Source organism: Moschus berezovskii, chromosome 6 (assembly GCF_049115385.1).
Source record: "Moschus berezovskii isolate FMDL1 chromosome 6, NW_MosBer_1.0, whole genome shotgun sequence".
Taxonomy (NCBI): domain Eukaryota; kingdom Metazoa; phylum Chordata; class Mammalia; order Artiodactyla; family Moschidae; genus Moschus; species Moschus berezovskii.
This window is the reverse complement of record NC_142465.1, coordinates 29460060-29604238: the sequence shown is the minus strand read 5'-3', so window position 1 is coordinate 29604238 and position 144179 is coordinate 29460060. Positions and strand designations below refer to the sequence as shown.

Here is a 144179-nt window from a genome sequence, read left to right as displayed (position 1 = left end):
TCACTGCAGATGGTGATTGGAGCCATGAAATTAAAAGACATTTACTTCTTGGAAGGAAAGTTATGACCAACCTAGGCAGGATATTAAAAAGCAGAGACATTACTTTGCCAACAAAGGTCTGTCTAGTCAAGGCTATGGTTTTTCCTTAGGTCATGTATGGATGTGAGAGTTGGATTATAAAGGATGCTGAGTGCCAAAGAATTGATGCTTTTGAACTGTGGTGTTGGAGAAGTTTCTTGAGAGTCCCTTGGACTGCAAGGAGACCCAACCAGTCCATCCTAAAGGAGATCAGTTCTGGGTGTTCATTGGTAGGACTGATGTTGAAGCTGAAACTCCAATACTTTGGCCACCTGATGCGAAGGCCTGACTCATTGGATAAGACCCTGATGCTGGGAAAGATTGAGGGCAGGAGGAGAAGGGGACGACAGAGGATGAGATGGTTGGATGGCATCACCGACTCAACGGACAAGGATTTGCGTGGACTCCGGGAGTTGGTGATGGACAGGGAGGCCTGGCATGCTGCGGTTCATGGGGTCTCAAAGAGTCGGACATGACTGAGCGATGGAACTGAACTGAACTTGTGTAAAAATTACAATTTCTTTCTGTCCCTTTGAGATGTAAAACTTCTTGACAGATTTACAATCTGTGTCTTTCTTTCTCAAAGACCTGGGAACCATCCCTTTGAAGTGCAATCATTAAGGAAGATAGCACTGAGACTTCTCTGGCAGTTCAATGGTTAAGACGCCAACCAATGCTGGGATGTGGTAGTGGTGGTGGCGTGGGATCCATCCCACATGCTGCGTGGTACAACCAAAAAACCTGTTTTAAAAACAAGGAAGATAGCTCCATCTCTCCTATCTCTAGGAGGGTGAGAGTCTCACCTTGGTGAGAATCTTCTCCAAGTCATAAAACTACCTCTTGTCATGAAGATATGAGAATGCTTACTTTTCCTTTGGGTACAATCAATTAGCAAACACAGATGACCTGTGACCTCTCTCACTCCAGCTCTTAAAAACTCTCCAGTCCTTTGTCTTAGTAGATTTGAGCTCAGACTGAGTTCTGGCCTCTCTCCTCTATTGCAATAGCCTTGAATGAAGTCTTTCTTGTCTATTTAACTTTGCCTAGTATGATTTTCTCAATTGCTTACTTTTTAAAGATAAATGACAGATATATAAAAACTGTACAATAGTTCATTTGTGTTCAGCTTAGCATACATGTAAGTGAACGTGGGCATAAAGACAAATATGAAATATGGTTATATAAATAAACATAATGGCAATCCTAAAGTGGTGGAATTGAGATTTCTGGTGATATTTCATTTCTTCCCTACTCTTGCTTACACTGCTTGGAATTTTCAAATGAACATCTTTTATTTACATTGCCTTGAAAATGGGTCAAATAAATAATACTGTTGTTTTATAGGTCCAGGTTCTAACTAATTAAGAAAGACAGAACAAGGCTAGATGTATGGAGAGAAAATTATTAGCTTTGCTACTGATAAAATTGATAATGGATAAGTGACATATATAGGCACATGTTCATCACCAGGATTAGACAGATTTGGTATTGGAGAAGACTCTTGAGAGTCCCTTGGACTGCAAGGAGATCCAACCAGTCCATCCTAAAGGAGATCAGTCCTGGGTGTTCATTGGAAGGACTGATGCTGAAACTCCAATACTTCATGCAAAGAGTTGACTCATTGGAAAAGACCCTGATGTTGGGAGGGATTGGGGGCAGGAGGAGAAGGGGATGATAGAGAATCAGGTGGCTGGATGGCATCACCGACTCGATGGACATGAGTTTGGATAAACTCCAGGAGTTAGTGATGGACAGGGAGGCCTGGTGTGCTGCGATTCATGGGGTTGCAGAGTCGGACACGACTCAGCGACTGAGCTGAACTGAAATGATACCCAGTCCCAGGCAGCACTGAACACTCATGGTTCTCCTGTTTGGGAAATATCTCCACAAAATTTGGGACATGAAGGGGCAGAGTTTATTGTGTATTGAGAGAAAGGATTTAGTTTCAGCATCCATGTTATACTTGTCAAAGTCACAAATCATATTAAACCTCCCCAAGCCCAGGGGAGTGAGTGACAGTGCTGTGAGAGACCAAGAGTACCAAACAAGCAGAATCTTATCCGACCAGGCAGAAAGAACAAAATCAGAAAAGAAGCAATCCTCCATGTGCTAGGAGTTTCCAGTATCTGTTCCCTTCTTCTTTATCAGTATCAGAATTCCTAAATATAGCTGAGTTCATGACCACCCAGAAGAAAAATGACATTTCTCAACCTCTCATGCAGACACGTATGACCATGTGGTTAACAGGGTCCATGCGAGGTAAGCCGAAAATGTATCACGCAACCTACAAAAAGTTTCCTTAAAAGAGAGGGCATGCCTTTCTTCTCTCTTTTCTTTCCTTCTTCTTGCTTGTTATGTGGGCCCGATAACTGAGGCTGTAATAGCCATCTCGGACCATGAGGTGAAGAATGCATGGTGACAGTTATAGAGTAACAAGATCAAAGAACCCTGGATTCCTTATGATCATGGACTGGTCATGGCAACTGCAGACTTTCTGAGAGAGAGAGGAACAGAGGAAAAGAGAGGAGAGAAACAAGTTTAGCATGTTTAAGCCACTGCTTCTTTGTATATGTATTTATCTGTTTATTTCCTGCTAGACCCAATCCCAGCTAATTTATACTGTGGAACTAGGAAATGGGAAGATGCATCTGAATTGACTAGTGGACAGCAAGGATCCAGAATTTGCAGGGTGAAAGTGTGATGACTACTGTCATTCAGCGGTAACACATTTGAAAGTAGGAAACTACCAGAGTTGGAAAGCTAACTGCCTGCCAACTGAGGGTGTGTGCTATTAGTGGAAATGATGGGAAATTGCAGTATTAGTGTGGGTTGGCTGCTTCCTGCCACTTTCATCAAAGTTCTGGGAGAGAGAGGAATTCAGGCTAGAGCTTGCCCGTCTGCAAGCAGAGATAGGAAGAAGTACAGCACTCTGGGAGATGCTCTTTGCCCCAGGCCTCTAATTTAAGTTGACTGAAAGTCTGGAATTTGGAGTCTTGACGTTTGGAAAAGAAAATCACTATAATATCCAGAAATGAAGCAGTTATATCAGTGGCTGTGAAGGAACAGCTGAAACAGTAGATAAACTGTGTCTCCAAGCCTTTTATAGCATCCTCTAGGAAGAGTTTTCTGTCAGACAATGGGATCTGTCTGCAATAGCAAAGGATGCTGCCTTTACTCTATAATTATTTTTTCATTCTGAGCAGTTCTAGATAGCTGCCATTAACTTGATGGAGAGGAGAGAGGCCAGTTGGTACAAACCAGAGTCTTCAGATTTAAAAACCCTTCAATTGTGGGTTATTTGCATGTGGGATATATGGAATTTACTGGATACAAATAGATCAGGTCTCTACTAAGTTTTTAAGGAATTATAGTGATAAAGAAACCATGAGCCTGACTGCAAAAGCCCGCGAGTTTTCCACCTGCAAAACCTACGAACAGTGGAAAGTTGAACAGTGGCTCCTAAGAAGGCCATCCTTTCTAAAGTTTCTAGAGTTGGTTTTGGCTACAGAAGATGATGAGTGAGGAAGGAAAGACTGGAGAGGACAAGGAAAAGGTGTTTACTCCCCTAGACTAGAACCAGGGGAAGCTGGTCAAAATAAGGACTTGGTCCACTATCAAAGAACGATGGAACTAGTTGTTATGGACTAGTGAATGCTGTGTAGTTTCCCTGCCTCTCTTCACCAAGTTGTAGACTCAATATGTGTCTTGCTCCTCCATTGCATCTAGGGTGTGTTCCAAGTAGATGAAATCTTGCAGTTTATAGGTCACCAGCTCATAAAGAACAATATCTAGACCCAACTGAGAAAGAGATCATCACCTAGAGACTCTGATCTAAGTCTGACTCTGATCCCTGACTCTGATCTGGAGGCTGTGTCTGGCTGTGCCTGGAGACTTTGCTGCTGTCCTTTTTGAGGAGTGTGTATGTGTGTCCTTTAGGGACAGGGAGGATGTACATAGATAGATGGTGGGTGGCCAAAAAGATAGATGGGGGTAAAGACTGCAAGTTAGTCCCGAATATCCATTCTTCCTTTCTTCCTCAGTCACAGAAACTTCATCTGAAGACTTGGCTGCTGGACCTGTAGATGACTTTCCAACTGCCACTGAGGCTGTTATGGCCACGGGCTATGTTCTGGCCAAGAGAGTGTGTACAGTGAAAGAACTGGTGCACCTGCTTGAGCATCATCCTTAGAGGGAAGAATGGGTACGCCCTTCTTTGTTTTTCCTGCTTATTGGCCAGGATGAAAGCAGGAGAGCTGGAAGTGGAAGAAGTATCTTCAACCAGAAGGCAATGTAGAATCCAATTCTTGGGATGGTAGATTAACAAGATAGAAGGCACCTGGGTTACTGGTAATTGTAGAGCCAAGTACAGTCATGTTTCACCTATGCTTATGCAAAAGAAAAAGAGATATATTTTTGGATCTAATCTTGACATCCACCCAAATTTATACAGTCATAAAAATCTACTGCAGCATTTACTTTTATTTTAAAATTTAAATTAATTTTGAATTTTATTGGAGTATAACTGGTTTACAATGTTGTGTTAGTTTCAGATGTACAGCAAAGGGATTCCGTTACATGTATCCATACATCTCTTTTTTCAAATTATTTTCCCACTTAGGTTATTACAGAATATTGCCAAACAAGGATAACTTTCCAAAGAACCCAGCTGAAGAGAAGGTGGTATTAGAGAGGTGAAAGTCAGATTTCTGAATAATAGTTTGTCTTCAGTTTGACTATCAAGAGACCTAACGAACAAACAAATCTGTGTTTTTTCCCCTCAGAAATCATTTTATTTGAGTAAAAGCACTTGATATATTGCTTGGGATTTGGGGGTGGAGCTGTTTGTAACTTGACTGGCAATTGCACAGCAGGCCTGTGTGACTGATACTGTCTTGATTTGTCTCCAACAATGTACATTTTCTCTAGCATATGATATCTGTCATAAGCAAGCTTCTTTTTTCTTCAACATCAGGCATACATTGCATTTATAAGCAGGCAAAAGAGGTTAACTCAGTGTTCTCTGGCAGTACATAAATTATGTAAATGCCACAAAATGCCACAGAAAGGTCAAGTATTTTGAACAAGTTGCAGTTATTAGCTCAGTTATGATACTATGTAACAACAGATATAATAATAACAGTAGGATGCTGGCCATTTAAATTATAGATGTGTCTATATTCTACATATATTAAACTTCTCTGTATATAATGCATTATTCAAGTGGAATTATTATATCACATTGAAAAGTCTAATGCTAAAAAGAACTATTTGAAGTATGGAAACATCATAAGCATTTCACACATATCTGAAAATAAAACCCTATAGTATCCCTTTGCTTTAAATTAAATCTGCCTCCTATGGGTGGTATTTGGACTTCCCTGGTGGCTTGGCGATTAAGAATCTGCCTGCCAATGCAGGAGATGCAGGAGACTCTGGTTCCATCCTTGGATCAGGAAGATCCCTTGGAGTAGAATATGGCAACCCACTCTGGTGTTCTTGCCTGGGAAATCCCACGGACAGAAGAACCTGGCGGGCTACAGTCCATGGGGTTGCAAACAGTTGGGCATGACAGAGAGACTAAACACCACACCACATGTGTGGTATTTAGAGGTTGAAAGTTGAGCACCTCGGATGCAAGCCCTGGTGGGCAAGAAACCAGAGCCCTCTCACACACAGGGGACTCAGGAAGGCCCAGAGCTTGTGGGATGCAGTTAGGAGGAAGCTCTCTGGTTCTATGCTCTCATTTAACACAAGAGGTGACTGCAGACTGAAGGGGAAGTTATGCTTTTTGGATTATACTATGTGTTTTCTTCTTCCTCCATTAGGCAGTGAGAATCCTTACTGTGACTGGCAAGGCTCAGGATTAGTGTTACGGCAGAATGTGCCTTTTGTATTACTCCAGTGAGTTTGGTGGATTTACTAGAGACAGTCTGTGGATGGAGGAGATGGAAAAGGGAGAGGAGAGGTAATGAGGGGAGGGAAGATGCTAGGGTTACCCTTTACTGAGAGTAATCTGATAAGACAATTCCTTTCTTCCTTCTTTCCTTCCTTCCATCAAACCATACCTTGCAAAATGTTACACAGGACTTCCCTGGTGGCTCAGTGGATAGAAGTCTGCCTGCCAATGCAAGGGACAAGGGTTCAATCCCTTGTCCAAGAAGATTCGGCATGCCACGGAGCAACTAAGCCCGTGTGTCACAACTACTGAGCCCACACACCTAGAACCTGTGCTCTGCAACAAGAGAAGCCACCCCAGTGAGAAGCCCACACACTGCAATGAAGAGTAGCTCCTGCTTACCGTAACTAGAGAAAGCCCGTGCACAGCAATGAAGATCCAGTCCAGTCAAATAAATATATAAATTTTTAAAAGTTAAACAAACAAGAAACACGACTATTACACATAACAGTATGAGAATATTTAAAGGACTTACTTAATTCATCCATGAGGAAAACAGCAAGATATTTGTTAAATTAAAGAAATGAAATGGAAGAATAAGATTGCAAAATTAGACCCAAAACTAGTTAGCATCCAGGATTAGACCTTTGGGATTATCTTTTCTATGGGACAGAAAATCATTCACAATTCACTGTCTTCTCCAAACAGAGAATCTGGGCCCTACGCAATAATAAACAGTAAGTCATACAACTGTATTTCCCAGATAGTTGGATGACCCTTAGTGGGCTTGTTAGACAGTGTCTTGGGTGAACTTGAAAGGGTACACAGTGATTTTTTTTTTTTTGGTCTTCTTTCCAAATTTTGTATATTTTTTCTTAATTCTTCCTTTCTAATTTCCAAACATCTTTAATTTCTCCTTTACCTGTGGTCCTTTATAAAACCATTCGGACCTCTGTTCTGTGCTCTGGGGTCCAATGATGAAAAAGACATCTACAGAGTTCTGACATTTCTTTCTGCGGGTGGCTCTCTTCACTGGGATGATGAGAGCTCTACATCCCACCCCAATCTGCTGTCAGAAGTGAGGACAGTCTGCCTGATTCTCAAAGTGTAGTCGTCACCTTTCATCTGATACAGATACTCTGACAGCTCTTGGTAAGCCTAGGGTGGGCTGTCACCTGATGGACGGTTCTGTGAAGAGGGAGCAGGCATGTTATCTGCTGCTCACGAAACTGACCCACAACAAGCAAGTGGGGTTCACGGGTTTCATGTCAATGTATGCAGCCATTTACCATGTTATTGACCCTCCTCGTTTGTAAGGCATTTCAAAACCCAGGTATCCAGTGTGGAGTTCATCGTTCACTCTTCTTCTGTCCTTTACCATTCCCACCTCCTTAGAGTCAGTCCTGGCTCTTTTAAGAGCAAATAATAGCTGTTATTCCATTTTGTTTGAACATAATTACATGCCAAAGAACTTTTAAAGTATCTCCTATGACAGACAGAAAAACAGTGAAAGTGGCTCATTATTTTCCCATTTTCAGCCAATAATTATGTTAACTACACTGTGCTTTATTACTTTCAGAATAAACAACAGAAGGGCATGAACCAAGCCGGATGGTTCCAGTTGCAAGAGTTCTCTTGTAGTTTTACAGTTTATAAATATTTCTTCAACCAACTTCTTCACCAACAGTCATGTGAGACCCAGATCCCTCTCTGAAGGCAAGTGAAGGAGAATAAGGTGAAGTTACCATGGCCAACCAAGGTCCGTCTAGTCAAGGCTATGGTTTTTCCGGTGGTCATGTATGGATGTGAGAGTTGGACTGTGAAGAAAGCTGAGTGCCGAAGAATTGATGCTTTTGAACTGTGGTGTTGGAGAAGACTCTTGAGAGTCCCTTGTACCGCAAGGAGATCCAACCAGTCCATTCTAAAGGAGATCAATCCTGGGTGTTCATTGGAAGGACTGATGCTAAAGCTGAAACTGCAATACTTTGGCCACCTCATGAGACGAGTTGACTCACTGGAAAAGACTCTGATGCTGGGAGGGATTGGGGGCAGGAGGAGAAGGGGATGACAGAGAACGAGATGGCTGGATGGCATCACCGACTCTGTGGACATGAGTTTGAGTGAACTCCGGGAGTTGGTGTGGACAGGGAGGCCTGGCGTGCTGTGATTCATGGGGTCGCGGAGAGTCAGACACGACTGAGCAACTGAACTGACTGACTGACTGACTGACCATGGATCCACCTTGCTGTGGAGGCGTCTTATGTGTCTGATGGGACACTGGAGCAGAATGCTGAGTTGCGCCAGTAAAATATAATTCAGTGGCATACTTTCTAGAAAGAACTTCGTACCTCGGATTAAATTTGAGAAAAATCTCAAAAATCTTTTAACAACTGCAGATGGTCATCAGCCCATAGTAATAATTTCAACAAGCTTCTTGTTAAAATTTTTAACTTTGACAGGCTCAAAACTATAAGGCAATATCTTTTAAAATTATTCTTGGAATAATTAAGCTTGAAGTTTGGTGAGTGAGAACACTATGTGTTTTTCTATTACCTCACAAAGTATTCCTATATCATTTTCCTGTTTTAGTCATACCCTTTGCATTCTTCATTATGGCTTGACTGGTGCTAGAAAAACCTGGTTCATGTGTGAATGCAGATATGTCTGATACGTTCTTAAAGCTGGGCTTACATGATTTTGGTAATTTTCTCTCGCACGATGTTTTGAGGTGGAGAAGTTGACGTTTTACTTTTAAAGTCATCCTTCTATGATGTGAAGAATTTCCAAATAAGACTTTTTTTCATAAAAGATTCATGGTTAGCTTCAATTAAAAGTATGATTCTTCAAGGCTGTTTTTTAAAATGTCATTTATGTAGGTATATCAAACGATTCTACCAGTGGAAATATTGATGAGTCTTTCTTTTATACCATCTTATAAGTATTTTGGCACAAAATGATATTATATTATAAGATCAACTAGTCAAACCCAGATGAATATATACTCTTCATAATTATTAATTAATAATAAATTATTTAACTACTTAAAGGTCCTTAGGGATTATTTTTATACATAAAATGAATGGATTTTTACAATTGTTGCTAATCCTTGCTGTGTCAGAGGTCTCTCAGTCCACCCTCCAGTTCAATGACACATTAGGAGGACTCACAGGACTCAAAAAAGAGGTTGTACTTATGGTTCCAGTTTATTGTAGCAATGGCATACAGAAAGGAAAATGGTGCACAAGACAGAGTCCAGGAGAGATCAGGCATGAGCTGCAGGTTATCTTCTCCTCGTGCAGTCACACGGACAGTGCTTACTTCTCCCATGTGACAACACGAATGAGCCGCTGCCAAGCAGGGAAGCTCACCTGAGCCTTGACGTCTGGGGTTTTTACTGGAGGTCAGTCATGTAGGCATGGAGCACCTGTGTGACTGATCTTTGCTACTTAGTCTCTAGCTTCTGCAGAGGTCAGACAGATGCACTGCGGCCCAGGGCCCTGAGTGAACAGAGACAGGTACTTCCCACAAATCAGATCGTCGGTACAGACTATTTGACATGGCCCATGTTCCAGGTAGTCAAAGACACTCTTACCAGTCAGGCTATTCCAACGGCTTACAGGTTGTCACCCCAAAGGCAGTAAGGACCAGTTCTTTCTTTGAGATGTAAAGGGTTTGAACACCCAGGCTGCTGAGTTTACCTTTTATTGCACACTTGCAGAATTTGTCTGCTAACAGAATGCTTATGTGAAAGTTAGCAGTGCATCTGAATGACACAGCTTGTTTGTATTACTGATGGTTTTAGGCTATTAGCTATGAAGGTATCTATGAGATAAGACAGTCACTGGTCATCAGAGGCCAAGTAATGTCAGAAACTGAGGTAGGTATTTAGCTAAAAACTGAGGCTGAAATCAAAGTTAAAAAGTAGATTCAAAGATAAAGGAAGAGTCCTTAGTTTTTACAGATTTCACAGTTTGCATCTTCCTCCTGCTCTTCATTCCCAGTGTCAAGCCATCAGGAGTTGCTTGGTTAAGTCCTAAAGGCCTGTGTCAAATATTTAACAGACACATATACCTTTGCACCAACCTAAACAGTATATTAAAAAGCAGAGACATTACTTTGCCGACAAAGGGCTGTCTAGTCAAAGCTATGGTTTTTCCACATGTGCGGATGTGTGAGGTGGACCATAAAGAAAGCTGAGTGCAGAAGAATTGATGCTTTTGAACTGTGGTGTTGGAGAATACTCTTGAGAGTCCCTTGGACTGCAAGGAGATCCAACAATCAATCCTCAAGGAAATCAGTCCTGAATATTCGTTGGAAGGACTGATATTGAAGTTGAAACTCCAACACTTTGGCCACCTGATGTGAAGAAGTGACTCTTTGGAAAAGACCCTGATGTTGGGAAAGATTGAAGGTGGGAGGAGAAGGGGACAACAGAGGATGAGATGGTCGGATGGCATCACCGACTCGATGGACATGAGTTTGAGCAAGCTCCGGGAGTTGGTGATGGACAGGAAGGCCTGCCGTGCTGCAGTCCATGGGGTCGCAAAGAGTCAGACACGACTGAGTGACTGAACTGAACTGATACCTTTGCACATAAACTAGACATCTCTCTTCTGAGCACCTGTTGTGTACATCATGTACATACCTCTCCTGGAATATTTAAAGTCCACTCCTCTGTCTCATATATGGGTTAGCCTTCTTGGAATAGTAAAATAATGAGGTATTATTAAGATGCTATTATGCTAGGAGGACCAGAAAAACCAGAATTTTGTTACTCCAGTCACATCTCAGGTCCTTAGAGATCCTAAGGGGTTATCTATACACAAGAGAAGAAAACCAAAAGCCAAAGCCAAAAGAGTAAAGTCAAAATCAAAACCCAAATCAAAGCAATTCTTTATGATTAACCAGGGCTACTGGCAGCCAGCTGCAGTGCAGAACTCCAATAAGTTGGGGAAGGATCTCTTAGAGAACTCTTTCTCCATAGTTCATTCATTCAACAAACTTTTATTGAATGTTGACTATGTATCAAAAACTTTTAATATTACTCAACTGTAAAAAAGAATGAAATAGTGCCATTTTCAGCAACGTGGATGGACGTAGAAATGATCATACCAAGTAAGCCAATCATAGAAAGACAAATAACATATGATATCACATACAGGTGGAATCTAAAGAAATGATACAGATGCGCCTGTTTATAAAACAGAACCAGATCCACAAATGTAGCAAACAAGCTTACTGCTACCAAAGGGGAAAGCCAGGGGCAGGGGTGAGTGGGAGGGATAAGTTAGGAGTTTGGGATTAATATTTACACACTGCTGCTGCTGCTGCCGCTAAGTCGCAATTCTGTGTGACCCCATAGACGGCAGCCCACCAGGCTCCTCTGTCCCTGGGATTCTCCAGGCAAGAACACTGGAGTGGGTTGCCATTTCCTACTCCAATGCATGAAAGTGAAAGTGAAGTCACTCAGTTGTGTCCGACTCTTAGCGACCCCATGGACTGTAGCCTACCAGGCTCCTCCGTCCATGGGATTTCCCAGGCAAGAGTACTGGAGTAGGGTGCCATTGCCTTCTCCGATTTACACACTACTATAAATAAAATGCTGAAGCTGGAGCTCCAATACTTTGGTCTCCTGATGCAAAGAACCAACCAATTGGAGAAGACCCTGAGACTGGGAAAGATTGAAGACAGGAGAACGGGGCGACAGAGGATGAGGTGATTGGATGGCATCACCAACTCAATGGACATGAGTTTGAGCAAACAGCAGGAGACAGTGAAGAACAGGGAAGCCTGGCATGCTGCATTCCATAGGGTTGTAAAGAGCTGGACACGACTTATCTACTGAACAACAACATATATAAAATAGATAACTAAAAAAGATCTACTATACATCACAGGTAACTACACCCAGTATTTTGCAATAACCTAGAATGGAAAAGAATCTGAAAAAGAATATATGCATTATATGTAAAAGAATATATATGTAAAACAGAGTTAGTTTGTGGTATACCTGAAATTAATATAACATTGTAAATCAACTATACTTCCATAGAGAAATTTTAAAAAGTGAAACCTGTTCTATATGATAGAGATATAGGAGACGTCATACACAACAGCCAGATAAGGAAGGAGGTTGATTCTATTTAGGCTATTGCAAAGAGCATGGCCAGATGAAAAAGAATGTCTCAGCAGGGTGGTTTTGCCTTAGCTGTTATAAGGAGGGGTAAGCAAGTTGCAGGTAGGGTTACTCAGAGTTGAAGTAGCTGTAGAGGGGAGGGGAGTCCAGCTGGTCATCTGAACAGGAAATGTTTTCCTCACTGGTTAGATAGTTTTAAGGGACACAACTTCTAATCTTATCTAATCAGTTAGGAGGCAGGACGAGAAGTTTGTAGTTCTGAGACTGGCTTTGCCCTCAGATTTGGGCAAAAGGGGGAAAGATCTGTGTTTGGCTTTGCTGGAGTGAATGAAAAAAGTCCCTGCCCTCACAGAGGTTACCTCTAGTGGAAGAAGATGGACAATCAAACAAGTAAATATATCATAGGTCAGGTGGTTTAGTGCTTTGAAGAAAGGCAGCATCAGCTGGAATGTGACATTTTTCATTATGATGGTGTCACTAGGGAGGAATTCTCTGGGGAGATGGTCTGAAGGAAATGAAGGAAGAGTCTGGTGGATATCTGGGGAGGAGTGATCCAGTCCTGGGCAAGCACGTCTCTCCTGTGAGCAACAGCAAGGAGGCCACTGTGGCTAGGGATAGATGAGAAAGGGCCAGAGGAGGACTGGATAAGATCAGAAGAGGGGGACTTCCCTGGCGGCCCAGTGGTTAAGAATCCACCTGCCATGCAGGGGACGAGAGTTCGATCCCTGGTCTGGGAAGATCCCACATGCTTCAGGACAACTAAGCCCATGCACAACAACTACTGAGGCCTGTGAGCCCAGAGCCCGTGCTCTGCGACAAGAGAAGCCGCTGCAAGGAGGAGCCTGTGCACCACAGCTGGAGAAAGCCCATGCACCCAACAAAGATCAGTGCAGCCAAAAATAAGTAAAATTAATAGAAATGACAAAAAAGCAGAGGAGGACTGGAGGCTACATCACGTGCAGCTTGTGAGAAATGAGAAACAGGCTTTTAAACTGGGTTTTCCATAAGCCTGAAGTCATGCATGAAGGATTCTGATGTGCAAAACCACACCCGAGATAACCAATAGAAATGGAACAAGGCTCTTACAGGAGTGGTGCAAAATGCTCAGTCACTTCAGTCGTGTCCAGCTCTTTGTGACCCTAGGGACTGTGGCCCTCCAGGCTCCTCTGTCCATGGGATTCTCCAGGCAAGAATACTGGAGTGGGCTGCCATGCCCTTCTCTATGGGATCTTCCCAACCCAGGGATTGAACACACATCCCCGCGGCTCCTGCATTGCGAGAAGAGTCTATACTGCTGAGCCACCAGGGAAACCCACTTAACAGGAGAGGCTTATTTATATCTGAATTTTCTGACTCTTAGATACTGGATCCAGTTAGAAATCTGACCAATCATAACCATATTCCTCTTTTCTGGGTAAGAGTGAACAGGCAGGTGGAGACTGTTCACTTCTATATCTTTTCTTTTGAAGGGTAAGCTCCTTGGAAAAGTAATAGTTAACATTTTATTGATCAGATAACATGTGCCAGGCATTGTCCTAGACAATTTACATTTATAAATTAGCTTTTCTCGGGTGCTATTATTAATCTCATTGTTTAGATGTGAAAATGGGAATCAAGAGAAATGAAATAGCTTTCCAGTATCTTCAGTGCCCAAGTTGGGACTAAATGCTGGCAGCCTGGCTTTAGAGCCTGAAGCCTCTATTGCAGCCGTGCGCATGTGCTAAGTTGTCTCCGTTGTGTCCGACTCTTTGCGGCCCCATGAACTGCAGCCCACCAGGTGCCTCTGACCATGGGATTCTCCAGGCAAGAAACTGGAGTGGGTTTCCATGCCCTCCTCCAGGGGATCTTCCCAATCAGGGATCGAACCCGTGTGTCTTACATCTCTGCATTTAATGCTGTGGAAAATCAATGATATATCACTTACACACCCACCTAAGACCAAAACAATTGAGCATATAGCTTCTTTGACATTACCAGAGAAGCTCATGAACTATGTAGAACTTAATTCAGTTAGTTTTCAATAAACGTTTGCCTCTGCTTTTTCCCTCTTCCTGTTTTTATCCTTGGATACAGACGATAAAGAATCTGCCTGCAATGCGGGAGGCCTGGGTTCAATCCCCGGGTGGGGAAGATCCCCTAAGGGAATGACAACCCTATCCAGAATTATTGCCTGGAGAATCCCATGGACAGAGAAGCCTCACAGACTACAGTCTATGGGGTGACAAAGAGTCGGACACGACTGAGCAACTAAAACTTTTTCGCTTCAAGGTTCACAAATTTGGTCACCATGTAGTTTTTAAAATGACCACCAGAGGGCAGTAAACACAAATTTAAAACGATGCCAGTAATAGAAAAACAACAACAAAAATGAAATATCCTGTATACAACAATTTTGGATTCATTTCTCCATACAGAAATAACGTCTCTGAATTGAATATTCTGCTCTTTGATCCCACAGAGAACTTGACTGTCAAGAATATTTCCTTCTCTTTCTCAGTTACAGTCACTTGAATCTTTCCCTGGGGGCCTGGGTGGAGCCTGGTAGCTTCCCCTGGAGCTATGCAGGGCCTGGGCTTCTACTCATTCTGTTTTCATTTTCAGCATCGGTGTCAAAAGCTTATTAGTGGAAAAGAGCCAACTACTGGGAGAATATAATGTTTCACTTTTCAGAGAATTGGATCTGAGGCACTAATACTGGTATCTTGCATCCACAGGAATTTTCTGAGACCTCCTTCTTCACCCTTAGATGAAACTAACATTCTGGCTTTTCTCCTTTCTCTGGGCTCCAGGATTCCAGGCATCTGGCTGCTGAGACTGGCCTGTGGACACTCACAGTGGCGGCAGCCTGTCCTGATCATTCTGTTTCTCCATTTCCTGAAGGAGCTGGAGGATATTTAAGCTTGTCCTATCCTTTATGGCAGATGCCATAACCTCCAAGTTCTTTTTTTTTAATGCCAGAGAAACTCAAGAACATTCTGCCTGGGTCAAGCCACCTTTCTTCTGAGCAGAGGTCCTTAGGGAGAGAAATCTACAAAGGAATCAAGAAAAGCAAAAGCTATAAGTTTTGGTATGTGGTTAAGGCTTCCCTGGTGGCTCAGAGGTAAAGAATGCACCTGCAATGCAGGAGACCTGAGTTCCATCTCTGTGTCGGGAAGATCTGCTGGAGATGGGAATGGCAACCCACTCCAGTATTCTTGCCTGGAGAATTCCATGGACAGAGGAGCCTGGTGGGCTACAGTCCATGGGGTTGCAAAGAGTCAGACATGACAGAATGACTAGCATGTTCACTTTATGTTTCACGCCTCTTTCCCCAGCTTTCTTGGCTTCACTGAGACCTGGCTCTCCCCTGGTGATGCTTTGTCTCCGGGCCTCCACAGGTGGAGACTGTTCGTGATCCTGTACTTCATGTTCAGAGCCAGCAACTTCATTTACCTGCACCAGCTGGCACATCCTTGTTTCCAGACCTTCCTGCCACATAGTGAGGACCTCAGTACTTGCTCAGTCATCCCTAATGTTTTAATCCCTGATGTCAATACCCAGTGTTTCCACCCAGTGTTTGTCCTTTTAACATCTCACTCTGGAAGGGCCCGAGGCATATCCTTCTTACCCTTTGCTGTGCATTTTGACAACCTGCTTCTTCATAGTCAGTTATTAAGCAGTTATTGAATTAGACTGACCAATCACTATCTTGTACTTGTTTCCTAATTTAGAAGTATCTAATAAATTGGATTTATTAAATCGATTCAGTCATGTCTGAGTCTTTGCGACCCTATGGACTATAGCCCGCCATGCTCCTCTGTCCATGGGATTCTCCAGGCAAGAATATTGGAGTGGGTTGTCATGCCCTCCTTCAGGGGATCTTCTCTACCCGGGAATCAAACCCATGACTCTTGTGGCTCCTGCATTGTAGGCAGATTCTTTTACCTATGAGCCACCGGGGAAGCCCTGTAAATTGGGCTAGGCTAATAATATCAAGAACTGGCTGGATGGCATCACCGACTCAATGGACATGAGTTTGAGTGAACTCCGGGAGTTGGTGATGGACAGGGAGACCTGGTGTGCTGTGATTCATGGGGTCACAAAGAGTCGGATATGACTGAGCGACTGAACTGAACTGAAATGAACTGAACTGAACTGAATAATATCAAGAAGGGTAGTACTAAACAATGTCCTAACCATTGGACAGTTGCACTCATCTCCCATGCTAGGAAGATCATGCTTAAAATCTTGCATGAAAGGCTTCAGCATTATGCGAACCAAGAACTTCCAGATGTTCAAGCTGGGTTTAGAAAAGGCAGAGGAACCAGAGATCAAATAGCCAACATTCGCTGGATCATAGAGAAAGCAAGGGAATTCCAGAAAAACATCTACCTCTGTTTCATCAACTGTGCTAAAGCCTTTGACTGTGTGGGTCGTAACAAACTGTGGAAAGCTCTTAAAGAGAGGGAATACCAGACCATCTTACCTGTCTCCTGAGAAACCTGTATGAGAGTCAGGAAGCAAGAGTCAGAATCCTGAATGGAACAAGTGACTGGTTCAAGATTGAGAAGGGAGTAAGACAGGGCTGTCTGCTGTCACCCTGTTTATTTAATCTGAACACTGAGCACATCATGAGAAATGCCAGGCTGGATGAGTTACAGGCTGCAGTCAAGACAGGCGGGAGAAACATCTACAACCTCAGACATGCGGATGATACCACTCTAATGGTAGAAAGTAAAGAGGAACTAAAGATCCTCTTGATGAGGGTGAAGGAGGAGAGTGAAAGAGCTGGCTTAAAACTAAGTATTAAAAAAACTAAGATCATGGCATCTGGCCTCACTACTTCATGGAAAATAGAAGGAGAAAAGGTGGAAGTAGTAACAGATTTCCTCTTCTTGGGCTCTAAAATCACTGTGGATGGTGACTGCAGCCATGAAGTCAGAAGATGATTGCTTCTCAGCAGGAAAGCTATGACAAACCTAGACAGTGTGTTGAAAAGCAGAAACATTACTCTGCTGACAAACATCCATATAATCAAGGCTATGGTCTTCTCAGTTGTCACATACGGTTGTGAAAGCTGGACTGTAAAGAAGGCAGAGCGCCAAAGAATTGATGCCTTTGAACTGTGGTGCTGGAGAAGACTCCCCAAAGTCCTTTGGACAGCAAGAAGATCAAACTAGCTAATCTTAAGGGAAATCAACCCTGAATACTCATTGGAAGGGACTGGTGCTGAGGCTGAAGCTGAAGCTCCAGTATTCTGGTCACCTGATGTGTTTAGCCGACTCACTGGAAAAGTCCCTGATTCTGGGAAAGATTGAGGGCAGAAGGAAAAGAGGGCGTCAGAGCATGAGATGGCTGGAGGGCATCACCGATGCAATGGACATGAACCTGGGCAAACTTTGGGAGATGGTGAGGGACAGGGAGGACTGGTGTGCTGCAGTCCACGAGCTTGCAAAGAATCAGACACAACTGGGTGACCGAACAGCAAGGACAACAACACTCTCAGAACTAGGTGACCGTACCAGAGGCACACAGTCACAGACAGCTTCAAGAGAGTAAGTGTCTAGATTCTTAATTTTCACACATTCTTCCCTAAAATGCACTTGTTGGAAAACTGACGTGTCATCAAGGACTCATGCTGGCTTTCCTTTCCCGTCTCCTCTTCCACAATTTTCCTTTTCCTACTTTAAAAAGAAAAGTATATTTCTCATCCATGCAAAACATATGTATCAATCTGATGTGTAAAATTCTAGGGCATTAAACAGTTAAGTAATATATATTTAATATTAAATATTTGAAATATGGTACCAGTGCTGAGAAAATGCATGACTCTAATAATAGCCAATCATTTTGCAAATCAAGTGGTTTCTAAATATGTGTCACATGACAGATGATTATTCTTTGATAATAGATGGTTATGTGATTCTTTTTTAAACACATAACTTAGAAGGAATTTAAAGAAATGAGTGACACTGCTAAAAGTTTATCGTTTTCTCCCAATTGACTTATTTGAAAAAATTTATCAGTGCTCACAAATAAAACTAAAAATAGAAATAGTAGTTGTGCTGAACCCTGCAGCATTAAGCAATATTCATTCTTAGATACATGAACTAATTGGGAAAAAGTTAATCAACAGAATGCATTTCCAATGATATATTTTTATGTTCCATATTTGTCAAGATTTAGAATTTACACTGTACTATTTTGATCAACAGTGAATAAATAAAAATTATGATAACTAAATTCAGAAGGAAAATTTCAACCCATGGAATTTTATGGCTACTGAAAAGATTTAAATATTATACATATATATGTGGCAGAAGAATATGATAGAGGAATCCATAAAATGCTTTCAAGCATAAGAAAGACTGTATTAGGATAAAGTTTTGTTGGGGAGTGGGGTATAAATACAGGTTAAAGAGAAAAAGGAATTTTATAAAATTTTTAACTTTAAAAACATCTTGTCTTAAAAATGTTTGATAGTGGGTGTAAAATTGCTATGACATTTCAATTCCATTGGATACCTTTTAAAAGAGTGAAATAACAGTTTTATTTAAAATGTCAGTATTTTAATGTGGTGGAAGTCAGATCACTTAGAACTATTTAAGCTTAAATAATTTATTTAAAAATCCTAAATGTCCATTTAAAAATGTATTAGAAGGTATGCAGGTTTCCCCAAAATTTTAAAGGTGCCTGCCAGTGGGATGTTTAAGGATCTCTGGGCTAGATCCCATGGGTATCTTTTTTGACTCCAAGCCCAAATGGTCCACTCCTTCCCTTGCCCAAAACTGAATCTTGGAGGTTACTACTCAAAGGGGATGAAGAGTTTATACTTACAATTACTAGAAGACAAAGAGCCAAAGTGAAGATTTCCCATTGCTTTTATTCACAGAAAAACATGTCTTCACATTTGTTCTGGAATCTGACCAACTGGAGCAGCACTCTTTCTCCCCAAGAAGAAGTGAGGTATCAGCTGTCAGAAGAAACAGAGGGGCTTTGTCTAGCTCCTAAGTGTTAATGTGAAACCAAGGAATAAAATAAATGAAACTGGGAATATTTCATTGCAATCGACTTAAAGCACTGAGTTGTGGTATGCTTAACCCATGCTCACAGGTTGAATAATTGCCTCTGAACTGTAATAACCATCAACAACTACTTCATTATTATCTTCTATGATTTTTGTGTTTCCCCTGCCTCAGGATGTGGGAGTGTATCCAGAATTTGTCCCACTTATTGTTAGAAGTCCATTTACCTTGATGTTTGATGTTTAGTACATTGATTTTTCTGATATTTTTGACTGAATGTTTTAAAATTGGATGATAGCCCAAGGGACTCACAGACATTATATTTTAGTTAATGAGTAATAATATTTAAAGGCTGATGAGTATCTATAAAATCAAAGATTATAGCATGCTCCATGGCCCTGGGCTCTCTCTGCTGTGCTGTGAGGTTATTTAGGAAAACCAGAAGGAATCAGAAGTGAATTTCCTTCTAAGGATGGATATTGCTTATGCACAAGTGAACTGTATTGGTAGAAAAAAAATAAAAGGGACCATAACTATAGATATAAGGAGGATGTCATAAATATGTTTATGATAATGTATCTGAAAACAGATAAAATGTCAAACGTATAAATATATAATTTAGGGGAGTGACATTAGCAAGATGGTGGAAAAGAGAGTTCCAGCCCTTATATGTCATACCAGTAAAGAATAAATAGTTCCAAACTTAGACAACTCCTTCTGAAGATATAAAAGAGGTGATAACATTCTACTTATTCTGTGAATATACTATAATTTTGATATTAAAAGTTTTTAAGGACAATAGAGGAATCCTGTAGATATTATGAAGGGATATAAAAATCATAGTCAAATTAGCAGCAATCTGAATCCAACTCTCTTTAAAGGCAAGACATTGCATTAGGGAAACTGGAGTTTTTCCTGGAAAGCAAAACTATTTTAAGATAAGAAGTCTATTATTGCAGTTTACCATATTGAGAAACTAAAAGAGAAACTAAAATACATATACTTACCCAATTAAATGAAGAAATAGCATTTGGTAGCATTCAACATCCATTCGTTACTAAAAGTCTTGGCAAGCGAAGAGTAAAAGGGAACTTAAAAAAATGGAAATGTAATTGACATGCAATATTATGTTGGTTTCAAGTATATCGCATAGTGATTTGACATTTATATACATTATGAAATGACCATCATGACCATCATGTGCATGCATGCATGCTCAGTAGCTTCAGTCGTGTCTGACTCTTTGCGACCCCATGGACTATATAGCCTGCCAGGCTCCCCAGTCCATGGGATTGTCCAAGCAAGAATACCGGAGTGGGTTGCCAAGCCCTCCTCCAGGGACTCTTCCTGACCCAGGGATCGAACTTGGGTCTCCTGCATTGCAAGCGGATTCTTTACCACTGAGCCTCTGGGGAAGCCCATGTAAACATGTGTCCCTGTACAAATATTATTGACCATATTTCTTATGCAGTATATTATATCCCTATGGCTTATCTATTTTATAAGTGAAAGTTTGTACCTCCTAATTTCCTTCACCAGAGGGTATCCTGCTAAGTAAATGCAAACTTTTCTTAACATGAAAAAGTTAAGGTCATTTACAGATGACCTACTGCAAATATCATACTTTTGAATTACTGAATGCATTTATCTTAAAATCAGGAATAATTCAGAAAATGCTGCTATCACTACTTATTTTTAACCTTATGCTAGATTTCTCATGTGAACATTAAGAAAAGAAAAGGAAATACATGATTAAGTAGTTGGAGAAAGAAAAATGTCATTGCTTGTCAATGACTTGATTATCTTTATAGGAAACCTGAAACAATCTATAATTTACAAAATAGTCATATTTCAATTTCTCTTTGCAAATCTAGATTATAATGTCAGCTATTTTATTTTTAATTTTTAGAAGTAAGTAGGATGTTGTGTATAGTTTCCCAACATTGAAATAGGACTATAGTTTCTAGCTTCCCCTGCAACCAGGAGGCAGGTTTGTGAATTTGCTCTGCTAATCTTAGCACTTTTCATAAGACCTTAGTCTGGAGATAAGCATGTGTGAAAACCGTCTTCATTTTGCTGGCATATGTGGCAGAAGCATACAGGTTACAAAGAGAGCGATGGTTGTATTAATAGGATGGGATTCTGATACAGAGGCACACTTTATGGGTAGCATTCACTATTAGTATTAATACAATCCTTAGCATTTAGCGCTGGGCAACTTCCCAAGTGGAGCAGCTGTAAAGAATCCGCCTGCTTATGCAGCAGATGCAAGAGACTGGGGCTCAATCTCTGGGTCGGAAAGATCCCCTGGAGTAGGAAATGGCAACCCACTCCAGTATTCTTCCCTGGAAAATCCCATGGACAGAGGAGCCTGGCGGGTGACAGTCCACGGTGTCACAAAGAGTCAAACGCGGCTGAGCACACACACACAGCACTTGGCAGCAACTGTGGGTTTTGTGGGGGTTTTCTCACTAGACCAAGTCCTGTGGCAGAGATACTGCTAGTGTTCCTACAGGCTTCTACTTCATTCATTTCTCCAGTACTTTGAGTGATTTTAGGAACCAGATGATAAACTACATTAAGTTACTTTTCTGCTGAAACTAGCCTTAGTCCAGGCTAGTTTCCTGGTAGCTCAGTTGGTAAAGAATCCAGCTGCAGCACAGGAGACCCTGGTTCAATTCCTGGATCAGGAAGATCCCCTGGAGGGGATAGGCTACCCACTCCAGCCTTCTTGGGCTTCCCTAGTGGCCCAGGTGGTAAAGAATCTGCCTGCAATGTGGGAGACCTGGGTTCGATCCCTGGGTTGGGAAGATCCTCTGGAGAAGGCAATAGCTACCCATTCCAGCATTTTTGCTGGAGAATTCCATGGACTGAATGACCTGGTGGGCTATAGTCCATGGGATCACAAAAGAGTCAGACACAACTGAGCCACTTTCGCCAGGCAGGAAGCCACTTTCACCAGGTTTGCAAGAAGTATCCTTCTGATACACAATTATTTTACTTTTTTCTTATCCTGAAAATGCATGCTCATTTTATAGAGTTGAGTTCACTGTGTCTAGAAAAGATTGGATTTATATTTATTGCTACTTAGTTTTATTATGCTTTTCATTTGTTATTTAAAACTTGTTTTAATGATTACAAAATACTCCAACATTTTGTTAAATCCATTGTCTTTATTTATTTATTCTTGGTGGCACTGGGTCTTCATTGTCTCTGGTTGTCTCAGCACACAGGTCTAGTTGCTCCATGGCATGTGGGCTCTTAGTTCCCTGACCAGGGATTGAACCCTCGTCCCCTGCCTTGGAAGATGGATTCTTAACCACTGGACCACCAGGGATGTCCCAAATCCACATTATTGTGAGATATTTGGGTTATTTCCAGGTTTGGTTTATCTTAAGCAATGTGGCCAGAGAAGGCAATGGCAAGCCACTACAGTACTCTTGCCTAGAAAATCCCATGGATGGAGGAGTCTGGTAGGATGCAGTCCGTGGGGTCGCTAAGGGTCGGACATGACTGAGCGACTTCACTTTCACTTTTCACTTTCATGCATTGGAAAAGGAAATGGCAACCCACTCCAGTGTTCTTGCCTAGAGAATCCCAGGGATGGGGGAGCCTGGTGGGCTTCCGTCTATGGGGTCACACAGAGTCGGACACGACTGAAGTGACTTAGCAGCAGCAGCAGCAGCAAGCAATGTGGCAGTAATCACTTTAATGCATTTAATTTTTTTTCTTCAGATCATTTCACGTGTGGCTTTTGTACCTACCTCTATGTTACTTTCCAAAACATTGTCCCACATTTCTCAATATAACTTCTGAAACCCTGGGATGTAGAATAATTTCAGAGATGTTTTATACCCATTGCCATCAGAACAAATTCCATAAATTTGACAGGCCAGTTGATAAATTTTTGTTATCAACTGAACGAAATGAACAAAAATTATTTAACAGAAATTCCTGATAAGATTACAAAAATAAACTTCAAAAAAACTTCAGGTTTTTCTATGATATGTCCAGACATTACCCGGTAATAGCAGAGCTGATTTCAGAACTCCATATACTAATACTCTATTACCAGTGCCTTTGCTTTCCATTAAATATCTACCCTAGTCTCGACACTATTCTAAGCCACATGAGATGTTCCCTCACACCTTGTGAGGTACTACTGTGAACTGACAAAGTTCTTACTCTCATGGAATTTGCCTTCCAAAGGGAGAGACAGACAGGAGGAAGCAAAGAAAATTAATCATATGAAACTTCCTTTAGGTGTCCATTGCTTACCTGAAACTGTAACATTTGAATGAATTTTTTGGCCTTCTCCCTTCCATTTTTATCCCTCTCTTCTATGCTGTTGTTCAGTTGCTAAGCGACCCCATGGACTACAGTACGCCCGGCTTCCCTGTCCTTCACCATCTCCTGGAATTTGTTCAGATTCATGTCTATTGAGTCAGTGATGCCATCCAATCATCTCCTCTGTCACTTCCTTCTCCTCCTGCCCTCAGCCTTTCCCAGCATCAGGGTCTCTTCCAATGAGTCAGCTCTTTGCATCAGGTGGCGAAAGTATTAGAGCTTCAGCTTTAGTATCAGTCCTTCCAATGAATATTCAGGGTCGATATCCTTTAAGATTGACTGGTTTTACCTCCTTGCTGTCCAAGGCGCTCCTTTTTGACTCCTTTCCACCCTGTATTTATCAATAGATTTATCTTGTATTTTGTGCTATATTTTAAGAAAATAGTGCAACCTGACTGTTGTACAGATGTAGAGCCTAGATGTGGAGAGAATGAGTAAAACAGAAGTGAATGTGACAGAGGAAGCAGATGAAATAGGTTAAGAAGGGCAGCTCTCCAAGCCAATGTGGGTGGTGGTCAAGGAAGGCTTCCAAAAAGGGAGAGGCATGAGTGAATCGAGACTAATGAGATTCCAGGCAGAAAAGGAGTTGGAAAGGTTTCAAGTCAGAAGCTCACAGAAGGATTAGCATGTAGAACAGCCCGCAGGGTGCATTCTAATGTGGATTACAGTGGTTAGAACAGTTAAAACTATAAGTTTCAATTTGAAAAGGAGCCTTCTCAGAGCAAGGAGGAATATGAACTCATTGGGTATGGGTGAAGATTTATAAACTGAAACCCGGACAGGAGTTATAGGGTTATGAACAAAAATTATTTAACAGAAATTCCTGATAGGATTATGAAAATAAACTTCAAAAAGGGAAATGTTATGAAGTATATGCTTCTGGAAGCTTTTCTTTTTTAAAAAAATATTTTTATACAATTTTAAAGTTTATGTTTTATTTATAGTTATTTTAAAATATTGGCTATATTCCTCATGTTGTCCAATAAATACATCCTTGTAGCCAATCCTACGCCTAGTAGTTTGCACCTCCTACATTCCCACCCTATATCGTCACTCCCCCTCACACTGGTAACCACTAGTTTGTTCTCTGTAACTATGAATCAGCTTTTTTAGTTGTTGCTATATTCACTAGTTTCACTGCAGATGCTGATTGCAGCCATGAAATTAAAAGACGCTTGCTCCTTGGAAGGAAAGTTATGACCAACCTTGATAGTATATTAAAAAGCAGAGACATTACTTTGCCAACCAAGGTCCGTCTAGTCAAGGCAATGGTTTTTCCCGTGGTCACGTATGGATGTGAGAGTTGGACTGTGAAGAAAGCTGATCGCCGAAGAATCGATGCTTTTGAACTGTGGTGTTGGAGAAGACTCTTGAGAGTCCCTTATACTGCAAGGAGATCCAACCAGTCCATTCTGAGGGAGATCGATCCTGGGTGTTCATTGGAAGGACTGATGCTAAAGCTGAAACTGCAATACTTTGGCCACCTCATGCGACGAGTTGACTCACTGGAAAAGACTCTGATGCTGGGAAAGGTTGGGGGCGGGAGGAGAAGGGGACAACGGTGAATGAGATGGCTGGATGGCATCACCGACTCTGTGGACATGAGTTTGAGTGTACTCCGGGAGTTGGTGATGGACAGGGAGGCCTGGCGTGCTGTGATTCATGGGGTCGCGGAGAGTCGGACACGACTGAGCGACTGAACTGAACTGAACTGAACTGATATTCACTAGTTTATTGTATTTTTTAAATTATACACATAAGTGATACCACAGAGTAATTATCTTTCTCCGATTGACTTATTTCACTTAGCCTAGCCTTCCATGCCCATCCATGTTGCTGCAAATGACACATTTTTATTGTTTTTTTATGGCCGAGTAATATATATATATGTTGTTGCTGCTGCTGCTGCTGCTAAGTCGCTTCAGTCGTGTCCGACTCTGTGTGACCCCATAGACGGCAGTCCACCAGGCTCCCCCATCCCTGGGATTCTCCAGGCAAGAACACTGGAGTGGGTTGCCATGTCCTTCTCCAATGCATGGAAGTGAAAAGTGAAAGTGAAGTCGTTCAGTCGTGTCTGACTCTTAGAGACCCAATGGACTGCAGCCCACCAGGCTCCTCTGTCCATGGGATTTTCCAGGCAAGAGTACTGGAGTGGGGTGCCATTGCCTTCTCCAATATATATATATATATATATACATACATACCACACTTTCTTTATCAATTTAACTGTTGATCAATACTTAGATTGCACCATATCTTGGCTATTATAAATAATGCCGCAATGAACATTGTGATGCATGTATATTTTTTAATTAATGTTTTCTTTTGTTTGGATATTAACCCTTTATTAGACATGTGATTAGCAAATATTTTCTCCCATTCAGTAGGCTGTCTTTCCTTCTATACCTGCTATATCTGTTAATATCCACCTTCTGAGTGGGTGTATTTATGTGGCTCTTAGGTTGCGTAGGGTCCCTATTTCACAGTAGACTATGTGTGCCGAGGCAGGAGAAGATATGGGAAATGCCCTGTGTTTTCCTTGCTCTCTAGTTTCAGTTCATTTTCCAAAGCAGGTAGGCAGAAAATATGGGACCACGAGGTTGTACTTATTGCCTACTACTTTGACTTACATTTTCCTTTAGCATGCAGTCTGTATAACTTCAACTTTAAGAGAAATTATACAGTAAAGACCAGAAATGCCCAAGCTTTGACCATGTACCTGTTTGTGGCAGCTAGGACCAAGGCATTCACTGTTCCTTTGGAGAATTTCCCTAGAAGTAGAAAAGGACTTTATAGTGGATTTTTCTCAGGGAAGAAGTGTGGATCAGATCATTTTGAGGGTCTTTCAGGATATACTGGAAATATTTCAATCTTATTGCAGGTCAAGATTTAGGCCTGCCTTGCTACCTATTTTTCCCTTCCCAACAACATATTATTACAAAAATTTGTTAATTCTGGGCACCATTTTAAATACTGCACATATTAAATAAAAGTTTCATCTTACACCAACTTTTTTAAGTGCAAGTGTTGAAGAAGAGTAAATGGATATACAGAGATAGTGTGTAGCTGTTTTGGACACATGGTATATATGGCCAAGAAGTGTTTCATATTCAGGGAGTCTCAGTTCTGAGGAGACTGTTACTAACACTGCTTTATATTTTTCTACTGTCTGAGCATATGTTGCCACATATATTAAACTGCTGGTGACTTCACAGGAAGGCTGTCTTACTCTGCTGCATATTTTTGGAAAATGGTTTAATAAGTCTTGGGGTTATTCTCATTGTAAAACTTTCACCTTGTGGTAGGCTCCCATGCTGGGTTGTGTAGACCACATTCTCTTGGAGACAAGTAGATTTCTCACATGTACTGGGCTCTAGAAACTCTGAACTCAGATCTGTTTGCCTCCTATGAACTCAATGGCAGTAGGCACTGTTGTTCCCCTAGCAGATGGTAAATAAGGAGATCGTGTTCTGTAAACTTCTATGGAACTGTCAACAATCTCTGTCTCTCTTCTTAATGTGTGTTACAGGTATATTTGCACAAATTGCCTCACTACTGGGGGGTATTTGGTGAAGCCACTGTGCTAGTCAGTTTTGTGCATACATTGTCCTTTCTGCCTTTGGTCTCAGGCTAGAATGTGTCTGCGTTTCATCTCACCTGATTGCCTACCTTCTCTTCACATTGGCTTGTCTCAGCAAAGTTATTGGCATTCAAATAAAGTCATATCAAAAGTAAAATTTGTTACTATAAAACTATCTAGATACGAATGGAGAAATCTCAGGGAACAATGAGAGTTAGGGCTGCACTTTGGAAGCTTAAAGTAATCAATCCAGAGCATCTGCATTAAATAATATAATCTAGGATATAAAATGTGTATTAAAGGTGCAAAAGACCCTAAGAACTCAGGTTATGGGTAGGTTCTTTCTGGCAGAAAAGATAGGGTTTTTTTTCTTGCCTGCTAAAGTACGATTAAATTATGCTTAATTTAATCAATATAACCATGTTGGCCAATTACTTCTTTTCTTAAAGGCAAATCATCAAAGAGGGAAAGCAATGCAGGTGACCCAGTGAAACCATACTATCAGTTGGATGTTGGGTAGGTAGATGAATATTGCTTAAAGGCAGAGACCTTATTCGTAGAATGGCCTTAGCTGTGTATTCAGATTTAAGGTTATTAAAGTAAATCCTGGAGGTGAAGTCATTGGGACTTAGGAAGCATTAACAGAAACAAAGCTAGTGGAGGTGATGGAATTCCAGTTGAGCTATTTCAAATCCTAAAAGATGATGCTGTAAAGTGCCACACTCAACATGTCAGCAAATTTGGAAAACTCAGAAGTGGCCACAGGACTGGAAAAGGTCAGTTTGCATTCCAATCTCAAGGAAGGGAAATGCCAAAGAATGTTCAAACTACTATACAATTTTGCTCATTTCACTTGCTAGCAAGGTAATGGTCAAAATCCTTCAAGCTAGGCTTCAACAGTACGTGAACCAAGAACTTCCAGGTGTTCATGCTGGATTTAGAAAAGGCAGAGGAACCAGAGATCAAATTGCCAACATTAGTTGGATCATAAGAAAGCAAGGGAATTCCAGAAAAACATCTACTTCTGCTTCATTAACTTTGTGAAAACCTTTGATTGTGTGGATCACAACAAACTGTGGAAAATTCTGAAAAAGATGGGAATATCAGACCACCTTACCTGCCTCCTGAGAAACCTGCGTGCAGGTCAGGAAGCAACAGTTCAAACCTTACATGGAACAACTGATTGGTTCAAAAGAAAGGAGTATGATGAGGCTGTATATAGTCACCCTGTTTATTTAATTTATTTGCAGAGTACATCATGTGAAATGCCAGGCTGGATAAGTTACAAGCTGGAGTCAAGATTGCTGGGAGAAATATCAACAACCTCAGATATGTAGATGATACCACTCTAATGGCAGAAAGCGAAGAGGAACTAAAGAGCCTCTTGATGAAAGTGAAAGAGGAGAGTGAAAAAGTTGGCTTTAAACTCAACATTCAAAAAATTAAGATCATGGAATCTAGTTCCATCACTTCACAGCAAATGGAAGGGGAAAAAGTGGAAGATTTTATCTTCTTGGGCTCTAAAACCACTGTGGATGGTGACTGCGGTTGTGAGATTAGAAGACGCTTGCTTTTTGGAAGGAAAGCTATGACAAACCTAGACAGCATTTAAAAAGTGGAGACATCACTTTGCCAACAAAGGTCCGTATAGTCAAAGCTACAGTTTTTCCAGTTGTCATGCATGGATATGAGAGTTGGACTGGAAAGAAGGCTGATGCTTTTGCATCATGGTGCTGGAGAGGACTCTCGAGAATCCCTTGGACTGCAAGGAGATCAAACCAGTCAATCCTAAAGGAAACCAATCCTTAATATTCACTGGAAGGACTGAGGCTGAAGCTGAAGCTCCAATACTTTGGTCACTTGATGGAAGAGCTGACTCATTAGAAAAGACCATGGTGCCGGCAAAGATTGAGGGCGGGAGAATTGGACAACAGAGAATGAGATGGTTGGATGGCATCATCCACTCAATGGACATGAGCTCGAGCAAACTTCGGGAGATAGTGAAGGACAGGGAAGCCTGGCATGCTGCAGTCCATGGGTCACAAAGAGTTGGACACTACTGAGTGACTGAACAGCAACAACAACAGTTAGGAAGAGCAATAGTCAATGAGGTATTGGTGATCCTTTATGCACTTTTAAAACACATCCTCATCCATAATGTTTTCTCAGTCCAGTCAGACACATTTTGAATTTTCGAAGGTTGAAATCTCTGCACATAGAGTGTATTGCCAAAGAAGATTGTTAGCATATTGAATGATCAAGTTAGACATGATTTAGAATATATCTATCAAGGGCAAATTAGTTCATATAATGATAATAGCTTTCTCAGAGGAATAAATTCAAAATAATTAAGGCTTTTATTATTCATTTGATAACTAGAGGGTAGTGGATCAGGTAATATTCAAGGCCTAATTCCAGGGAATTATGTGGGTTGGATCAATCAGAGACATTGTTCCAGTTCTGCAACATACGATCATGTTTTTCAGATCATGCTAATAAGTCAGACACGACTGAGTGACTGAACCGAACTGAACTGAATAAACAAGATGAGCAGAGACAAGTAGGACCCTTTTGGTTTTCACAAAATCATATTCCTAACCTAGTAATACTGTTAGCCTTTTTTCACTAGATAGACATCTGAGGTTCAGCCAGACCCTAAGAAGAAACCCTAAATAGATATACTGATAACGTGCCCCAGGCAGTCCCTATAAGCCCATACAATCTTATTGTTCATATAATAGAATTTTTTGCCATCATACATATGAAGGCTTTGCATGAAATGTTCCCTTGGTATCTCTAACTTATTTGAAGAGATCTCTAGTCTTCCCCGTTCTATTGTTTTCCTCTATTTCTTTGCACTGATCATTGAGGTAGGCTTTCTTATCTCTCCTTGCTATTATTTGGAACTCTGCATTCAAATGGGTATATCTTTCCTTTTCTCCTTTGGTTTTTGCTTCTCTTCTTTTCACAGCTATTTGTAAGGCCTCATCAGACAGCCATTTTGCTTTTTTGCATTTCTTTTTCTTGGGGATGGTCTTGATCCTGGTCTCCTGTACAATGTCATGACCTCTGTCCATAGTTCATCATGCACTCTATCAGATCTAGTCCCTTAAATCTATTTCCCACTTCTACTGTATAATCGTAAGGGATTTGACTTAGGTCATACCTGAATGGTCTAGTGGTTTTCCCCACTTTAAGTCTGAATTTGGCAATACGGAGTTCATGATCTGAGCCACAGTCAGTGCCCAGTCTTGTTTTTGCTGACTGTATAAAGCTTCTCCACCTTTGGCTGCAAAGAAATAATCAACCTGATTTCAGTGTTGAACATCTGGTGATATCCATGTGTACAGTCTTCTCTTGTGTTGTTGGAAGAGGTGTTTGCTATGACCAGTGTATTCTCTTGGCAAAACTCTATGAGCCCTTAACCTACTTCATTCTGTACTCCAAGAACAAATTTGCCTGTTACTCCAGGTGTTTCTTGACTTCCTCCTTTTGCATTCCAGTCCCCTATAACAAAAAGGATATCTTTTTTGGGTGTTAGTTCTAAAAGGTCTTGTACGTCTTTATAGAACTGTTCAACTTCAGCTTCTTCAGCATTACTGGTCGGGGCATAGACTTGGATTACCATGATATTGAATGGTTTACCTTGGAAACGAACAGAGATCTTTCTGTCGTTTTTGAGATTGCATTCAAGAACTGCATTTCGGACTCTTTTGTTGACTATGATGGCTACTCCATTTCTTCTAAGGGATTCTTGCCCACAGTAGTAGATATAATGGTCATCTGAGTTAAATTCACCCATTCCAGTCCATTTTAGTTTGCTGATTCCGAAAATGTCAATGTTCACTCTTGCCATCTCCTGTTTGACCACTTCTAATTTGTCTTGATTCATGAACCTTTCATTCCAGGCTCCTATGCAATATTGCTCTTTACAGCATTGGATTCTACTTCCATCACCATTCACACCGACAACTCGGTGTTGTTTTTGCTTTGGTTCCGTCTCTTCATTTTTTCTGGAGTTATTTCTCCACTGATCTCCAGTAGCATATTGGGCACCTAGCGACCTGGAGAGTTCATCTTTCAGTGTCCTATCTTTTGAATTTTCATATTGTTCATGGGGTTCTCAAGGCAGGAATACTGAAGTGGTTTTCCATTCCCTTCTCCAGTGGACCATGTTTTGTCAGAGCTCTCCATCATGACCCATCCATCTTGGGTGGCCCTACACAGCATGGCTTATAGTTTTATTAAGTTAGACAAGGCTGTGGTTCATGTGATGAGAGTGGTTAGTTTTCTGTGTTTATGGTTTTCAGTGTGTCTGCACTCTGATGGAGAAGCATAAGAAGCTGATGGAAGCTTCCTGATGGGAGAAACTGACTGAGGGGGAAACTGGGTCTTGTTCTGATGGGCAGGGCCATGCTTAGTAAATCTTTAGTCCAATTTTCTGTTGATGGGTGGGGCTGTGTTCCGTCCCTGTTATTTACCTGGGGCAAAACTATGGTGGAGGTAATGAAGATAATGGTGACCTCCTTTAAAAGATCCCATGCATGCACTGCTACACTCTGCCCCCAACCCTGCAGCAGGTCACCACCAACCCACGCCTCTGCTGGAGACTCCTGGACACTCACAGGCAAATCTGGGTCAGTCTCTTGTGGGGTCACTGCTCCTTTCTTCCGGTCCTGGTATGCACAGGGTTCTGTTTGTGCCCTCCAAGAGTCTGTTTCCCCAGTTCTGTGTAGGTTGTGGTGGTTCTATGGTGTGGTTGAGACCTCCTTCAAGAGGGCTTATGCCATACCCAGGTATGCTACACCCAGAGCCCCTTCCCCTGCAGCAGTCCACTGGTGACCTGTACCTCCACAGGAGACACTCAAACACAGTTCTGTCTCAGTCTCTGTGGTACAGAGTACATCTTGTGAAATGCCGAACTGGAATGAAGCACAAGCTGAAATCAAGATTGCCAGCAGAAATATCAGTAACCTCAAGACATGCAAATGACATCACTCTTATGGCAGAAAGTGAAGAAGAACTGAAGAGCCTCTTGATGAAAGTGAAAGAGGAGAGTGAAAGAGGTGGCTTAAAACTCAACATTCAGATCTTGCTTCTGTTCCTGACGGATTCTCCAGTTGGGGTCATTGGGGAGGGAAGATTGCTGTGTGGATTCTACGTGACAATGCTGTCCTGGGTGGTACCTTTGCTGCCGCCGCAGCAGCCCCCTCTCTGAAAAACGCAGCCCTCCTCGGTCCAGGGGTATTGCAGGCAACAAGGATCTTTCACACAGGGCAGCCAAGTCTTGCCCCTGTACCACCTCTTCCTGAACATGGAGGAAAAGTTCATTTTGGGCTGATCCCTGAGGAATTCTTCCAGTTCCTTTATTCTAAAACTGGTGTAACAGGACCCTATGTGCTTGGAACTGGGCTTGCTGCTGCTGCTGCTGCTGCTGCTGCTAAGTCACTTCAGTCGTGTTCGACTCTGTGTGACCCCATAGATGGAAGCCCACCAGGCTGCCCTGTCCCTGGGATTCTCCAGGCAAGTACACTGGAGTGGGTTGCCATTTCCTTCTCCAATGTGTGAAAGTGAAAAGTGGAACTGGGCTTATCTTATATTTACTCTCCAAAGAAATATATGTGATAACTCCAGAGACCTTTTCTGCCGTATCAACAGTAGGGTTCCTTGTCTATGTAGTTAAAAAATATAGTGCCTCTATTGGGGAATTTGCTGATAAACTCAATGACCAAAAAATTGCCCAACTGGAAGAGGTGAAACAGGCGTCCATCAAACAAATACAAGATGCTATTGATATGGAGAAGTCACAGCAGGCACTGGTTCAAAAGCACCATTACCTTTTTGATGTTCAAAGGAATAACATTGCTATGGCCTTGGAGGTTACTTACCGGGAACGGCTCCATAGAGTATACAGGGAGGTAAAGAATCGCCTGGACTATCACATCTCCGTGCAGAATATGATGCATCAGAAGGAACAAGAGCATATGATAAACTGGGTGGAGAAGCATGTGGTGCAGAGCATCTCTGCACAGCAGGAGAAGGAAACAATCGCCAAGTGTATTGCAGATCTAAAGCTGCTCGCAAAGAAGGCTCAAGCTCAGCCAGTTCTGTAAACACATCTATCCCTATCAAGACAGCTAGAAACAGTAGTTTTGCATCTGATATAATGAAAGAATTGGCCAACAATCTATTGGCCAGTAAGATCTTTCTCTAATCTATCTTGCTGTACATTTTGAGTTGTCCGGTGATCACTTTTAAATAAGCAGTTTCTTTGAATAAAATTTGGTACCTGGCTAAAAATTGTCAAAGTTATAGTTTAAATTTGTAATTAATTCAGCCATCTTAACAATAAAGTGACAGTTGAAACAAACAAACAAACAAAAAAACAACTCAACATTCAAAAAACGAAGATCATGGCATCTGGTCCCATCACTTCATGGCAAATAGATCGTGAAACAATGGAAACAGGGACAGATTTATTTTCTTGACCTCCAATATCACTGCAGATGGTGATTGCAGCCATGAAATTAAAAGACACTTGCTCCTTGGAAGAAAATTTATGACCAACCTAGACAGCTTATTAAAAAGCAGAGACATTACTTAGTCAACAAAGATCCATCTAGTCACGGTTATAGTTTTTCCAGTGATCATGTATGGATGTGAGAGTTGGACCATAAAGAAAGCTGAGTGCCAAAGAATTGATGCTTTTGAAATGTGGTATTGGAGAAGACTCTTGAGAGTCCCAAGGACTGCAAGGAGATCAAACCAGTCAACCTAAAGGAAATCAACCCACTATTCATTGGAAGGACTGATGCTGAACTGAAACTCCAATACGTTGGCCACCTGATGCAAAGAACTGACTTGCTAGAAAAGACCCTGTCGGTGGGAAAGGTTGAAGGCGGGAGGAGAAGGGGACATCAGAGGATGAGATGGTTGGATGGCATCACTAACTCCATGGACATGAGTTTGAGCAAGCTTTGGGAGTTGGTGATGGACAGGGAGGCCTGGCGTGCTGCAGTCAATGGGTTGCAAAGAGTTGGAGATGACTGAGTGACAATTGAACTTAACTGATGTTACTTTCAGATGTAGCACATAGTGAATTCAAATTTTTATAAATTATACTCCATTTTTAGTTATAAAATATTGGCCTTATTCCCCATGCTGTACACAACATATCTTTTATTTAACAATTTTTAAATTAGTAGTTTAAACCTCTGAATTCCCTGATCCAGTATTGCCCCACCTCACTTCCATCTCTGAACTCATAACCTATGACTTGTTCTCTTTATGTGGGAGTCTGATTTCTTTTTGTATAATGACTACTTTTGTCATTTTTAGGTTGCACATGAAAGTGATAACACAGTATTTGACTGTCTTACTTATTTCACTAAAAATAATACCCTCCAGATCCATTTATATTGTTGCAAATGGCAAAATTTCTTTCTTTTATGGCTGAGTCATATTCCATTGCATATATACACCATATCATCTTTATCCATTCATCTGTTAACAAACACTTAGGTTGCTTCTTTGTATAGATTTGTTATCAGGGTGATACTGGCCTCATACAGTGGTTCAGAAATGTTCCTTCCTATGAAATTTTTTGAATAATTTAATAAGACTAGGTATTAACTCTTCTGTTTATTTTCGGTAGAATTCTCCTGTGAAACCATTTGGTCCTCACCTTTTTTTGGGGGGTTGGGGGGAGTTGTTTTCTGATGTATTGAACTTCATTACCAGTAATTGGTCTGTTCATAAGTTCTACTTCTTATTTCAGTGTTGGAAGAATGTACATTTCAAGAATTTGGTCCATTTCTTCTAGGTTGTCTTACTGGTGTATTGTTGTTCATGGTAACCTTCTAGGATCCTTTATATTTCTATGATGTTTCCTGTAACTTCTCCCTTTTAATTTATACTTTTATTAATTAGGGCTGACTATCTAAAGCTGAAACTGCAATACTTTGGTCACCTCATGCGACGAGTTGACTCACTGGAAAAGACTCTGATCCTGGGAGGGATTGGGGGTGGGAGGAGAAGGGGATGACAGAGAATGAGATGGTTGGATGACATCACTGACTCTGTGGACATGAGTTTGAGTGAACTCCGGGAGTTGGTGATGGACAGGGAGGCCTGGCGTGCTGTGATTCATGGGGTCGCAAAGAGTTGGACATGACTGAGGGACTGAACTGAACTGAACTGATCGAGTTTTTTGTTTGTCATCTTTTGTTTTTGATGAGTCTAACAGAAGATTTTCTATTTTGTTTATATCTTCAAAGAAAAGGCTCTTGTTTTCATTGATCCTTTCTATTGTTTTACTAGACCCCATTTCATTTATTTATGCTCTGATTTATATGATTTCTTTCCTTCTACTAAATTTGGGTTTTGTTTATTCTTATTTCTCTAACTCCTTTAACTGTAAGTTTAGGTTATATGAAAGTTAAAGTCAGTTCTTTACCATCTCAGTTGGTAAAGAATCTGCCTGCAATGCAGGTGACCCCAGTTCAATTCTTGGGTCGGGAAGATCCTCTGGAGAAGGGATAGGCTACCCACTCCAATATTCTTGGGCTTCCCTTGTGGCTCTGCTAGTAAAGAATCCACCTGCAGTGTGGGAGACCTGGGTTCAATCCCTGGGTTGGGAAGATCCCCTGGAGGAGGACATGGCAACCCACTCCAGTATTCTTGTCTAGAGAATCCCCACAGACAGAGGAGCCTGGCAGGCTCTATGGGGTTGAAAAGATTTGGACACGACTGAACAACTAAGCTGGAGAAGGAAATGGCAGCCCACTCCAGTACTGTTGCCTGGGAAATCCCGGACGGAGGAGCCTGGTAGGCTGCAGTCCATGGGGTCACTAAGAGTCGGACACGACTGGGCGACTTCACTTTTACTTTTCACTTTCATGCGTTGGAGAAGGAAATGGCAACCCACTCCAGTGTTCTTGCCTGGAGAATCCCAGGGACAGAGGAGCCTGGTGGGCTGCCATCTATGGGGTCGCACAAAGTTGGACACGACTAATGTGACTTAGCAGCAGCAGCAGCAGCAGCAGTAGAGCAACTAAGCATATTCAGTTCAGTTCAGTCGCTCAGTCGTGTCTGACCCTTTGTAACCCCTGAATCACAGCACGCCAGGCCTCCCTGTCCATCACCAACTCCCGGAGTTCACTCAAACCCACCTCCATTGAGTCAGTGATGCCATCCAGCCATCTCATTCTCTGTCGTCCCCTTCTCCTCCTGCCCCAAATCCCTCCCAGCATCAGAGTCTTTTCCAGTGTTTGAGACTTTCCTCTTAGAGCTGTTTTTGTTGTATCCCACAGATTTTGGATTGTTGTGTTTTCATTTTCTTTGTCTCCAGGTATTTTTTCATTTCTTCTTCAATTTCTTCAATGGATCACTGATTATTAGTAATATGTCATTTCACTTCCACATATGTGTGTTGTTTGCATTTTTTTTCTTCTTCGTGATTCATAGTTTCACAGCTCGGGGTGGCAGGACTCTCGGTATCATTTCAATTTTATAAGATTTACTAAGACTAGCAAATGATCAGTCCTGGAGACTATTCCATGTCCACTTGAAAAGAATGTGTGCTCTACTGCTCTTGGATGGACATTTCTACATTTATCTATTATATCCCCCTTGTCTAATGTGTCATTCATTGTCTCTTTTATGAAACATCTCCAATCATATAAGTGACACATTAGAGGCCCCGACTATTAATGAGTTACTATCACTTTGTCTATGTTGTTAATATTTGCTGTATCTATTTAAGTGGTATTATTTGGGGTGCATTTATCTTTTCAGTTTTTTTTATCTCCTTGGATTGACCCCTTGATCATCATGTAATGTCCTTCCTTATCTCTGTTAACATTGTCTATTTTGGAGTCCATTTTTCTGATATAAGTATTGATATGCAATCTTTATTTTTATTTCTTTTGCGCATGGAGTATCTTTCTTCATCCCCTTCCTTTCAGCCTGTGCTTGTCTTTGGGTCTGAAGTGAGTCTCCCATTGCAGCATATATATGGGTCTTGTTTCTGTGATGGGACTTGATTCCATGATCTTTGTTTATTGAATATTGACTTTTTTTTTTTAATTTTATTTATTTATTTTTTTGCATTACAATAGTTTAATATGAACAATCAGAACTAATTAACAGTATAACAATATTTTACAACTGAAATAATTAAAATAAACTATAAAATTACTACATAAAACAGGTCTGATCTAGCTTATTTACTTTCTATAATCTCTTCAGTGCTGCAAAACCATTTATTTCTTTTTTTTTTTCATGTTTTAATAAACACTTCGTCTTTTTGTATTGCTTTTTTTTTCCATCACAATAATAGAAATATAACATCCTATATCACTGTAAAACACATTTCCACATAAATGCTGATAAGCACAAAATATTTTTCATCATTTACATTTTAACTCTAATAATATATGGCAGAATTAAAGCTGCATCCATCATGTGTCTAACTCACCTTGCTGTAATGAATTTTTAAATGTAATGGTTTCTGTCGCAAAGTAAAATCGTACATAATGTCTAGTGACACAGTACGCTGGTGGATGGGTGGATTTGGAAAATGGAAATGCAACTTCATTTTTAATTAGATTTATAAACTTCACCACCTCTACCTCCAGCCAGCTTCCCAACCCTCCCTCCCACCACCATTATTTATTTATTTATTTATTTTTTTAAAATGAGGCTTTTAATTAATGTTTGACAGAGCTGATTCAGGTTGAATAGACTAAATTTCTTTAAACAAACTTACTTATACTCCAGAGTCCTTTAAAAACTTAATAGCATTTATACATTGAAGGTATTTGATTTTCTTGTAACTAGCACTTCAAATGCAACAAGCATTTGAAGCAACAAGCATTTGACCCAACAAGTAAAACTTTCTACAGTTCATAACTTTTATAAATAAAATAAATTAAATGTACAGTAAATAAGTTCTCTGAAATATTTCAATATTTCTACAGGTTTAGTAACATCGTAAAATACATTTCAACTAAAATTCACAAATCTAAAAACCTGTTAGGCATTTTTAGGCGTTTTAAGTTGGAAATGAAGACCAATGAAACATCGTAATATGCCAATTACAAATAGTACTTCAAATAGCAAATACTACAGTTTGTCCCAAACTTTAAAAACTATTCATGAACTCAACACTGAACTATTGATGGCTATGAGAATTGTTTCCTAGCCTTTTTGAAAATTTCAACCCATTTACGTTTAAGGTAATTATTGATAAGTACGATCCCGTAGCCGTTTTCTTTATTACTTTGGGTTCAAGTTTATACACTCTTTCTGTGTTTCCTGTCTAGAGAAGATCCTTTAGCATTTGTTGGAGAGCTGGTTTGGTGATGCTGAATTCCCTCAGCTTTTGCTTGTCTGTAAAGCTTTTGATTTCTCCTTCATGTTTGAATGAGATCCTTGCTGGGTATAATAATCTGGGCTGTAGGGTATTTTCTTTCATCACTTTAAGTATGTCTTGCCACTCCCTTCTGGCCTGAAGAGTTTCTGTTGAAAGATCAGCTGTTATCCTTATGGGAATCCCCTTATGTGTTATTTGCTGCTTTTCCCTTGCTGCTTTTAATATTTGTACTTTGTGTTTGATCTTTGTTAATTTGATTAATATGTGTCTTGGAGTATTTCGCCTTGGGTTTATCCTGTTGGGGACTCTCTGGGTTTCTTGGACTTGGGTGATCATTTCTTTCCCTATTTTAGGGAAGTTTTCAATTATTATCTCCTCAAGTATTCTCTCATGGTCTTTCTTTTTGTCTTCTTCTTCTGGGACTCCTATGATTCGAATGTTGGAGCGTTTAACATTGTCCCAGAGGTCTCTAATATTGTCCTCATTTCTTTTAATTCGTTTTTCTTTTTTCCTCTCTGTTTCATTTATTTCTACAATTTTATCTTCTAGTTCGCTAATCCTGTCTTCTGCCTCTGTTATTCTATTGTTTGTTCCCTCCAGAGTGTTTCTGATCTCATCTATTGCATTATTCATTGTATATTGACTCTTTTTTATTTCTTCTAAGTCCTTATTAAATCTTTCTTCCATCTTCTCAATCCTTTTCTCCAGGTTATTTATCTGTAACTCCATTTTGCTTTCAAGATTTTGAATCATTTTCACCATCAAAATTTGAAATTCTTTATCAGGTAAATTCCCTATATCTTCTTCTTTTGTTTGTGTTGGTGGGCAATTATCTTGTTCCTTTACTTGCTGGGTATTTCTCTGCCTCTTCATCTTGCTTATATTGCTTTGCTTGGGGTGTCCTTTCCCTCTTCTTGCAGTTTGTGGAGTTCTCTTTATTATGTAGTTTCTTCGCTGTGTGTGGGGTTGGACGGGTGACTTGTCCGGGTTCCCTGGTTAGGGAGGCATGTGTCAGTGTTCTGGTGGGTGGAGCTTGATTTCTTCTCTTTCCTTTAGAAGACAATGGCTGCTTTTCTGGGAGCCTGATGTCCTCTGCCAGTATTCAGAAGTTGTTTTGTGGACTTTACTCCGCATTCAAATGTTCTTTTGATGCATTTGTGGGGAAGAAAGTGGTCTCGCCGTCTTATCCCTCCGCCATCTTGTTCCTTCCTCCCCAGAACACTGGATTCTTATATTCCACTTGATCGTGGAGTACCTCTTCCCAGCTGCTCCAGCAAGGCGCAGCCGCTGTACCTTACCTTGGACGAGGGGTATCTCCTCAAGGCCGCCCCTCCTGCTTTGAATGTGGATCAGCTCCTCTCGGCCCTCTGGTGCCCAAGCAGCCACCGCCTCCTGGACGTGGTACTGCTCCTCTTGGCCACCGCCCTAACCCTGGGTGCGGGGCAGCTCCTCTCAGCCACGATTCTGCACGTGGTCGGTTGCGCCGGGAGCCGGGCGTCTCTCGCGTCTGCGCCGCCGGGAGCCGGGCGTCTCTCGCGTCTGCGCCGCCGGGAGCCGGGCGTCTCTCGCGTCTGCGCCGCCGGGAGCCGGGCGTCTCTCGCGTCTGCGCCGCCGGGAGCCGGGCGTCTCTCGCGTCTGCGCCGCCGGGAGCCGGGCGTCTCTCGCTGAATATTGACTTTTAAGCCAGATTTTTCACTTTCTTCTTTCAGCTTCATCAAGAGACTTTTTAGTTCCTCTTTTCTTTCTGCCATTAGAGTGCGTTCATCTGCATATCTGAGGTTGTTGATATTTATCCTGGCAATCTTTATTCCAACTTGTGATTCTTCCAGCCTGGCATTTCACATGAGGTACTCTGCATTGAAGTTAAATAAGCAGGGTAACAATATACAGCCTTGATGTAATCTTTTCCCAATTTTGAACCAGTCCTTTGTTCCATGTCCAGTTCCAACTGTTGTTTATTGACCCTCATTTTCTCAGGGAACAGGTAAGGTGATCTGGTATTCCCATCTCTATAAGAATATTCCACAGTTTGCTGTGATCCACACAGTCAAAGTCTTTAGCGTAGTCAATGAAACAGAGGTAGGTATTTTTCTGGAATTCCAATGAATGTTGGCAGTTTGATCTCTGGTTCCTCTGCCTTTTTTAAATCCACCTTATTCATTGGGAAGCTCTCAGTTCACGTACTGCTGAGCATTACCTTGCTAGCATGAAATGAGTACAAATGTACAATAGCTTGAGCATTCTTTAGCATTTCCCTTCTTTGGGATTGAAATGAAAACTGACCTTTGTTAAATAGTAGTGGTGAGAGTGGACACCCTTGTCTTGTTCCTGACTTTAGGGGAAATGCTTTCAATTTTTCACCATTGAGGATAATGTTTTCTGTGGGTTTGTCATATATAGCTTTTATTATGTTGAGGAGTTTGAGTGAACTCTGGGAGTTGGTGATGGAAAGGGAGGCCTGGCGTGCTGAGCTTCATGGGGTTGCAAAGAGTCAGACACGACTGAGCGACTGAACTGAACTGAACTGATGTTCCTTCTATTCTCTCCTTCTGGAGGTTTTTTTTTTTTTATCATAAATGGGTGTTGAATTTTGTCAAAGGCTTTCTCTGCTTCTATTGAGATAATCATATGGTTTTTATTTTTCATTTTGTTAATGTGGTGTATTACATTGATTGATTTGCGGATATTGAAGAATCCTTGCATTCCTAGGATAAAGCCCACTTGGTCATGATGTATGATCTTTTTAATGTGTTGTTGGATTCTGACATAGTTTTGGAAGTTTTGGCCACAGTAATCAGAGCAGAAAAAGACATAAAAGGAATCCAAATTGGAAAAGAAGAAGTAAAACTCTCACTGTTTGCAGATGACATGATCCTCTACACAGAAAACCTTAAAGACTCTACCAGAAAACTACTAGAGCTAATCAATGAATATAGTAAAGTTGCAGGACATAAAATCAACACACATAAATCTCTTGCATTCCCATACACTAATAATGAGAAAATAGAGAAATTAAGGAAACAATTCCATTCACCATTGCAATGAAAAGAATTAAATACTTAGGAATATATCTACCTAAAGGAACAAAAGTTATGACCAACCTTGATAGTATATTAAAAAGCAGCGACATTACTTTGCCAACAAAGGTCCGTCTAGTCAAGGCTATGGTTTTTCCCGTGGTCATGTATGGATGTGAGAGTTGGACTGTGAAGAAAGCTGATCGCCGAAGAATTGATGCTTTTGAACTGTGGTGCTGGAGAAGACTTTTGAGAGTCCCTTGGACTGCAGGGAGATCCAGCCAGTCCATTCTAAAGGAGATCAATCCTGGGTGTTCATTGGGAGGACTGATGCTAAAGCTCAAACTCCAATACTTTGGCCACCTCATGCGACGAGTTGACTCACTGGAAAAGAGTCTGATGCTGGGAAAGGTTGGGGGCGGGAGGAGAAGGGGACGACAGAGAATGAGATGGCTGGATGGCATCACCGACTCGATGGACGTGAGTTTGAGTGAACTCCGGGAGTTGGTGATGGACAGGGAGGCCTGGCGTGCTGTGATTCATGGGGTCGCGGAGAGTCGGACACGACTGAGTGACTGAACTGAACTGAACTGAACTGAAAGGAACAAAAGACCTATATATAGAAAACTATAAAACACTGGTGAAAGAAATCAAAGAGGACACTAATAGATGGAGAAATACACCGTGTTCGTGGATTGGAAGATTAAATATTGTGAAAATGAGTATACGACCCAAAATAATTTATAGATTCAATGCAATCCCTCTCAAGCTATCAACGGTATTTTTCACAGAGCTAGAACATATAATTTCACAATTTGGAAATACAAAAACCTCAAATAGCCAAAGCGATTTTGAGAAGGAAAAATGGAACTGAGGGAATCAACCTGCCGGACTTCAGGCTCTACTACCAACCCACAGTCATCAAGACAGTATGGTATGGCATAAAGACAGAAATATAGATCAATGGAACAAAATAGAAAGCCCAGAGATAAATCCATGCACCTATGGACACCTTATCTTTGACAAAGGAGGCAAGAATATTCAATGGAGAAAAGACAGTCTCTTTAACAAGCGGTGCTGGGAAAACTGGTCAACCACTTGTAAAAGAATGAAACTAGAACAATCCTTAACACCATACACAAAAATAAACTCAAAATGGATTAAAGATCTAAATGTAAGATTAGAAACTATAAAACTCCTAGAGGAGAACATAGGCAAAACACTCTCTGACATAAATCATGGCAGGATCCTGCATGACCTACCTTCCAGAATATTGGAAATAAACGCAAAAATAAACAAATGGGACCTAAATTAAAATTAAAAGCTTCTGCACAGCAAAGGAAACTATAAGCAAGGTGAAAAGACAGCCTTCAGAATGGGAGAAAATAATAGCAAATGAAACAACTGACAAAGAAGTCATCTCAAAAATATACAAGCAGTTCTTGCAGCTCAATTCCAGAAAAATAAACGACCCAATAAAAAAATGGGCCACAGAACTAAATAGACATTTCTCCAAAGAAGACATACAGATGGCTAACAAAGACATGAAAAGATGCTCAACATCACTCATAATGAGAGAAATGCAAATCAAAACCACAATGAGGTTCCATCTCACGCCAGCCAGAATGGCTGCTATCAAAAAGTCTACAAGCAATAAATGCTGGAGAGGGTGTGGAGAAAAGGGAACCCTCTTACACTGTTGGTGGGAATGCAAACTAGTACAACCACTATGGAGAACAGTGTGGAGATTCCTTAAAAAGTTGGAAATAGAACTGTCATACGACCCAGCAATCCCTCTGCTGGGTATACACACTGAGGAAACCAGAATTGAAAGAGACACGTGTACCCCAATGTTCATTGCAGCAGTGTTTACAATAGCCAGGACATGGAAGCAACCTAGATGTCCATCTGCAGACGAATGGATAAGAAAACTGTGGTACATATACACAATGCAGTATTACTCAGCAATTAAAAAGAATACATTTGAATCAGCTCTAATGAGGTGGATGAAACTGGAGCCTACTATACAGAGTGAAATAAGCCAGAAAGAAAAACACCAATACAGTATACTAACGCATATATATAGAATTTAGAAAGATGATAATGATAACCCTGTATACGAAACAACTAATCTTTGAATGTATAGGCATAAAGTTGTTTCTATTATTTATATTCTTAATGCTTCTATGAGTAATTCCCATTTTGAGTATTGTTTATTTGCAAGATTTTTCTTATTGATTACTGTTACCTGATGTTTCCGTTTTTAGAGAAGCTTTTTAAGGCAGTTTTGATTCTGTTGAGCCTCTCAATTTTATCTTTATTTTTATTGCATTAATACCTGGTATGTATTAGTTGCTTTCTTTTCTTTATGATTGTTCTGTTTATTTTGCTAACTTCTTAAACTGGCTGTATACTTGTATACTCATTGCTTTTCCTTTTTATGTAAAGTCTACTACATTTAAGGCCTCAGTGGATAATGTTTTCCATATCCCATAGGTTTTAACACTTGGTATTTTTGTTATCTTTCTGTAATGATATTGTTTTTAAATGCCATGTACTCAGTGAGTGATATAAACACATTGTAAGTTTCAGTTTTCTAATAAAAAATTTTAAAAAACCTGACCTTTTCCATATCTTTTAATAGGAGCATTTAATCCAGTGATTTACAGTAATGATTGATATGTATGTGTTTATTGCCAGTTTATAGTTGTTTGGGGGTTATTTTTGTAGTTCTTTTTTCTTTTTCTTTTGTTCTCTTCTTTTGTGACTTGGTCATCAGTGTTGTGTTTGGATTCTTTTTCATTCTCTCTGTGTGTATGTAGATTTTCAGATCTTGGTCCCCTTGTGTTTTACAGGTAGTAGCCCATCTATATGTAATTAATTTAAGTTGCTGAACTCTTCATTTGAAACACATCTTAAAATCCTGTACTGTGAATCTCCTCTCATCATTATGGTTTTTGACATGATATTTTACATCTGTTTTGTATATACCTCAACTGCTTGATGTGCATACAGATGATTCTACTGCCTTTGTCTTTTAATCTTCCTACTAACATTATATGTGGTTGATTTTCTGTCTGTATTATATACTTATCATTACCAATGTACATTTCCTCTCTTAATTTTCATGTTTCTATTTGTGGCCTTTTCTTTTTCTCTTAAAGAAGCCTCTTTAACACTTCTTATACAGCTAGTTTGGAGATTCTGAACTCTTATCTTTTGTCTGCAAAGTTTTTCAGCCATCCATAAATCTTAATTGGAGCTTTGCTATGTAGAGTATTCATAGTTGTAAGCTTTTCCTTTTTTTTCAGTTTTTATTTTTTTATTTTAATTAAAAAATTTTTAATTTATATATATATATTACTAATTACTTTACAATATTGTGGTGGTTTTTGCCATACATTCACATGAATCAGCCATGGGTGTACATGTGTTCCCCATCCAAGCCCTCTCTCCCACTTACTTTCCCATGCCATCTCTAAGGGTCATCCCAGTGTACCAGCCCTGAGCACCCTGCCTCATACATCGAACCTGGACTGGTGATCTGTTTCACATATGATAATATACATGTTTCAATGCTATTCTTTCATATCATCCCACCCTGGCCTTCTTCCACAGAGTCCAACAGTCTGTTCTTTACATGTGTGTCTCTTTTGCTGTCTTGCATATAGGGTCATCGTTACCATCTTTCTACATTCCAAATACATGCATTAATATACTGTATTGGTGTTTTTCTTTCTGACTTACTTCGCTCTGCATAATAGGCTCCAGTTTCATCCACCTCATTAGAACTGATTCAAATACGTTCTTTTTAATAGCTGAGTAATAGTCCATTGTGTATATGTACCACAGCTTTCTTATCCATTCATCTGCAGATGGACATCTAGGTTGCTTCGGTGTCCTGGCTATTGTAAACAGTGCTGCGATGAACATTGGGGTACACGTGTCTCTTTCAATTCTGGTTTCCTCAATGTGTATGCCCAGCAGAGGGATTGCTGGGTCGTATGAAAGTTCTATTTCCAGCTTTTTAAGGAATCTCCACACTGTTCTCAATACTGGTTGTACTAGTTTGCATTCCTACCAACAGTGTAAGAGGGTTCCTTTTTATCCACACCCTCTCCAGCATTTACTGTTTGTAGACTTTTTGATAGCAGCCATTCTGGCTGGCGTGAGATGGAACCTCATTGTGGTTTTGATTTGCATTTCTCTGATAATGAGTGATGTTGAGCATCTTTTCATGTGTTTGTTAGCCATTTGTATATCTTCTTTGGAGAAATGTCTGTTTAGTTCTTTGGCCCATTTTTTTATTGGGTCGTTTATTTTTCTGGAATTGAGCTGCAAGAACTGCTTGTATATTTTTGAGATGAATTATTTGTCAGTTGCTTCGTTTGCTATTATTTTCTCCCATTTTGTAGGCTTTCACCTTGATTATAGTTTCCTTCGTTGTGCAAAAGCTTTTAAGTTTAATTGGTCCCATTTGTTTATTTTTGCTTTTATTTCCATTACTCTGAGAGGTGGGTTTAGAGGATCCTGCCATGATTTATGTCAGAGTGTTTTGCCTATGTTCTCCTCTAGGAGTTTTATAGTTTCTGGTCTTACATTTAGATATTTAATCCATTTTGAGTTTATTTTTGTGTATGGTGTTAAGGATTGTTCTAGTTTCATTCTTTTACAAGTGGTTGACCAGTTTTCCCAGCACCGCTTGTTAAAGAGACTGTCTTTTCTCCATTGAATATTCTTGCCTCCTTTGTCAAAGATAAGGTGTCCATAGGTGCGTGCATTTATCTCTGGGCTTTCTATTTTGTTCCAATGATCTGTGTTTCTGTCTTTGTGCCAGTACCATACAGTCTTGATTACTGTTGCTATGTAGTATAGCCTGAAGTCAGGCAGGTTGATTCCCCCAGTTCCATTCTTTTTTCTCAAGATTGCTTTGGCTATTAGAGGTTTTTTGTAATTCCATACAAAGTGTGAAATTATTTGTTCCAGTTCTCCGAAAAATACTGTTGGTAGCTTGATAGGGATTGCATTGAATCTATAGATTGCTTTGGGTAGTATACTCATTTTCACTATATTGATTCTTCCAATCCATGAACATGGTATATTTCTCCATCTATTTGTGTCATGTTTGATTTCTTTCATCAGTGTTTTATAGTTTTCGATATATAGGTCTTTTGTTTCTTTTGGTAGATTTATTCCTAAGTATTTTATTCTTTTTTTGCAATGGTGAATGGAATTGTTTCCTTAATTTCTCTTTCTGTTTTCTCATTGTTAGTGTATAGGAATGTAAGGGATTTCTGTGTGTTGATTTTATATCCTGCAACTTTCAGTTCAGTTCAGTTCAGTTCAGTCACTCAGTCGTGTCCGACTCTTAGTGACCCCATGAACCACAACACGAAAGGCCTTCCTGTCCATCACCAACTTCCGGAGTTCACTCAAACTCTGTATTCATTAATTAGCTCTAGTAATTTTCTGGTGGAGTCTTTAGGGTTTTCTATGTAGAGGATGATGTCGTCTGCAAACTGAGATTTTTACTTCTTTGTTTCCAATCTGTATTCCTTTTATTTCTTTTTCTGCTCTGATTGCTGTGGCCAAAACTTCCAAAACTATGCGGAATAGTAGTGGTGAGAGTGGGCACCCTTGTCTTGTTCCTGACTTTACGGGAAATGCTTTCAATTTTTCACCATTGAGGATAATGTTTGCTGTGGGTTTATCATATATGGCTTTTATTATGTTGAGGTATGTTCCTTCTGTTCCTGCTTTCTGAAGGGCTTTTATCATAAATGGATGTTGAATTTTCTCAAAGGCTTTCTCTGCATTTATTGAGACAATCTTATGGTTTTTATCTTTCAATTTGTTAATGTGGTGTATTACGTTGATTGATTTGCGGATATTGAAGAATCCTTGCATCCCTGGGATAAATCTCACTTGGTCATGATGTATGATCTTTTTAATATGTTGTTAGATTCTGTTTGCTAGAATTTTGTTAAGGATTTTTGCATTTATGTTCATCAGTGGTATTGGCCTGTAGTTTTCTCTTTTTGTGGCATCTTTGTCTGGTTTTGTTATTAAGGTGTTAGTGGCCTCATAGAATGAGTTTGAAAGTTTACCTTCCTCTGCAATTTTCTGGAAGAGTTTGAGTAGGATAGGTGTTAGCCCTTCTCTAAATTTTTGTAGAATTCAGCTGTGAAGCCATCTGGTCCCGGGCTTTTGTTTGTTGGAAGATTTCTGATTACGGTTTTGATTTCCGTGCTTGTGATGGGTCTATTAAGATTTTCTATTTCTTCACGGTTCAGTTTTGGAAAGTTATCTAAGAATTTGTCCAGTTCTTCCAAGTTGTCTATTTTATTGGCATATAGTTGCTGATAGTAGTCTCTTACGATCCTTTGTATTTCTGTGTTTGTTGTGATTTCTCCATTTTCACTTCTAATCTTGTTGATTTGATTCTGCTCCCTTTGTTTCTTGATGAGTCTGGTTAATTGTTTGTCTATTTTATTTATCTTCTCAAAGAACCAACTTTTAGCTTTGTTGATTTTTGCTATGGTCTCTTTTGTTTCTTTTGCATTTATTTCTGCCCTAATTTTTGTGATTTCTTTCCTTCTACTAACCCTGGGGTTCTTCATTTCTTCCTTTTCTAGTTGCTTTAGGTGTAGAGTTAGGTAATTTATTTGATTTCTCTTCTGTTTCTTGAGGTAGGCTTATATTGCTATGAACCTTCCCCTTAGCACTGCTTTTACTGAATCCCATAGATTTTGGGTTGTGTTTTCATTTTCATTAGTTTCTATGCATATTTTGGTTTCTTTTTTGATTTCTTCTGTGATTTGTTGGTTATTCAGAAGTGTGTTGTTTAACGTCCATATGTTTGTATTTTCCATAGTTTTTTCCTGTAGTTGACATCTAATCTTACCGCATTGTGATCAGAAAAGATGCTTGAGATGATTTCGATTTTTTTAAATTTACCAAGGCTAGATTTATGGCCCCGGATGTGATCTATCCTGGAGAAGGTTCCGTGTGCACTTGAGAAAAAGGTGAAATTCATTGTTTTAGGGTGAAATGTCCTTCAGATATCAATTAGGTCTAACTGGTCCATTGTATCATTTAAAGTTTGTGTTTCCTTGCTAATTTTCTGTTTAGTTGATCTGTCCATAGGTGTGAGTGAGATATTAAAGTCTCCCACTATTATTGTGTTACTGTTAATTTCCACTTTCATATTTGTTAGCATTTGCCTTACATATTGCAGTGCTCCTATATTGGGTGCATATATATTTATAACTATTATATCTTCTTCTTGGATTGATCCTTTGATCATTATGTAGTGTCCTTCTTTGTCTCTTTTCATGGCCTTTATTTCAAAGTCTATTTTATCTGATATGAGTATTGCTACTCCTGATTTCTTTTGGTCTCCATTTGCATGAAATATCTTTTTCCAGCACTTCACTTTCAGTCTGTATGTGTCCCTAGGTTTGAGGTGGGTCTCTTGTAGACAGCATATATAGGGGTCTTGTTTTTTTATCCATTAAGCCACTCTTTGTCTTTTGGTTGGGGCATTCAACCCATTTACATTTAAGGTAATTATTGATAAGTATGATCCCATTGCCATTTACTTTGTTGTTTTGGGTTTGTGTTTATAATCCTTTTCTGTGTTTCCTGTCTAGAGAAGACCCTTTAGCATTTGTTGGAGAGCTGGTTTGGTGGTGCTGAATTCTCTTAGCTTTTGCTTGTCTGTAAAGCTTTTGATTTCTCCTTCATATTTGAATGAGATCCGTAAGTTTTTCCTTTTCATCACTTTAAGCTAGGAGTCAGTGAAAATGACTACAGTCTCAAAAATGGTATCTATAATAGAGAAGAAGTGAAATCCTTCCCCTAAAATAAAAAACAAGAATTTAGGGTAGGTCTTGGTTCTTTTCACTTCTATTTAAAATCTTTTCAGATGTCTTAGCCAGTGCAATAGGCAGGAAAAAAAAATTTAAAAACCTTAGAACTAATGAAGGAAATTAAATTTGCATGCAGATAACATGGTTGTGTATATGTATAATCCCATACACACGCACATACAAATATGTGCTAGAAACAATAAATAAAATAAGATCACGAGAGAGAAAGCAACTATATAAAATTCAAAAAAATTTCCACATGTTCCTATGAACAAAATTGAAAAATTTGAATTAAATTTAATTAGTTAAAACAGCATCACTAATATGTAGCTAATGATAGGTCAATTTATCAAAAAATAAGTGAGACTTCAACAATGAATGCTAATTTACCTGTTGACTTTTGAGAAGAGACCAATAGGATTTCTAGGTTAGGAGTATGATTTTGCCAAAACCACAAGAGTTCTGTGGTTTCAGCCTCTCTTGTTTATTAGCATGATCTGAAAAACATGACCACATGTTGCATAATTTGAGCAATATCTCTGGTTTCCTCAACACATCTCATTCCCAGGAATTTCACAGATGGAATTAGGCCTTGAATATTACATGAAAACCACTACCTTTAGTTATCATACAAATAGGAAAGGACATTTCTTTTGAGCATATTCCTCTGGGAAAGTAATTATCATGCTATGTAGTAATTTGACTTTAATGATTATGAACTCTAAATCTTGTCTAACTAGATTATGGCAATATGTTAATAGACTCAACGATCTCTGTGGCAATAGAGTTAATGTACATAGGTTTCAATCTGTGAAAATTCAAATTGTGCCTGAATGGACTGAGAAACTATTATAATAGGGAAGGTGCTATTGAAATACATAAGGGTTCCCCAATTCCTCATGGACTGTTGCTATTCTTAAATATTCTTTTTCATATTTTTACCAGTCCCCACACTTGCTACAAAAGAAATTGAAAGAGGCCAAAGCAGAGTTGCAAGCAAGGCTCGTACTGCAGCAGGCAGACAAATATCAAGTACACATGCTTATTCCCTAAGAAGACTTTCTTGGGTCCTTAAAAGTGATGCCAGAGACAGCCTGAGCGATTGATCAGGGGCTATATATGAGGTGGTCCACCCACCTCCTTGCTGGTGCTGTGTGCAAGGTTCACGCACAGTTATCCTACTTTTGTTCCAGGCCCCTCAGGAGTGGCAGCTGGTCTAGGACATTTTTGTATCTTATTGCTTCTCTATCCTTTTTGTGTCTTACTGTCAGTCCCTTATGCTTCCTTTGTATTCTGTTCCTGGAGAAGACCCCTTGTCCAGGTGCGAGCACTCTGGCAAAGGGTCCCATGTCCCCAGTTCCCAGCTTATCTCAAAATTAAGTACAGCCGAAGCAATCAGAAGACACTCCTTGTTTGACATTTAATAGTCTCCTCTGCCTATTATCAAGTAGCGAAGGAGAATTGTTTTCATATTTTCCCACATATAACATGAGAATATACTACTATGTGTGGTTTTTGTATATATATGAACAGGGTGATTAAGTGAGACAGAGGAGCAGAAAGGAAGAGAGAGAAAAGAGAAGGGAGAATAAATTTAATGTGAGGATCATCCAAATCCACAGTAAAACGATACCAGATATTATGCAAGAATTGCTGGTTGTACACAAATACACCGATAACCGTTTCTGAATGACCAGGTATACTCTTGTTGATTTGTAAATGAAGTTTTAAAAAAACAAGGTTGCACCAATTAAGTCAAATCTAAATACTGAAAAACTTAGGTAAGAATTTTTACAAGATATATTAATGTACCACTAATAAATTTCTGACTCAAGAGCTTTTAACTACAATCTCTTAATTTCCTTTTCTTAATAAATCATTCAGTGTAATGATTCTCAGCAGGGGTAGGTGGAAGAGAATTGTTTTTCAAAAAGAAAAGACATTTAGTAAGCACCAAATTCCAACCTTATCATTTCCTTAATCAGAGCATTAATGTTGCACTTCTTGGATTTTGCACTGCTTAACTTACTGATAAAGACAGTTCAGGCAATTTTAAAGGTTGTTTAGCAAGACTCCCCCAATTAGGTTTTATTAAACCCAGCAAATTTCTAAAGTGAGGACAAAGGTGCCGCACCTTATTCTTATGTAATGTCCATCCTAATTATACATTCAGATATCAAAGCATGCTAGTCAAAAAACCACTGTAGTTGAGAATGTAAACCATGGGAAATCAGAGAGGTGCCTTAGACCTTGGGTGTTAGAAAGGACTTCTTACAGAATTGGGGTCTGTGTGAGGTGATTTGGGGGAAGGTTTAGGGAAGCACCCTTCTGCTCTGATTGGTGATTCAAGGGAGCATAACTTATGCTGTGACTGAGTGTCTTACAAACCTTATCTGGAGCAGAAGAGAATAGAGGAAAACCAAAGCTCTGATAGTAAATGAAGTTGCAGTCATGCTTTAGCTAGGAGAGGGAGATATTTAGTGTTTTATGGTTTCAGACTGACCTTGTTTTTGTCTGTGCTGAAGACTGCCAATATGATGAATTGGTCAAATTTATAGAAGTGACTGTGTGCCCTTCTCTGATGTTGGTGCTTTGTGAGAGTGTTTGTGTCCAACAAGAGCGAGTCATTTCCAAGCTGTAACCCTAGGCCAGGTCCTAACAGTTCCGAACCCCAGGAGTGTCAGGCCAGTTCCCAGACCTCAGGACTGCTTCCCTCTTTCTCACTTGCTCAGTCACTCCAAATAGAGTAATTATGGGTCAGTTGATAGCAGAGCTTGGTGGAATCAAAGTGAACCTTTATACGTAGGAAATATTGATTCACATAGAGAAAGCTCTAGTCACCAGTGATATACACAAGGATTGTGACTTGTTTTTAAAAATTAGATAAATATGTAGGAGGTCCATTTATTTACAGTAACAGAGGTGAGTGTAGGCATCCTTTTCTTGTTCTTTATCTATAAGGAAATGTTTTCAGCTTCTCATCATTGATTATGATGTTAGCTATAGGCTTACCATACATACCTTTATTATGTTGAGAGGAGCTTCCTGGATAGCTCAGCTGGTAAAGAATCCACCTGCAATGCAGGAGACCTGGGTTTGATTCCTGGGTTGGGAAGATCCCCTGGAGGAGAGCATGGCAACCCACTCCAGTATGCTTGCATGGAGAAACCCTATCGACAGAGGAGCCTGGCGGGCTACAGTCCTGGGGTCGCAACAAATTGTACACAACTGAGTGACGAAGCACAGAAGCACAGTACATCACGTTCCCTCAATACCTACTTTCTGGAAAATTTTTATCAGAAATGCATGTTGAATACAGTCAGTTTCTTTCTGTATCCATTTACATCATTTGATGATTTTTATTTTGTTAATGTGCTGTATTATACTGGTGATTTATGGATATCAAACCATTGTTGCAACCTGGTATAAATCCCACTTGATCATGGTGTATGATCCATTTAGTTTTAGTTTGCTAATATTTTGTTGAGAGTTTTTACATATATGCCTATCAGTGATATTAACCTGTAATCTTTTTTTTTTTTTTTTCCTTTTTGTAGCTGTCCTTATTTTGGTATCAGGCTGATGCTAGCCTTATAGAATAGGTTCTGGAATGTTCCATTCTTTGTACTTTTTTAGAATAGTTTATTAAGACTAGATGTTAACTTTCTCTTCATGTTTTCTAGTATTCACCTGTGAAGTCATCTGGTGCCAGAATTCTGTTTGTATGGAATTTTTAAAATTACACTTTGCACTCCGTTATAGGTTAATTAGTCCAATTTTCTGTTTCTTGCTGTTTCAGTCTTGGAAGACTGTACACTTGTAGGATTTGGTCTGTTCCTTCTAAATTGTCCAACTTATTGCATATAGTTGTTTATCATAATCTTTTAAGTTCTTTTTATATTTCTGTCCTGTCAGTCACGGTAGTGATGGTTTAGTTGCTAAGTCATGTCCAACTTTAGCCCTTGACTATAGCCCTCCAGGCTCCTCTGTCTGTGGGATTTCCCATACAAGATTACTGAAATGGGTTGACATTTCCCTCTCTAAGATCTTCCCAATGCAGGGATTGAACCTGGGTCTCCTGTATCGCAGGCAGATTCTTTACCAACTGAGCCATCAGGGAAGCCCTGTCAGATGTAACTTCTCCTTTTTAAAAAACTTTTAGTTGTATTGTTTAGGGTCCTCTGTCTCTGTTATCCAGATGAGTCTGGCTAAAGGTTTACACTTGATCTTAGCCAAAAGGCCGAGAAGCGATGGCTAAAGGTTTATCAATTTGGTTTATTTCTTTAAAGAACAACTTCTCAGTTTCATTTATCTTTTCTATTGTTTTAGTAGCTTCTATTTCCTTTATTTCTGCACTGATCTATATGATTTCTTTCCTTCTATTAAATTTGGGTTTTGCTTGCTTTTCTTCCTCTAGTCCCTTTGATGTAAAGTTACATGGGTTGTTTGAGATTTTTCTTGTTTCCTGAGGAAAACTTGTATCACTATAAGCTTTACTCTTAGAGCTGCTTTTGCTGCATCCTATAGATTTTGGATTGTTGTGTTTTCATTTTTTTTTGTCTCCAGGTATTTCTTGATTTCTTCTTTGATTTCTTTAGTGGTTCAAAATTTGTTAGTAGCATATAATTTCACCTCCATCTGTCCATGTGTTTCAGTTGTTTGCAGAGCTTTTTTTCTTGTACCTGATTTCTAGTCTCATAAGATAGGGTGGGAAAGGATATTTGGTATGATTTCTATTTTCTAAAATTTACCATAACTTATTTTGTGACTTAGCATGTGATCTGTCCTGGAGAATACTTCATGTGCTATTGAATATTACATGTGCATTGAAAGGAATGTGTACTCTGCTGCTACTGAAAGGAAACTCTTACAATTACCTATTAAGTCAATCTTGTCTAATGGGTCATTTAATGTTTCCTTATTGATTTTCTCTCTGGATAATCTTCCTCAGGTGTCAGGAAGGACACTATTGTAGTGGAAGTGTTTTCAGACGTCCAGGAGGGAAATGTGATGGTCAAAGACTGAAAGAGTAAGTGTGAGGATTGAGGGGGCTGAGGACAAAGAAAATGGGTGCTTATGTAAGTATTCCAGGGTAAGCCAAACACAGTATTCAGAAGGATGTTTCCCCAAGGTGTCAGGGAGGACGGTCTCAGTGTGTATTTATTTTCATATGATCAGGACGGGTGTTTGAAAAGCTGGAGAATGTTGCACAGCCTGTAAAATTTACCTAAATAAAACAAAGCCACTTTGATAGTAAAGTTTGGATGAAGGTAAAGGATGATGGGAGCTATAGACAAACTGTGTGACAAAGCCTTCCAGAGAGATAGAGACTTGGAGAAAGAGCTTCTGGAAAAGATACTCAGACAAAGAATTCCAAAAGATAAAAATGAAGGAGAAACAGTGGCGTATACCCAGAGAAATGGAGAAAAATGAAATAAAGTGATAACACAAGTTTCTGGAAAAGATACTCAGAAAAAGAATATAAAAGATAATAAATGAAGACAAAACAGTGGAGTATTCCCAGAGAAACAGAGAAAAAAAATAAAGTGATAACAGGAGATTCTGGAAAAGACACTCAGAAAAAGAATACAAAAGATAATAAATGAAGAAGAAACAGTGGAGTATCCTTAGAGAAATAGAGAGAAAAAGCAAAGTGATAAAACTAGTGTAATATTTCTTCTGATGGTTTTGGTTCATGGAAGAGCATTTTTTGGTTTTCTCTGTTTTTCACCATGGAGCATCCATTTAAAATTTATGGGAACAAGAGTGGCACTTATAGGGAATTGATATAAACCAGTGAGTGCGACGAACCTAGACTGGGAAAAGAATGAAAACTGGGAAACAGTTTGGAATTTATTTTCCTTAATTACAGAAAGAAAACAGTGGAGAGAATTTGCTTGGGAGAAATCTTTCCTGACAGTTGAATAACGAACCCAGGGAAGGATTGGAAAGATCTTTCCTGAATTTTCAGTACAGGGGCTATTTTGAGGTTTTTCCGGGCCAGCTGAGTAGTGACTATGCTTCACTTGTGTGTAGAATTCCTATCTTCATGTGTAACTGCATGCTGTTTTTTTGTGCAACCCTGTATATCCATATGTGACTGTATAATTGAAACTGCAATACTTTGGCCACCTCATGCGACGAGTTGACTCACTGGAAAAGACTGATGCTGGGAAAGGTTGGGGGCGGGAGGAGAAGGGGACAATGGAGAATGAGATGGCTGGATGGCATCACCGACTCTGTGGACATGAGTTTGAGTGTACTCCAGGAGTTGGTGATGGACAGGGAGGCCTGGCGTGCTGTGATTCATGGGGTCGCGGAGAGTCGGACACTACTGAGCGACTGAACTGAACTGAACTGAATTTTGAGTCAATAAAGAATCTTTGTACATAAACACCATTGGAATTCTTCCATAGTTAATTCTGTTCATGGGATTCCTCTCTAATTAATCTTCTTTTGTTGTGTATTTCATATCTTCACTCACATTCATAGCCTGAGGGTCTCTTCCAAGGTCTCCCCCACATGCTACTTAACCTTTCGTTTCCACATTATACTTCCTCCTAATTCCTTCCTTAAAGCCCTCCCTTCTGTGTCATGTGTATTATATGATTTGCTTTTCACTCATTATTTCATTCATTTATTCACTTATTCCATCATTCATTCTAGTTGACTCACATTTATCAAGAGCCTACCTGTGGCATTCTTCTAGGTCTTCATAGAGTTGACAACTTTTTTTTTTTTCTCTTTGAGCTTGTTTGCTTGACGGGGACAGAAAACCAGAGAAGCCATGATCAAAGAAGCAGTAAGACAAAATATATCAGAGTGATAAATATTGTGATGAATATAGAATCAAATTATCTGCACACAAGTTGAGGATTCCTTTCGTTTGAAAGCCATTGGAGACTTCCACGAAGAGGTGCTATTTAAGTCGAGATGAACAGTGTTAATGGATGACAACAGACAAAGGCATTAATGAGCTGTAGAAACGTGCTGCGTCTGCACACTGTGCTTAGTGCACGCATTCAGATTTCTAATGTTGGACAGTCACGGTGCAGCCCTGTGTGCTTCTCAGCTCCTCTGATGGAAGAATAGAAGGTGATCCGACCTTTGATCTTAACATCAAATCCTCCAGGGCTTCACATCACCCCAAGGCATCTCTTCACCTCTCTTCTCTGTTCTAAACTCCTATCCTATCCCCTTGCTAGTCTGTGTCTGATTAATGCTGGTTTATTGGAAACAGCTGTGTCATTGCCCATCCCAGTCCATCACTGCTGCAGAATCTTCCAGCTTCTGTGTGGTGTATGGCAATCGGTGAGGAGTCTGAATTCGACCAAGTCCCTGATGCTCCTCGATAAGAACTCTGGCCATACTGAGACTTCCTTTCTGGTTTCCTCTCAGGGTTTTGCTCCCTTATTAAATGATCCAAATCAGAGTGCACACATAGGTGACTGGGCCCAGGTTTGTAATCAGTGGGGGAATCCAGAGATTAGAAAGAGATGCAACATTTGCATGAAGGAATATTAGAATGTCACAAATTTAAGATGTCCCAGTCTTATATTTTTAAAATTGCTTAATATACAAATTAGGTTAAGATGAAAGAACTACTTGAATTTAAAACCTCTAATATTTATTGTGAATAAAATTAAAACCTATGGGTTAGATTGGAAACCTTTGTGATTGGTATAAAAGGTAAAGAATGTTAAAATTTGTTATGTATCATAAGTTCTTAAAATGATAGGAAAATAAAACAGAACAGATTAAAGATTTGAATAGGTAAATCACAGAAAAGGAAATTTAACTGGTCAATTAATACATGGAATATGCTCCATTTATAGTCATCCAGGAAATGCAAATGAATAATAACAAACACTGCTTTTGACGTATCAAGTTGGCAAGATTTAACTGATTTAAATTTACTGCTGGCAAGAAGGTTGGAAAAATGTGCTCCTGTTTTTGTTTCTGTTAATACTAATTTTTAGAGTCTTTTGGAAAAGCAATTTTGTACAGTTTAACAAAAATATACATATGATTTATTCAAACACCTCTGCCAATCTAGAGTACTGACACAATAATTTGGTAAATATCATTTAAAAAGCATATCATTGGCTTCATCATTCTTATAGCCAAAAACTAGAAATGACTTACATTTCCATCCTCAGGGAATGCCTGAGTCAATTACGACATAGTGAAGCCCCTGGAAGAAATTATATACTAGATCTATAGTGGCTGACTTTGATTTCAAAGTTGTGAGGCTGTCTGCACAATGAGGAAGAATGGTCCAGAATATAATGCCATTTGGTATATCATTTTTTAAGAAACATGCATACATACATTTGTATATATACACACATTTGTATAGATACACTTTTGTCTATTACAAGGGGAACCTGGAGCAATTCACTTAACAGTTGCTTTCTGGCGGTGCTAATAGTGAGTGTGCAGTGTCAACCACGGAGGAGCATGACTTGACGTGAACAGAAATGTGTTTAGCAAAGATATAATTACCCAAGTAGTAATGTCAGTTATCCCATTGCATTAGATGATATGGTAAACTTTACATTCCATTTACATTCCATATACTTCCATTTTTTTGTTTCCTAATAGAAATTATAAAAATAATTAAAGAGCTGACTCACTGGAAAATACCCTGATGCTGGGAAAGATTGAAGGCAGGAGGAAAAGGGAATGACAGAGGAGGAGATGGTTGGATGGTATCACCAACTCAATGTACATAAGTCTGAGCAAACTCCAGGAGATGGTGAAGGACAGAGAAGCCTGGCATGCTACAGTCCATGGGCTCACAAAGAGTCAGACATGACTGAGTGACTGAATAGCAACAAATCACTCAGTGAGTATTTGTAGAATGAATGAATTGCTGCAATAGATTCATTAATAACTGTTAAGCTCTCTTTTCTTTCTCTTTGACTTTGAAACTTTTCAAAAGACACAATTAGATTCAGAAAAATCTTATCAATGCTGGGCTCTTCTCTGTGTGTCATCTGACCTTATCTCTATGTGCAGGAGGGTGGCGATAGCATGAGGAATGCACAGCCCCTTTAAAGAGGATGTTTCTTCAATCAGCCTATTGTATCCTGATTAATCTTTTTTGAGGAGACAATGGCTGAGTAAGCTTCAAAAGTATCTGAAAAGAGTCCTGCAGATTTGAGTAAATCAAGAAAGCTGGGTGTGTGGTTGGTGTCATGGTGTCAGTCTATATCACGAGCCAAGAGGAAACCTGGAGGAGAAGTTGATGCCTGTAAAATCTTTAATATGGCAAGTTCTTGACTTAAAGCCTGTGTCAGAATGAAGGAATTGACCGAGAGCCTCTGGCTGTGCCACTGATTCTCCAGTGGTTTCTCTGAGCACTGACATTCCTGGCATGAATGAACTTGGATTCTTGTCTTGCAGCTTCTGACTGGTACCCTCTGCCTATATAATTGGAGAGGGAAATGGCAACCCACTCCACTATTCTTGCCTGGAGAATCCCGTGGACAGATGAGCCTGGTGGACTGCTATCCATGGGGTCACAGAGTCGGACATGACTAAAGCGACTTAGCATGCATGCATGCATTGGAGAAGGAAATGGCAACCCACTCCAGTATTCTTGCCTGGAGAATCCCAGGGAAAGAGGAGCCTGGTGGGCTGCTGTCTATGGGATCACACAGAGTTGGACACGACTGAAGTGACTTAGCAGCAGCAGCAGCCTATATAATGTCAGGATGTGGAATCCTAGAGTCGGAGTCTTATCTTCCTCTGGATTCTGAAGCTTTCCTCTCTGTGCTGCCTGCTCTACAACTGACCATCATGAAGTTTTTGGTGTTCCTGGCACTGTGGCAGTTTCCACCTTCCTGGTTTCTGGCCGTACGTAAAGATTATTACCTGAAAACAAGGTTTTGATGAGCAGTACATCAAGCTGTGTGGAAGTGTGTTTGGAGGAGTCTAGAATTATGGCCCCTCCTGTCCTCTACTCCATTCCCCTGTTCCGTTACCATTTTCATAGACCATTCATGATTGAGTTGAGTCTACCCTTTGACTTTTCCTAATTCAGTCAGATCTTTGCTCAGTTCTAACCTTGGACCCCAGCTTCATGGTAAGAGTCAGTAAAATCTATTTAAAGTATGTAAAATCAGAGGTTTATTTCAGGAAAGCAAAAGTGATCACATGTTATGGTTTTGCGGGGTTTTATATTATCTGTGCATCTTTTCCCCCTCAATGTGTGTACCAAAGGCTAAAGTGACTCATCTGCGGAAGCCTGCACCATTGTCCTTAGTCTTATTCTCTCCACACCCAAAACTGGTGTTCAGTGCACATCTTGTTTTTCCCTTTTCTCTTTCAGAGGATACAACAGAAATTCCTGCTAGTTCTTCTCCTGGTGAGTTTGCACTTGCACTTCCCCTCCTTGCAGTGATCGTTTTCCATCCCAGTCTCATGGCAGTGCTTCCACCAGAGATCGGTTATAAGAATTCTATGAAAAAGCCTGGAAAAGTATTGTTTTTCATATAAAAATTCAAGGTTTAGTCTCTAAGTCATGTCCGATTATTTGCAACTCCATGGACTGTAACCTGCCAGGCTCCTCTGTCTATGGCATTTTCCAGTCAAGAATACTGGTGTAGGTTGCCATTTCCTTTTCCAGAAGATCTTCTGGACCCAGGAATGAAACCAGGGTCTCCTGCATTGCAGGCGAATTCTTGCATTGCGGGCGGATTCTTGCATTGCAGACGGATTTTTTACTGAGCTACGAGGGAATTCATGGAAACATATAAAAATCAGCTTATTTTTTATATAGAATTTGATCATATTAAGTCTCTTGTGTGGATTTTCAAAAATTTTGGGTCAATCATTGATTTGCCAGGGGGATGTAGTCTGATGTGATCTGAGAATTTGGGGAAGGTTCATGAAAATCTTTCTGCTTATGCTGATAGGAAGGATTGAATACATGGCCATTGCTTCAAGGAGAGGTCTGAAGGAAGGAAGAGAATGTACAGCCTAAAAGTGATTCAGAAATGAGGGCATTAGGATCACATGGGAAGGCAGGATACAGGTTGTGTAATGAAAGCTTTGAGATTTGTAATGGCATCAATGCCTAATTCCCAGCTGAGGTTTGTGTATCTTCTTTAAAGTGAATCCCAAGGATGTGAACCAAACTCCTAGTCATCCTTGGGCTTTCTCCACAGCACCCTGCCCATTCTGTGCTGTGTGTGTGTCATGCTCATGTAGGCATTCTGAAGATCCCTCTTCTCAGCCTCCACAGCTTGGGGACTTGGGTTCTCTGGTCATGAGGGTACTGACTCTTGTCTGACTTCATACACTGTGCCACATGTGCTTTGTGGGGCTCACCTTAAAAAATATTCTCTCTCCTACATGAGGCCTGAGACAGCCTGGCTAGAGTGTGGGTATGGAGATGGTGTTGAGGTGGTTTTAGCTCACAGTTTGGGGTTCTGACTTTCTGTTTGCTCTGTAGAGGGAAATAAATCTCATCAATCTTGGCAGGTTCCCTTTGAATACAGGGTAGGTGACAGAGCCTTTCCTTGGCTTTATGATTATCAGAATAATACAAATATTTCCCATTATTTCTAAGGGGCTCTCCCCAGTACTGCTGTAGTACATGGAATCTTTGTGTACTCCAAATGTGAGACAAATATGCCCCCCCCTTTCAGGCAGGAATCTGTGGCAAGTGATTTTACTGCACGCATAGAAAGGAGATACTACCTCTCAAGCAGAGTTGGTAGCCAGAGCAATGGTATGACAGTATTGATATCATTTGCAGAGATGAATTCAGAATGAGAAATGCATGTCCAACCTTGGGCAGCACAAATTTTATTGCCTGAGGAAGAATCAAATGTCTTGACTGCACTGTGTCCTAATTTCAAGCTCTTATGTAAACACCGTTGATCCCACCACCACCTCTGCTCCCGCCAAGGAGTCCACTGTGGCTGCCACTACAACCACTTCTACTGCCACATCCACTGCGGCTGCAACATCCATTGCTGCTCCCACCACATCTACTGTGGCTGCCACAACCACCACAGCTGCCAAGACCACCACTGCTGCTACCACATCCACTGCGGCTGTGACATCCACTGCTGCTACCACAGCCACTGCTGCAAAGACCACCATGTCCTATGAAGATGGTCTCTTTTATTTTCGTAAGTTTACACTATGAGAACTTTCTTTATTAGTTTGCTGGATTAGCTGTGTTCCCTAATCTCAGATTAGACTATATTTAGGGTGCAGATGAAGTCATGAGAAAAGTCCTGTTATCTTCTCTTTATTCTCTAATTCCTTGTGGATTTACATACTGAGTCACAGAGAGACATCAAGGCTACCAGAAGTCTGCAGTTTCTTGTTTACCAGTTTTACCTGTGTGGCTCTTGAAATACTGGCCCCTAACAGGCAAAATTCATCTTTAGCAGAACTGACACGGGAAAGACCAAATATGGGTCTCCCTGAAGCCAGGAACTTCTTTTGTTTGCTTTTTTACCAGAAAGGTCTTTGTTTCTTGTAAAGAATATTCTAAAAATAGAAAATAGCATTATAATGAGGCTTCCTTGATGTAGAAAGTTTTGAGTATCATTCAGGGTATTTCTCGGATTGTGGAAATCCATTGAGAGTCTAGGGTACAGTCTTCCTATTTCTGGTTCGATTCTCTCTTTCAACAGCCTAGTAAAATCAATGACAAATGTGATTGATTCTGAATATATGACAGAGAATGTGTTAAAAATTCACATATATAATGTAATTTAAATCACAGTAATGCTATGAAATAAATATTTTAAAGATAACAAAATTAAAAATTACAATAAAAACTTTCCCCAGAACATTATGCAGTCAGAAAAAGGTATGGATTTGTTCATAAACAAGGAAAGACCTGAGGATCCTTTGAAATACTGTATTATACCCTTGCTGTGTCTGAGACAATGCTTGGCACCTATCTCTAAGTTCTACATTGCATAGCCTATGGGTGAGATTATGAATAATTGTCTCTTATCAGAAGAAGGCTGGATTGGTTTGTGCCATATACATGAAGAAATAATCCATTTTGGTTGTCTCTCTGTTTTCTCTAAACTTCCTGCTGACCTAGGTTTCCATATCAGTCTGCATGTCCTATGCCCCTGGGTGGGAATTAGGTGTTTATCTTCCAGGGATGTAAATTTCATCTCTTTTTGATTCCACTGAACTCAGTGTCATTTGGCATTAGTTAGTCTTGCAGGGTCCCAGGAAGGAAAACACACTCTTCATTCTTTTTGGAAAACTTCTTCACAATATTTTTTTTCTGTTTCAGGCCTTACCCCATGGCTTCAGTTAGTTTACTGGTAGAGTTATCCCTGAGATGGAATCAGCCTCAGCCTTCTATAGTTGATCCTACTGGATTCGGCCAGAATGTCCCTTGATTTGTTTCACTGCTACTACTTTCCAGCCCTATCAGATCTCTCTTATCTGTAATCAGTTTCTATTCACTCAAATAAAATGATGAGTGACTCAAAAATAGTATTCATTTTTTTAGCTGTTGGCCCAGTGGTCATCCAATAGTTATGTCAAATGATAGATCCTTGGAATCTTACCCAGTTCTTCCCTATATTACTGTAAAAAAATGGACCTCCTACATATTTATCTAATTTTTAAAAACAAGTTACAATCCTGTGTATATCACTGGTGACTAGTGCTTTCTCTATGTGAATCAATATTTCCTAGGTATAAAGGTTCACTTTGATTCCACCAAGCTCTTCTATCGACTGACCCATAATTACTCTATTTGGAGTGACTTAGCAAGTGAGAAAGAGGGAAGCAGTCCTGAGGTCTGGGAACTGGCCTGACACTCCTGGGGTTCGGAACTGTTAGGACCTGGCCTAGGGTCACAGCTTGGAAATGACTCGCTCTTGTTGGATACAAACACTCTCACAAAGCACCAACATCAGAGAAGGGCACACAGTCACTTCTATAAATTTGACCAATTCATCATATTGGCAGTCTTCAGCACAGACAAAAACAAGGTCAGTCTGAAACCATAAAACACTAAATATCTCCCTCTCCTAGCTAAAGCATGACTGCAACTTCATTTACTATCAGAGCTTTGGCTTCACTCTATTCTCTTCTGCTCCAGATAAGGTTTGTTAAGACACTCAGTCACAGCATAAGTTATGCTCCCTTGAATCACCAGTCCAGAGCAGAGGGGTGCTGAAATTAGAAGCCTGTGCACTGCAACTGGAGAGTAGTCCCTGGTCTCTGCAACTAGAGAAAATTCTGTGCAGCAACAGCCAAAGCAAATAAGTGCATAAAACTTTATTTTTTTGAAATGCTGGATTAGATGGTAGCAGCTGATGATCCCTGACTATGCCAACCACTCTGCCTTATTATAGAGTGGAGAACAATCAATATCTTGACTATCCAGATTAAAGCTATGTTTGTCATGCATCTAATACAAGGATAAAGGGTAATTATATCTGTGAAGTTTTATGTAATTTGTATATTTAAGCATGTTGAAGGAAATTGTTGTGGGAAGATGCTCTGTCTCTATCATCCTCCACATCAATGGGAGTGGGGAGCGGGGAGAAATTCTCCCGGGCCAGGCTTTGAGCTTCCCTGAGTCTGGAGTTTGGGTGCTGAAAAGAAAGGGGAAAGAGAAGTTGTAAATTATATAAGGAGAGAGTACCTCCAGAGAGTCTTCAGGAAAGAGAGATACATTTGAAAGTGAGAAATTTTACATTAAGAAGCCAAGGATCACAGGGCTATGTCCTTACTGCTGCTGCTGCTGCTGCTGCTAAGTCACTTCAGTCGTGTCCGACTCTGTGTGACCCCATAGACGGCAGCCCATCAGGCTCCCCCATCCCTGGGATTCTCCAGGCAAGAACACTGGAGTGGGTTGCCATTTCCTTCTCCAATGTGTGAAAGTGAAAAGGAAAAGTGAAGTTGCCCAGTCATGTCTGACTCGTAGCGACCCCATGGACTGCAGCCTACCAGGCTCCTCCGTCCATGGGATTTTCTAGGCAAGAGTACTGGAGTGGCTTGCCATTGCCTTCTCCGATGAAGTCAAATTCGCTCAGTTGTGTCCAACTCTTTGTGACCCCATGGATTATACAGTGAATGGAATTCTCCAGGCCAGAATACTGGAGTGGGTAGCCTTTCCCTTCTCCAGGGGATCTTCCCAACCCAGGGATTGAACCCAGGTCTCCCACATTGTGGGAAGATTCTTTTCCAGCTGAGCCACAAGGGAAGCCCATGTCCTTACTAGGTAAGGTAGATAGCAAATTCCTGGAGAAAAAGAATAGGAAAAGAAAAATAGGGCTTTCAAGGTGATGTCTCTGGGAGTAGCTTACATCTGACAACACTGAAGAAGGAAGTGCAGCATAATTTCTTTTTTCTTTTTTTAGTGTTAAAAATACTAAACATTTATTGGGCTTCCTGATAGCTCAGTTGGTAAAGAATCCATTTGCAATGGGGAAGACCCTGGTTCTATTCCTGGGTTAGGAAGATCCGCTGGAGAAGGGATAGGCTACCCACTCCAGTATTCTTGGGCTTCCCTTGTGGCTCAGCTGGTAAAGAATCTGCTGGCAATGCAGGAGACCTGGGTTCAATCCCTGGGTTGGGAAGATCCCCTGGAGAAGGTCAAGGCTACCCATTCTAGAGGTCTGGCCTGGAGAATTCCATTCACTGTATAGTCCATGGGGTTGCAAAGAGTCGGACACAGCTGAGCGACTTTCAGTTCATGTCACTTCTAACACATATTGGCTTTACACAATGGCAGTTTTATAGGCAGTGAGTTGGGTTTTTAAAATTTATTTTAATTGGAGGATAATTACAATTCTGTGATGGTTTTTGCCATACATCGACCTGAATCAGCCATATGTATACATGTGTCCCCCCATTTTGAATCCCCCTCCCACCTCCCTCCTCACCCTATCCCTCTGAGTTGTTCCAGGGCAGGGGCTTTAGGTGCCTTGCTGCATGCATCAAATTTGGAAGTGCAACATAATTTCATAGTCCAAGTTCCAAACCCTAGTCTTCACTCTGTCAAACTGTGTACATATGATCACCAACTAGGAAAAAGTTGCAAGGGAAAACAGAAGACATACACCAAATGTTAAATAACCTTTTCTCTAATTGGTAGAGTCAGGGGGATTTTAATGTTCTTTTAAAATTCTTTGTAGTCATTTCTACATTTTACACAAAACCTGTGTTATTTCTCTAATACAATTTTCATTTTTTAAATATTTCAGAAGGTCTGTTTTCACTCATCTGTCCAGGTGGAGCCACTGTGTTAATAGTTGCTATTATTTTATAAGCACTCACTTACATGCCTGTGGATTGTGCAAGCAGTTTTATCAGTATTTTGTCATTTAATTTCTCTCAATAAGTCCATGAAGTAGAGTATTGTTCCAGTTTAAGAGATGATATCACTGGGATACAGAGAGATCAAGTAACTTATTTTAGGTCATGTAGCTAGCAGATGGCAATAACAGAAATTGAATCTAGGAAGTGTGACAGCACAGAGTCCTACGCATATTTCTACTGCGTTAGTGTCCTGGTCTCTACACACGCTGAGACAAAGAAGGTGCTCTGCCTCGGGTCTACTTTTAGGTATATCACACACAAGTTCTCTTTGGTGGCTTCTAGAATATTTAAAAAAAAATCAGTGTAAATAGGCATTCAGATACTCTTATAAGAAATTTTTGTTGTTGTTGTTTTTCTTAAAATTATTATGAAAAGCAACTATTTTATTAAGAAGATAAACTGGAGAATTGAATTCAAATATACACATAAAGATTTGTTTTTGACAAATGTGAGTAATACTGCAAAATCCTGTGTTAGGTCATTAATGTAGCTTTTGCTTTTTAAACTGCTGTCTCATGGAGCTAGGTTTTTAGTTCTTATGCTTGGGTGTTTTTAGGAATACTTGTAAAGCAGTAGGAAATGACATTTTTTCCTTTAGTGCAAAAGTGTGTAGGAAAGATACTGATTGGGAATCAAGCAAGTGGTTGGTTCAGTTGCTAAATTGTGTCCAACTCTTATAACCCCATGGACTGTAGCCCGCCAGGCTCCTCGGTAGGATTTTCCAGGTGAGAATACTGGAATGGGTTGCCATTTCCTTTTCCAGGGGATCTTCCTGACCCGGAGATAGAACCCTGGTCTGAACTGTAGGCAGATTCTTTACTGACTGAGCTACCAGGGAAGCCTATGTCAAGAGCACAGCTTTCATGTAGAATTTCCCTCTGTAATTTCTCTAGCGAAGAGTTTTTAGGTTTGAAAAATACCTCATACAGTACAGGCCAGTAGATGATGTGGATGTCCTTGAGTCCCTTGCTCATTCCCCTCTGATCTTATTCCCCTTCCTAAGGTCCTGCTACTAGTAACAAAGAACTCACAGTCTCCAGAAGCAGCCTGTTTTAAGACCACCATTGTTAACTTTTCCTGGTGTTGAATGGGAATTAGTCTTCTGGTGGCTTCTTGTTTATCCTACAAGTGATTGAAAGAGCCACTTCAATAGACAGAAACAAGTCTTAATCTACTTCTGTTGTGTGTGATGGCAGAAGTATGCCCTCAGTAATCCTTACATTATTGAGGGTAGTACTTTAGGTAGTACTTTTATTTTTTAAAAGTGCTTTCTGTGTAATACATTGTATTTTGTCTTTCCCTCTTATCTGAGAGGGAGATAGTTTACAAACTCACACACACACACAACCTTTATTATTCCCATTTTACAGATGAAAACTTAGATTAAATAACTTCAAAATCATCGAACTAGAAAGTGACTGCATTGGCATTTAGACCTCAGTTTCCGAAGGATAATTGTCTGGGCTTTAGATCTTTGCTCTTTTTCACTGTAATATGCTGAATGTCAGGTCAAATAGATTATCTGTGGTAAAGAGTAGATAAAGTTACAGAACTTGTTTTGGAGCTGGAATCAGTCTTGCAGTCTTTGGTTTAGTTTCTGGTTGCTTTTTGTAGTCTACCAGATGTCACTAGTTTGAAAGCATAAATTTGACTCATTTCCCCCAAAAGGCATGCAGACAGTGATGATGACAATTTGATCCTTTAATTGAAAAAGAACTGTTGGTATCTTTATGAGCATATGGACGAAATACTGCTCCACACTGCTGTGCCTCTAGTTGGAGATGATTCCACTCAAGGGATTCTAGTTTACCTGCTTTTAAGACATAGTATAAAACCCAGTTATTTCCTTTGCCTGGCCAGTTCTGATGGAGCTTGGTGCTAAAACAAGAGAATATGGTCTTTCCCCCAAAGGATTAGGGAGAGTAGGTAGGTTCAAGGATACATAATCCTGTCTTCAAATGGACAGGATTTTTGCTCAGTTCAGTTCAGTCGCGGCCAACTCTTTTTGAATCCATGGACTGCTGCATGCCAGGCCTCCCTGTCCCTCACCAACTCCCAGAGGTTACTCAAACTCATGTCTGTAAAGTCGGTAATGCCATCCAACCACCTCATCCTCTGTTGTCCCCTTCTCCTCCTGCCCTCAATCTTTCCCAGCATCGGGGTCTTTTCCAGTGAGTCAGTTCTTTGCAAAGTATTGAAGTTTCAGCTTCAGCATCAGTCCTTCCAATGAATATTCAGGATTGATTTCCTTTAGGATTGACTGGTTGGATCTCCTGGCAGTCCAAGAGACTCTCAAAGTCTTCTCCAACACCATAGTTCAAAAGCACCAATTCTTCGGTGCTCAGCTTTCTTTATACTCCAGCTCTCACATCCATACATGACTACTGGGAAAACCATACTTTAACTAGATGGACCTTTGTTGGCAAAGTAATGTCTCTGCTTTTTACTATGCTGTCTAGGTTGGTCATAGCTTTTCTTCCAAGAAGCAAGTGTCTTTTAATTTCACGGTGTGATGAAAAAGAAAGCAATACAAAAAGACGAAGTGTTTATTAAACATGAAAAAAAAAAAGAAATAAATGGTTTTGCAGCACTGAAGAGATTATAGAAAGTAAATAAGCTAGATCAGACCTGTTTTATGTAGTAATTTTATAGTTTATTTTAATTATTTCAGTTGTAAAATATTGTTATACTGTTAATTAGTTCTGATTGTTCATATTAAACTATTGAAATGCAAAAATAAATAAATAAATAAATTTTGAAAAAAAAAAATTTCATGGCTGCAGTCACCAACTGCAATGGTCTTGGAGCCCAAGAAAATAAAGTCTGCCACTGTCTGCATTGTTTCCCCATCTATTTGCCATGAAGTGGTGGGCCCGGATGCCATGATCTTAGTTTTCTGAATGTTGAGTTTTAAGTCAACTTTTTCACTCTCCTCTTTCACTTTCATCAAGAGGCTCTTCAGTTCCTCTTCACTTTCTGCCATAAGGGTGGTGTCATCTGCGTATCTGAGGTTATTGATATTTCTCCTGGCAACCTTGATTCCAGCTTATGCTTCATCCAGCCTGGCATTTCACAAGGAGTACGTCAAGGCTGTATATTGTCACCCTGCTTATTTAACTTATATGCAGAGTATATCATGAGGAACGCTGGGCTGGAAGAAGCACAAGCTGGAATCAAGATGGCCAGAAGAAATATCAGTAACCTCAGATACACAGTAGACACCACCCTTATGGCAAAAATTCACTGCAGATGCTGATTGCAGCCATGAAATTAAAAGACGCTTACTCCTTGGAAGGAAAGTTATGACCAGCCTAGATAGCATATTAAAAAGTAGAGACATTACTTTGCCAACCAAGGTCCGTCTAGTCCAGGCTATGGTTTTTCCCGTGGTCATGTATGGATGTGAGAGTTGGACTGTGAAGAAAGCTGATCGCCGAAGAACTGATGCTTTTGAACTGTGGTGTTGGAGAAGACTCTTGAGAGTCCCTTGGACTGCAAGGAGATCCAACCAGTCCATTCTAGAGGAGATCAATCCTGGGTGTTCATTGGAAGGACTTATGCTAAAGCTGAAACTCCAATACTTTGGCCACCACATGCGACGAGTTGACTCACTGGAAAAGACTCTGATGCTGGGAGTGATTGGGGGTAAGAGGAGACAGGGACGACAGAGGATGAGGTGGCTGGATGGCATCACCGACTCGATGGACATGAGTTTGAGTGAACTCCAGGAGTTGGTGATGGACAGGGAGGCCTTTCGTATTGTGGTTCATGGGGTCGCTAAGAGTCGGACACGACTGAGTGACTGAACTGAACTGAACTGAAAGAGCCTCTTGATGAAAGTGAAAGAGGAGAGTGAAAAAGTTGGCTTAAAGCTCAACATTCAGAAAACTAAGATCATGGCATCCAATCCCATCACTTCATGGCAAATAGATAGGGAAACAGTGGAAACAGTGGCTGACTTTATTTTTCTGGGCTCCAAAATCACTTCAGATGGTGATTGCAGCCATGAAATTAAAAGACACTTATTCCTTGGAGGGAAAGTTATGACCAACCTAGGCAGCATATTAAGAAGCAGAGACCTTACTTTGCCAACAAAGGTCCATCTAGTCAAGGCTCTGGTTTTTCCAGTGGTCATGTGTGGATGTGAGAGTTGGACTACAAAGAAAGCTGAGCACCGAAGAATTGATGCTTTTGAACTGTGGTGTTGGAGAAGACTCTTGAGAGTCCCTTGGACTGCAAGGAGACCCAACCAGTCCATCCTAAAGGAGATCACTGCTGAATGTTTATTGGAAGGACTGATGTTGAAGCTGAAACTCCAGTACTTTGGCCACTTGATGTGAAGAGCTGACTTATTTGAAAAGACGCTGATGCTGGGAAAGATTGAGGGCAGGAGGAGAAGGGGACGACAGAGGATGAGATGGTTGGATGACATCACTGACTCAATTGACATGAGTTTGGGAAAACTCATGGAGTTGGTGATGGACAAGGAGGCCTGGGATGCTGTGGTTCATGGGGTCGCAAAGAGTCAGAAATGACGAGTAACTGAACTGAACTCTGCATTTAAGTTAAATAAGGAGGGTAACAATATACAGTCTTGATGTACTCCTTTCATGATTTGGAACCAGTCTGTTGTTCCATGTCCAGATCTAACTGTTGCTTCTTGACTTGCATACAAATTGCTCAGGAGGCAGGTCAGGTGGTCTGTTATTCCCATCTCTTTAAGAATTTTCCACAGGAGTTGTGATCTACACATTCAAAGGCTTTGGTGCAGTCAATAAAGCAAAAGTAAATGCTTTTCTGGAACTCTCTTGCTTTTTCAATGATCCACTGGATGTTGGCAATTTGAACTCGGGTTCCTCTGCCTTTTCTGAATCCAGCTTGAACATCTGGAAATTCACAGTTCATGTAGTGTTGAAGCCTGGCTAAGAGAATTTTGAGCATTCCTTTGCTAGCATGTGAGATGAGTGCAATTGTGCGGTACTTTGAACATTCTTTGGCATTGCCCTTCTTTGGGATTGGAATGAAAACTGACCTTTTCCAGTCCCCTGGCCATTGCTGTTTTCCAGATTTGATGGCATATTGAACACAGCAGTTTCACAGCATAATAATTTAGGATTTGAAATTGCTCAACTGGAATTCCATCATGTCCACTAGCTTTGTTTGTAGTGATGCTTCCTAAGGCCCACTTGACTTCTCAATCCAGGGTGTCTGGCGCTAGGCGAGTGATCACACCATCGTGGTTATCTGGGTCATGAAGATCTTTTTTGTATAGTTCTTCTGTGTATGCTGGCTACCTTTTGCTAGATATTGTTAATAAGTCAAATTTAGTGGATAGATGAAAAATGTCAAGATAAAACCAAAGGCCTTTAAATTCTAATACATCCTAAACTCCAAATGCCACAAATACAGTTTAAGTAAACATCAAGGCCCAAAACTTCAATCCCTGAAGGAACAGAAATAAATCAGGAGTTCCCTGAATTCTCTTTCCCATCAGCCTCACCTGTCCACACTTCAGAGCCTTCTGAATTCTTAGACTTCATGCTAGTAGCTGACTCCCGTTCCACTCATCCAAAGCTTTCCATTTTGATCAGTTTAAATCCCTATAAGGCAACTACCATCAGAAGGCTAGGTATTGTGAGCTCACAAGGTCTGTGGGGGAGGGATGAGCTGGCCTGTGGGGACTCCCATCTCTAGGAGCTGGGCAGTTAGCTTCAAACAAATCTGCATCACACTGGGGATTTCCACCCCATTTTCTATGTCAGTGATCACCATTTGTCCCCAGGGCCTGGGGTTACATGTCCTGGTGAGCCATTCTCATTTATCTTCTTTTTGTTTTTGACCTGCTGCTGCTGCTGCTAAGTCACTTCAGTCGTGTCTGACTCTGTGTGATCCCATAGATGGAAGCCCATCAGGCTCCCCCGTCCCTGGGATTCTCCAGGCAAGAACACTGGAGTGGGTTGCCATTTCCTTCTCCAATGTGTGAAAGTGAAGTCGCTCAGTCGTGTCCGACCCTTAGCGACCCCACGGACTGCATTCTGCCTTAACCATCGAGTTATCATTTGTTCTGTACCTTTTAGTTTGGTGGTGAATGCTGAGGCTTTGCTAGCCTTTCAGTTCTGTCATTCAGGTTTTTTCTAAAGAAGAGGATCTCAAACATCAATTCCGTGATCTATCTCTGGCTAAAGTAGTTAGAGCTGGAGGGGGTTTCTGAGTCCAGATGTCTCCTCAAATTATTTTTGGTGTCAGGAAAGAGTTGGAAAAGCATAACTTTTCAGTGGTTTCGAATCTCTCTCTCCCTCATCTCTTAAACCTCTTTGAGAATCTTTCTGTCCTCAGAAAAATGCACAGTTTTAGAGATTTACAGACTTCCTGATACCTATGAATGTACCATCTCCAAGTTAGGAACCCTGTCTGCACTAGTGTCCTTCTAGAGTCTTACGTGTTCTGATCCAACATAAAAAATGAGTAGTGAATGTGGCTTTTGAGAAGCAGTAAGCTGATTTCCCGGAGAAGGCAATGGCAAGCCACTCCAGTACTCTTGCCTGGAAAATTCCATGGACAGAGGAGCCTGGTAGGCTGCAGTCCATGGGGTCGCTACGAGTCAGACATGACTGAGCGACTTCACTTTCACTTTTCACTTTCACACATTGGAGAAGGAAATGGCAACCCACTCCAGTGTTCTTGCCTGGAGAATCCCAGGGACGGGGGAGCCTGGTGGGCTGCCGTCTATGGGGTCGCACAGACTCGGACACGACTGAAGTGACTTAGCAGCAGCAGCAGCAGCAAGCTGATTTCCTCTCACTTTCCCATTATTTCCATGAGCATTTTAAACTTCATTTTCTAAATTCTGGGAGCACTGTGTACTCTGGCAATTTTTAGTGTAGTGTTTAGTCACTCAGTCCTGTTTGACTCTTTGTGACCCCATGTACTATAGCCTGCCAGGTTCCTCTGTCCATGGAATTTTCCAGACAAGCATACTGGAGAGGGTAGCCATTTTCTCTTCTCCAGGGGATCTTCCTGACCCAGGGATCAAACCCAGGTCTCCTGCATTTCATGCAGATTTTTTACCCTCTATCTGAACCACCATGGGAGAGATAATTTATTTCCAATTTGTTATTATATATTTTTTAACAACTTCAATACCAACAGCATTTTGTAACCTTTTTAGAGTAAATGAAGCTCTGAAATTTCTCCATCTTTTGCACATGGCAGTAAGGTGACCCTCTTGTAGACGTCTGTAGTAGTTTCTGGGTCATCCTGTTCCTGGAGGGACAGACCGCTGAAATTAAAGCAGCTATTGAGCTACCTAGTGCTTGAAGTTCAGTTGGATGTACAGTCATCTTCAAGGCCAAGGCTGGGGCAGGTGAGGGAGGTACATTCGAATGAACCGAGTTTCATCACTGATTAAAAGGGACTTCAAGAGACCTTGAGTCCCTTGGAAGAAACATTTCTCTAAAGGACCAAAGATTAGGTTATGACCAACCCACTGGATTGATTTTAGAAGAAAATGAAAAGCTTTCTCTTTGAATTAATAAAGAGGGAAATGGATTTAAAATCATAATGAGCTTTGTAGACAAACAGGGGGTAAGTATTCCACATGTCATGTTCTGTTTTGAGTGGTGGGACATGTTGGTAGGAGGAAGAGAAGGAAACAAACACTTTCAAAGTCCCAACTCAGGGCTGGTTTCGCAGTCTGTCTCTCTCACCCGCAGTCTGTGCCTCTTATCCATCCTCACTCAACCACCGCAACAAGGCACGCTCTGTTCACAGTCAGAGCCCAGGGTCCATCCGGCCCCTTTAGGTCATGCTTTAGATCATGTTTCCTGCCCACTGGACCTACTTGACCTTGGTTATCTGCTTTGCTCTTTGAAACTCCTTAAGAATGTTTACTGGACTGACTTCTCAGGATGTGCTCACTTCTGCTTGCTCTGGGGAGCTTATGCTGCCTCAGCTCTGTTCACAAGGACCCAAACCCTGGCAGCAGCTGACCCACTCATGGTGGGGAACAGCTGGTTTGGACATTTGGTTTGGGCCTTTTGTCTCTTAATAATCTCCCCTGCCTTTGCCCCTTCTAACCTGGTATTTAGTCTTGAACCTGTCACAATCTCCTGGCTTTGGTTCCATGTTTGACACCTAGGTCTCATCTAACTCTGCAGGGCTCAGGTTTCTTTAGTCAGGTCTGACCTTTTTGGAACCCTGTATGATGGGAAATATATTGTGTCTCCAGTATAACATGATTGTAGGTCTGCATGTGTGCTCAGTTGCTCAGTCATATCTGACTCTTTGCGACTCCATGGATTGGAGCCTGTCAGGCTCCTCTGTCCATGGGATTTTTCAGGCAAGAATACTGGAGTGGGTTGCCAGTTCTTCCTCATGGGATCTTCCTGACCCTGCATTGCAGGCGGAATTTTTGTACCACTGAGCCACCTGGAATACAAAACCTTAATGTCTACTAAGTTTAGATTCTCTTGATTAGCATTTAAAAATACTATTAAACCAAACTGTTATCATATGTTTAAGTCTGAATGCCTTTTTCTAATGTTTAACATGAAAACCATAGAGATTTATTCCTAACATATGGAACATTTGAAAAGCCTAAATAATGGTTAAAAATAACAGGAGACAGAAGTTACATATGAATTTCCTGTTGTGCTAAGTTATTACAAACATTTGCCTCCTTGGTTCAGAATTATTAATTCATCTTTTGTCTTTCCAGCTGCAGCAAGAACCTTCCAGAGAACCACGTTTATAGCTGTAGTCATTCATGATCTTAACAATAAGGATCAACGATCCTGCTCAGTAAATGACAGGTCAGAGGGTATTAATAACATAAATGGGCTCTGAAGCTGGCATCCAGGAGGAGTTCAGAGATTAGTGGGTATGAATGGTTTAATGAAAGTTGACACATCACAGAATACTTCAAGTCCAGCTGGTGGTATAAGAATCCATCTAGGAATTAAGCTCATCAGGAGTAGGAAAATGGTTCATTTAGGTTTGCCATGATTGAATGAATCTAGAGTATAGGGTTCTGTGTTCTAGCATGAAAAAACTTAATTTTGAAACAGTATATGAATCTACTTATAAAGTAAACTGAGACTATTCTTTTGAGTGCCAAGGCGATGTCTAATTTCCCATCGAAAAAGGGGAAAAAGTCATAAGAGTGGAAAAGCAGTATCTAGCTCTGTATATTGAAGATTTGAAGCACTTGACGTTTCCTGAGAAAGTCCTTTCCTTAGTGCAGTTAGCCGTTAAGGGGATGCTCTGGGATAATACTGTTCAGCAAAGCCTCATCTTTTCTACTTGGTTACCCGAAAAAAAGTGAATGTGTAGGTTTGTGAGAAAGCATTAGTGAGATCTAGACTCACTAACCTTTGAAAGGTGTCAGTTTAAGTTAGAACAATGAAAAGATAGTAAAAACTGTTTAAGATAAACAGTGTCATTTTGTGTGTACCCTTGTTTCTTTTTTAAAGAAGTAACAATCACAGTAAGCCAAAATTACACTCAAATTCTGCTGGCTTGGGAACTAAAACCTTATCCTGAGAACTAGTATTTGCTCTTTTCCTTTGGTTCTTTTTTATGGAGTTATTTTCACTATGTCTCTGGCCAGTGCTGTTGGGGACGCAGTATAGTCGAAACTACTTTCTTCTGAAGTTCTGTCAGTGTTTCTGTAACCTCTTCTGTTAAAGTCTGCGAGATTTATTGACCAGTCCTGAGGTTCTGTTCTTGCCTTCCTAAGTGTGGGAGGTGACATAGTGAGGAAGAAACTTGATTCTGTTCTTATAGCCTGGAAGGGAAAATGAGAGGCAATCATAGAAGCTGTTCCAAGCACAGAATGTTGTGAAGGACAACTTACTAGTCAGGGTCACTAGCAGGACTTGCAGGGAGATGGCTACAACATCTGATGGCCAGAACAGAGAAGCTTCATTGTTTTGGTCAAAAGAACTCACTAGGTTCTACCACAGGATGTCTGAAGGTGTTGGCTCCTTATGGCCTGGGGCAAATAGCCCTGGGCTATGGCAACCCACTCCAGTGTTCTTGCCTGGAGAATCCCAGGGACAGGGGAGCCTGGTGGGCTGGCGTCTAGAGGTTGCACAGAGTCGGACACGACTGAAGCGACTTAGCAGCAGCAGCAGCAGCAGCATAGCAGAGGGATAGGGAGAAATGTTCGGAGAAGGCAATGGCAACCCACTCCAGTACTCTTGCCTGGAAAATCCCATGGATGGAGGGGCCTGGTAGGCTGCAGTCCATGGGGTCGCTAAGAGTCAGACACGACTGAGTGACTTCACTTTCACTTTTCACCTTGATGCATTGGAGAAGAAAATGGCAAGCCACTCCAGGGTTCTTGCCTGGAGAATCCCAGGGACGGGGGAGCTTGGTGGGCTGCCTTCTATGGGGTCTAACAGAGTCAGACACGACTGACGCGTCTTAGCAGCAGTAGCAGCAGCAGAGAGAAATGTTATACCTTTGCTTATAAAAGAGTAATTCTCTCAATATATTCCCTAAACCCATCTCCTCAGGCGTAACTTGGTAAGGCTTCTTTAGTCATCTCTGTATAGAAGAGGGAAATGTATATAGAGGCTGAGGATTTATATAGTATACCTTGGGAGGATTTTTTAAATTGGAGAACAATTACTTTACAATGTATAGTTTCTGTTGTACAGCCAAATGAATCAGCCACTTGTGCACGAATATTCCCTCCTCCTTGGATTTCTTTCCCATTTAGGTCACCACAGAACATTGAGTAGAGTTCCTTATGCTGTACTGTCAATTCTCATTAGTTATCTCTTTATACATAGTAATGTATTATGCCAAGCCAACTTGGGGAATTTTTAGAATAATGTCTATTCACTAATAATGTCTTTAGTGTCCTCTTTGAGCATGGCATTAATTTAAAAAAAAGAGATATATCCATATCAGCATCTATCTTTTAAAAATACATTTTTCTTAAATATATGAGATTTGGTTACCTTTATGCTTTTTCTTTTTTTTCTAGAGGTGATATAGAGAAATGAGGGAAAGAAAGAGTTCTAGGTAAAGGAAAATGTATATAAACTTTTTTTCTTCCTTAATTTTAAAATTAAAAATAGTATTTTCCTTGTTCTTTCCACTTGTGGGAAAAAATCCTCAGTTTTTTTTTTTTAGATTCTTGATTGTAATAGATCCTAAGGAAAAGGCTTTCTTTAAGAGTCTAGTATTAGAAACCCATTTGAGTGAACTCTGGAAGTTTGAGTGAACTCCAGGAGTTGGTGATGGACAGGGAGGCCTGGCGTGCTGTGATTCATGGGGTCCCAAAGAGTTGGACACGACTGAGCGACTGAACTGAACTGAACTGAAGAGGTTATCAAATGTCAAAGAACTAAAACAAAGAGAGAAAATGTTCTCTAAGTGTTTTTTTCTTGCTGCTTTGCCATGTATTTAAGATGGGAAATTTTAACGTTTTAAGATTTTAAAATAAGCCATAGACTCCACATGGCTGATAGTTTCCGCACACATTTTGTGGGCTGATCAAGCATCAAAAGGGGATGTGCAGTCACTAAACTGACTCCTGACCTGCACACACATTTTTTTTCCCATCAATCATTTTGCATAGGACAGATGTTCTGGGGGCATCTTTAGACCAGAAGAATGTCCAAGATGTGTGGGTGTGGATTTGGCCAAAGGTTTAGTTACTTGAATGTGGAGCTCAGATACCAGCTTGGTAACAGGCCACATTTTAATGAAAAATGCACATTAAGTGTGGCATTGCGTTTTTCAAAGAGGTAATTCCCAGCCACGGAGAACACAAGGGAGAAAGAGGGGAATGATGTGGAGCTGCTTTAAAACAGAGTTTTGTTTGTTCTGGATGCTGGGACAGGGCTCACTAGTAGCCCTTGGAGAATTAGATGATGGAATTTTGCTAAGCATAATTGAGTTTTTTTGATCATCAGTCATATTTCTCCAAAAAGAAAAAACCCTCTATGATTGAATAAAGGAAAGACTTCAAAATTATAGTTGGCTGTGCTAGAAAAAAGCTTTCTAAGAGGGGTATTCATATGCTAAGAAGTGTGAATAAGCAGAGAAACAAAATTGTCCTTGTTCTATTTTTTAAAAAAAGAAAACAATAGTGAAGAAAATAAAGTGACCACAAAGTCTTTACTTTTACATAAAGAGTGAAATATAAAAGTCTCTTAGAAACAGTTCTGTTTCCTCTCAAGAAGTGTGTATGTGTTTTAAACCATTTGTGATCATCTGACTACATAAATGGCTTCCCAGATGGCTCTGGTGATCAAGAACCCACCTGCCAATGCAGGAGACGTAAGAGACACAGGTTCAATCCCTGGGTTGGGAAGATCCCCTGGAGGAGGAAATGGCAGCCCACTTCAGTATTCTTGCCAAGATAATCTCATGGACAGAGGAGCCTGGTGGGTTACAGTCCCTGGGGTTGCAAAGAGTCAGACACAACTGAGCATGCACTCCTCACAACCTTTTCCCACATGTTTTCAATTTGTATATGCCTTTAGACCTGAAGTGAGTCTCTCCTAGGCAGTATATATATATATATATATATATATATATATATATATACACACATACACGCACATCTATATATATGGGTCTGGCATTTATATCAATTCAGTCATGCTATGTTTTTAATAGGACCATTTAGTCTATTCCTTGGTGGCTGAGAGGTTAAAGTGTCTGCCTGCAATGCAGGAGACCTGGGTTCGATCCCTGAGTCAGGAAGATCCTCTGGAGAAGGGAATGACAACCCATTCCAGTATTCTTGCCTGGAGAATTCCATGGACAGAGGAGCCTGATGGGCTACAATCCATGGGGTTGCAAAGAGTAGGACATGATTGAGTGACTAATACTTTTTCTACATGTTTCTAGTTTTAGCCTTTTAATTTTGCTTAAAGAAGTCCCTTTAATACTTTTTAAGCAGATTGCTTGGGCTTATGAAATCGTTTAGTTTTTTGCTTGTCTATAAACTTTTGATCTCACCATCACATGTGAATGAGAGCCTTGCTGGGTAGAGTATTCTTGGTTGTAGATTTTACGTTTTCATCATTTTAAACTAGGGTTAATTTAATATTTCTTCATTCTGACAAAATGTATCTACAAAATACTTTAATCCTATAAATCTATGTAGTGGAGAAGAACTGAAATCTTTCTGCTAAAATCAGAAATTAATATTTATTAAGTATTTCTGTTCTTATCACTTCTATTTAATATCTTTCTGGAGGTCCTAGGCATTTCTATATGCAGGGAAAAAAGAAATATAACAAGCTCAGATATAATGAAGTAAACTAACTTTACATGAAGATGACAAGGTTGTGCACATGTGTAGCTACACATACACATGTTAGAAACAATAAGTAAATTAAAGTCACAGTATAGACAGGCAATATATTAAATGCAAATATATTTCCACATATTACCAGTGATCAATTGAATTTTGAAAATTCCAAAAACATTATTTAAAAAGCACCAAAATATATACTTATTGATGGATTGATTGATCACAAAGTGAGACTTCTATAGTGAATCTTAAAAATCTACAATGACAGAAATCAAATAAACCTAAATAAATATAGATATATTCTTTTTATGTCATTGAATAAATAATGTTAAGTATCCATTTGTCTGTATCTTCAATTCGATCCAAGTCAATATGTCAGAAGACTTGCTGTTAAAATTGACCGATAGATTCCAAAATATATATGACAAATTAAAAAGTACCAGTGAATAAAAATAATCTTGAAAAAGAAAAAAGTTGTAGCAATCACATGCCTGATATACAAGCTTATACATCTACATTAATAGAGTCATTGAGACCTTGACATCGAGAGAAAAATAAGTCAGAAGGGTAGAAAAAGAATTATAAAATAGTTCCACACATTCATGGTTAATCGGTTTTTGACAATAACGCTAAGAACACTTAATAAAAAAAGGGAAAGTCTTTCAACAATCTGTGCTGAAAAAACACAGAACTACCTATATGCTAACAAAAACATGATTCATACCTCATGTGATATACAAAAATCAGACTTAATCATAAACACTAAAATTATGAAACATCTAGAATTTAACCGAAAAGTGCACCTACCTAAACTTAGGGAACTAACATTGATTAGACAAAGAAAAAGGTAAAAAACTGAATTTCAATAAAAATAAATCATGTTTCCCATGTCACTTCTGTAACTTGAGAGGAAATGGACCAAGCGAATGATGAACTGATTGTTCCACACTTTAATTGTATTTCTAAGGTTTAGAAATACAGACTGAAGTGACTTAGCAGCAGCAGCAGCAGCAGAGTCTGAGTGCCTAGTTAACACCCAGTACATAAACACACTTACAGAACCGTGGGGCTAACAATAGCAGTCCAGTGTGATCCACTTGTCAGTGTCAGGTCGTTTCACTTCCAGCCATTATTGATCCAATATTTTCCTGTTAATAGTGGATTCATTTTCTTCATTGCATCATTTCTTTTAATTGTCTATCATATTTAAATGCCTCGCAGAGGCCAGGAGCCTAAAACTTTGTCCACTTCTATCTACAGAACATAGCAATACACAATGAAAAGATTTATTCTTGGTTTCTTTAATCAGGGTTTGGTATCTGCAGAGCCTCTTGAGACTCACTTCCAAGCAGCCACATTGTCCTCAGCTCAAGAACTTCCACTGGTAATCCAGTCATTTTATGTGCCATACCACTTGGGGTGATGTCAGGGAAGTTCTTTGAGAGTCTCATTTTCCACCCAACAAGTAGCAATAGAACATGTTTCTGTATGTGTGGGTCACTCCCTAAAATTTCATTCTTAGAACACCCTTAAAAATAAACCTCCACATGAAGAGGGAGCATTTCTTCGTGGCCCTCATGTATTTGACTGTTTGTCTCTCTCTCATCATCCAGGGCATGACTGGAATCCATAGATATTTAATGGCCTCAGAATACTCTGACACTCTTCAATAGTGAGGCTACATTTATCAAATACCATTAAAAAGATAGCATCTATTTTTCAAATGGTCTAAAAGAATAATCTGCATCAGGTAGTTTTCAAATCCAAAACCCTAGAGAATTGTGCAAAGAAATCCTATTTGATTTCTGCCAAAGGGTTAGTCCAACGTATATATGACAGAAATGTCTACTATTGATATATGAAGTCAGATCTTGTGGGCTAATACAGAAGGCCTGGGACTGATTCTCAGTAAATTTATTAAGGATTTCTGCTTTGGGTCCTGCTAAAATTCCAATTTCTACCTGGTGACTTTGTGACAAGAGGCAGATTGCTAGGTTTGGAGCATGCTTTTGGCAAAACCAGAAAAGTCCCATGGTCTCTCCCTTATAGAAACATGATCTGAAAAACATGGCAACGTGTTGCATATTTCAAGCAATATCTTTGGTTGCTCCAACACATAAATCCTAGATTTTCCACAGATGGAACTAGGCCTTGAATATTACTTGAAAACCACTACCCCTTAGTTATCATATGAATATTAGAGTTCTTTTGAGTTTATTCCTCTGAGGAAGCAATTAACATGGTTATTAATTCCAAATCTTGTCTGAGTTAGATTATAGCAGTATGCTAAAAAACTCAGCTATCCCTGGGGCAATATAGTGAATGTATACAAACTCCAATCTATGAAAATTCACATTGTGCCTGTGTGGACTGAGGGACTATTATGAAAGTTGTTATAAAAGTGGATAAGCGTTCACCAGTCCCACTTGGCCTGTTGCTCTTCCTAAATTATCTTTATAATATTGTTGACCACAGGCCCTTGGATCTTTAATCTACAGAGAGACATAAGTGGCCAGGACAGAGTTCCATGCTGCACTTTATTGGGTCTCATTCTGTAGCAAAAGCAAGTAACAGATATACTTGCCCACTCCCCCAGAGAAACTGCTTGGGTCACTAAAGGAGTAACGAGGCAGGTCCATGTGTTGGTCAGGAGACAGAGCTGAGATGATCTAGCCACCCCTTGGTGGTGCTGTGTACAGGGATCATGCACAGTACTTTGCTTTTGCTCCAGGTACCTCAGAAGTGGCATTTGGTTTGTGGTTTTATATAGTTATTGTTCACAATTTCCCCAACTGCACATGCATCCCTTCTAGTTTCTTTGGATCCTATTGCCCCGGGAGACATTTGTCCAGGTGCAAGTGGTCCAGCAAAAGTCCCAGGTCCCAGCCTATTTCAATGTCAGGTAGCTGAAATAATCAGCAGACTCACCTTGTCTGACATGTGATAGTCTCTCCTACCTGTTATTATAGGACTTCCCAGGTGACTCAGATGGTGAAGAATCTGCCTGCAATGCAGGAGACCCAGTTCAGTCCCTGACTTGGGAGGATTCCCTGGAGAAGGAAATGACAACCCACTCTGGCATTCTTGCCTGAAGAATTTCATGGACAGAGGAGCCTGGTGGGCTGCAGTCTATGGATCGCAAAGAGTCAGACACGATTCAGTGATTCAGTGTCTAACACTTTCATTTTCATCTGTTATTAAGTGGAATCAGATAATTATTTTTTAGTAAATTTTGTCAGCATCGAATTTCGTCCTCAATCATTTCCTTAAACAGACCATTAATGTTCTCCTTGAATTTGCACTGCTTAGTTTATTAATGGTGATGGTTCAGGCAGTTGTAAAGGTTCCAATTAACCAAAACTCCCAGAATTGGGCAAATTTTAACCCAGCAAATATCCAAAGGGAGAAAAACAAAGATACCACACCTTGCTCTCGTACTACGTGCATCCTAATTATACATTTAGGTATCAAAGTCTTCCAGCCTCAAACCACCAGGCACACAGCTATAGTTAAGTTGGGTTGGGTTTAGTACTCATGGCAGTGGGGAGAACATAAACCGTGGGGAATTACAGACAGGTGCCTTAATCCAAGGGTGTAAGAAAGGACTTGTTACAGGATTTGAGTATATGTGAGGTGACTTGGGGGAGGGCTTAAAGAAGCAGGCCTCTGCTCTGATTGGTGATTCTAAGGGAGCACGAATAATGCTATAAATGACTGTCTTAACAAACCTTATACAGAGGAGAAGAGGCTAGAGTGGGGCTAAAGTTGTAATATGTAATGAACTCATTACTTGGAAGAGGGTGATATTTACTGATAGTATTTTGTGGTTTGTACACTGATCTTGTTTTTGTTTGTACTGAAACAAAATTATGAGTTGGTCAAAGTTATGGAATCCGCTGTGTGCCTTTCTCTGATGTTGGTGTTTTGCGATATTGTTCGTGTGCAATAAGAGAGAACCATTTCTAAGCTCTGAGATCAGGTCAGACCCTAACAATTCCAAAGTGCAAGTGTGTCAGGCTAGTTCCCAGACCTCAGGAGTGTGTCCCTCTTTCTCACCTGCTAAGCCACTGAGGATATGAGAATAATTAGGGGTCAGCTAATAGCAGAGTTTGATGGAATCAGAGTGGACATTTGTATCCAGGTAATGTTGATCAGTATGCTTGCCTTGAGAACCCCATGAACAATATCAAAGGGCAAAATGATAGGATACTGAATGAGGAATTCCCCAGGTCGGTAGGTGCCCAGTATGCTACTGGAGATCAGTGGAGAAATAACTCTAGAAAGAATGAAGGGATGGAGGAAAAGCAAAACCAATACCCAGTTGTGGATGTGACCGGTGATAGAAGCAAGGTCCGGTGCTGTAAAGAGCAATATCGCATAGGAACCTGGAATGTTAGGTCCATGAATCAAGGCAAATTGGAAGTGGTCAAACAGGAGATGGCAAGAGTGAACATAGACATTCTAGGAATCAGTGAATTAAAATGGACTGGAATGGGTGAATTTAACTCAGATGACTATTATATCTACTACTGTGGACAGGAATCCCTTAAAAGAAATGGAGTAGCCATCATGGTCAACAAAAGAGTCTGAAATGCAGTACTTGGATGCAATCTTAAAAATGACAGAATGATTTCTGTTCGTTTCCAAGGCAAACCATTCAATATTACAGTAATCCAGGCCTATGCTCCAACCAGTAATGCTGAAGAAGCCGAAGTTGAATGGTTCTATGAAGACCTACAAAACCTTTTAGAACTAACACCCAAAAAAGGTGTCCTTTTCATTATAGGGGACTGGAATGCAAAAGTAGGAAGTCAAGAAACACCTGGAGTAAGAGGCAAATTTGGCCTTGGAGTACAGAATGAAGCAGGGCAAAGGCTAAGAGAGTTTTGTCAAGAGAATGCACTGGTCATAGCAAACACCCTCTTCCAACAACACAAGAGAAGACTCTACACATGGATATCACCAGATGATCAACACCGAAATCAGATTGATTATATTCTTTGCAGCCAAAGATGGAGAAGCTGTATACAGTTAGCAAAAACAAGACCAGGAGCTGACTGTGGCTCAGATCATGAACTCCTTATTGCCAAATTCAGACTTGAATTGAAGAAAGTAGGGAAAACCTCTAGACCATTCAGATATGACCTAAATCAAATCCCTTATGCTTATACAGTGGAAATGAAAAATAGATTTAAGGGACTAGATCTGATAGATAGAGTGCCTGATGAACTCTGGACAGAGGTTCATGACATTGTACAGGAGACAGGGACCAAGACCATCCCCATGGAAAAGAAATGCAAAAAAGCAAAATGGCTGTCTGAGGAGGCCTTACAAATAGATGTGAAAAGAAGAGAAGCGAAAAGCAAAGGAGAAAAGGAAAGATAAAAGCATCTGAATGCAGAGTTCCAAAGAATAGCAAGGAGAGATATGAAAGCCTTCCTCAGTGATCAATGCAAAGAAATAGAGGAAAACAGCAGAATAGGAAAAACAAGAAATCTCTTCAAGAAAATTAGAGATTCCAAGGGAATATTTCATGCAAAGATGGGCTCGATAAAGGACAGAAATGGTATGGACCTAACAGAAGCAGAAGATATTAAGACAAGGTGTCAAGAATACACAGAAGAACTGTACAAAAAGATCTTCACGACCAAGATAGTCACAATTACATGATCACTGACCTAGAACCAGACATCTTGGAATGTGAAGTCAAGTGGGCCTTAGAAAGCATCACTATGAACAAAGCTAGTGGAGCTGATGGAATTCCAGTTGAGCCATTTCAAATCTTGAAAGATGATGCTGTGAAAGTGCTGCACTCAATATGCCAGCAAATTTGGAAAACTCAGCAGTGGCCACAGGACTGGAAAGGTCAGTCTTCATTCCAATCCCAAAGAAAGGCAATGCCAAAGAATGCTCAAACTACCACACAATTGCACTCATCTCACATGCTAGTAAAGTCATGCTCAAAATTCTCCAAGCCAGGCTTCAGCAATATGTGAACCATGAACTCCCAGATGTTCAAGGAAGTTTTAGAAAAGGCAGAGGCACCATAGATCAAATTGCCAACATCCGCTGGATCATGGAGAAAGCAAGAGAGTTCCAGAAAAACATCTATTTCTGCTTCATTGATTATGCCAAAGCCTTTGACTGTGTGGATCACAATAAACTGTGGAAAATTCTGAAAGAGATGGGAATACCAGACCACCTGACCTGCCTCTTGAGAAACCTGTATGCAGGTCAGGAAGCAACAGTCAGAACTGGACATGGAACAACAGACTGGTTCCAAATAGGAAAAGGAGTACGTCAAGGCTGTATATTGTCACCTTGCTTATTTAACTTATATGCAGAGTACATCATAAGGAACGCTGGGCTGGAAGAAGCACAAGCTGGAATCAAGATTGCTGGGAGAAATATCAATAACCTCAGATATGCAGATGACACCACCCTTATGGCAGAAAGTGAAGAGGAACTAAAAAGCCTCTTGGTGAAAGTGAAAGAGGAGAGTGAAAAGGTTGGCTTGAAGCTCAACATTCAGAAAACAAAGATCATGGCATCTGGTCCCACCACTGCATGGGAAATAGATGGGGAAACAGTGGAAACAGTGTCAGACTTTATTTTCTTGGGCTCCAAAATCACTGCAGATGGTGATTGCAGCCATGAAATTAAAAGACGCTTACTCCTTGGAAGGAAAGTTATGACCAACCTAGATAGTATATTAAAAAGCAGAGACATTACTTTGCCAACAAAGGTCATCTAGCCAAGGCTATGGTTTTTCCCGTGGTCATGTATGGATGTGAGAGTTGGACTGTGAAGAAAGCTGATCATGAAGAATTGATGTTTTTGAACTGTGGTGTTGGAGAAGACTCTTGAGAGTCCCTTGGACTGCAAGGAGATCCAACCAGTCCATTCTAAAGGAGATCAATTCTGGGTGTTCATTGGAAGGACTGATGCTAAAGCTGAAACTGCAATACTTTGGCCACCTCATGCGGCGAGTTGACTCACTGGAAAAGACTCTGATGCTGGGAGGGATTGGGGGCGGGAGGAGAAGGGGACGACAGAGAATGAGATGGCTGGATGGCATCACCGACTTGATGGACATGAGTTTGAGTGAACTCCAGGAGTTGGTGATGGACAGGGAGGCCTGGCGTGCTGTGATTCATGGGGTCGCGGAGAGTCGGACACTACTGAGTGACGGATCTGAACTGAACTGAATGTTGATTAGTGCACTCACATACAGAAAACTCTAGTCTTTAGTGATAAACCAAAGGATCGTGTCCTGTTTTTTAAATTGGAAAGTCTATTTATTAACATTAACCCAAGAAAGAACTAGGTAGGGTTCAAACTCTATCACTTGGATAGACTAAACTTTTGGACAATCACACCAGCACCTACAGAAAATCCTTTAATTCATGTTGCTCTTTATTTTTTTCTTTTAAAGAAGATACACTGATTAGAGATAGGATAGATATAGTAGGGATGGAAAGTCGTTGCTTTAAAACAAATCAAGGGACATATTGGCCCGGCCCAGCAGGATCAAATGCAGAAGGCCGAGGCTGATTCCATCTCACTGATAACTCAGCAAAATATTTTAAGCCTTGGAAAGATACCTGAAACAGAAAAAAGACAAGAGGTTTTCAAAAAAGGTTGAAAATGTGGCATTATACCTTGGAATCTGCAAGAAGACTAACAAATGTCAAATGGCACTGAATTCATGGTCAAAGAGAGATTTACATTCCTGGAAGATAAACACCTAACTCCTGTCCAGAGGCACTTGGACGTGGAGCCTGGGATGGAAGCCTAGATCAGTGGGAAGTTTAGAAAAAAAAGAGAGAGATGATTAGTTTTCCATGTGCTACAGCACATAGCAGTCCAAGCTTCTCTTGCTAAAAGACAAATATTCATTTTCTCACCCATTGACTACCCAGTACAGGACTTTGAGCCAGGAGCCATGCACTGAAAGAGTATAAATATTTCTAAGATTCCTCAGGACTTTCATTGTTTATGTACCAATCCATCTCATCTCTTACTGCACAATATTCAGGGGGAAGTTTCTGTTGCAATTTTTATTTCATCATCTTTAAAATATTTATTTCATAGAGTTACTATGAGATTTAAACTATTTGGTTGACCATACTTTATGAAAAAAATCTGAACGAACTTTTAGGCCAACCCTACATTATATATGTGAATTTGATACCACATTGCCTGTCATATATTCAGACTCAATCATAGTAGTCACTGATTTTACCAGGCTGTTTAAGGTCAGGGGGAAATGAACCAGGAATAGGAAGACTCTACCATGAATCACAGTGGAATTCCAAATTCCCAGAAATACCCAGAATAATACTCAAGCATTCTGCCTCAAGGAAGCATCTTTGTAAAGATATTTTCTATTTTTAGAAAGACCTTTAAAGGAAAACTTTAAAGGAAATAAGAATTTTCTAGCAAAACAAAACAGACTTAGCCAGGTACTTGGCCACATGGAGGGACACACTTTCTTCTCTCCATTGTCAGTTTTACTAATGATGAATTTTGCCTATTAAATTCCAAAATTTCAAGAGCCATGCAGATAAAATTGGTAAACAAGAGGCTCAAAATTTTTGATTTCTCTGATTTTTTCTGTTGGTTTGATTTTTAAAACCACAAGGATTTAGAAAATACTGAAAAGAGAACAGGATTTTTCTCGTGACTTTTTCTGCACCCCAAATATAGTCTATGCTGAGAATAGTGGACATAGGAAATCCAGGCGATCCATGAAGAAAGTACTTATGGGGTGACCTTACACAATCGAGTGGTGGTGTGTTTAGTACTGGCTGTGGAGGCGGCCTTCGTGGTAGATGCAGCCCCGGTTGAGCTGGCAGCAGTGGAAGTGGAATCAGCAGAGGCTGTGGTGGGGGCATCTGTACTTTCACTGGGGTCGGCAGAGTTCGTGGCAGCAGCTTCAGAAGCTGAAATTAAGAGGAAACATTCAAATCAAGATGTGACTCTTCAGGCAACATGCTTGAATGTGCATTTCTCATTCTGAATTCATCTCAGCAAATGTCATCAATTCTGTCATACCTTTACCCTGGCTACCAACTCTCCTCTTACTCATTCTTCCTAGCCCTGTCCTTCGTGAGAGAGAAAGAATTTAGCATTTCCTTGCTAGGGCAATGAGGCTGAGGGAAGACACAGGCAAATACTTTCTGCTAGCATGAACACAAAAGACCAAAGCCACATATGTCCCTTATTCACAGGAACCACTGGTGAGAGACAAAAAGGAAATTCCTGTGGACTGACATTCTGGGGACTTCCCACAGAATGACTTAGAACTGAGTAGGTTCTAAGTATGAGGAGCACTGCAGTATGAGGAGAAGAGAAGAATCAGTTGATGCATCTCAGAGTAGAGGGAGTATCTCCTTTCTTTTAATGAAACAAAATCCCTTTTTGCAGGTTCTGGCCTACGGAGAGATATATTTGTCACACGTTTTGTCGGAACTTGTAATACAGCAATAATTGTGAGAGTCCCCTGGTGTGCTGCGATTCATGCGGTCGCAAAGAGTAGGACACAACTGAGCTACTGAACTGAACTGAAGTTCTGCTGCTAAGTTGCTTCAGTTGTGTCCGACTCTGTGCGACCCCATAGACGGCAACCGACCAGGCTCCGCCGTCCCTGGGATTCTCCAGGCAAGAACACTGGAGTGGGTTGCCATTTCCTTCTCTATTCTATCCCTATCACTGGGACTAAATGGCCTCTCATTTACCCACTGGCCGTATATTCAGCCCTTTGGTTAAGGGAAATCAGAAAGACTTTGCATGCACCTCCCCCAAATTCTCAGGCCACAACATCAGACCACGGCCTCCTCTCTGCTGAAGAAAATTCAATGATTGACCCACAATTTATATAAATCCATGCCAGAGTGTTCATGTTCTCTAATAATGTGTAAGAAATAAGCAGACTTTCTATGTTCACCATAAACATTTGAATCAGGCAGAAGGCTTTGCCAGGCTTGGGCTTAGGAATCCTTATATCCTATCTCCTATGGAAACTTTGACATGAGGCTGGGATGGAAAATGGTCGTTGCTGGAAGGAGTTGAGGTGCAAGGGCAAACTCACCTGGTGCTTCCTGTGGAGCATTTGTTGTATCCTCTGAAAGAGAAAAATAAAAATAGGAGGTGAGTTGAACACCAGATTTGGGTGTGGAGAGAAGAATATGGACAATGGTGCAGGCTTTCGGAGTCAAATAACTTTAGTCTTTGATGCACACATTGAGGGGGAAAAGATGCACAGATAATATAAAATCCCACAGTATGTGCTCACTTTTGATTTCCTGAAATAAACCTCAGATTTGTATTCTTAAACAGATTTCACTGACTCTGACCATGAAACTGGGTTCCAAGGTCAGAAATGAGCTATGATCAGATTGAATTAGGAACAGCCTAAGGGTAGAGTCAAATCTATGGTGAAGGGTCAGTGAAAATGGTGATGGAACAGGGGACTGGAGTAGAGGACAGGAGAGGCCAGCATTCTAGGGTCCCCAAAACCGACATCCACACAGAGTTCTGATCTTGATGTAACTATTCCTCCAAACCTTATTTTCAGGTAAGAATCTTTACTTACGGCCAGAAACCAGGATGGTGGAAACTGCCACCAGTGTCAGGAAGGCCAAGAGCTTCATGATGGTCAATTGCAAAGCAGGGATCACAGGAAATTTTTGGAGCCCTGAGGAATCTTGACTCCAGGATTCCACACTGACATTATATAGGAAGAAAGAGAACACCGATCAGAAGATGCCAGACCTGAATCCGGGTTAGTTCATGCCAAGAGGGTTGGTTCTCAGAGAAACCACCGAAGAGAAAACAGCACAGCCTGAGGCTCTTGGAAAGATCATAATATCAATCATTTCATTCTGACACACTCATCCCTTGTAGATAGAGTGGTATAATGATTATAGTCTTTTCTGACAAGATGAAAAAACCCCGCATCCAGTCCTCCTGATTTAATCATATCTGCAGTGCTCCCTTCAGAGACTTCAGAAGCTTACTCAGGCTTGTCTCTCATCAAAAGAGATTAATCAGGGTAGAGCAGCCTGATGGAAGAACCACCCTCTGAGAGTCAGGCTGTACATTCTTCCAGCTATGGCTTCTCTCCTGCTCATGTGAAAAAAGAGAAAAACAAAAGAAAACGAAACTGATGTCTGTTAATTAAGGCATGCCTTGACTCCACACATTCATTCTACAAATAATCACTGAGCGCTAGACATTAAGGAAGCAGTAGTGAACAAAGCACACAAAAATTTCACGCCATACACCCTGTTGTTGAAACCCATATGTTGATAAGTAAATAGGAAGGAAGGGAGGGAGGGAGGCAGGGAGGAAGGAGAGAAAAATGGAAAAGAATATTTTGTATATATAAGGTGATAAAGCCTAATAAATAATAACACAGGTAAGAAGGAAGGAAAGAATGATAGGAGATGGAAAGTGAGGTTATGTTTACGATATGTAGCACAAAACAGGCTTCCCTGTGGCTCAGACGGTAAAGAATCTGCCTGAAATGCAGGAGACCCAGGTTCAATCCTGGGTCAGGAAGATCTGGAGAAGGAAATGGCAACTCACTCCAGTACTCTGACTTGGAGAATCCCATGGGCAGAGGAGCCTGGCGGCGGGCTACAATCCATAGGGTCACAAAGAGTTACACACAACTTAGAGACTAAGCAACAATAAAAGCCCAAAAATGACATTCATATTCTCAAATTAAAATTAAGTCCAATTAACAAATGAAATTAAATCCAGAATGTTCTCCAAAATGTTTTACTACTGCCCTTTCCTGTCACTGGAGAAGGAAATGGCAATCCACTCCAATATTCTTGCCTGGAGAATCCCATGGATGGAGGAGCCTGGTGGGCTACAGTCCATGGGGTCGCAAAGAGTCGGACACCACAGAGCGACTTCACTTCACTTCACTTTTCCTGTCACTTAGTTTTTTTATAATTATCATTATGAAAGTTAAAATAGAAGTATATATAAAAAGTAAAATTTACCAGACCATCTAACACAATGAGAAACTGTAATTATTACTTTGTTAATATACATTTCCTAAACACTTATATGCGCATACAAATACATGCTTCTCTGTGCTTAGCATTCCAAACTATTGTTTACCACTATCAAAAACCTGGAGAAGGAAATGGCAACCCACTCCAGTATTCTTGCCTGGAGAATCCCATGGACAGACTGCAGTCCATGGCGTCGCAAGAGTCAGTGACTTAGTGACTAAACCAACTCACCACCAAAAACAAATTTAAATGAATTTTAAACGAAATTTAAATTAATTTAAATTAAATGAAATTTAAATTAATTAATATTTAATTAACTATATAATTATAATGGATATATTTATACAAATAATATTGATTTGTATATATTTAGTATCACCCACTCCAGTACTCTTGCCTGGAAAATCCCATGGCTGGAGGAGCCTGGTGGGCTGCAGTCCATGGGGTCGCTAAGAGTTGGACATGACTGAGCGACTTCACTTTCACTTTTCACTCCCATACACTGGAGAAGGAAATGACAACCCACTCCAGTGTTCTTGCCTGGAGAATCCCAGGGACGGGGGAGCCTGGTGGGCTTCCGTCTATGGGGTCGCACAGAGTCGGACACGACTGAAGCGACTTAGCAGCAGCAGCAGTATCACCCTTATGGCAGAAAGTGAAGAGGAACTAAAAAGCCTCTTGATGAAAGTGAAAGAGGAGAGTGATAAAGTTGGCTTGAAGCTCAACATTCAGAAAACAAAGATCATGGCATCTGGTCCCATCACATCATGGGAAATAGATGGGGAAACAGTGGAAACAGTGGCTGACGTTATTTTTTGGGGCTCTAAAATCACTGCGGATGCTGATTGCAGCCATGAAATTAAAAGACGCTTACTCCTTGGAAGGAAAGTTATGACCAACCGAGATAGTATATTAAAAAGCAGAGACATTACTTTGCCAACAAAGGTCCATCTAGTCAAGGCTATGGTTTTTCCAGTGGTCATGTATGGATGTGAGAGTTGGACTGTGAAGAAAGCTGATCGCCGAAGAATTGATGCTTTTGAACTGTGGTGCTAGAGAAGACTCTTGAGAGTCCCTTGGACTGCAAGAAGACCCAACCAGTCCATTCTAAAGGAGATCAATCTTAGGTGTTCATTGGAAGGACTGATGCTAAAGCTGAAACTGCAATACTTTGGCCACCTCATGCAACGAGTTGACTCACTGGAAAAGACTCTGATGCTGGGAAGGATTGAGGGCGGGAGGAGAAGGGGACGACAGAGAATGAGATGGCTGGATGGCATCACCGACTCGACGGACATGAGTATGAGTGACCTCTGGGAGTTGGTGATGGACAGGGAGGCCTGGCATGCTGTGATTCATGGGGTCGCAAAGAGTCGGACACAACTGAGCAACTGAACTGAACTGAGTGTTATAATATTTATATATAATTGCTACATATTTATATGAATAATTGATATATTTACATGTAAATGTATTATTAATGTACAATTAATTAATTTAAATTAAATGAAAATTTAATTTAAATGAAATTTAAATGAATTCTCCATGTTCCTCTTATCATATATAAATCTGTACATATACAAATTTATATATATGTTGATATGTTTCTTATAATATGGTATACAAAACAGCATTATATTCTTTCTTCTTTGTGCACTCAACATGATGTCTAACAAATCAAGGTCAGCCACTATAGATCTATATCATTCCTTTAAATGATTTTGTTATATCATAGTTAACTCTAACCTTCCACATTGATAGAAACTGAGGTCACTGGTAGTTTTTTGCCGCTACCAATCATAAAGCCATTGATATTCCTTTCTAATGTACTCTTACCAAATATTTTGTATCAATACTCTAGATTGCCAGGTTATTGATAAACTCATGAATGTTTTTAATAGGTAGTATCAAACTGCTTTCCAAAGAACTCAAAAATTATTATTAAAGGAAAGAAAATATGAGAGTGCTCCTTTCCAACAATCTTGGCAAAAGTAAATGTATCTCAATATTATTTTTCAACCTGATTGGTCAAAGCAGTATTTGTTATGCTCATTTGCATTTCCTGGATTATAGTAAATTTGAGCATACTGCAGGCATTTATTGACATTTGAACTTCCTCATTCATGATCTCTATACAAATATTTTATTCTGTCTTCTGATCTTATCATTTTCAAGACTTGGCATATAAAATAGATTTTAATATTTTTAAAATCTTACAAAAATCACAAGGCTTTACAATCTAACACAATTTTAATTTTACTCACAATATAATTTTAAAGTTTCAAATTAAGTAACCTGTCATTTTTATTATAGTTCCTATATTAAACAGTTTCCAAAACACATAACATGACATCTTAAATTTGTGACACTTCAGTATTCCTCCATACAAACTTCACACCTCTTTCTACCCTCTGAACTTACCCAATGATCACAAACCTGGCCCCACCAGCAGTGCACACTCTCATTTGAATCATTTAGTAAAGGACATAGGCCCTGAAAGGAAACCCAAAATTAGGCCTCAGCCTGAAGGGAGCTCTTGAGAGGAGCATCAAGGACTTGGTCCAAAATCAGGCCCCTTGCCTCTTGTCAGATACCTCACAAAGACGGGAAGATTCTGCAGTAGTCCTGGACTGGGATGGGCAAGGATACATGAGTGAGTTTCATAAAGACAAGAATTAACTAGACACAGATAAACAAGAGGATAAGGTACTAAGTTTACATAAGAGAGAAAAGATGTAATTAGAAGTCTCTGGGTGAAGAGGCCCGGGAAGATTCGGTGTTAGGATCAAAGATCAGCTCTCATCCTGTTCCTCCCTCAGAGGAGCTGAGAAACAAACAGGGCTGCACAATGACTGTTCAGCAATGTAAATCTGACTGTGTGCACAAGCACGGTGTGCAGACCCAGCGCGTTTCTTCTAGTTATCAGTAGCTTCCATTATCGCAGTTCAGTCTCAAATAGCACCTCTTCATGGAAATCAAGTTAGATCCTATTTTCATATAAGGTTTATCACTCCCTGAAACGTTCTTGTCTCACTGTTTCTTTGTCCTTGGCTTCTCTAGTGTTGTCTTCCTTCAAATAAATGAGCTCTAAGAGAACAAAAAAACTTGTTTTCCAGCCCTGTTTCACAAGACTTAAGAAAACCAAGCACTGAGTAGGCTCTTGAGAAATGAGCCTCACTAAACGAATGAAGGAAGGAATATAATACAAATTCAAATACTAAGCAAAAGACAAAGGAAGAGGACTTCGAGGATCAGGGAGGGAGTGTACTGTGAAAGGTCAGGATTAACCAGGACATGGATGAGGTCTTGTAAGGTTGAACCTCAGCCTACGACTGTGAATTATGATATAAAATAGGTACAGAAGGACTGGAAGGCAGAATCTCATGAACAGAATTAACTATGGAAGAATGCCCATGGTGTTTAGAGACAAAGATTCATTATTCTGTCAAATCTCCTAGTCACAGAAATCTGGATCTAAAGGGTCTCACACACACACACTTACACATAAAAGAAAGAAACAGCATGCACTTACACATGAAGATAGGAACTCCCTGCACCAGTGAACCAGGGCTTCCCAGGTGGCCCAGTCGTAAAGTATCTGCCTGCCAATGCAGGAGACACAAGTGATGTGGGTTCGATCCCTGGGTGGGGGAAGATCCCTTGGAGTAGGAAATAGCAACCCACTCCAGTATTCTTTCCTGGAGAATCTCATGGACAGATGAGCCTGGTGGGCTACAGTCCATGGAGTCACAAAGACTTGGACAGGGCAGGGCAACTGAGCATGGGCACACACCAGTGAACCACAGGAAAGATTCAAGTGTACCTGATAAACCTCACAATACTTCCTTTTTTAAATATAAATATATTTATTTTAATTGGAAGCTAATTACTTTACAATATTGTATTGGTTTTGCCATACATCAACATAATCTGCCACGGGTGTACATGTGTTCCCCATCCAATTCAGGGAAGTTTTCCTAAAACTTGCCTGTGTCCTGGTTCATTATTTTACTATCAGAAAATAACGCTCCTAAGTACAAATTCCTTCCACCATTGGCTTTTCCTAGTTAAGGAAAAGAACATCTAATCCTTGTCCTAATTCTCATTCTTTTTCCAATCGAGGCTCATCTTACTCAGTATGTATGTGTGTGTTCAGTTGCTAAGTCGTGTCTGGCCCATTGCAGTCCCATGGACAGTAGCCCACCAGGCTTCTCTGTCCATTGGATTCTCCCAGCAAGAATACTGGAGTGGGTGGCCGTTTCCTGCTCCAAGGGGATCTTACTGACCCAGGGATTCAACCTGCGTCTCCTGTGTCTCCTGCATTGGCAGGCAGATTCTTTACCACTGAACCATCTGGGAAGCCCCTATCCCACTCATCGCTTTATATCAATTCTCTATAAATGCAACTCTTTTTTAAAAATTTATTTATTTTTATTGAAGGATAATGGCTCTACAGAATTTTGCTCTTTTCTGTCAAACCTCAACATGAATCAGCCATAGGTATACATATATCCCTTCCTTTTTGAGCCTCCCTCCCATCTCCCTCCCCATCCCACCCCTCTAGGTTTACATGGAGCCCCTGTTTGAGTCCCTGAGCCATACAGCAAATTCCCGTTGGCTATCTATTTTACATATGGTAATGTAAGTTTCCATGTTACTCTTTCCATACATCTCACCCTCTCCTCCCCTCTCCCCATTTCCGTATGTCTGTTTCTCCATTGCTGCCCTGTAAATAAATTCTTCAGTACCATTTTTCTAGATTCCATATATATGCATTAGAATACAGTATTTATCTTTCTCTTTCTGACTCCCTTCACTCTGTATAATAGGTTCATCCACCTCATTAGAATGACTCAAATGCGTTCCTTTTTATGGCTGAGTCTATGGGGTCGCACAGAGTCGGACACGACTGAAGTGACTTAGCAGCAGCAATAAGGAGAAGGGGACGACAGAGAATGAGATGGCGGATGGCATCACCGACTCTGTGGACATGAGTTTGAGTGAACTCCAGGAGTTGGTGATGGACAGGGAGGCCTGGCATGCTGTGATTCATGGGGTCGCGGAGAGTCGGACACGACTGAGTGAATGAACTGAACTGAACTGAATATTCCATTATGTATTTGTACCACAACTTCTTTATCCATTCATCTGTGATTGGACATCTAGGTTGCTTCCATGTTCTAGCTATTGTAAATAGTGCTGCAGTGAACAATGGGATACATGCGTCTCTTTCAATTTTGGTTTCCTCAGGGTATATGCCTAGGAGTGGGATTGCTGGGTCATGTGATGGTTTTATTCCTAGTTTTTTAAGGAATCTCCATACCATCTTCCATAGTGGCTGTATCAATTTACATTCCCACCAACAGTGCAAGAGCATTCCCTTTTCTCCACACCCTCTGCAGGCATTTATTGTTTGTAGACTTTTTGATGATGGCCATTTTGACCAGTGTGAGGTGATATCTTGTTGTAGTTTTGATTTGCATTTCTGTAAAAATGAGCAATGTTGAGCATCTTTTCATGTGCTTGTTAGCCATCTGTATGTCTTCTTTGGAGAAATGTCTGTTTAGATCTTTTCCCCACATTTTGATTGAGTTGCTTGTTTTTCTGTTATTGAGTTGTTTGAGCTGCTTGTAAATTCTGGAAATTAATCCTTTGTTAGTTGTTTCATTTGCTCTTGTTTTCTCCCATCCTGAGGGTTGCCTTTTCACTTTGCTTATAGTTTCCTTTGCTGTGTTAAAGTCTTTAAGTTTAATCAGGCCCCACTTGTTTACTTTTCTTTTTATTTCCATTACTCTAAGAAGTGGGTCATAGAGCATCTTGCTTTGATTTATGTCATTGAGTTGTCTGCCTATGTTTTCCTCTAAGATTTTTATAGTTTCTGGTCTTACACTTAGGTCTTTAATCCTTTTTGAGTTTATCTTTGTGTATGGTGTAAGAAGAATTCTAATTTTATTCTTTTACATGTAGTTGTCCAGTTTTTCCAGAACCATTTATTGAAGAGGCTATCTTTGCCCCATTGTATATAGTTGCCTCCTTTGTCAAAAATAAGGTGCCCATAAGTGCATGGGTTTATTTCTGGGCTTTCTATCTTGTTCCATTGGTCTATATTTATGTTTTTGTGCCAGTTCCTTACTCTCTTGATGACTGTAACTTTGAGGTATAATCTGAAGTCAGGAAGGTTGATTCCTCCAGCTCCATTCTTCTTTCCTAAGACAGCTTTGCCTATTCGGGGTCTTCTGTATTTCCATATGAATTGTGAAATTTTTTGTTCTAGTTCTGTGAAAAATGCCATTGGTAATTTGATAGGGATCGCATTGAATCTGTAGATTGCATTTGGTAGTATAGTCATTTTCACAATATTGATTCTTCCTACCCAGGAATGTGGAATATCTCTCCATTTGTTTATGTCATCTTTGATTTCTTTCATTAGTGTCTTATAATTTTCTGTGTACAGTTCTTTTGTCTCCTTAGGTAAGTTTATTCCTAGATATTTAATTCTTTTTGTTGCCATGGTGAATGGGATTGATTCCTTAATTTCTCTTTCTGATTTTTCATTTTTATTATATAGAAATGCAAGTGATTTCTGTGTATTGATTTTGTATCCTGCAACTTTGTTAAATTCACTGATTAGCTCTAGTAGTTTTCTGATACTATCTTTAGAGTTTTCTATGTACAATATCATGTCATCTGCAAACAGTGAGAACTCTACTTCTTCTTTTCTGATCTGAATTCCTTTTATTTCTTGTTCTTCTCTGATTGCTGTAGCTAGGACTTCCAGAACTATATTGAATAATAGTGGTGAAAATGGACACCCTTGTCTTGTTCCTGATCTTAGGGGGAAAGCTTTCAGTTTTTCACCATTGAGAATAATGTTTGCCATAGGCTAATCATATATGGCCTTTATTCTGTTGAGATAAATTCCTTCTGTGCCCATTTTTTGAAGAGTTTTAATCATGAATTGGTGCTGAATTTTGTCAAAGGCTTTTTCTGCATCTATTGAGATTATCATATGGTTTTTAACTTTCAGTTTGTTAAAATGGTGTATCACATTGATTGATTTGTGTATATTGAAGAATCCTTGCATCCCTGTAATAAACCCAGCTTGATCACGGTGTATGAGCTTTTTGATGTGTTGCTGAATTCTGTTTGCTAAAATTTTGTTGAGCATTTTTGCATCTGTGTTCATCAGTGATATTGGCCTATAGTTTTCCTTTTTTGTGTTGTCTTTGCCTGGTTTTGGTATCAGGGTGATGGTGGCCTCATGGAATGAGTTTGGAAGTGTTCCTTCCTCTGCAATTTTTTGAAAGAGTTTTAGAAGGATAGGCATTAGCTCTTCTCTAATGTTTGAAAGAATTCTCCTGTGAAGCCATCTGGTCCTGGGCTTTTGTTTTTGGGGAGATTTTTGATCACAGATTCAATTTCAGTGCTTGTAATTAGGTTGTTCATAATTCCCATTTCTTCCTGGTTCAGTCTTGGAAGATTGAACTTTCCTAAGAATCTGTCAGTTTCTTCCAAGTTATCTATTTTATTGCCATATAGTTGTTCATAATAGTCTCTTGAAATCCTTTGTACGTCTGCATTGTCTTTTGTAACCTCTCCTTTTCATTTCTAATTTTGTTGATTTGATTCTTCTCTCTTTTTTTCATGATGAGTCTGGCTAAAGGTTTATCAATTTTTTTTATCTTCTCAAAGAATCATCTTTTAGTTTTATTAATATTGTTTCTTTCATTTCTTTTTCATTTGTTTCTGCTTGGATCTTTATGATTTATTTCCTTCTACTAATTTTGGGTTTTTTTTGTTCTTCTTTTTCCAGTTGTTTTAGGTGTAAAGTTAGGTTGTCTATTTGATGTTTTTCTTGTTTCTTGAGGTAGGATTGTATAAGCTTCCCTCTTAGAACTGCTTTTGCTGCATCCCAGAAGTTTTGAGTTGTGTTTTCATTGTCATTTCTTTCTAGAATTTTTTTTATTTCCCTTTTGATTTCCTCAGTAACCTGTTGGTTATTTAAAAATATGTTGTTTAATCTCCATGTGTTTGTGTTTCTTACAGTTTTTTTCTTGTAATTGATATCTAGTCTCATAGTCTTGAGGTTGGAGAAGATGCTAGATACAATTTCAATTTTCTTAAATTTACTGGGGTTTGATTTGTGACCCAAGATTTGGTCTATACTGGAGAATTTTCCATGTGCACTTGAGGAGATAGTGTATTCTTCTGCATTTGGATGGAATGTCCTGAAGATGTCAATGAGATCCATCTCCTCTAATGTATCATATAAGACTTGTGTTTTTGTTATTAATTTTCTGTTTGATGATCTGTCCATTGGTGTGAGTGGGGTGTTAAAGTCTCCTACTATTATTGTGTTATAGTCAATTTCTCCTTTTATGTCTCTTAGTGTTTGTCTTATGTATTGAGGTACTCCCATGTTGGGTACATAAGTATTTACAATTGTTATGTCTTCCTCTTGGATTGATCCCTGGATCATTATGTAGTGTCCTTCCTTATCTTTTGTAATCTTCTTCATTTTAAGGTCTATTTTGTCTGATATGAGGATTGCTACTCCAGCTTTCTCTTTCTTCCCATTTGCATGGAATATATTTTTTCATCCTCTCACTTTTAGTCTATTTGTGTCTTCAGATCTGAAGTGGGTTTCTTGTAGACAGCATATATATGGGTCTTGTTTGGTATCCATTCAGCCAGTCTGTGTCTTTTGGTTGGAGCATTTAGTCCATTTACATTTAAATTAATTATTGATATATATGTTCCTATGCATGCTCTTAATTGTTTGGGGTTGATTTTGTAGATCTTTTTTCTTCTCTTGTATTTCTTGACTATATAAGTCCTGTTAACATTTGTTGTAAAGCTGGTTTGGTGGTACTGAGTTCTCTAGTTTGTCTGAAAAACTTTTTACTTCTCCATCAATTTTGAATGAGATCATACCGGGTACAGTAATCTTGGTTGTAGATTTTTCCCTTTCAGTACTTCCCTTCTGGCCTGCAGAGTTTCTGCTGAAAGATCAGCTGTTAAGCATATGGGGTTTCCCTTGTATGTTACTTGTTGCTTCTCCCTTACTGCTTTTAATATTCTTTCGTGTTTAGTGTTTGTTAGTTTGATTAGTGTGTGTCTTGGCGTGTTTCTCCTTGGGTTTATCCTGTATGGGACTCTTTGTCCCTCTTGGACTTGATTGACTATTTCTTTTTCCTTGTTGGGGAAATTTCCAAGTACAATCTCTTCAAAAATTTTCTCATACCATTTCTTTTTCTCTTCTTCTTCTGGGAACCCTATAATTCAAATGTTGGTGCCTTTGAAAATGTCCCAGAGGTCTCTGAGACTGTTCTCAGTTCTTTTCATTCTTTTTACTTTATTCTGCTCTTCAGAAGTTATTTCCACCATTTTATCTTCCAGCTCACTGATTCGTTATTCTGCTTCAGATATTCTGCTATTGATTCCTTCTAGAGTATTTTTTATTTCAGTAATTGTGTTGTTTGTCTCCGTATGTTTATTATTTAATTCTTCTAGGTCTTTGTTGACTGATTCTTGCATTTTCTCCATTTTGTTTTCAAGGGTTTTTTTTTTTAAAATCATGTTTACTCTCATTATTCTGAATTCTTTTTCAAGTAGTTTTCCTATTTCCTCTTCATTTATTTGGACATCTATGTTTCTAGTTTGTTCTTTCATTTGTATAGTATTTCTCTGCCTTTTCATTTTTTAAAAAACTTATTGTGTTTGAGGTCTCCTTTTCCCAGGATTCAAGGAAAGTTGAATTCTTTCCTTGAAGGAGGTTGAATTCTTTCTTCCTTTTCTTTTCTGCCCTCATAAGGTTGGTCCAGTGGTTTGTGTAAGCTTTGTATAAGGTGAGATTTGTGCTGAGATTTTGTTTGTTTGTGTTTCCTTGATGGGCAAGGCTGAGTGAGGTGGTAATCCTGTTTGCTGATGACTGGGTTTGTATTTTGTTTTGTTTGTTGTTTAGATGAGGCATCCTGCACAGGATGCTACTGATGGTTGGGTGATGCTGGGTCTTGTATTCAAGTGGTTTCCTTTGTGTGAGTTCTCACTATTGGTGAGATAAAACCTAGGGTTAGTTCTGTGGTAGTCTAGGGTCTTGGGGTCAGTGCTCCCACTCCAAAGGCTCGGGGCTTCATCTCAAGTTTTGCGTGGTCCTATGTATTCTTTTCCACTGGTCAGGTACTCCTGTCTGCTCTCAGCTGATGTTCTTCATGCACTTCTGTTTCTGAAGGTGTATTCCTGATGTATCTGTGGAGAGAGATGTAATCCACTTCCACCTACTCCTCTGCCATCTTGTTCTAAGTGCAACTCTTGCTCCCATGAATTTTGAATGGCTGCTCCACTCTAGAAACCCAGAACAAACCACAAAATACTCTTTCCTGAAGTAAAGCAATCAGACAAATGTTATCCCCATTGTTCACACTTTACTTTTTTTCTGTCTCTTTGGGAATATGCCACTGTTTCTTCTTCATTATGTTTTGCTTTACTTTTCTTTTTCTTAGGATCTTCTTATTTCTTTTGACAAGTCTCATTATCTCCCTCAGTTTATCTGTAGTTCCCATCATCCTTTACCCTCATCTAAACTATTTTTACACATTGCTTTTATTATAGTTGCATAAATTTTACAGGCTGTACAACATTTTCAGGCTTCCCAATCTCCCTTCTGGAAAACCTGAAAATAATGACACACCAGGACCGACACCTTGGGAAAATATCCTTCACAATACTGTGTGGTTTACCCTAGAATACTTAGATAAGCATTCTTTTTCCTCATCAGCTCCCTCAACCCTCACATTTACTCTCTGTCTTTGAGAATTAGACTACCCTCCTGCATATCTGACAAAAATTCTACTACAAGAGTGTCCTTCCTGATGCCTGAGGACAGTTTCATTTTGCATACAGTTTCAAGCAGACCTTGAAATACCTCAGTATTCTTGTTCCTACTCACCTCTCTCTAGACTAACATTTACCTTAGTCTTCCATCATCACACTTGCTGGATATTTACTTTGCACACAGTCAAGTACTTATACAAAAACCTGAGCCAGGTACTTGGATATTCTGTTAATTTTTATCTGGAATTATTATTGAATTATTCAGTACTATTATAAAAAAGGGGTTGCAGATTTGATCAGAGGAATAGATTCTGGGTTGAGAGTAATTCATAATAAAACTTCAAGGACATGTTTATTTTTTTACATTTTTTATTGAGGTATATTTGATTTATAATATTACATTACTTTAAGATGTATAACAAAGTGACTCCAAATTTTTATACATTATACCCAATTTACAGTTATAAAATATTGAACTTATTCGCAAGTTAAACAATATACCCATGTAGCTTATTTATTTTATATTTAGTAGTTTAAACCTCTGAATCCCCTTTCCCTCTGATGCCCCTAACACCTTCTGTCACCTAAATGGTAAGCAATAGTGTGTTCTCTATAACTATGAGTCTGTTTATCCTTTGCATAATCACTAGTTAGTTTTATTTTTTAGATTTCACAATTAAGTGATAGCATACAGTATTTGGCTTTCTCTGTCTGACTTATTTCACTAAGCATATTACCCTCCAGAACCATCCATGTTGCTACAAATGGCAAACTTTCCTTCTTTTTTATGACTGAGTCATATGTCATTGTATCTATATACCACATTCTCTTTATCAGTCATTTCTTGATGGACCCTTCGTTCAGTTCAGTCGCTCAGTCGTGTCCGACTCTTTGCGACCCCATGAATCACAGCACACCATGCCTCCCTGTCCATCACCAACTCCCAGAGGTCACTCAAATTCATGTCCATCAAGTCGGTGATGCCATCCAGCCATCTCATTCTCTGTCGTTCCCTTCTCCTCCCGCCCCCAATCCCTCCCAGCATCAGAATCTTTTCCAGTGAGTCAACTCTTCGCATGAGGTGGCCAAAGTAGGTTCTTCCTATATATTAGCTATTGTAAATAATGCTACTGTGGGCAGTGGGTTGCCTGTATCTGTTCATTAGTGTTTTTATATTCTCTTGATATATACCCAGGAGTGGAATTGCTGGATCATTGAATACTTCAGTTTTAGGTTTTTTGAGCACTTGATACTGTTTTCTGCATTGGCTGAACCAATTTACATCCTTACCAACAGTGTACTAGGGTTGCCTCTTCTCCACATCTGCATCAACATTTATTATTTGCCATCTTTTCACAATAGCTATTCTGACGGAAGTGAAGTGATATTTCATTGTGGTTTCGATTTGCATTTTTCTGACTGTTTACAAAGCTGAGGATCTTTTCATTAGGCTGTTGGCCATCTGTACATCTTCACTGGAAAAATGTCTAATTAGGTCTTCCACCCATTTTTTAATTTGGTTTTTTTTTTAGATTGACTTGTATTCGCTGTTTATATATTTTGGATATTAACACTGCATTGGTCATTTCATTTATAAATATTTTATTTCATTCATCAGCTTGTCTTTTCACTCTGCTCTGCAATGGTTTCATTTGCTATGCAAAAGCTTTTAGGTCCAACTTTAGGTCCAAGCTTTTAGGTCCAATTAGGTCCAAGTTATTTATTTTAATTAGATCCAAGTTATTTATTTTGTTTTTGTTTCCTTTGGGAAACAAATCCAGAAAAGTGTTGTTACAATTTATGTCAGAATTTTGATTTGCCAATGTTTGATTCTATAAGTTTTATGGTTCCCAATCTTACATTTATGTCTTTAATACATTTTCAGTTTGTATCTATGTAGGGTGTGATAAAATGTTCAAGTTTCATCCTTTTCCATGCAGCTGCCCAGTTTTCCTAGCACCACTTATGGCAGAAAGTGAAGAACCAAAGAACCTCTTGATGAAAGTGAAAAAGGAGAGTTGAAAAAGTTGGCGTCAAGCTCAACATTCAGAAAACTAAGATCATGGCATCCGGTCCCATCACTTCATGGGAAATAGATGGGGAAACAGTGGAAACATTGTCAGGCTTTACTTTTCTGGGCTCCAAAATCATTGCAGATGGTGATTGCAGCCATGAAATTAAAAGACGCTTATCCTTGGATGGAAAGTTATGACCAACCTAGATAGTATATTAAAAAGCAGAGACATTTCTTTGCCAAAAAGGTCCGTCTAGTCAAGGCTATGGTTTTTCCAGTGGTCATGTATGGATGTGAGAGTTGAACTATAAAGAAAGCTGAGCGCTGAAGAATTGATGCTTTTGAACTGTGGTGTTGGAGAAGACTCTTGCGAATCCCTTGAACTGCAAGGGGATACAACCAGTCCATTCTAAAGGAGATCAGTCCTGGGTGTTCATTGAAAGGACTGATGTTGAAGCTGAAACTCCAATACTTTGGCCACCTGATGCAAAGAGCTGACTCATTGGATAAGACCCTGATGCTGGGAAAGATTGAGGGCAGGCAGAGAAGGGTACGACAGAGGATGAGATGTTTGGATGGCATCACCGACTCAATGGACATGGGTTTGGGTGGACTCCACGAGTTGGTGATGGACAGGCAAGCCTGGCATGTTGTGGTTCATGGGGTCTCAAAGAGCTGGACACGACTGAGCAACTGAACTGAACTTATTGAAGAGACTGTCTTTTCTCCATTGTCTATTCTTGTCACCTTTGTTGAATGTTAATTGACCATAAGTATGTGAGTTGATTTTGGGGCAATCTGCTCTGCTCCATTGGTTTATGTATCAGTTTTGGTGTCAGTACTGTACTGATTTGATAACTATAGGTATGAAGTACCACCTGAAGTTGGAGAGCATGGTTATTTTAACAGTATTAATTCTTTCAACCAATTAGTATGATATATCTTTCAATCTGTTTTTGTCATCTTCAGTTCTTTTCAGGTCATTTACCTCTGTAGGTAGGTTTATTCATAGGTATTTTATTCCTTTTACTGTGATTGTAAATGGGATGGTTTCCTTACTTTCTCTTATGTAGTTGATGGTTAGTGCATAGATACATAAGAGATTTCTGATATTAATTTTTATTCTGTACCTTTACGGAATTCATTGAAGAGCTCTAGTAATTTGTTGTTTTGCTTTGGTTTGTTTTTGTTTTAATTTTTTTTGCTGGTGTTTTTAGGATTTTCTATGTATAGTATCGTGTCATTTGCAAATAGTGATAGTTTTACTTCTTCCTCCCCAATTTGGATTTCTTTCATTTCCTTTTGTTGCCTGATTGATATGGCCAGAACTTCCAATACTATGTTGAGTAATAGTGATGAGGGTGAGCAATCTTGTCTTGTTCCTTATCTTAGAAGAACTGTTTTCACCTTTTCATCACTATGTATGCTATCAGACGTAGGCTGGCTTATCATATATAGTTTATTTATTTTGAGAGCTGTTCCCTCTCTACTTACTTGCATGAGGGTTTTTACCATACATGTATGTTTAATATTGTTCAAACTTTTTCTGCAACTTTTGACATGATCATGTGGTTTTACTTTTTTTTTTCCTTCTCTAGTCCAGCTTTACTTATAGTAAATTTACAATGTTGTATTAGTTTCAAATGTTCAACAAAGTGATATTCTTTTTCAGATTCTTTCCTATTATAGGTTATTATAAGATATTGAGTATAGTTCCCTGTGCTATGTCTTTATTGTTTACCTATTTCATATATTTTATTGTGTGTTTGTTAATCTCCATCTCCTCTTTTATCTCCCTTTGCCCCCACTATCCCTTTTGGTAACCATAAGTTTTTCTATGTCTTGAGTCTATTTCTGTTTTGAAAATAACTTTATTTGTATCATATCCACACACATATCTTTCTCTGTGTGACTTACTTCACTTCATATGGTAATCTCTAAGTCCATGAGTTTGAGTGAACTCCAGGAGTTGGTGATAGACAGGGAGGCCTGGCGTGCTGTGATTCATGGGGTTGCAGAGAGTTGGACACGACTAAGCGACTGAACTGAACTGAACTGAACTGAAGTCCATCCATGTTGCTGCAACTAGAATTATTTCATTCTTTCTAGGACTGAGTGATATTCACATATATATATATATATATATACACCACTTCTCCTTTTTCCATTCATTTGTCAGTGAACACTTCAGTTGCCTTCATGATGTGGCTGTTGTAAGTAGTGCTACTATGAACATTGGTGTACAGGTATCTTTACAAGTTAGAGTTTTCTTAGATATATACCCAGGAGTGGGATTGCTGGATCATATGGTAAATCTATTTTTAGCTTTCTAAAGAAGTTCCATATGGTTTTTCATGTGGCTGCACCAATTTACATTCCCACCGACAGTATAGGAGGGTTCTTTTTTCTCCACACCCTCTCCAACATTTATTACTTGCAGACTTTTACATGATGACCATTTTGACTGGTGTGAGGTGATACCTTATTGTAGTTTTAATTTACATTTCTCTATTAATTAGTGATATGGAGCATCACTTCTTGTGCTTATTGGCCATCTGCATATCTTCTTTGGAGAAATGTCTATTTAGTCATTGCCCCTTTTTTGACTGGGTTGGTGTTTTTTTAATATTAAGCTATATGAACTATTTGCATAGTTTGGAAATTAATCCCTTGTTGGTAGCATTGTTTGCAAATATTTGATCATGATGTATGATCCTTTCAATGTACTTTTGCATTTTTACCTACCTACTAGCTTTATGACATGACTGAGCGACTGAACTGAACTGAACTAGCTTTATAAGTGGTTAATTTACTACATGTATATTTACCTTTACTAATGAACTTTTCCTTTCAAAATTTTCTGGTTTCTAATTATGGCCTTTTCTTTTTTGCTTAGCGAAATCCCTTTAATGCTTCTTTTTCAAGTGATTTGGGGTTTTTGAACTCTTTAGGATTTTGCCTGGATGTAAAACTTTTGGTCTTCATCAAATCTGAATGAGAACTTTTCCAGGTAAAGTATTCTTGGTTTTAGATTCTTCCCTTTTGTCACTTTAAACTAAGAATAAACAAAGATTTCTTCATTCTGATATATAATATCTACAAAATACTGCAACTAATAATATATATAGTGGAGAAGAACTGATATTTTCCCCTAAAATCAGAAATTATGGACAGGGAGGCCTGGCGTGCTGCGGTTCATGGGGTCGCAAAGAGTCGGGCATGACTGAGCCAATGAACTGAACTGAACTGAACTGAAGGATGGCTGTTCTTATTCTATTGAATATCTTTCTGGAGGTCCTAGGTAATGCAAGAAGCAGGGGGGGAAAGAAATATAAAAGGCTCAGAAATAAGTAACTATCTTTGCATGCAGATAACATGGTTGTGCACATGTATAACCACACACACACACATGCACACACACACACACACATATGTGCTAGAAATGATAAGCAAATGAGGTAAGATCACATGACAGAAAATCAATATATAAAATCAAAAGATTTTTCCACATATTACTATGATCATTTGGATATTGAAATTTCAAAACCTTATTTAAAACAGCATCAATGGGGTTGCAAAGAGTCGGACACGACTGAGTGACTGAACTGAACTGAACTGATTGATAAATTTATCACAAAATACATGAGAATTCTACAGTGAATATTAGAAATATTCAATGACAGAAATCAAATAACCTGAAATACACATAGATATATTATGTTCATGTCATTGAAAAAATAATGGTTTTAAATACTCATTTATCTATATCTTCAATTTGATACCAGTCAACATTTCAGAAGACATTTTTTTGTTAAAATTTGCAAATAGATTCCAAAACATATATGACATATTAAAATATTTTGGGGAACAAAAATTTTTTAAAAAAGAACAAAGTTACAGGAATAGCATACCTGACTTCTCAACTTACACTGCTATATTAATCAAGTAATTGAGATATTGACATTCATATAGAAAAGTAGGACAATAGAACAGAATAGGGAATTCTAAAATAGATCCACACATTTTCAGGTAATTGGTTTTTTCACAAAAATGTTAAAAAGGCTATCCAATAGAAGGAAGGAAAGTCTTTCAGCAAATTATGCTGGAAAAATACAGAATTACCTAATATGATAACAAAAACATGATTCATGTCTCATACAGTACACAAAATTTAAACACTTAGTCATAAACACTAAAATTATAGAACACCTAGAATTAAAAAGTACATCTATCTAAACTTAAGGAATACAAATATTTCTTAGAAAAAAAAAGTTGAAAACCTATATTTCATCAAAACACGTCATTCCCCTAATCACTTCTGTACATTAGATAGTACTTCTTGGTAACAGTATAGTTCATAACTTGAGAAGAAATATAACCAAATAGACCAAACAAATGATGAATTGGCTGTTTCACAATTTCCATCTCCAGGGTGCTCCTTTACAGGATAAGCAAATTGGAGAGTAACTTGAGTGCCCAGTATCTATACCCAGTTTTAGAACCACAGAGCTAACAATAGAGGTGCAGTATGATCCACTTGCTAGTGTAAGGTCTTTTCATCCACAGCCATTATTAATCCAATGCTTTCCTGTTACTACTGGATGCATTTTCTTTATTACATCATTTCTTTTTGTTGTTGTCTATCATATCTAAATGCTTCCCAAAGGGCAGGAGCCTAAAAATCTTTTTCACTGCTAAACAGGGAACATTCAACTCTACACAATGGAAACATTTACCCTTGCTTTCTTTCATCAGTGTTTTACTATCTGCAAGGATCTATTTGAAACCAAATTCTGAACAGTAACATTGTCCTCAATTCAAGAACTTCCATTGGTAATCCAGTCCTTTTATGTCCTAGACCACTTGGATGAGGTCAGGGAATTTCTTTGAGATCCCTATTTTTCAAGCAACAAGTCACAATATGACTTGTCTGTATGTGGGGGTTGGTCCCTGAAATTTCATTCTTAGCACACACTTAAAATAAATTTCCACTCTCTCATGAAGATTTTCTATGTCAGCCTCACATATTTGGCTGTTTGTCTCCCTTCCTTTTGGGCTTCCCTGTTAGCTCAGATGGTAAAGAATCTGCCTGTATTACAAGAGACTCAGGTTCGATCCTTGGATCTGGAAGATCCCCTGGAGAAGGAAATGGCTACCCACTTCAGTATTCTTGCTTGGAGAATTCCTTGGACAGAGGAGCCTATCAGGCTACCGTCCATGGGTCTCAAAGAGTCAGACATGATCGAGTGACTAAGCACAGCACTCCCATCATTTAGAATATGACAGGTATTAAGGGCCTCAGAATAGTCTGATGCTCTTCAATGGTGAAGTTACTTTTATCAAATACCACTGAGAAGCTAGCAACTATTTGTCAAATGGTCTGTGAGAAGAATCTGCCTTGTGTAGTTTTTGTTGCCTAAATTTAACCTCTGTTCACCAGTGCCAAATAGGTCTTAAATCTTTAGAGTGTATTCCTCTGAGAAAGGCAACCATTAACTAAATTAACTAAAGCCAACCATCATGATATATACTAATTTGACTTTAAAGATTATTACTCCAAATCTTATCTAACTAGATTATGGTAATATAATTAGACTCAACTATGTCCATCTAGTCAAGGCTATGGTTTTTCCAGTGGTCATGTATGGATGTGAGAGTTGGACTGTGTAGAAAGCTGAGCACCGAAGAATTGATGCTTTTGAACTGTGGTGCTAGAGAAGACTCTTGAGAGTCCCTTGGATGCAAGGAGATCCAACCAGTCCATTCTAAAGGAGATCAATCCTGGGTGTTCATTGGAAGGACTGATGCTAAAGCTGAAACTGCAATACTTTGGCCACCTCATGCAACGAGTTGACTCACTGGAAAAGACTCTGATGTTGGGAAGGATTGGGGGTGGGAGGAGAAGGGGACGACAGAGAATGAGATGGCTGGATGGCGTCACCGACTCGATGGACATGAGTTTGAGTGAACTCCCGGAATTGGTGATGGACAGGGAGGCCTGGCGTGCTGTGATTCATGGGGTCGCAAAGAGTCGGGCACAACTGAGCGACTGAACTGAACTGAACTGATCCCTGTGGCAAATTACACAGATTTCAATCTGTGAAAATACAAATTGTACCTGGGTGGACTGAGAAACTATTATGAAAGGGAAGGTGTTACTGAACTACTAAGGGTTCACCAAGCCCTCGTGAAGTGTTACTTTTCCTACATAGTCTTTTTCATATTTTTACCAACCCTTGCCCTTGGTTCAATAGAAATTAATACGAGGCCAGAGCAGAGTTGCAGGCAAGACTTTACTGGGGCTCATGCTGCAGCAGGCAGGATTGAAAACAAACAGTAGGTACCCTTGTTTACTCCCCAAGAGAACTTGCTCAAAGGGGTAACGACAGAGGTTCCTCAAAGGGGTAACAACAGAGGCAGGTCTGTGGGTTGGGCAGGAGGCATAGCTTAGGTGGTCTGCCTACCTCTTTGGTGGTGCTGTGAGCAATGATTCTCAGCAGGGACAAGTAGAAGACAATTACTTTTAAAAAGGAAAAGAGATTTAGTAAACGTCAAATTTCAGTCTCAATCATTTCTTTAATCAGAGCATTAATGTTGCACTTCTTAATTTACTGATAGTGAGAGTACAGACAGTTTTAAAGGTTCTCATTGAACAAAATTCCCCAAATTGGGCATAATTAAATCCAACAAATTTCCAAAGTGAAAAGGACAAAGGTACCACACATTGTTCTTTTATAATGGCCATCCCAGTTATGCATTCAGATATCTATGCCCTCCAGCCAAAAACTACCAGAAATACAGCTGTAGTGGAAAAGTATGTTTAGTACTCACTACAATGAGGAGAACATAAGCCATAGCGGATCACAGAGAAGTGCCTTAGTTGAAGGGCGTCAGAAAGGATTTATTTCAGGATTGGGGCCTGTGTGAGGTGATTTCGGGGAGGGTCTAGGGAACCAGGCCTCTTGGCTTGGTGACTCTAAGGGAATGTGACTTAGAGTCTTAATAAATTGAATAATAAATTGAATTGTGACTGAGTGTCTTAATAAATTGAATAATAAATTGAATTGTGACTGAGTGTCTTAATAAACCTTATCTAGGGGAGAAAAGATTAGAGTGAGGCCTAATCTCTAATAGCTAATAAAACTGCAGTCACTCATTACATAGTTAAGGTGATAGTTACTATTTTATGGTTTGCACACTGACCTTGTTTGTGTCTGTACTGAAATTTAGAAGTTGGTCAAAATTATGAAGGTCACTGTGTGCCCTTTTCTGCTGTTGATATTTTGTGAGATTGTTTGTGTCCAACTATAGAGCACCATTTCCAAGCTGTGAGACCAGGTCAACCACTAAAAATTCCAAAGTCCTATGCACTGGGCCAGTTTCTAGACCTCAGGAACCGCTTCCCTCTTCCTCACCTGCAAAGTCACTACACATACAAGAGAAATTATGGGTCAGTTAATAGAGTTTGATGGAATCAAAATGAACACTTGTACCTAGGAAATATTCATGAGTGCATTCTCTTAAGACAAAGCGCAAGTCACTAGTGACATATGCAAGGACTGTGTCTTGTTTCAACAAATTAGATAAACATTTATTAACAGTAACATAAGAAAGAACTATGTAAGAATCAAAGTACCTGTCCTTTGGATTGACTAAACTATGGGCCAACTACCACCCAACACCTAGAAATATAGTACTTTTGATGTTGCTCATTATTATTTTTTATTTGACTAAAGATAAACTGATTAGCAATAGGAGAGATATGATAGGGCTGGAAAGCAGTTGCATCAAAACAAATCAAGGGACATTCTGGCCCAACCCAGTAGATCAAATGCAGAAAGCTGAGGCTGATTCTATCTCACTAAAAACTATCAGCAGACAATTATCTGAAGCCATGAGTATCAATCTGAAACAGAAAAACAACATTATCAAGAGAATTCCAAAAAAGAGAAAGAGTGTGGCTTCCTTCCCTGGGAGACTAACAAATGTCAAATGACACTGAATTCAGTGGAGTCAAAAAGACACGAGATTTATATCCTCAGAAGATAAACACCTAAACCTTCCTGAGACAATTGGACATGCAGTCTTGAATGGAAGCCTAGTTTGGCTGGAAGTTTAGAGAAAACAGAAAGACCAATATTTGTTAGTTTTCTGTGTTCTGTGACACAAAGCAAGCCAGCCTTCTTCTGTCAAAGAAATATTTCATTTTCTCATCTCTGGTTCTCTGAGTACAGAACTTTGTGTGCCAAGCATTGGCTCAGGCACTAAAAGAGTATAAAGCAATATTTCAAATGTTTCTCAGGACTTTCATTGCTTATGTACAGACCCATCCCTTTTCTTACTATACAGTGTTCCAGGGAAAGTTTCTATTACAATTTTTTATTTCATAATCTTTAAAATATTTATTTCACAGACTTAATGTGAGATTTAACTTACATAATGACTGTGAATTTGACACCATATTTCCTGTCAGGTATTTGAAATCAACCATATTTGCCATTGATCTTACCAGGATGTTAAAGGACAGGCAGAAATGAACAGGAGTAGGACTGTACTGTGATCCAATAGATTTCCACATTCCCAGAAATAGCCTGAATAACACTCAAAACTTCTGCCATAGGGAAGCCCCATTGTAAAGTTGTTTTCTCTTTCTAGAAAATTCTTTAAAAGCAGTAAAGAATTTTCTGGTAAACAGCAAACATAAAGAGGTACCTAGCCACATGGAGGCACATATTTTGGTCTTTACACTTTTGGCTTGCTTTGTGTCACAGAACACAGAAAACTAACAAATATTGGTCTTTCTGTTTTCTCTAAACTTCCAGCCAAACTAGGCTTCCATTCAAGACTGCATGTCCAATTGTCTCTGGAAGGTTTAGGTGTTTATCTTCTGAGGATATAAATCTCATGTCTTTTTGACTCCACTGAATTCAGTTCTACTGAAGATGATTTTTTCCTATTAAATGCCAATATTTCAAGAGCCATGTAGATAAAATTGGTAAACAAAAGATTGCAAACTCCTGGCTCCTCTAACATGGCATTTCTCATGACTTCTTTGGCCCCCACAATGTAGTCTATTGTGAGAATAGGTAACACAGGGAATCCAGGAGACCGATAAACAAAATACTTCTGGGTGAGGTGGAGCAGGGAGTCTTAAAAAAATAAAAGGGACAATTTCAAGTGTTCGTGGTGCCAGCAGCTGTAGTCATGGTGGGAGCAGTTGTGGTGGGAGCAGCAGTGCTCAAGGTGGCAGCAACAGAAGCTGAAATTAGGAGAAACATTCCAATCAAGACATTTGACTCTTCCTTAGGCAACAAAATTTATATCACCAAAGCTTGGACGTGCAATTCTTATTTTGAATTCATCTCTGCAAATGTCACCAATTCTGTCCTACCTTTACCCTGGCTACCCTCTTTCCTCTTGCCTCATTCTTCCTAGCCTGTTCTTAGTGGGGCACAAAGAGTTTAAAGTTTCCATCCAAGGGGAATGAGGCTGAGAAAAGAGACAGTCAAATACTGGCTCCAGGGACAGAGCGCAAAAGACCAAATCCACATGTGTCTCTGTTCACAGGGACCACTGCTCAGAAGCAACAAGGAAAATAACTTTTAGACTGACATTGTGGTGACTTCCTATGGAATACCTTAGAAGTAAATAGAAGTGAAGAAAGAATGAGAAAATGCATCCCAGATCTTGCCTTTGAATGCAGTAAAATCTCTTCCCACAGACTCCAACATGAAAGGAGGGCATACTTTTCTCACTTTCTGGGGGGACTCCATGTGCTACAGCAGTAACTGTGAGAGCCACTTGGATATAGCAGGAAATATTGGTATATTCTGGTAATAATAAAAATAAGCAAAGACTCTCTCATCCAATCCCATGTTCAAAGGGAACTTGCCTTTATTTATCTCTCCCTACAGGGCTTCCCTGATAGCTCAGTTGGTAAAGAATCTGCCTGCAATGCAGAAGACTCCGGTTCGATTCCCAGGCTGGGAAGATCTGCTGGAGAAGGGAAAAAGCTACCCACTCCAGTATTCTGGCCTGGAGAACTCCATGATAGTCCATGGAGTTGCAAAGACTTGGAAAGGACTGAGCGACTTTCACTTTCATTAGGGATTCTCAGATAGTACAGTGGTAAAGAATCTGCCTCCAATGCAGGAGACCCAGGAGATGTGGGCTTGATTCCTGGGTTGGAAAGATCCCCTGGAGAAGGAAATGGCAACCCACTCCAGTGTTCTTGCCTGGGAAATCCCTGGGACAGAGGAGACTTGGGGCTACAGTCCATGGGGTCACAAAAGAGTCGGACACAACTGAGCACACAGATATACAGAGCTGCTAACAAACAGCATGAGTCAGACCCCATAACAGTGAGCTAGAACCACCTCAATGCCATCTCCATACCCACACTCTAGCCATGCTGACTCAGGCCTCGTGCAGGAGAGAGAGATTTTTCAAATTGAACCCCACATGGCACATGTGGCACAGTGAGGAAAGACTAGAATCAATGCCCTTATGCCCAGAGGACACAAGTCCCCAGGCTGTGGAGGCTGAAAAGAGAGATCATCAGAATGCCTGCATGAACACAACACATAGCATGGGCAGGGTGCTATGGGAGAAACCCAAGAATGACTAGGGGTTTGCTCCACAACCTTGGGTTTCAAATCGAAGAAAGAAACCTCAGCCTGGAAAGTAGACTTTGATCCCATTACAAAGAGCAGAGCTTAGAGCATTTCTGCTACTTGACCCCCATATTCTGCATCCTGTATCCTGCCCTCCATGTGGTCCTAAAGCCATCATTTCTGTTCTATTTTGTGAAGTATATTCTCCCGCTTCATTCTGGGACAAACTGGCCTCTCTTTGACTCACTGGTCTAATAATTAGCCCTTCAAATTAGTGTCATCAGAAAGACTTTTACACAAACTTGCCCAAAATTCTCAGGCCACAAGCTCAGATCACATTCTCCTGGCCTTTCTGATAGAAAAAAATAAATGACTGATCCAAAATTAATATAAACTCATGCCAGAGACTTCATATTATTGAATAACATTTAAGAAATATGCAGATTTTCTGTGTTCATCATGAATTTTTGAATCAGGAAGAAGGTTTTCCCAGGCTTGTGCTTAGGATTCCTTATAACTTTTCCCCCATGGAAGCTCTGACATGAAATTGAGATGGAAAATGGTCATTACAGGAATGAGATGAAGTGCAAGTACAGACTCATCAGGAGAATTATCAGTAAGAACTTCTGTTGTATCCTCTGAAAGAGAAAGATGAAAAATAGGATGTTAGTTGAACACCAGTTTTGGGTGTGGGAAGAAGAACATAGGCAGTGGTGCAGGCTTCCACAGATGAATAACTAGTCTTTGGTGCATATGCTGAAGGCGGAAACATCCACAGATAAAATCCTACAAAAACATAGTAGGTGGTCACTTTTGCTTTCCTGAAACAAACGTCTGATTTATGTTCTTAAACAGATTTTATAGCCTTTGACCATGAAACTGGGCTCAAAGGTCAGAACTGACTAAACATCTGACTGAATTTGGAAAACCCAAAGTGTAAAGTCAACTCTATTGTGATGCAACAGGGGAGTGGAGTAGAGGACAGGAGGGACCAGCATTCTAGCCCTCCCCAAACCATGTCTACACAGAGTTCATATCTTGATGTACTGTTCCTCCAGACCTCACTCCCAGATAATAATCTTTATTTATGGCCAGAAACCAGGATGATGGAAACGGCCATCAGTGGAAAGAGTGCCAACATCTTCATGATGGTCAATTGCAGAGCAAGGTGTACATAAAGGAAATTTTCAGAGCCCGGAGGAAGGCAAGACTCTGATTCCACGATTCCACATCCTGACATTATACAGGCAGAGGACACCAATCTTAAGCTGCCAGACCAGAATCCGGGTTAGCAAATGCCTTAATGCCAGCAATGTTAGTACTCAGAGAAACCACTGGAGAAGCAACAGCACAGCCAGAGGCTCTTGTAAACCATAATGTCAATCCCTTCATTCTGACACAGGCTTTACTTCAAGAGTTTGCCATATTAAAGATTTTCCAGCCATCAATTTCTCCTCTAGGCTTCCTCTTACCTTGCACATCCACTGACACCATGATTACCAGCCCCACTGCCAGCCTTCCTGATTTATTCACATCAGCAGTGCTCCTCTCAGAGACTCTGAAAGCTTACTCAGCCCTAAGTCGCCTCAAAGGGAATTAAGCAGAGTAGAGCAGCCTGATTGAAGAAGCATCCTCTGTTGTTGTGCATTCTTCAAGCTATGGCCTCCATCCTGCACATGTAGATAAGATCAGATGACAGTCACACAGAGAGCACCAAACAGTGATATGGTCTCTCTGGATTTAAATGTGTTTTGTGAAAAATTTCCAAGTCAAGAGAATGAAAATAGATAGCTAAACTAACATTTGTTAAGGAATCCATTTATCAATTCATTCATTCTACAAACGTACATTGAGATTTAGACATTAGATAACCAGCAATGATGAGAGCACACAAAAATTCCATGCCATACAACCTATTGTGGAAAGTCATACATAAAAAGTAAATAGGAAAGAAGGAAAGCAGAGAGGAAACGAATATGTTGTATGTAAGGTATAATGAATAATGTAATGAATAATGAATGATAATACAGGAAAGAAGAAAGAAAAGAGATGGAAATGGAACGTAAGTTACAGTTTTAGAGAAAGTAGTCCAAAAAGGCCAATTAAATCCACAATCTCATATTAAAATTAAATCCAATTAACAATTCAGATCTATAATTATCTCCAGAACTTTTTACTACTGCTCTTTTGTATTACTTGATTACTTAAAATTTTTTTATTATGAAACCAAAACTGAAAGTGTATGCGAGAAAGTAAAATTCACCAGACCATCTAACATAACTGAAATTACTATTAAATACTATCTTTGCTAAACACTTTTCCACACAAATGAACTCTTTCTCCTCCATGCCACATTATTACCTTTAGCACTACCAAAAAGCAACTGTTAAGTGAATTGCTCCGTGTTCCCTTTATCATAGACAAATGTGTATATATGCAAATGTAGTTAATATATATGTTTCTTACAAAATGGTATACCAAATAGCGTTACACTTTGGACTGTCTGTCCTCATTGTCCACATAACAATACATCTTTGAAATCAAAGTCAATCACTATAGATCTGAATCACTCCTTCCAGTGGCTTCTTTAAGTCCTAATTGACTATATCATTACTTGTTGATGGAAATTGAGATCATTTCTGTTTTTTTCTGCTACCAGTCATGAAGCCACTGAAAAGTTTTTTCATGTACCCTTATTTCCTAAATATTTTATATCCATGCTCTAGATCACCAGAGGTTTTTAAAATAAATCATATATATTTTTATTAGATGATACCCAAAAGAATCTAAAAATTAGAGTTAACAGAAACAGAAAATAGGAGCACATTTTTCCAACCATTTTGCCAGCAGTGAATTTACCTACTTTAATTTTCCGAATCTGACCATGTCAAAAGCAGTATTTGATATGGTCATTTGTATATCCTGGAGTACAGTAAATATGAGCATATTGTATATATTTATTATGAGTTGAATTTCCTCTTCGGTGATTTACCTATTCAAATATTTAAATTCAAGTAGTCCTATCATTTTTGCATAATTTCTATGTTAAACAAGTTTTCAAATAGGTAGTTGGGACATCTTAAATTTGTGACACTTTAATATTAATTCATGTAAGGGTCACATCTCTTTCTAATCTCTGGATTTAACCAATGATCACAAACCTGGCCCCAGTCACAGTGCACACTCTCTTTTGGAACATTGATCAAGGGAGCCAGACCAGAGGAAACCAGAAAAGAAGCCTCAGCTTGACAAGAGGTCTCAGGATGGAATGTCACAGACATGGTCTCAATTCAGATATCTACCGCTTGCCATACAACACACAGAAATTGGAAGATTATGCAGCACTCACGGACAGGGATGGGCATGGACATATGGCTAAATTTCCAATAAGCCAGCATTAACCAGACACATAAACAAGAGGATCATATACAGAGTTTATAACAGAGAAGAGGTGAAAAGAAGTCCAGAGTAATGTAAAGCCCGGTTAGGTTTGGTGTTAGGATCACAGATCAGCTCTCATCCTCTTATTCCATCAGAGGAACTGAGGAACACACAGGGCTGCACAGTGACCATCCAGCATTAGAAAACTGAATGCATGCACCAGACGCAGCCCTTTTCTGCTAGTTAGTAATAACTTAAGTATCACCTCTTCATGGAGGTCTCCATTGGCTTCCAAATTAAAGTAACCCTCAACTTGTGAGCAGATAACTTGATTCAATTTTCATCCCAATATCACTCCCTGATATTGTTTTGTCTCATTGTTTCTTTCCCTTTGTTTCTCTGGTTTTCTGTGTCCCTTGAGGAGATCCAACCAGTCCATTCTAAGGGAGATCGATCCTGGGTGTTCATTGGAAGGACTGATGCTAAAGTTGAAACTGCAATACTTTGGCCACCTCATGCGACGAGTTGACTCACTGGAAAGGACTCTGATGCTGGGAAAGGTTGGGGGCGGGAGGAGAAGGGGACGACAGAGAATGAGATGGCTGGATGGCATCACCGACTCTGTGGACATGAGTTTGAGTGAACTCCGGGAGTTGGTGATGGACAGGGAGGCCTGGCGTGCTGTGATTCATGGGGTCGCGGAGAGTCGGACATGACTGAGCGACTGAACTGAACTGAAATAAATAAGCTCTAAGAGAAAAAAAGCTTACTTAGTTGCACTCTATTTCACAAGACCTAGAAGAAGGCCAAGTATTTGGGAGACTATAAATGTGAGTTGATTCGGAGGAGGAATGAATGATTGAATAAATATAATACAAATATTAAGCGTTCCACAAAGGGGAGGAGTTTGAGAGAGGGAAGATACTGTGAAAAGTAAGGATGCAGCAGCATGTGGATGAAGTCTTGAAAAGCTGAACCACAGGCTAGGACTGTGAGCTATGATGTAAAATAGATACAGAAGAACTGGGAAGGCAGGAATCCCATGAACAGAATTAACTATGAAAGAATTCCAGTGGCGATCAGGAAAAAAGTTTCTTTATTATCTCCAAATTCCAAAATCATGTAAACCTGAATAAAAAGAGTGACATGAAAAAAACAGCATGCACCTACTGATGAAGATAGGCGTACCCCACACCAGTGAGCCATAGTCATCACTCAGCTCTATCTGATAAAACTCACAATACTTCCTGTACTGAAAATTAGGGAAGTTCCTTCCAAACTTTCCCTGTGTGCTGGTTCATTATGTTGCCATCTGAAAAGATCTCCCCAAAGTACAAATTTTCTCCACTACTGAAATTTCCTATTTATGGGAAAAAGCTTCTAATTCTTTCCCTAATTCTCTTTCTTTTCCCATGGCTGCTCCATGCTGGAAAACCCAGAAATACCCTTTCATGAAGGTAAGCAATCAGAAGTATGTTGCTGCCATTGTCATCACTTTTACCTTTTTTCTCTTTCTCTCTGGGAATACTCCACTGATTCTTCTTCCTTTATTGTCTTTTGTATTCTTATTTGTTTTCCAAAATTTCTTCCTATATCCTTTTGCAAGTCTCTCTGTCTCTCTGCATATCTTTGTCATACTAAGTTTATCTATAGCTCTCATCATCTTTCGCCCTCATCCACACTTTGCTAACAATTTGTATTTATTATATTTACATAAGTCTTACAGCAAAGCAACATTCTCAGCCTTCCCAACTCCCTTCCTACAAATCTGAAAGTAATTACACACCAGGACAGTGCTCACTGACACCTTGGGAAATATCCTTTGGAAACTGTGTCTGGTTTACCCTGGAAGATTTAGATGACTTTTTAAGACTTTTTCCTTGTCCTCAGCCCCCTCAACCCTCACACTTCCTCTCTCAATCACTGAGTGTCACATTACCCTCCAGGACATCTGACGACACGTCTATTAGAAGAGTGTCCCTCCTGAAACCTGAGGGCAGTATTGTTCTGAAAATGGTGCTGGGTGCTTGTGCTCAGTCGTGTCCGACTCTTTGCAACCCCATGGACTGTAGTCACCAGGCTTCTCCCTCCAAGGGATTTCCCAGGCAAGAACACTGGAGTGCTATTTCTTTCTCCAGAAATGGTGCTAAGGAGAAGCTTACAATAACTGCATTTCCCCTTCTTCCTACTCACCACCCTCTCCATGAAAACTTACCTTTTACCATGATACCTGAGGGATGTTTACTTTGCATACTGTCAAGAATTAATAAAAATAAAAACCTGAACAAGTTACTTGTATATTGTGGTAAATTTTATTTGGAATTACTCTTGAATTATTCAGCACTATTCTTAAAAAAGGGGGGTTACAGAGTTTGATGAGAGAAATGAATTGTGGATTGAGAGTAATTCATACTGAAACTTCAAGGACATATCTTTTCTTTATTTTAGATATTTAACTTTTTATTGAAGTGTATTTTATTTACAATATTATGTTACTCTCAGTACTTGAGTGCAATCTCAAGATGACAGAAAGAACTCTGTTCGTTTCCAAGGCAAAGCATTCAGTATCACAGTAATCCAAGCCTATGCCCCAACCAGTAATGCTGAAGAAGCTGAAGTTGAACATTCTATGAAGACCTACAAGACCTTCTATAACTAACACCCAAAAAGATGTCCTTTTCATCATAGGGGACGGGAATGCAAAAGTAGGAAGTCAAGAAATACTTGGAGTAACGGGCAAATTTGGCCTCGGAGTACAGAATGAAGCAGGGCAAAGGCTAATAAAGTTTTGCCAAGAGAACTCACTGGTCATAGCAAACACCCTCTTCCAACAACGCAAGAGAAGATTCTACACATGGACATCACCAGTCAATACTGAAATCAGACTGATATACTCTTTGCAGCCAAAGATGGAGAAACTCTATACAGTCAGCAAAAGCAAGGCCGGGAGCTGACGATGGCTCAGATAATGAACTCTGTATTGCCAATTCAGCCTTAAGTTGAAGAAAGTAGGGAAAACTGCTAGATCATTCATGTATGACCTGAATCAAATCCCTTATGATTATACAGTGAGAGTGAGAAACAGATTCAAGGGATTAGATCTGATAGAGTGCCTGAAGAACTATGGATGGAGGTTTGTGACATTGTACAGGAGGCAGTGATAAAGACCATCCCCAAGAAAAAGAACTGCAAAAGACAAAATGGCTGTCTGAGGAGGCCTTACATATAGCAGTGAAAAGAAGAGAAGCTAAAGGCAAAGAAGAAAAGAAATACCCATTTGAATGCAGAGTTCCCAAGAATATCAAGGAGAGATAAAAGAGCCTTCCTCAGTGATCAAAGAATTGAATGGCAATTCAATATATTAAAGAATTGAAAATGACAAAAATGTATGGAAAGACATAGCATGATCATGGATTGGAAAAATTAATATTGTTAAAATGACCATACTACCCAGTGCAGCCTATAGATTTAATGTGATCCCTATCAAAATACAAATGGTGTTTTCTCAGAAATAGAACAAATATTTTATAAATTTGGATGGAAACTGCAAAGAGCGCAAGTAGCCAAAAGAATCTTGAAAAGTTAGAGTAGAGCTGAAGTCATGTTCCTTGACTTCAGACTATATTAAATAGCTACAGTTATGGTATGATACCGACAGAACAGACACAGAGACGAATGCAACAGAACAGATCGCCCAGAAATCAATTCATACACTTGTGACCAATGTTTATTGACAAAGGAGGCAAGAACACACAACACACAACAGAGAGAAAACAGTCTCTTCTATAAATGGTTCTGGGGGAACTGGACAGTTAGATGGAGAAGAATGAAATTAGAACATTTCCCCACAACCCATAAAATAGTAAACTCAAGGGAGTCCCCTAGCGGTCCAGCAGTTAAGACTTTGTACTCCATGGTTCAATCTATGATAGGAAAATTAAGATACCACATGTCACTTGGCATGGCCAGTAAATAAGTAAATAAAAGGTAAACTCAAAATGAATTAAAAACCTAGAAGTAAGGCCAGAAAACACAAAACTCCTAGAAGAAAACAAGCAGAACACTCATTGACATAAACTGTAGCAATACTTTTTTGGGATCCCTCTCCTAAGGCAAAGGAAATAAAAACAAACAAATTGGGCCTATATAAACTGAAAAGCTTTTGCAGAGTGAATTAAACCATTGAAGGAATGCAAAACAGCCAAAAAATGATAGAAAATATTTGCAAATGAAATGCCCAATAAGAGTTTAATATCCCAAGTGTGCAAGAAGCTCACACACCTGAATATCAAAGAAACAACCAAATTGAAAAATGAATAGAAGACATAAATAGACATTTTTCCAAAGAAGCAATACAATAGGCACATGAAAGGAATCTTAAGTCTGTAACCATCCCAGAAATGCAAATCAAAACCACAATGAGCTATCATCTCATATCTTTTAGAATGGCTATTATCACAATGACAGTACATAACAAGTGTTGGAGAGAGATATGGGGAAAAGGGAACCCTTGTGCACAGTCGGTGGGAACATAAATTAGTATAGTTATCTGGGGAAGAGTATGAAGCTTCCTCAAAAAATCAGACATACAACTACCATATGATCAGCAATTTCTCTCATGATATTTCTCTGAAGAAAACTAAAACACTATCTCAGAGAGCTGTAAGCACCCTGCTGTTTATAGTTCATTATTTACAACAGCCAACATATGGAAGCAACCTACGTGTTCATCAACAGATAAATGTATGAAGAAGATATTACATATATTATATATAATTGAGTATGACAAAGCCTTAGGAAAAGAATGAAATTTTGTAATGTGCAACAGCATAGATGGTTCTGGAGGGTATTATGCCTAGTGAAGTAAGTGAGACAAAGAAAGACAAATCATGAATGTTGTCATTGATACATGGAAACAAAAAAATGAACAAAGTAGTGATTATACAAAAAAGAATCAGACTCACAAATATAGAGAACCAACTATTGACTACCAGCTGGGGAACAGAAATGGGGGGTGCAATATAGAAGTGAGGCATTGAGAGTTATCATCCAATGAGCATAAAGTAAGGATAACCATGTGTTGTGTTGCATGGGGAACATAGCCAGTATTTTATAACTGTAAATTGAGCAAACTAATGTATAGAATTTTTGAATTACTATGCTGCATACCTGAAAGTAATATAACATTGCAAATCATATATACTGCAATAATATTTTGTTTAAAAGACTGACGGATTATTAAAGTTTCATTATACATTCCTGTTCACCCAGAATCTATCTGTTCCTCTCTTCAAATCTGTAACCACTTTTTCTGACAGCAGTGCTGAATAATTTAACAGTAATTCCAGAAAAAAATTACCAAAATGTCCAATAACTTGATCAGGTTTTTAAATTAATACTTGATTGTGTGCAAAGTAAATTCCAGCAAGTGTGATGATGGAAGACTAAGATATGTTTTGGGGTAAAGGGAGCTGAGAATTCCATGGACTGTACAGTCCATGGGGTTGCAGAAAGCAGGACACAACTGAGTGACTTTCACTCTCACCTTTCACTTTCAAATGGAGCTGAGCCAGAAGGAGGAGGACTGAATGTATTCCAAGGTCTGCTGGGTACCACATTCAGAACCTCACAGCCCTCATGTGTCAGGAAGGACACTCTTATAGTGGAAGTGACACTCTTGTAGTTTTCAGACGTCCAGGAGGGAAATGTGATGGTCAAAGACTGAAAGAGTAAGTGTGAGGATTGAGGGGGCTGAGGACGAAGAAAATGGGTGCTCATGTAAGTATTCCAGGGTAAGCCAAACACAGTATTCAGAAGGATGTTTCCCCAAGGTGTCAGGGAGGACGGTCTCAGTGTGTATTTATTTTCATATGATCAGGACAGGTGTTTGGGAAGCTGGAGAATGTTGCACAGCCAGTAAAATTTACCTAAATAAAATAAAGCCACTTTGATAGTAAAGTTTGGATGAAGGTAAAGGATGATGGGAGCTATAGACAAACTGTGTGACACAGCCTTCCAGAGAGATAGAGACTTGGAGAAAGAGCTTCTGGAAAAGATACTCAGACAAAGAATTCCAAAAGATAATAATGAAGGAGAAACAGTGGCGTATACCCAGAGAAATGGAGAAAAATGAAATAAAGTTCTAACACAAGTTTCTGGAAAAGATACTCAGAAAAAGAATATAAAAGATAATAAATGAAGACAAAACAGTGGAGTATTCCCAGAGAAACAGAGAAAAAAAAATAAAGCGATAACAGGAGATTCTGGAAAAGACACTCAGAAAAAGAATACAAAAGATAATAAATGAAGAAGAAACAGTGGAGCATCCTTAGAGAAATAGAGAGAAAAAGTAAAGTGATAAAACTAGTATAATATTTCTTCTGATGGTTTTGGTTCATGGAAGAGCATTTTTTGGTTTTCTCTGTTTTTCACCATGGAGCATCCATTTAAAATTTATGGGAACAGAGTGGCACTTACAGGGAATTGATATAAACCAGTGAGTGCAATGAGCCTAGATTAGGAAAAGAATGAAAACTGGGAAACAGTTTGGAATTTATTTTCCTTAATTACAGAAAGAAAACAGTGGAGAGAATTTGCTTGGGAGAAATCCTTCCTGACAGTTGAATAACGAACCCAGGGAAGGATTGGAAAGATCTTTCCTGAATTTTCAGTACAGGAGCTATTTTGAGGTTTTTCCGGGCCAGCTGAGTAGTGACTATGCTTCACTTGTGTGTAGAATTCCTATCTTCATGTGTAACTGCATGCTGTTTTTTTTGTGCAACCCTGTATATCCATATGTGACTGTATAATTTTGAGTCAATAAAGAATCTTTGTACATAAACACCATTGGAATTCTTCCATAGTTAATTCTGTTCATGGGATTCCTCTCTAATTAATCTTCTTTTGTTGTGTATTTCATATCTTCACTCACATTCATAGCCTGAGGGTCTCTTCCAAGGTCTCCCCCACATGCTACTTAATCTTTCGTTTCCACATTATACTTCCTCCTAATTCCTTCCTTAAAGCCGTCCCTTCTGTGTCATGTGTATTATATGATTTGCTTTTCACTCATTATTTCATTCATTTATTCACTCATTCCATCATTCATTCTAGTTGACCCACATTTATCAGGAGCCTACCTGTGGCATTCTTCTAGGTCTTCATAGAGTTGACAACTTTTTTTTCTCTTCGAGCTTGTTTACTTGACGGGGACAGAAAACCAGAGAAGCCATGATCGAAGAAGCAGTAAGACAAAATATATCAGAGTGATAAATATTGTGATGAATATAGAATCAAATTATTTGCACACAAATTGAGGATTCCTTTCGTTTGAAAGCCATTGGAGACTTCCACGAAGAGGTGCTATTTAAGTCGAGATGAACAGTGATAGTGGATGACAACAAAGGCATTGATGAGCAGTAGAAACGTGCTGCATCTGCACACCGTGCTTAGTGCACGCATTCAGATTTCTAATGTTGGACAATCACGGTGCAGCCCTGTGTGCTTCTCAGCTCCTCTGATGGAAGAATAGAAGGTGATCCGACCTTTGATCTTAACATCAAATCCTCCAGGGCTTCACATCACCCCAAGGCATCTCTTCACCTCTCTTCTCTGTTATAAACTCCTATCCTATCCCCTTGCTAGTCTGTGTCTGGTTGCTGCTGCTGCTGCTGCTGTTAAATCACTTCAATCATGTCCGACTCTGTGCGACCCCATAGACGGCAGTCTACCAGGTTTCCCCACCCCTGGGATTCTCCAGGCAAGAACACTGAAGTGGGTTGCCATGTCCTTCTCCAATGCATGAAAGTGAAAAGTGAAAGTGAAGTCGCTCAGTCGTGTCCGACTCTTAGCGACCTCATGGACTGTAGCCTACCAGGCTCCTCCGTCCACGGGATTTTCCAGGCAAGAGTACTGGAGTGGGGTGCCATTGCCTTCTCCGCTGTGTCTGGTTAATGCTGGTTTATTGGAAACAGCTGTGTCATTGCCCATCCCACTCCAACTTCTGTGTGGTGTATGGCAATTGGTGAGGAGTCTGAATTCGACCAAGTCCCTCATGCTCCTCGATAAGAACTCCAGCCATACTGAGACTTCCTTTCTGGTTTCCGCTCAATGTTTTGCTCCCTTATTAAATGATCCAGTTCAGAGTGCACACATAGGTGACTGGGCCCGGGTTTGTAATCAGTGGGGGAATCCAGAGATTAGAAAGAGATGCAACATTTGCATGAAGGAATATTCAGTTCAGTTCAGTTCAGTTCAGTCGCTCAGTCGTGTCCGACTCTCCGCGACCCCATGAATCACAGCACGCCAGGCCTCCCTGTCCATCACCAACTCCCGGAGTTCACTCAAACTCATGTCCACAGAGTCGGTGATGCCATCCAGCCATCTCATTCTCCGTCGTCCCCTTCTCCTCCCGCCCCCAACCTTTCCCAGCATCAGAGTCTTTTCCAGTGAGTCAACTCGTCGCATGAGGTGGCCAAAGTATTGCAGTTTCAGCTTTAGCATCAGTCCCTCCAATGAACACCCAGGACTGATCTCCTTTAGAATGGACTGGTTGGATCTCCTTGCAGTATAAGGGACTCTCAAGAGTCTTCTCCAACACCACAGTTCAAAAGCATCGATTCTTCGGCGATCAGCCTTCTTCACAGTCCAACTCTCACATCCATACATGACCACGGGAAAAACCATTGCCTTGACTAGACGGACCTTGGTTGGCAAAGGAATGTCTCTGCTTTTTAATATACTATCAATGTTGGTCATAATAGAATGTCACAAATTTAAGATGTCCCAGTCATATATTTTTTAAATTGCTTAATATACAAATTGGGTTAAGATGAAAGAACTACTCCAGTGTAATACCTCTACTATTTATTGTAGGGCTTCCCTGGTGGCTCAGAGTTTAAAGTGTCTGCCTATATTGCGGGAGACCAGGGTTTGATCACTGGGTCGGGAAGATCCCCTGGAGAAGGAAATGGCAACCCACTCCAGTTATCTTGCCTGGAGAATCCCATGGAGGGAGAAGCCTGGTAGGCTACAGTCCATGCGGTCGCAAAGAGTCGGACACGACTGAGAGACTTTACTTTCACTAATATATATTGTGAATAAAATTAAAACCTATGGGTTAGATTGGAAAACTTTGTGATTTGTATAAAAGGTAAAGAATGTTAAAATTTGTTATGTATCATAAGTTCTTAAAATGTTAGGAAAACAGAACAGATTAAAGATTTGAATAGGTAAATCACAGAAGAGGAAATTTAACTGGTCAATAAATACATGGAATATGCTCCATTTATAGTCATCCAGGAAATGCAAATGAGGATAATAAACACTGCTTTTGATGTATCAAGTTGGCAAGATTAAACTGAATTAAATTTACTGCTGGCAAGAAGGTTGGAAAAATGAGCTCCTGTTTTTGTTTCTGTTAATACTAATTTTTAGAGTCTTTTGGAAAAGCAGTTTTGTACAGTTTAACAAAAATATACATATGTTTTATTCAAACAACTTTGACAATCTAGAATACTGATACAAAAATTTGGTAAATATCATTTAAAAAGCATATCATTGGCTTCATCATTCTTATAGCCAAAAACTAGAAATGACTTCAATTTCCATCCTCAGGGAATGCCTGAGTCAATTACGACATAGTGAAGCCCCTGGAAGAAATTATATACTAGATCTATAGTGGCTGACTTTGATTTCAAAGGTGTGAGGCTATCTGCACAATGAGGAAGAATGGTCCAGAATATAATGCCATTTGGTATATCATTTTTTAAGAAACATACATACATACATTTGTATATATACACACATTTGTATAGATACACATTTGTCTATTACAAGGGGAACCTGGAGCAATTCACTTAACAGTTGCTTTCTGGCGGCGCTAATAGTGAGTGTGCAGTGTCAGCCATGGAGGAGCATGACTTGACGTGAGCAGAAATGTGTTTAGCAAAGATATGATCACCCAAGTAGTAATGTCAGTTATCCCATTGCATTAGATGATATGGTAAATTTTACATTCTTATATATACTTCCATTTTTTTGTTTCCTAATAGAAATTATAAAAATAATTAAGTGATGGGAAAGGCAGTAGTAAAAATTTTGGAGATACATTATGGATTTAATTTGAGTTGTTAATTTTAGTTTAACATTGTGGATTTAATAAGCTTTTCTGGGTTACTTTATCTAAAATTATAGCCTCCTTTTTATCTCCAAAAACTCTTTCCTTTCTTCTTCTCTGTATTATTATTTATTAGGGCAGCAACAATATATACAAAATATTTCTTTCCTTCATGTTTCTTTCTTTCTTTTTCCATCTTTTCTCCTTTGCTTCCTTCCATCCTCTCTCCCTCCCACCCTTCCTGTTTACTTTCTTATGTATGAATTTGCACATACTTTCATGAGAAACATACAAAGAAAAATACTTTCTGTGTATGAAGATGTATAGCATGGAGTTTTTGCACAATTTGTTCATTGTTTCTCTAAGATGACACCACCCTTATGGCAGAAAGAGAAGAGGAATTAAAGAGCTTCTTGATGAAGGTAAAGGATAAGAATGAAAAAGCTGGCTTAAAACTCAACATTCAGAAAACTAAGATCATGGCATCCAGTCCCATCACTTCATGGCAAATAGATGGGGAAACAATGGAAATAGTGACAGATTTTATTTTCTTGGGCTTCAAAATCACTGTGGACGATGACTGCAGCCATGAAATCAAAAGATGCTTGTTCCTTGGAAGAAAAGCAATGACAAACCTAGACAGTGTATTAAAAAGCACAGACATTACTTTGCCTACAAAGGTCTGTACAGTCAAAGCTATGGTTTTTTCTGTAGTCATGTATGGAGGTGGTGGACCATAAAGAAGGTAGATTGCTGAAGAACTGATGCTTTCAAACTGTGTTTTGGAGAAGACTCTTGAGAGTCCCTTGGACTGCAAGGAGATCCAACCAGTCCATGCTAAAGGAAATTACCCTGAATAATCATTGTATGGACCGTTGCTGAAGCTGAAACTCCAATACTTTGGTCACCTGATGCTGAGAGCTGACACATTGGAAAGTACCCTGATGCTGGGAAAGACTGAAGGCAGGAGGAGAAGGGAATGACAGAGGAGGAGATGGTTGGATGGTATCACCAACTCAGTGGACATGAGTTTGAGCAAACTCCAGGAGATGGTGAAGGACAGGGAAGCCTGGCCTGCTACAGTCCATGGGCTCACAAAGAGTTGAACGTGACTGAGACTGAACAGTAACAATCACTCAATGAATATTTGTAGAATGAATGAATTGCTGTAATAGATTCATTAACAAGTGTTAAACTTTCTCTTTTCTTTCTCTTTGACTTTGAAACTTTTCACAAAACACAATTAGATTCAGAAAAATCTTATCAATGCTGGACTCTTCTCTATGAGTCATCTGACCTGATCTCTATGTGCAGGAGGGAGGCGATAGCATGAGGAATGCACAGCCCCTCTAAAGAGGATGGTTCTTCAATCAGCCTATTGTATCCTGATTAATCTTTTTTGAGGAGACAATGGCTGAGTAAGCTTCAAAAGTATCTGAAAAGAGTCCTGCAGATTTGAGTAAATCGAGAAGCCTGGGTGTGTGGTTGGTGTCATGGTGTCAGTCCCTAACACGAGCCAAGAGGAAGCCTGGAGGAGAAGTTGATGCCTGTAAAATCTTTAATACAGCAAACTCTTGAATTAAAGGCTGCGTCAGAAGGAAGGGATTGACGTTAGGACTTCCAAGAGCCTCTGGCTGTGCTACTGATTCTCCAGTGGTTTCTCTGAGAACTGACATTCCTGGCATGAATGAACCTGGATTCTGGTCTTGTGGCTTCTGATTGGTACCTATATAATGTCAGGCAGGATGTGGAATCCTAGAGTCGGAGTCTTCCTCTGGATTCTGAAGCATTCCTCTCTGTGCTGCCTGCTCTACAACTGACCATCATGAAGTTTTTGGTGTTCCTGGCACTGATGGCAGTTTCCACCTTCCTGGTTTCTGGCCGTACGTAAAGATTCTTACCTGAAAAAAGGTTTTGATGAGCAGTACATCAAGCTGTATGGAAGTGTGTTTGGAGGAGTCTAGAATTATGGTCCCTCCTCTACTCCATTCCCCTGTTCCATTACCATTTTCATAGACCATTCATGATTGAGTTGAGTCTACCCTTTGCTTTTTCCTAATTCAGCCAGATCTTTGCTCAGCTCTAAACTTAGTCAGTAAAATCTATTTAAAGTATGTAAAATTAGAGGTTCACTTCAGGAAAGCAAAAGTGATCGCATGTTATGGTTTTGCGGGGTTTTATATTATCTGTGCATCTTTTCCCCCTCAATGTGTGTACCAAAGGCTAAAGTGACTCATCTGCGGAAGCCTGCACCATTGTCCTTAGTCTTATTGTCTCCACACCCAAAACTGGTGTTCAATGCACATCCTGTTTTTCCCTTTTCTCTTTCAGAGAATACAACAGAAATTCCTGCTAGTTCTTCTCCTGGTGAGTTTGCACTTGCACTTCCTCTCCTTGCAGTGATCGTTTTCCATCCCAGTCTCATGTCAGAGCTTCTACAAGAGATAGATTATAAGAATTCTATGAAAAAGCCCGGAAAAGTATTGTTTTTCATATAAAAATTCAAGGTTTAGTCGCTAAGTCATGTCCGATTATCTGCAACTCCATGGACTGTAGCCTGCCAGGCTCCTCTGTCCATGGCATTTTCCAGTCAAGAATACTGGTGTAGGTTGCCATTTCCTTTTCCAGAAGATCTTCTGGACTCAGAAATGAAACCAGGGTCTCCTGTTTTGCAGGCGGATTCCTGCATTGCAGGCGGATTCTTTACTAACTGAGCTATGAGGGAATTCATGGAAACATAAACATCAGCTTATTTTTTATGCAGAATTTGATAATAATAAGTCTCTTGTGTGGATTTACAAAAATTTTGGGTCAATCATTGATTTTTCTCCAGCAAAAGAATAGGAGGATGAGGTCTGATGTGATCTGAGAATTTGGGGAGGATGCATGAAAATATTTCTGCTTATGCTGATATGAAAAATTGAATACATGGCCATTGCTTCAAGGAGAGGCCTGAAGGAAGGAAGAGAATGTACAGCCTGAAAGTGATTCGGAAATGAGGGCATTAAGATCACATGGGAAGGCAGGATACAGGTTGTGTAATGAAAGCTTTGAGATTTGTAATGGCATCAATGCCTAATTCCCAGCTGAGATTTGTGTATCTTCTTTAAAGTGAATCCCAAGGATGTGAACCAAACTCCTAGTCATCCTTGGGCTTTCTCCACAGCACCCTGCCCATTCTATGCTGTGTGTGTGTCATGCTCGTGTAGGCATTCTGAAGATCCCTCTTCTCAGCCTCCACAGCTTGGGGACTTGGGTTCTCTGGTCATGAGGGTACTGACTCTTGTCTGACTTCATACACTGTGCCACATGTGCTTTGTGGGGCTCACCTTAAAAAATATTCTCTCTCCTACATGAGGCCTGAGATAGCCTGGCTAGAGTGTGGGTATGGAGATGGTGTTGAGGTGGTTTTAGCTCACAGTTTGGGGGTCTGACTTTCTGTTTGCTCTGTAGAGGGAAATAAAACTCATCAATCTTGGCAGGTTCCCTTTGAATACAGAGTAGGTGACAGAGCCTTTCCTTAGCTTTATGATTATCAGAATAATACAAATATTTCCCATTATTTCTAAGGGCTCTCCTAAGTACCGCTGTAGTACATGGAATCTTTGTGCACTCCAAATGTGAGACAAATATGCCCCCCCTTTCAGGCAGGTCTGTGGCAAGTGATTTTACTGCACGCATAGAAAGGAGATACTACCTCTCAAGCAGAGTTGGTAGCCAGAGCAATGGTGTGACAGTATTGATATTATTTCTAGAGATGAATTCAGAATGAGAAATGCTTGTCCAAACTTGGGCAGCACAGATTTTATTGCCTGAGGAAGAATCAAATGTCTTGACTGCAATGTATCCTAATTTCAGGCTCTGATACAACCACTGTGGATCCCACCACCACCTCGGCTGCTGCCACAGAGTCCACTGCAGCTGCCACAACCACTGCTGCTCCCACCACATCCAGTGTGGATGCTACCACAACCACTGCTGCTTCAACATCCTCTGCTCCTACCACATCCACGGCTGCTCCCACCACACCTACTGTGGCTGCCACAACCACCACAGCTGCCAAGACTACCACTGCTACTACCACATCCACAGCACCTCCCACCACATCCACAGCTGCTCCCACCACATCCACTGTGGCTTCCACTACAACCACTGCTGCCAAGACCACCACTGCTCTCAAGACCACCACTGCTGCCAAGACCACCACTGCTGTCAAGACCACCACTGCTGCCAAAACCACAATGTCCTATGAAGACTGCCTCTTTTATTTTCGTAAGTTTACACTATAAGTACTTTCTTTATGGGTTTGCTGGATTCTCTGTGTTCCCTATTCTCAGATTAGACTATATTTAGGGTGCAGATGAAGTCATGAGAAAAGCCCTGTTATCTACTCTTTATTCTCTAATTCCTTGTGGATTTACATATTGAGTCACAGAGAGACATCGAGGCTGCCAGAAGTCTGCAGTTTCTTGTTTACCAATTTCACCTGTATGGCTCTTGAAATACTGGCCCCTAACAGGCAAAATTCATCTTTAGCAGAATTGACACGGAAAAGACTAAATATGGGTCTCCCTGAAGCCAGGAACTTCTTTATGGTTGCTTTTTTCTACCAGAAAGGTCTTTGTTTCTTTTAAAGAATATTCCAAAAATAGAAAATAGCATTATAATGAGGCTCCCTTGATGTAGAAAGTTTTGAGTATCATTCAGGGTATTTCTCGGAATGTGGAAATCCATTGAGGGTCTAGGGTACAGTCTTCCTATTTCTGGCTCGATTCTTTCAACAGCCTAGTAAAATCAATGACAAATGTGATTGATTCTGAATATATGACAGAGAATGTGTTATAAATTCACATATATAATGTAATTTAAATCACAGTAATGCTATGAAATATATATCTTAAAGATAACAAAATTAAAAATTAAAATAAAAACTTTCCCCAGAACATTATGCAGTCAGAAAAAGGTATGGATTTGTTCAAAAACAAGGAAAGACCTGAGGATCCTTTGAAATACTGTATTATACTCTTGCTGTGTCTGAGACAATGCTTGGCACCCATCTCTAAGTTCTACATTGCATAGCCTATGGGTGAGATTATGAATAATTGTCTCTTATCAGAAGAAGGCTGGATTGGTTTGTGCCATATACACAAAGAGCTAATCCATATTGGTTGTCTCTCTGTTTCTCTAAACTTCCTGCTGACCTAGGTTTCCATATCAGCCTGCATGTCCTATGCCCCTGGGTGGGAATTAGGTGTTTATCTTCCAGGGATATAAATTTCATCTCTTTTTGATTCCACTGAATTCAGTGTCATTTGACATTTGTTAGTCTTGCAGGGTCCCAGGAAGGAAAACACACTCTTCATTCTTTTTGGAAAACTTCTTCACAATATATTTTTTCTGTTTCAGGCCTTACCCCATGGCTTCAGTTAGTTTACTGCTAAAAGTTATCCCTGAGATGGAATCAGCCTCAGCCTTCTATAGTTGATCCTACTGGACTCGGCCAGAATGTCCCTTGATTTGTTTCACTGCTACTACTTTCCAGCCCTATCAGATCTCTCTTAATCTGTAATCAGTTTCTATTCATTCAAATAAAATGATGAGTGACTCAAAAATAGTATTCATTTTTTTAGCTGTTGGCCCAGTGGTCATCCAATAGTTATGTCAAGTGATAGATCCTTGGAATCTTACCCAGTTCTTCCCTATATTACTATAAATAAATGGACCTCCTACATATTTATCTAATTTTTAAAAACAAGTCACAATCCTTGTGTATATCACTGGTGACTAGAGCTTTATCTATGTGAATCAATATTTCCTACGTATAAAGGTTCACTTTGATTCCACCAAGCTCTGCTATCGACTGACCCATAATTACTCTATTTGGAGTGACTTAGCAAGTGAGAAAGAGGGAAGCAGTCCTGAGGTCTGGGAACTGGCCTGACATTCATGGGGTTCGGAACTGTTAGGACCTGGCCTAGGGTCACAGCTTGGAAATGACTTGCTCTTGTTGGACACAAACACTCTCACAAAGCACCAATATCAAAGAAGGGCACACAGTCACTTCTATAAATTTGACCAATTCATCATATTGGCAGTCTTCAGCACAGACAAAAACAAGGTCAGTCTGAAACCATAAAACACAAAATGTCTCCCTCTCCTAGCTAAAGCATGACTGCAACTTCATTTACTATCAGAGCTTTGGCTTCCCTTTATTCTCTTCTGCTCCAGATAAGGTTTGTTAAGACACTCAGTCACAGCATATGTTATGCTCCCTTGAATCACCAATCAGAGCAGAAGGGTGCTTCCCAAAAACTTCCCCCAAATCACCTCACACAGATCCCAATTCTGTAAGAAGTCCTTTCTAACACCCAAGGTCTAAGGCACCTCTCTGATTTCCCATGGTTTACATTCTCAACTACAGTGGTTTTTTGACTAGCATGCTTTGATATCTGAATGTATAATTGGGATGGACATTACATAAGAACAAGGTGCGGCACCTTTGTCCTCACTTTGGAAATTTACTGGGTTTAATAAAGCCTAATTGGGGGAGTCTTGCTAAACAACCTTTAAAATTGCCTGAACTGTCTTTATCAGTAAGTTAAGTAGTACAAAATCCAAGAAGTGCAACATTAATGCTCTGATTAAGGAAATGATAAGGTTGGAATTTAGTGCTTACTAAATGTCTTTTCTTTTTGAAAAACAATTCTCTTCCTCCTACCCCTGCTGAGAATCATTGCACTGAATGATTTATTGAGAAAAGGAAATTAAGAGATTGTAGTTAAAAGCTCTTGAGTCAGAAATTTATTAGTGGTACATTAATATGTCTTATTAATATGTAACAATTCTTACCTAAGTTTTTCAGTATTTAGATTTGACTTAATTGGAGCAACCTGGTTTTTTAAGAACTTCATTTACAAATCGACGAGAGTATACCTGGCCATTCAGAAATGGTTTTCAGTATATCTGTGTACAACCAGCAATTCTTGCATAATATCTGGTATCATTTTACTTGGATTTGGATGATCCTCACATTAAACTTCTTCTCCCTTCTCTTTTCTCTCTCTTCCTTTCTGCTCCTCTGTCTCACTTAATCACCCTGTTCATATACATACAAAAACCACACACATTACTATATTATCATGTTATAGGTGGTAAAATATGAAAACAATTCTCTTTCGCTACTTGATAATAGGCAGAGGAGACTATTAAAGGTCAAACAAGGTGTGTCTTCTGATTGCTTCGGCTGTACTTTTATTTTGAGATAAGCTGGGACCTGGGGACATGGGACCCTTTGCCAGAATGCTTGCACCCGGACAAGGGGTCTTCTCCAGCAACAGAATACAAAGGAAGTATAAGGGACTAACAGTAAGACACAAAAAGGATAGAAGCAATAAGATACAAAAACATCCTAGACCAACTGCCACTCCTGAGGGGCCTGGAGCAAAAGCAGGGTGACTGTGCATGAACCCTGCAGACAGCACCAGCAAGGAGGTGGGCAGACTACCTCAGCTATAGCCCCTGCTCAACCACTCAGGCTGTCTCTGGCATCACTTTTAAGGACCCAGGAAAGTCTTCTTAGGGAATAAGCACGTGTACTTGATATTTGTCCGCATGCTGCAGTACAAGGCTTGCTTTCAACTCTGCTTTGGCCTCTTTCAATTTCTGTTGTAGCAAGTGTGGGGGTTGGTAAAAACATGAAAAAGAATATTAAGAATAGCAACAGTCCGTGAGGAATTGGGGAACCCTTATGTATTTCAATAGCACCTTCCCTTTTATAATAGTTTCTCAGTCCGTTCAGGCACAATTTGAATTTTCATAGATTGAAAACTGTGTCAGTCAGTCAGTCAGTCAGTTCAGTCACTCAGTCGTGTCTGACTCTTTGCGACCCCATGAATCACAGCACGCCAGGCCTCCCTGTCCATCACCAACTCCCGGAGTTCACTCAAACTCATGTCCATCGAGTCGGTGATGCCATCCAGCCATCTCATTCTCTGTCGTCCCCGTCTCCCCCCACCCCCAATCCCTCCCAGCATCAGACTCTTTTTCAGTGAGTCAACTCGTTGCATGAGGTGGCCAAAGTATTGCAGTTTCAGCTTTAGCATCAGTCCTTCCAATGAACACCCAGGACTGATCTCCTTTAGAATGGACTGGTTGGATCTCCTTGCAGTCCAAGGGACTCGCAAGAGTCTTCTCCAGCACCACAGTTCAAAAGCATCAATTCTTCGGTGCTCAGCTTTCTTCACAGTCCAACTCTCACATCCATACATGACCACGGGAAAAACCATAGCCTTGACTCGACGGACCTTGGTTGGCAAAGTAATGTTTCTGCTTTTTAATATGCTTTCTAGGTTGGTCATAACTTTCCTTCCAAGGAGTAAGCATCTTTTAATTTCCTGGCTGCAATCAGCATCTGCAGTACATTACCTCTATTGCCACAGAGATAGTTGAGTCTATTGGCATATTGCCATAATCTAGTTAGACAAGATTTAGAGTTCATAATCATTAAAGTCAAATTACTACGTAGCATGATAATTACTTTCCCAGAGGAATATGCTCAAAAGAAATGTCCTTTCCTATTTGAATGATAACTAAAGGTAGTGGTTTTCATGTAATACTCAAGGCCTAATTCCATCTGTGAAATTTCTGGGAATGACATGTGTTGAAGTAACCAGAGACATTGCTCAAATTATGCAACATGTGGTCATGTTTTTCAGATCATGCTAATAAAGAGAGGCTGAGACCACAGAACTCTTGTGGTTTTTCTCAAAATCATACTCCTAACCTAGAAATCCTATTGGCCTCTTCTCAAAAGTCAGCAGGTAAATTAGCATTCATTGTTGAAGTCTCACTTATTTTTTGATAAATTGACCTATGATTAACTATATATTAATGATGCTGTTTTAATTAACATTTTCAAATTTTTCAATTTTGATCATAGGAAACGTGGAAATATCTTTGAATTTTGTGTAGCTGCGTTCTATTTCATGATCTTATTTTACTTATTGTTTCTAGCACATATTTGTATGTGTTGTGTGTATGGGATTATACATATACACAACCAAGTTATCTGTATGCAAATTTAGTTTGCTTCATTATTTTTAAGGTTTTTAAATTTCTTTTTTTCCTGCCTATTGCACTGGCTAAGACATTTGAAAAGATATTAAGTAGAAGTGAAAATAACCAAGACCTACCCTAAATTCTAGTTTTTTATTTTAGGGGAAGGATTTTACTTCTTCTCTATTATAGATATCATTTTTGATATTGTAGTAATTTTTGCTTACTCCTAGCTCAAAGTAATGCACTGGCTAAGACATTTGAAAAGATATTAAGTAGAAGTGAAAATAACCAAGACCTACCCTAAATTCTAGTTTTTTATTTTAGGGGAAGGATTTTACTTCTTCTCTATTATAGATATCATTTTTGATATTGTAGTAATTTTCGCTTACTCCTAGCTCAAAGTAATGAAAAAGAAAAACTTACGACGATGAATACTCTACATAGCAAAGCTCCATTAAGATTTTATGGACGGCTAAAAAATTTCACAGACAAAAGATAAAAGTGTTCAGAATCTCCAAACTTGCTGTATAAGAAGTGTTAAAGAGGCTTCTTTAAGAGAAAAAGAAAAGGCCACAAATAGAAACATGAAAATTAAGAGAGGAAAAGTACATTGGTAATGATAAATATATAATATAGATAGCAAATCAACCACATATAAAGTTAGTAGGAAGATTAAAAGACAAAGGCAGTAGAATCATCTGTATGCACATCAAGCAGTTGAGGTATACACAAAACAGATGTAAAATATCATCTTAAAAACCATAATGATAAAAAAAAAAACATAATGATGAGAGGAGACTCACAGTGCAGGATTTTAAGATGTGTTTCAAATGAAGAGATCAACAACTTAAATTAGTTACATATAGATGGGTTACTACCTGTAAAACACAAGAGGACCAAGATCTGAAAATCTACATACACACAGAGAGAATGAAAAAGAATCCAAACACAACACTGATGACCAAGTCACAAAAGAAGAGAACAAAAGAAAAAGAAAAAAGAACTACAAAATTAACCCCCAAACAACTATAAACTGGCAATAAACACATACATATTAATCATTACTGTAAATCGCTGGATTAAATGCTCCTATTAAAAGATATGGAAAAGGTCAGTTTTCATTTCAATCCCAAAGAAGGGAAATGCTAAAGAATGCTCAAGCTATTGTACATTTGTACTCATTTCATGCTAGCAAGGTAATGCTCAGCAGTACGTGAAATGAGAGCTTCCCGATGAACAAGCTGGATTTAGAAAAGGTAGAGGAACCAGAGATCAAACTGCCAACATTCATTGGAATTCCAGAAAAATACCTACTTCTGCTTCATTGACTACGCTAAAGCCTTTGACTGTGTGGATCACAGCAAACTGTGGAAATATCTTAAAGAGATGGGAATACCAGATCACCTTACCTGTTCCCTGAGAAAATGAGGGTCAATAAACAACAGTTAGAACGGGACATGGAACAAAGGACTGGTTCAAAATTGGGAAAGGGTTACATCAAGGCTGTATATTGTTACCCTGCTTATTTAACTTCTGTGCAGAGTACATCATGAGAAATGCCAGGCTGGAAGAAGCACAAGTTGGAATAAAGATTGCCAGGATAAATATCAACAACCTCAGATATGCAGATGAAAGCACTCTAATGGCAGAAAGAAAACTAAAAAGGAACTAAAAAGTCTCTTGATAAAGCTGAAAGAAGAAAGTGAAAAATCTGGCTTAAAAGTCAATATTCAATAAACAAAGATCATGGAATCAAGTCCCATCACTTCATAGCAAATAGTTGGGGGGAAGTGGAAGCAGCGACAGACTTGACTTTCATGGGCTCCAAAATCGCTGTGTATGGTGACTGCAGCCATGAAATTAAAAGATGCTTCCTCCTTGGAAGGAAAGCTGTGATAAACCTAGACAGTGCATTAAAAAGCAGAGACATCAATTTGCCAACAAAGGTCCACATAGTCAAAGCTATGGTTTTTTAGTAGTCATGCACAGATGAGGGATTTGGACCATAAAGACGGCTGAGTGCTGAAGAATGGATGTTTTCGAATTGTGGTGTTGGAAAGACTCCGGAGAGTCCCTAGGACTGCAAGGAGATCCAACCAGTCAATCCTAAAGGAAATCAACCCTGAATATTCATTGATACTGAAGTTGAAGCTCCAATACTTTGGCCACTTGATGCAAAGAACCAACTCACTGGAAAAGACCATGATGCTGGGAAACAGTGAGGGCAGGAGGAGATGGGGACAACTGAGGATGAGATGGTTGGATGGTATCATTGACTCAGTGGACGTGAGTTTGAACAAACTCTGGGTGACAGTGAAGAAAAGGGAAGCCTTGCACACTGCAGTCAATGGGATCATAAAGAAGCAGACATGACTTTGGGACTGAACAACAGTAACAACAACATTTAGAGACATAGTAAATGAACTGATACAGAAACAAGACCCATATATATGCTGCAATGGGAGACTCACTTCAGACCCAAAGACAAGCACAGGCTGAAAGGAAGGGGATGAAGAAAGATACTCCATGCACAAAAGAAATCAAAATAAAGATTGCATATCAATACTTATATCAGAAAAATGGACTCCAAAATAGACAATGTTAACAGAGATAAGGAAGGACATTACATGATGATCAAGGGGTCAATCCAAGGAGATAAAAAAACTGAAAAGATAAATGCACCCCAAATAAGACCACTTAAATAAATACAGCAAATATTAACAATATAGACAAAGTGATAGTAACTCATTAATAGTTGGGGCCGCTAATGTGTCACTTATATGACTGGAGATGTTTCATAAAAGAGACAATGAATGACACATTAGACAAGGGGGATATAATAGATAAATGTAGAAATGTCCATCCAAGAGCAGTAGAGCACACATTCTTTTCAAGTGGACATGGAATAGTCTCCAGGACTGATCATTTGCTAGCCTTAGTAAATCTTTTAAAATTGAAATGATACCAAGAGTCTTTTGCCACCCCGAGCTGTGAAACTATAAATCAAGAAGAAGAAAAAAATGCAAACAACACACATATGTGGAAGTAAAATGATATGTTACTAATAATCAGTGATCCATTGAAGAAACTGAAAAAGAAATGAAAAAATACCTGGAGACAAAGAAAATGAAAACACAAAAATCCAAAATCTGTGGGATACAACAAAAGCAGCTCTAAGAGGAAAGTCTCAAATACGTAACCAATATGTTTAGTTGCTCAGTTGTGTCCAAATCTTTGCAACCCTATGGAGCCTGCCAGGCTCCTCTGTCTGTGGGGATTCTCTAGGCAAGAATACTGGAGTGGGTTGCCATGTCCTCCTCCAGGGGATCTTCCCAATCCAGGGAACGAACCCAGGTCTCCCACACTGCAGGCGGATTCTTTACCAGCTGAGCCACAAGCGAAGCCCAAGATTACTGGAGTGGGTATCCTATCCCTTCTCCTGAGGATCTTCCTGACCCAGGAATCAAACTGGGGTCTCCTGCATTGCAGGCAAATTCTTTACCAACTGAGCTATCAGGGAAGCCCTGATAACTTTTCACTTTCACATAACCTAAACTTACAGTTAAAGGAGTTAGTGAAATAAGAATAAACAAAACCCAAATTTAGTAGAAGGAAAGAAATCATACAAATCAGAGCATAAATAAAAGAAATGGGGCCTCAGTTCAGTTCATTTCAGTTGCTCAGTCGTGTCCGACTCTCCGCGACCCCATGAATCACAGCACGCCAGGCCTCCCTATCCATCACTAATTCCCGGAGTTCACTCAAACTCATGTCCACAGAGTCGGTGATGCCATCCAGCCATCTCATTCTCCGTCGTCCCCTTCTTCTCCCGCCCCCAACCTTTCCCAGCATCAGAGTCTTTTCCAGTGAGTCAACTCGTCGCATGAGGTGGCCAAAGTATTGCAGTTTCGGCTTTAGCATCAGTCCCTCCAATGAACATCCAGGATTGATCTCCTCTAGAATGGACTGGTTGGATCTCCTTGCAGTATAAGGGACTCTCAAGAGTCTTCTCCAGCACCACAGTTCAAAAGCATTGATTCTTTGGCGATCAGCTTTCTTCACAGTCCAACTCTCACATCCATACATGACCACGGGAAAAACCATTGCCTTGACTAGACGGACCTTGTTTGGCAAAGTAATGTCTCTGCTTTTTAATGGGGCCTAGTAAAACAATAGAAGGGATCAATGAAAACAAGAGCTTCTTCTTTGACGATATAAACGAAATAGAAAATCTTCTGTTAGACTCATCAAAAACAAAAGACGACAAACAAAGAACTCCAGATAGTCGGACCTAATCAATAAAAGTATAAATTAAATTGGAGAAGTTACAGGCAACATCATAGAAATATAAAGGATCCTAGGAGGTTACCATGAACAACTATACACCAGTAAGACAACCTAGAAATAGTGGACCAAATTCTTGAAATGTACAATCTTTCAACATTGAAATAAGAAGTAGAAAATATGAACAGACCAATTACCAGTAATGAAGTTCAATACATCAGAAAACAACTGCTCCCCGAAAAAAAAGGTCAGGACCAAATGGTTTCACAGGAGAATTCTACCGAAAATAAAGATAAGAGTTAATACCTAGTCTTATTAAAGTATTCCAAAATATTTCATAGGAAGGAACATTTCTGAACCATTGTATGAGGCCAGTATCACCCTGATACCAAATCCATACAAAGAAGCAACCTAACTGTTTGTTAACAGATGAATGGATAAAGATGATATGGTGTATATATGAAATGGAATATGACTCACCCACAAAAAAAGAAATTTTGCCATTTGCAACAATATAAGTGGATCTGGAGGGTATTATGTTTAGTGAAATAAGTAAGACAGTGAAAGCCAAATACTTTGTTATCACTTCTATGTGCAACGTAAAAATGAAAAAAGTAGTCATTATACAAAAAAGAATCAGACTCCCACATAAAGGGAACAAATCATAAGTTATGAGTTCAGAGATGGAAGTGAGGTGGGGCAATACTGGAGCAGGGAATTAGGTTTAAACTACTAATTAAAAAAATAGCTAAACTAAAAGATATATTGTGTACAGCACTGGAAATAAAGCCAATGTTTTATAACTATAAATGGAGTATAACTTTTAAAAATTTGAATTCACTATGTGCTACATCTGAAAGTAACATCAGTTAAGTTCAGTTGTCACACAGTTGTCTCCAACTCTTTGCAAACCATGGACTGCAGCACGCCAGGCCTCCGTGTCCATCACCAACCCCTGAAGTTTGCTCAAACTCATGTCCATTAAGTCAGTGATGCCATCCAACCATCTCATCCTCTGTTGTCCCCTTCTCCTCCAGCCTACAAGCTTTACCACCATCAGGGTCTTTTCTAGCGAGTCAGTTCTTCGCATCAGGTAGCCGAAGTATTGGAGTTTCAGCTTCAGCATCAGTCCTTCCAATGAAAATTCAGGGTTGATTTCCTTTAGGATGGATGGGTTGGATCTTCTTGCAGTTCAAGGGACTCTCACGAGTCTTCTCCAACACCACAGTTCAAAAGCATCAGTTCTTTGGCACTCAGCTTTCTTTATGGTCCAACTATCCCATCCGTACACGACTACTGGAAAAATCATAGCCTTAACTAGATGGATCTTTGTTGGCTAAGTAATGTCTCTGCTTTTTAATAAGCTGTCAAGGTTGGTCATAAGTTTTCTTCCAAGGAGCAAGTGTCTTTTAATTTCATGGCTTCAATCACCATCTGCAGTGATATTGGAGCCCAAGAAAATAAAGTCTGTCCCTGTTTTCATTGTTTCACCATCTATTTGCCATGATGTGGTCGGACCAGACACCATGATCTTAGTTTTTTGAATGTTGAGTTTTAAGCCAGCTTTTCCACTCTCCTCTTTCACTTTCATCAAGAGGCTCTTCAGTTCCTCTCCACTTTCTGCCATAAAGATGGTGTCATCTGCATATCTGAGGTTATTGATATTTCTCCGACAATCTTGATTTCAACTTGTGCTTCATTCCTGGCCGGGCATTTCACAAGATGTACTCTGTACCACAGAGATAGAGACAGAACTGTGTTTGAGTGTCTCCTGTGGAGGTACAGGTCACCAGTGGACTGTCGCAGGGGAAGGGACTCTGGGTGTAGCATACCTGGGTATGGCATAAGCCCTCTTGAAGAAGGTTGCCATTAAGCCACCATAGAGCCACCAGAACCTACAAGAACTGGGGAAACAGACTCTTGGAGGGCACAAACAGAACCCTGTACATACCAGGACACAGAAGAAAGAAGCAGTGACCCCACAAGAGACTGACCCAGATTGGTCCGTAAGTGTCCAAGAGTCTCTGGCAGAGGCATGTTTCGGTGGTGACCTGCTGCAGGGTTGGGGGCAGAGTGTAGCAGTGCATGCATGGGACCTTTTAAAGGAGGTCACCATTATCTTCATTACCTCCACCATAGTTTGGCACCAAGTAAATAACAGGAAGGGAACACAGCCCCACTCATCAACAGAAAATTAGACTGAAGATTTACTAAGCATGGCCCCACCCATCAGAACAAGACCCAGTTTCCCCTCAGTCAGTTTCTCCCATCAGGAATCTTCTATCATTTTCTTATGCTTCTCCATCAGAGGGCAGACAGACTGAAAACCACAATCACAGAAAACTAACCACTCTCATCACATGAACCACAGCCTTGTCTAACTCAAAGAAACCATGAGCCATGCTGTGTAGGGCCACCCAAGATGGATGGGTCATGATGGAGAGTTCTGACAAAACATGGTCCACCAGAGAAGGGAATGGAAAATCACTTCAGTATTCCTGCCTTGAGAACCCCATGAACAGTATGAAAAGGCAAAAAGATAGGACACGGAAAGATGAACTCCCCAGGTGGGTAGGTTCCCAATATGCTACTGGAGATCAGTGCAGAAATAAATCCAGAAAGAATGAAGAGACAGAGCCAAAGCAAAAACAACACCCTGTTGTGGATGTGACTGGTGATGGAAGTAGAGTCCGATGCTGTAAAGGGCAATATTGCATAGGAACCCGGAATGAAAGGTCCATGAATCAAGGCAAATTGGAAGTCGTCAAACAGGAGATAGCAAGAGTGAACATCAATATTTTAGGAATCAGCAAACTAAAATGGACTGGAATGGGTGAATTTAACTCAGATGACCATTATATCTACAACTGAGGGCAAGAATCCCTTAGAAGAAATGGAGTAGCCATCATGGTCAAGAAAAGAGTACAAAATGCAGTA

General features: G+C 39.8%; 2 protein-coding genes, 2 long non-coding RNA genes and 1 pseudogene across 10 annotated transcripts; 3 read left to right on the top strand and 2 right to left on the bottom strand.

The window, feature by feature from the left end:
- Window positions 1–9164: 9164 nt before the first annotated feature.
- Window positions 9165–23935, bottom strand: LOC129536499 (uncharacterized). 2 transcript variants are annotated; one of them, XR_008681816.2, is made up of 3 exons: window positions 22879–23935; window positions 20122–20205; window positions 9165–19062 (listed from the first exon to the last, which is right to left on the bottom strand). It is a non-coding gene; the product is annotated as an uncharacterized LOC129536499 (long non-coding RNA). The 2 variants fall into 2 exon arrangements; XR_008681817.2 differs by having other exon boundaries at window positions 20122–20179; window positions 22879–23934.
- A 2914-nt stretch (window positions 23936–26849) lies between these two features.
- Window positions 26850–83320, top strand: LOC129536248 (uncharacterized). 6 transcript variants are annotated; one of them, XR_008681778.2, is made up of 8 exons: window positions 26865–29152; window positions 56054–56398; window positions 57908–58151; window positions 58712–59164; window positions 59640–59675; window positions 61175–61449; window positions 80221–80295; window positions 81881–83320. XR_008681778.2 is itself a non-coding variant. In XM_088836870.1 (4 exons), exons 1-3 carry the CDS (start codon window positions 29148–29150, stop codon window positions 80244–80246), a joined length of 306 nt encoding a protein of 101 aa, XP_088692996.1. In that variant the 5' UTR covers window positions 26862–29147; the 3' UTR covers window positions 80247–80295; window positions 81881–83320. The 6 variants fall into 6 exon arrangements, 2 of the variants coding, with proteins under 2 accessions (XP_088692996.1, XP_055251038.2); XR_008681780.2 differs by lacking the exon at window positions 58712–59164 and having other exon boundaries at window positions 26862–29152; XR_008681779.2 differs by lacking the exon at window positions 56054–56398 and having other exon boundaries at window positions 26864–29152.
- On the top strand, window positions 31792–35029 carry LOC129536251 (ATP synthase peripheral stalk subunit b, mitochondrial pseudogene; annotated as a pseudogene).
- A 2986-nt stretch (window positions 83321–86306) lies between the features above and the next one.
- Window positions 86307–89669, bottom strand: LOC129536250 (uncharacterized). The gene is made up of 4 exons (XR_016037564.1): window positions 89509–89669; window positions 89005–89037; window positions 87692–87856; window positions 86307–86515 (listed from the first exon to the last, which is right to left on the bottom strand). It is a non-coding gene; the product is annotated as an uncharacterized LOC129536250 (long non-coding RNA).
- Window positions 89670–129726: 40057 nt separating this feature from the next.
- LOC129535968 (uncharacterized) lies at window positions 129727–133436 on the top strand. Its single transcript, XM_088836981.1, has 4 exons — window positions 129727–129784; window positions 130233–130268; window positions 131760–132173; window positions 133308–133436. The coding sequence occupies exons 1-4, from the start codon at window positions 129727–129729 to the stop codon at window positions 133340–133342; spliced, it is 543 nt and encodes a 180-aa protein (XP_088693107.1). The 3' UTR covers window positions 133343–133436.
- Window positions 133437–144179: the final 10743 nt, after the last annotated feature.

What these genes read in the sequence shown, in the direction of transcription:
- LOC129536248 (XM_088836870.1), top strand. An exon ending in AGATGGTCTCTTTTATTTTC is followed by an intron (nt 61,450 to 80,220) that starts GTAAGTTTACAC and finishes TTCTTTAATCAG; the next exon opens with GGTTTGGTATCTGCAGAGCC.
- LOC129535968 (XM_088836981.1), top strand. Translation starts at nt 129,727, where the DNA reads ATGAAGTTTTTGGTGTTCCTGGCACTGATGGCAGTTTCCACCTTCCTG. An exon ending in CACCTTCCTGGTTTCTGGCC is followed by an intron (nt 129,785 to 130,232) that starts GTACGTAAAGAT and finishes TTTCTCTTTCAG; the next exon opens with AGAATACAACAGAAATTCCT. An exon ending in TCCTGCTAGTTCTTCTCCTG is followed by an intron (nt 130,269 to 131,759) that starts GTGAGTTTGCAC and finishes TCCTAATTTCAG; the next exon opens with GCTCTGATACAACCACTGTG.